Source organism: Durio zibethinus, chromosome 5 (genome assembly GCF_047325235.1).
Source record: "Durio zibethinus cultivar Kanyao isolate XHJ-2024 chromosome 5, ASM4732523v1, whole genome shotgun sequence".
NCBI classification, from domain to species: Eukaryota; Viridiplantae; Streptophyta; class Magnoliopsida; order Malvales; family Malvaceae; genus Durio; species Durio zibethinus.
The window spans coordinates 4,451,336-4,593,374 of NC_143166.1; the positions used below are offsets into that span (position 1 = coordinate 4,451,336).

At 32.1% G+C, this 142,039-nt stretch overlaps 13 protein-coding genes, 1 non-coding gene and 2 pseudogenes across 28 annotated transcripts; 7 read left to right on the top strand and 9 right to left on the bottom strand.

Moving 5' to 3' along the window:
* The first annotated feature begins 206 nt into the window (after window positions 1-206).
* LOC111282747 (urease-like) lies at window positions 207-8,616 on the top strand. The gene is made up of 19 exons (XM_022870985.2): window positions 207-283; window positions 547-741; window positions 1,038-1,111; window positions 1,220-1,265; window positions 1,749-1,854; window positions 2,261-2,403; window positions 2,651-2,761; window positions 3,317-3,480; window positions 3,618-3,996; window positions 4,078-4,186; window positions 5,413-5,552; window positions 5,701-5,838; window positions 5,938-6,029; window positions 6,333-6,462; window positions 6,539-6,697; window positions 7,208-7,375; window positions 7,479-7,613; window positions 7,968-8,039; window positions 8,125-8,616. The coding sequence occupies exons 2-19, from the start codon at window positions 616-618 to the stop codon at window positions 8,344-8,346; spliced, it is 2,514 nt and encodes an 837-aa protein (XP_022726720.2). The 5' UTR covers window positions 207-283; window positions 547-615; the 3' UTR covers window positions 8,347-8,616.
* A 1,183-nt stretch (window positions 8,617-9,799) lies between these two features.
* On the top strand, window positions 9,800-13,311 carry LOC111282812 (uncharacterized). The gene is made up of 4 exons (XM_022871068.2): window positions 9,800-10,469; window positions 10,925-11,356; window positions 11,571-11,874; window positions 12,862-13,311. Exons 1-4 carry the CDS (start codon window positions 9,990-9,992, stop codon window positions 13,002-13,004), a joined length of 1,359 nt encoding a protein of 452 aa, XP_022726803.1. The 5' UTR covers window positions 9,800-9,989; the 3' UTR covers window positions 13,005-13,311.
* Window positions 13,312-16,110: 2,799 nt separating this feature from the next.
* Window positions 16,111-20,450, bottom strand: LOC111282810 (cyclin-dependent kinase G-2-like). 4 transcript variants are annotated; one of them, XR_016342123.1, is made up of 8 exons: window positions 18,110-20,450; window positions 17,453-17,588; window positions 17,236-17,324; window positions 17,135-17,157; window positions 16,937-17,048; window positions 16,743-16,849; window positions 16,455-16,632; window positions 16,111-16,382 (listed from the first exon to the last, which is right to left on the bottom strand). XR_016342123.1 is itself a non-coding variant. In XM_022871065.2 (6 exons), exons 1-6 carry the CDS (start codon window positions 19,876-19,878, stop codon window positions 16,533-16,535), a joined length of 2,313 nt encoding a protein of 770 aa, XP_022726800.1. In that variant the 5' UTR covers window positions 19,879-20,450; the 3' UTR covers window positions 16,111-16,532. The 4 variants fall into 4 exon arrangements, 1 of the variants encoding a protein (XP_022726800.1); XR_002689282.2 differs by lacking the exon at window positions 17,135-17,157; XR_016342122.1 differs by having other exon boundaries at window positions 16,111-16,632.
* A 2,934-nt stretch (window positions 20,451-23,384) lies between these two features.
* LOC111282829 (uncharacterized) lies at window positions 23,385-25,848 on the bottom strand. The gene is made up of 3 exons (XM_022871090.2): window positions 24,209-25,848; window positions 24,016-24,097; window positions 23,385-23,699 (listed from the first exon to the last, which is right to left on the bottom strand). The coding sequence occupies exons 1-3, from the start codon at window positions 25,000-25,002 to the stop codon at window positions 23,490-23,492; spliced, it is 1,086 nt and encodes a 361-aa protein (XP_022726825.2). The 5' UTR covers window positions 25,003-25,848; the 3' UTR covers window positions 23,385-23,489.
* Window positions 25,849-26,547: 699 nt separating this feature from the next.
* Window positions 26,548-29,627, bottom strand: LOC111282394 (uncharacterized). Of its 2 annotated transcripts, none has more exons than XM_022870460.2 (5): window positions 29,146-29,627; window positions 28,158-28,314; window positions 27,847-27,897; window positions 27,575-27,667; window positions 26,548-26,959 (listed from the first exon to the last, which is right to left on the bottom strand). In XM_022870460.2, the coding sequence occupies exons 1-5, from the start codon at window positions 29,310-29,312 to the stop codon at window positions 26,888-26,890; spliced, it is 540 nt and encodes a 179-aa protein (XP_022726195.1). In that variant the 5' UTR covers window positions 29,313-29,627; the 3' UTR covers window positions 26,548-26,887. The 2 variants fall into 2 exon arrangements, with proteins under 2 accessions (XP_022726195.1, XP_089616830.1); XM_089760704.1 differs by having other exon boundaries at window positions 26,750-26,959; window positions 28,158-28,322; window positions 29,146-29,276.
* Window positions 29,628-37,093: 7,466 nt separating this feature from the next.
* LOC111282386 (uncharacterized) lies at window positions 37,094-44,516 on the bottom strand. 2 transcript variants are annotated; one of them, XM_022870450.2, is made up of 6 exons: window positions 43,338-44,516; window positions 43,103-43,211; window positions 42,771-42,891; window positions 41,887-42,621; window positions 39,168-41,058; window positions 37,094-37,957 (listed from the first exon to the last, which is right to left on the bottom strand). In XM_022870450.2, the coding sequence occupies exons 1-6, from the start codon at window positions 43,531-43,533 to the stop codon at window positions 37,530-37,532; spliced, it is 3,480 nt and encodes a 1,159-aa protein (XP_022726185.2). In that variant the 5' UTR covers window positions 43,534-44,516; the 3' UTR covers window positions 37,094-37,529. The 2 variants fall into 2 exon arrangements, with proteins under 2 accessions (XP_022726185.2, XP_022726186.2); XM_022870451.2 differs by having other exon boundaries at window positions 43,103-43,187; window positions 43,338-44,512.
* Window positions 44,517-46,290: 1,774 nt separating this feature from the next.
* Window positions 46,291-48,625, top strand: LOC111282605 (protein Iojap-related, mitochondrial-like). The gene is made up of 4 exons (XM_022870758.2): window positions 46,291-46,682; window positions 46,819-46,906; window positions 47,432-47,529; window positions 48,315-48,625. Exons 1-4 carry the CDS (start codon window positions 46,371-46,373, stop codon window positions 48,384-48,386), a joined length of 570 nt encoding a protein of 189 aa, XP_022726493.2. The 5' UTR covers window positions 46,291-46,370; the 3' UTR covers window positions 48,387-48,625.
* A 201-nt stretch (window positions 48,626-48,826) lies between these two features.
* LOC111282604 (3-oxoacyl-[acyl-carrier-protein] reductase 4-like) lies at window positions 48,827-53,410 on the top strand. Its single transcript, XM_022870757.2, has 11 exons — window positions 48,827-49,305; window positions 49,557-49,699; window positions 50,138-50,191; window positions 50,673-50,753; window positions 50,831-50,876; window positions 50,961-51,055; window positions 51,135-51,167; window positions 51,440-51,574; window positions 51,893-51,986; window positions 52,331-52,413; window positions 53,130-53,410. Exons 1-11 carry the CDS (start codon window positions 49,122-49,124, stop codon window positions 53,160-53,162), a joined length of 981 nt encoding a protein of 326 aa, XP_022726492.1. The 5' UTR covers window positions 48,827-49,121; the 3' UTR covers window positions 53,163-53,410.
* Window positions 53,411-53,793: 383 nt separating this feature from the next.
* On the top strand, window positions 53,794-55,137 carry LOC111288588 (TLC domain-containing protein At5g14285 pseudogene; annotated as a pseudogene).
* Window positions 55,138-57,081: 1,944 nt separating this feature from the next.
* Window positions 57,082-72,062, bottom strand: LOC111281513 (lysine histidine transporter-like 2; annotated as a pseudogene). Its single transcript, XR_016341990.1, has 8 exons — window positions 71,884-72,062; window positions 71,396-71,573; window positions 58,870-58,879; window positions 58,410-58,604; window positions 57,841-58,315; window positions 57,655-57,745; window positions 57,512-57,580; window positions 57,082-57,420 (listed from the first exon to the last, which is right to left on the bottom strand). The product of XR_016341990.1 is annotated as a lysine histidine transporter-like 2 (transcript).
* Window positions 72,063-73,301: 1,239 nt separating this feature from the next.
* Window positions 73,302-77,520, bottom strand: LOC149518699 (uncharacterized). Of its 2 annotated transcripts, XM_089760706.1 has the most exons (3): window positions 77,189-77,491; window positions 76,254-77,062; window positions 73,302-75,170 (listed from the first exon to the last, which is right to left on the bottom strand). In XM_089760706.1, exons 2-3 carry the CDS (start codon window positions 76,956-76,958, stop codon window positions 73,569-73,571), a joined length of 2,307 nt encoding a protein of 768 aa, XP_089616832.1. In that variant the 5' UTR covers window positions 76,959-77,062; window positions 77,189-77,491; the 3' UTR covers window positions 73,302-73,568. The 2 variants fall into 2 exon arrangements, with proteins under 2 accessions (XP_089616832.1, XP_089616833.1); XM_089760707.1 differs by having other exon boundaries at window positions 76,254-77,520.
* Window positions 77,521-79,286: 1,766 nt separating this feature from the next.
* Window positions 79,287-83,713, bottom strand: LOC149518700 (pentatricopeptide repeat-containing protein At3g04130, mitochondrial-like). Its single transcript, XM_089760708.1, has 3 exons — window positions 83,514-83,713; window positions 81,146-82,712; window positions 79,287-79,464 (listed from the first exon to the last, which is right to left on the bottom strand). The coding sequence occupies exon 2, from the start codon at window positions 82,668-82,670 to the stop codon at window positions 81,156-81,158; it is 1,515 nt and encodes a 504-aa protein (XP_089616834.1). The 5' UTR covers window positions 82,671-82,712; window positions 83,514-83,713; the 3' UTR covers window positions 79,287-79,464; window positions 81,146-81,155.
* Window positions 83,714-88,438: 4,725 nt separating this feature from the next.
* RUG1 (Regulator of chromosome condensation (RCC1) family protein) lies at window positions 88,439-101,686 on the top strand. 3 transcript variants are annotated; one of them, XM_089760709.1, is made up of 15 exons: window positions 88,439-88,906; window positions 88,995-89,071; window positions 89,528-89,606; window positions 90,023-90,082; window positions 90,260-90,361; window positions 90,489-90,582; window positions 91,664-91,706; window positions 91,800-91,845; window positions 91,943-91,998; window positions 92,095-92,197; window positions 98,140-98,194; window positions 98,322-98,388; window positions 98,642-98,678; window positions 99,240-99,319; window positions 101,349-101,686. In XM_089760709.1, the coding sequence occupies exons 1-15, from the start codon at window positions 88,645-88,647 to the stop codon at window positions 101,466-101,468; spliced, it is 1,281 nt and encodes a 426-aa protein (XP_089616835.1). In that variant the 5' UTR covers window positions 88,439-88,644; the 3' UTR covers window positions 101,469-101,686. The 3 variants fall into 3 exon arrangements, with proteins under 3 accessions (XP_089616835.1, XP_089616836.1, XP_089616837.1); XM_089760710.1 differs by having other exon boundaries at window positions 91,952-91,998; XM_089760711.1 differs by lacking the exon at window positions 91,800-91,845 and having other exon boundaries at window positions 91,664-91,698.
* LOC111282000 (S-adenosyl-L-methionine-dependent methyltransferases superfamily protein) lies at window positions 101,605-104,797 on the bottom strand. 5 transcript variants are annotated; one of them, XM_022869861.2, is made up of 5 exons: window positions 104,455-104,797; window positions 103,520-103,662; window positions 103,018-103,199; window positions 102,198-102,305; window positions 101,605-102,097 (listed from the first exon to the last, which is right to left on the bottom strand). In XM_022869861.2, exons 1-5 carry the CDS (start codon window positions 104,680-104,682, stop codon window positions 101,970-101,972), a joined length of 789 nt encoding a protein of 262 aa, XP_022725596.1. In that variant the 5' UTR covers window positions 104,683-104,797; the 3' UTR covers window positions 101,605-101,969. The 5 variants fall into 5 exon arrangements, with proteins under 5 accessions (XP_022725596.1, XP_022725595.1, XP_089616838.1 ...); XM_022869860.2 differs by having other exon boundaries at window positions 102,198-102,311; XM_089760712.1 differs by having other exon boundaries at window positions 102,198-102,311; window positions 103,520-103,677; window positions 104,455-104,774.
* A 1,275-nt stretch (window positions 104,798-106,072) lies between these two features.
* Window positions 106,073-116,393, bottom strand: LOC111283025 (uncharacterized). Of its 2 annotated transcripts, XM_022871375.2 has the most exons (12): window positions 113,641-116,393; window positions 113,002-113,546; window positions 112,780-112,887; window positions 112,588-112,688; window positions 112,407-112,497; window positions 112,207-112,317; window positions 112,057-112,122; window positions 109,491-109,550; window positions 108,839-109,396; window positions 108,127-108,246; window positions 106,680-106,799; window positions 106,073-106,581 (listed from the first exon to the last, which is right to left on the bottom strand). In XM_022871375.2, the coding sequence occupies exons 1-12, from the start codon at window positions 115,652-115,654 to the stop codon at window positions 106,516-106,518; spliced, it is 3,960 nt and encodes a 1,319-aa protein (XP_022727110.1). In that variant the 5' UTR covers window positions 115,655-116,393; the 3' UTR covers window positions 106,073-106,515. The 2 variants fall into 2 exon arrangements, with proteins under 2 accessions (XP_022727110.1, XP_089616842.1); XM_089760716.1 differs by lacking the exons at window positions 108,839-109,396; window positions 109,491-109,550.
* A 10,534-nt stretch (window positions 116,394-126,927) lies between these two features.
* On the top strand, window positions 126,928-127,046 carry LOC149518701 (U5 spliceosomal RNA). The gene has a single exon (XR_016342536.1). It is a non-coding gene; the product is annotated as a U5 spliceosomal RNA (small nuclear RNA).
* Window positions 127,047-142,039: the final 14,993 nt, after the last annotated feature.

Below are 142,039 nucleotides of genomic sequence, written 5' to 3' on the forward strand. Positions count from 1 at the left end.
ATTTTAAAACTGAATTAATCAAAAATAAAAAATTTTAACAGTACTTAACTTATTAAATTTCATCAATTAATTCCATTAAAATCGAATTTCAAATACTTCAATCACCATGAATCCTTGTATAGAGTACAACATTGACAGCTTAAGGTACAAGGTCTCTACAGCAAGCTTTCAAAGCCCAAAAGGACAAAGCGCTATTATTTCAAACTGCTGCTCAGTCTCTCATTTCATCATCATTTGGTGGAGTGGCAATCAGACTTTCAGCACAGTTCCAACCATTCCAAAGGCAAGACATTTTTCCTCCTATTTTCACCGTTTCCTTTTGGAAACTATAGTTGTAGTTTATGTAGTTGTAAGTATGTTTAAAGGCTTTATCATCATCTGCTACTCTTTCATAATATTATTTGATCAAAATTTCAGATTCTGATTCAAGATTACAGAATTTTCTGTCACTTTGGTCAAACAGATAAAATTTAGCCTTTTTTTTCTTGGGGTTTGACTCTAATAAAAAAGGTTTATCTTTTTTCAAATAATCATCTCAATTAGTAGGGCTGTGGTGGTGGAGAACTGTTGGGCACTGACTTTGAAAGAAAGAAGTGCAATAGAGTTAAAAGAAGAATGAAACTAACCCCAAAAGAAGTGGAGAAGCTAGGCCTTCATAATGCTGGGTATCTTGCCCAGAAGCGTCTGGCACGTGGGCTTAGGCTCAATTATACTGAAGCTGTTGCTCTCATAGCCACTCAGGTGATTTATTGTCAGATTCTGTTGAGCTTTTTCCCTGAATGAGTATATTTGTGTATGCTTTTTTTTTAAATAAAATTGTTTGTGTTGTTATGCAATTTATAGTGTCACGCTTCAGGAATTTTAGTTTCATTATCTCTTCATAAAGTGGAGTGGTAAATAAGGACTTCATTGGAAATTCTTCATAAATCGAGTTATTGATTTCGGAGCTGTGTACCAGTTTTCCTTTTTTATTTTTCTTAGAGATGGTTGAAGAAAATTGAGCTTTCATACCCCTTTTCATATGGTTTCCATCATAGATTCTGGAGCTTGTTCGTGATGGTGACAAGACTGTGGCCAAATTGATGGAAATTGGTCAACAACTTCTGGGAAGGTATGCAGCCATTTATCATGTTTTCTTTTTATTTATGTTACTCGTTTGTTAGAAGCTCTGTGATGTTGTGCCTTGAAGAAATAGAAATAATAAATAATGTTTAAACAGGAGGCAAGTTCTTCCGGCTGTTCCACATCTATTGGAATCTGTTCAGGTATTATGCTTAAGTAATCATAGCTGGCACTGAATTTTCCTTTGCAATTCAAAAATGATCAGCGTATGTTTTTATCCTAAACAAATTTACAGCTTGGCTAGTGATTTAACTATGCGGATTATATGTAAAAAGCGAGCAGATGGAGTTTGCATTCATCAGTTTGTTATTATGACTTTATTTATCAGAAATGTGGTAATCCTTATTTGGTATTTCTACACCTATCACTTCTGAAATTGTATTTCTAGTTGCTTGTTGGCCGCAGCAGTTCTATAGGCTATTCATTGTTTCATATGTTATCCTATTAGAAGAGTTTGGTTTTCTGCATTAAGTTGTTTGTACTTTTCAACTCTACAATGAATGTTTTGAAAAGCCTGAAATAGAGTGCATGAAACGTCATTGTTCTGGACTTTCTCATCTTATTCCCTAAAATTATTTTTCTGTCAAAGTCTGCAGCTCCATAAACTAATAATTATTTTAATATAGGTCGAAGGGACATTTCCTGATGGGACAAAGTTAATCACTATTCACAATGCTATTGCTAGTGAAAATGGAAACTTGGACCTTGCTTTACATGGTTCTTTTCTACCTGGTAAAGCCTTAGCTTAGATCATATTTTTTTGGAAATATACACTTCCTCAACGAATATATGTACAATATATTATGTTATTCTGAAAATATCTTCCTTAGCAGAGTGATCTTAGTTTTCTGCAAAGATTTTTGCATGCTTGATCTCACATAAAAGAACAGGGCTCAAGCTCAAATTAAATTCATCTCAAGATACAGTTCTTGTTTTTTTCCTTTTCTTTTTGGCTCTAACCTACCTGACTTTTTGAAATCTGAGCAGTAAGCTTCTCATGATATATCAATAAGTCTATTGTAATATTATACTTTTATACTTGAAGATTTTAGTAGATTAGGCAGCTTAGTTGGAACTGCTACTGCTTGAGTATGTAAAGTGCCCAGTGGGAACTAAAAGAAGAACGTTGATAATGCAGTGCCTTCCCTTGAGAAATTTCTTGAAATGGAAGATAAAATGGTTCCTGGTGAAGTGATCTTCAAAGGTGGGATTATTACACTTAATTATGGAAGGAAAGCAGTAAGACTCAAAGTCACTAACACTGGAGACAGGCCAATTCAGGTGTAGCAAACTTATCTTCTGTGAATGATATGATTTATTTATCTTGTTGAGAGTTTGGCCAATTCAAATCTCTCTCTGTTCTTTTGCTTTATAGACCACTCTATTAATGTGTACAGAGAAGTTACCTACAAATCTTTATGGCTACCATATAATGGTCAAGCTAACCAATATTTTTTTTGGTTATTTTTCTAGGGAAGAATTGAAGGATCTTTTTGTTTATTGTGTTAATCATTCATCAGTTTTTCAGGTGGGAAGCCATTATCACTTTATTGAGGTGAACCCGTCCTTGGTTTTTGATCGAAGGAAAGCATACGGCTTGCGCCTAAATATACCAGCAGGAACAGCTACAAGATTTGAGGTTGAGCATTTTAACCTTTATCTGTTGAGATGTTTGTTGTTTGATTTATTAATTAAGTGTAATTAATGGTTATTCATTGATCATCCTGTCTAGATAACTCTCTTTCTACTAAAAATTAACAGTGATGCTCTCATGTTATTTTTTAAAAGTGTTCTTATTATCATTTATTTAGGAAAATTTTCCTGAGGATTGATAAGAAATTGTAGATGCTAGTATAGGAATCAATGACTTAGAGAAGGTTCTGATGTGTTTCAGTATATTGGCAGTTATGAAACTGAGCTGGTAGACCCTGATTTTGGAGGAAGCCTTAAAATTTATAATGATAAACATTCATTTATGAAAACCTAATTGTAAGAATTTGGAAGGTAGCATTCTATTAATGTAAGAGGGTTGTTCTAAGTTTTATTATCACATTAGCAGATAGAGTTAAGTTCATGCTTAAACTTTTATTAAGTGAATTAAATTAAATGTTCCTTTGGTGTAGTAATGGGCTCAGGATCCTCACTTGATCAAATCTGACTTTATTCTTTGACTGAACGTGTTTTATCTTTCCAGCCTGGAGAATGTAAAACTGTTGTGCTTGTCAGCATTGGTGGTAGGAAAGTGATCAGAGGAGGAAATGGTATTGCTGATGGTCCTGTTGATGATGCCAATGTCGAAATGGTGATTAAAACTATAAGGATGGAAGGTTATGGGAATCTGGAGGATGCAAATGCTAGGTTTACAACTTTGGCTAGAAACTTAGTGCTGGCTGTTTTACTTCTATTGGATTTCACCAAAAGGATTTCTTGATTAGTAAGCCTTGTCTACTTAAATAATTGAATAGGAAAATATTGATACCTTGACTATTTTGCAGTGAAGGTGTGACCGGAGAAGATTCTGCTTTCAGTACAACAATTTCTTGCGAAGCATATGCTAACATGTATGGCCCTACTACCGGTGACAAAATTCGGCTAGGTGATACAAATTTGTATGCTGAAATAGAAAGAGATTTTGCTGTATATGGTGATGAATGTGTATTTGGTGGTGGAAAAGTTATAAGAGATGGCATGGGTCAATCATGTGGACATCCACCAGCTGAATCTTTAGATATTGTTATAACAAATGCTGTAATCATTGATTACACTGGTATACTCAAGGCAGATATTGGTATTAAAAATGGCCTTATTGTTGAACTTGGGAAAGCAGGCAATCCAGATACCATGAATGGTGTTTTCCCTAATATGATCATTGGTGTAAGTTTTTCATATGAAAGCAGTGTCCAGGTATAATTAGCTGCTGTATTAATGGCTGATATCTAGACCATTAACTCTCAGGTTAATACTGAGGTTATTGCTGGGGAAGGATTGATTGTAACTGCGGGGGGTATAGACTGTCATGTGCACTTCATATGCCCTCAGCTGGTTCATGAAGCAATATCAAGTGGTAAGCTACAGTTTCAGGCATACTTTAGCTAAAAGATGCTAGTGAAACACGGACACACACAAACCTCACATATCCTTATGTGCTTATTTTTGGTGAGAGCAAGAGGGAGAGAGACAAAAAGGGACAGAATGATTAGCTCATACCATCTGACCTCTATATATTGGAGATTCTATTGACCATGTTGCTTTCTGCACTAGACCTCTAGAATGTATAATGTTTTTCTTTGACAAGAACTGTCCCAATTGTTCCCCATAATTATCTAGCTCAATGGTAAAGGTTTTCTGCTTTCAGTTGCAGATGAAACTCTGTAAGCTTTACTGATGGTTAGGACCACCTCTAGATCCCCGGTTCAAGTACCTTGCTCCGGTGCAATGGTCATATTTTCAATTGTTATCCTTTTTTTCTCAATGTTGAGTATAAGAAAGAAAAGATTAAACTACTATAAGATTCTCCAGGCACTATCTATATTATAATAACAGTAGTATTAACAGAACATTATAAACTGATACATCAGCTGAGAAAGAATCGATTAAAGTCTACTGAGATACAGGCATATCTCTGTTTGAACCACACAGTATGAACAGCACACACTTTTAGATATTTGAATATAGAAGTAATGGCTGATTATATTTCTTGAAATGAGACAAAGAAGCTCTTCAGATCTTTTTGATTGATTTGACTGTTTCAAAGCATTCTGAAGGAACCATGTGAAATGTGAATGTCAAAGGGACTTTCCATTACTTTCTGCAAACAGACCTTGCTAAATGGAATAGCATGTTGATGAAATTGGATTTTTTTTATATTGCTAATTGTAGCTAATAGTTAAAATCCTTCTTTGTAAGCATTGAGATTCATCTCTGATTGGGTTCCAGTTTGTTCGTTTTATTTTCTATCAGCTGCTCTTTGAACCATAAAAGTTTCTTCTGGTTTTCTGCCACCAATTCTGCCAATCTTGGGCAGCATATTGGAATTTTCTTTTAGTCTAATGAGGACTGAAGGCAAAGACATGGTCCAAAAGTGTTCTCAAAAGGTTGTAAATTGATGCAGACACACACACACTCACACAGATTCACACACATTCACAAATACTTCAACATCTGTGAATTTGGAAATGCTTGTATATAAACAGTTTACAAACAAAAACATTGAGAAAACTTATTTAATAGAATCATACATCTTTATTAAATATTAATGTGTTATACATTGAACCTTCCAAATTTATGTAGGCATCACAACATTAGTAGGAGGTGGAACTGGACCTGCTGAAGGGACACGTGCAACTACTTGTACACCGGCTGCATTGCAAATGAAATTGATGCTGCAGTCCACTGATGACTTTCCTCTAAATTTTGGCTTCACGGGGAAGGTAAGCTTAAATTTCCTTATGTAATATTTTCCTTCATGTTATCTATGAATTAGGTAAAGAGTAAAGGATGGACCTATATTCTTCATTTATCTGATATAAAATGGATGGTTAGAGCTTCCCTTACTTGCCCTCAAATTTTTTTTCTTAGGGGAATGGTTCCAAACCTGATGAACTACATGAAATAATCAAAGCTGGAGCTATGGGATTGAAGCTGCATGAGGATTGGGGAACTACTCCTGCTGCAATAGACAATTGTTTAACTGTTGCAGAACTATATGATGTCCAGGTCAGAAAACAAGAATGCCTATTATTTCTGAGCTTTACAAGTTCTTTTTAATTGCATTTTAACCATATAGGTGTCTTTTATCTTTATTGATTTTGGCAGGTTAATATACATACTGACACCTTGAATGAATCTGGATTTGTGGAACATACAATTGCCGCATTTAAAGGAAGAACTATTCATGCTTATCACAGGTATAAACTCATGTCTCCCATCCCCCCACCCCTACTTGCTCAATAAGAAAAAACTAAATTGACTGATTAGCAGAAATCAGATATATGAGGAGATAACTCTGGATTACTATCTTCAATAAGGCTCTTAAGGATGCCTTGTGAAAGGAACCTTAAAAAATGTGGAGTTGTAACTTTAATGAGTTCATTAAGCGTGAATATCTTTCTCTTTTTTCAGAACAAGGTGGAGTTCTGTTTCTATTAATTTTCTGGTTAATGGGTCAGGTTTAGCTATTTGATGTTCATTATTAATGTAATTTTGGGCAGTGAAGGTGCTGGTGGTGGTCATGCTCCAGATATCATCAAAGTATGTGGTGTTAAAAACGTCCTCCCCTCATCAACAAACCCAACACGCCCTTATACTTCCAATACTATAGATGAACATCTTGATATGCTGGTATGTGAAGATAATAGTATATATTATATCTGCAGGATTTTGCCTGTCCAATTCTCATGCATTCCTATCTTAGCAGATGGTTTGCCATCACCTTGACAAGGATATTCCAGAAGATGTAGCTTTTGCTGAATCAAGGATTAGGGCTGAAACCATTGCTGCGGAAGACATATTGCATGACATGGGGGCAATCAGCATTATATCTTCTGATTCACAGGCTATGGGTCGCATTGGAGAGGTCTTCTTTTAAATTCTACTTCTCTTACTCCTTGGCTTTCTTTTATTTCATAGAAAGAGCTTGTGTGAGTAGTTGCTATTCATATGGAAACTTTTTATGATTAAATGACTATCAAAGGTAGAAACAACAAGAGACAGGTTTTCTTTAACTTGACTGTGAGAATTTAGAATAGTTAAAAGCAGAGTCTGATTGTTGTAGTAAATAAAGTAGCAAACTAATTTTAGGATGAAGGTAACAAATACTTTGTGAAGGATGAAGAGAGGAATATGGCATCAGAGACAACAAACCCAAACTTCATGTAATGAGCCTCATCAAAAAACAGGCCAGGAACATATTGGGAACATCTTGTGTTAGTCAAATATATAATCTTGATTTGGTCATGCTCAATTCTTAGTAGCATACATGGTTAACCTTCTATATAGCACATACTTCTCATTTTGCATGTGCTTATAAATGACTCGGATAGTTCCATGATCTAAGGCTGAAATAAGTTCAATTCTTTCTTACCAGGTGATAAGCAGAACTTGGCAAACTGCCCACAAGATGAAATCACAAAGGGGGCCAATTGGTCCTGGAGGCTCAGACAATGACAATCTAAGAATCAAACGTTATGTTGCAAAATACACCATAAATCCAGCTATTGCTAATGGGATTGCAGAATTCGTTGGTTCAGTAGAGGCATGTTATTTGTAATCTCTTTAAATGTTGTGTGTGTGTGTGTGTGTTTTGGCTTTTCTAATTATTAGAAATTTACTTATGTCAACAATATATGCATCCGCAGGTGGGAAAGTTGGCTGATCTTGTTTTATGGAAGCCATCCTTTTTTGGGGCAAAACCTGAAATGGTAATCAAAGGTGGTGAAATTACTTGGGCTAATATGGGAGATCCTAATGCAAGCATCCCAACACCTGAACCGGTAAAATTTTATTTGTTATTCACAGAGAAGGATTTTTTACTTTTCTTCACTTAACAAATCATCCTGTTTGGTGATATTATGGGCATTAACTTCTTATTCTCCTATCTTAAAAGGAAATGGATAAGTTATTTGTGCTTGAAAATGATTTCAGGTATTAGTCACTGACTGTTGAAATAGTTTTACACCCTTCTATTCTTGTTCACATTTCTAATGATATGTAATATTACAAAACCGTCTCAAAAATGATTTATAAGTTATTGTTGCTAGCTAATGCTACCATACTGAGGCTTCTAGTGAGATCAATTGAAGAAGCCAAAGTTAAGCACTTTTTATTGAAGACATGAGTTGCCACAGGTGTTATCAAGGCCGATGTTTGGAGCATTTGGCGAGGCTGGAAGTGCTAACTCCATCGCTTTCATCAGCAAGGCATGAATCTCTCTCTCTCTCTCTCTCTCTCCATGTGTGTATATATATCATAAACAAGTAGAATCACATTTACGCATGCAAACAGGCTGCTTTAGATTGTGGAGTTAAAGAGTTATATGGACTAAAGAAGAGGGTAGAAGCTGTTGGCAATACCAGAAGTCTGACCAAGCTTGACATGAAGCTCAATAATGCCCTCCCAAATATCACAGTAGACCCAGAAACATATATTGTGACAGCTGACGGTGTGGTTCTCACCTGTGATGCAGCAACTACAGTTCCCCTGTCTCGGAATTATTTCCTCTTCTAGTCTCCATAGATAATGCTCTTAACTTTCACCATGTATTTTACCTTTTGTTTTTAAATTAAGCATCCTAGCTTTGGAACGTTATGAACATTTAAATAAAAACAGACAAACAATTCATCCAGGAGGCAGTAAGTAAAACAGGAACAAAGCAGCTACCGATGAGTTGCTTGTTCTCCAAGTTTGCTGAAACCTTATGTTCTACTTGATGCAATTCAGTATTGTGGTTCAGTTTATGGCATAACAAAACATAGTGTTCAAATTGGCTTGCTCGCACTTGAGAGCATCATTGATAATGGTTGCAATTTGATGTAACCAAGCATGATAGCAAGTCGTTTCGATCTCCTTCGTCAGGTCCTGGAGTAACTGGTGGTGGAATACCCCATAGCATTTGTCTGACAAATTTAGCTGTATAAACATTACCTGTAAATTACAACATTCCTGTACGCATTTGGGAGCAAATAGTGATAGGCGTGTTCACTTGGGTGCTTACCTCTGCCTTGCCATTGACTCGAAAACTTAAAGAGATGGTGAGTTGGTAGTTGTTGAAGATACTATTTCAAAACATTAGCCGACTGAGACAACTAATCATGGTTGGTATTGCTAGTTTTTTATCAGTCAAGACTCCAAGAGTGGGGGGGAAACAGGCAACTGTTCGTTAGATTGAAAACAGGTAGGTTGAATGCCGCCAAAGCAAACCTCCATTATTTTGGGCCAAGTGGTCACAAACTCAAAATATCAGCGGCTGAACGCTGCCCCATTGCCATTAAAATTCAATAGTTATCTATATATATTTTTTTTATAAAGGATGTCTCACCTTAAGGATTAAAAAATTAAATATTATAATCTAAAGTTTAAATTTAAAATATTAATTATTAAAAATAATTATTAAATTAAATTAAATTAAATTCTGAATTCATTTATTATCAATTTTAACCTACTTTTCTACTATCTATAATTATTTCATTAATAATTCACTGGCATCTCCCAAAAATGGGTCCCACATTCTCATTATTTTTCTTTGAAAATTGCCTTCAATTTTGGCGGGAAACTTCAAACCTGGTAAGTTTTGGGAGTTATGTTTCCTGAATTTCAGCAATTTCTTGATCAAATTATCACCAGGATTATATAAATCCTGGACCCTTAATTAATAATAATGGATTTCTTTAACAGGCAAATAATCAGTGGGGAAAACATCACATGAGCTTTTACTCCGTCAGATCTGACATGGCCCACTTATTGGTACCTGTCTCGTGAAAAGGAAGAAGGTAGCCGGAGCCAAGGGTCATTATCAGACAGATCTTCATCATAAACGCAAGCTGCATGATCTCATCATATCCCACTAAATTAAACGGCTGACATCACGTGATCAACTCGAAACCTTAAGCTTACCGTTGAAAAATCAATAAAAACGAGCTCATTCAATAATTACCCCCATAAATTAAATTTATTTTTACAAAGTCCACCGGCCATGGCAGGAGATAACCTGCCATACACTTATCCACCACCTCATTATTATTTCCACGATCTATAAATAAAATAAAAAAATCAAAATTTTGAGCTTCAGTTGTCAAAAAATTTGAAATTTATCGCTGAATTATTCGGTTAAGTAATTAAAACCCTTCAAAAATTTTCAATTTTTTCTTTTAATGGGTGATTCGCCCGTACAGACAGAGGCAGAGCAACCACCTCCAGCGCAAATCCCTCTGCTCAATTCGAACAACCGAAACGACACCGCTCAAAACCAGCAGCAACGACGGCAACAACGAGAAATCCGAACAAGCAACGACCTCGATGATTCCTTGGAAAAGTTGGAGAGGTTTTTGACTTTTCTCGGTTTCAATCAATCTTCTTGGCTGAGCTTTTCCTTGTCTTGGGCGGCGTTCTCGGTGGTTGGGGTTTTGGTTCCGGTTTTAGTGCTGGAACTTTCCAATTGCGACAGTTGCGAGACGTACCAGATTAAGAATTTCGAGATGGTTATCGTGGCTTCTCAGGCCTGTTTGGCGGCCGTTTCTTTGTTTTGCATTTCGTTTAATCTCAGAAATTACGGTATTAGGAAGTTTCTATTTGTTGACCGATACGGCGGTCAAATGGCTCGTTTTACCAACCTCTACGTTAAACAAATTTTGGTAAAGTTTCTCACATTATTTATTTATTTGAAACATATATGTTTAAATTGTTTTGTTGGGGTTCATGGTTAACGCATTCAAGTTTGATCTTTGATTATAATTCTGTGTTAAATTATGCACTAATGTTGTTGGATTGATCGCAGCTACAAACATAGAAAGAAGATGATTAATTCTAACCTTTGAAATGATCCCTGATTTTTCACTTTTTCTTGTTTTATCTTTCATGGATTTGGAAATTATTAGTTTAGTAATATAATTTTTCTACACACAGAAAAGGGTTTTCTACTGAACCAATAAATGGATGATTCAATGAAACTAGAAATATGAATCTTTTCCTTTTAGTTGTGGCACCAGCAATTTTGGTAATAATAATGAATGTAAGTGAACTTAAAAGATTTGTTGTTTTGCTAAGCCGACCACTGTTTCTTGATTTGCATTAAGTTACTTTTGTATAGGATTCAATGCGCCTGCTGATATGGTGGTCGCTGCCATGCTTTATTTTGAAGACTGCACGTGAGATCATCCGTAGCTTATACGTGCAACGTGATTCATGGTGGATTTCTGTTGCTATTTTATTAGCTTTGGTTTTGTCGTGGACTTATGCGAGTACGATTAGTCTATCTGCCAGCATTTTGTTTCATTTAGTCTGCAACTTGCAAGTTATTCACTTTGATGATTACGCAAAGCTCCTGGAAAGAGAATCTGATGTTGTGGTATTTATAGAGGAGCACATTCGACTACGGCATCATCTTTTCAAGATAAGCCATAGGTTCAGAATTTTTCTTCTTTTACAGTTCTGTGTTGTCACAGCTAGCCAATTTGTGACTCTTCTCCAGACAACTGGATACAGTGGAATAGTTAACTTCATAAATGGAGGTGATTTTGCAGTAAGTGCAGATATTTATTTCTTTAGTTTCTATATGGATAAACTGCATTGTTAAGATAGCTAATTAGTTTGACTCCTGCACTCCATAAGCATTACTAATGCTACTAAACTAGAAAAAGAAGTTGCTAATTTCCTCGAATATTTTCTTTTAAACCGTAACCATTTAATTCGTTCAGGTCTTTATTGTAGTTGTCTCTTGTTTCATGCATTTCTAGGTCTCCTCAATTGTTCAGGTTGTTGGGATTATTCTGTGCTTGCATGCAGCCACAAAAATTTCTCATAGAGCTCAAGGAATTGCATCACTTGCTAGTAGATGGCATGCATTGGCAACATGCACTTCAACTGATGCCTCCCTGAGAAGTTCAAATAGTGTGGGAAACATGGAAGCTCTTAATCAATTGAACTCACTACATATGACTCTTTCTGAAAGTGATCTGGAGTCGGTGGATTATGTTGCCATGCCGACAACTACGCAGTTAGCTTCTTATATGTCTTCATATCACAGAAGACAAGCTTTTGGTATGAAATTTATCTTGTTTCCATACCTATTCTGTTTCTCTATTCCTCATCTGAAGATTTAGGGACAATGCTTAAAAATGAAGCAACAATATGAACTCTACTCCTACACTAGTACCATAAATGAAGATAAAACACACAGTAGCTCCGACACTTGCTAGATTTTTTTTACGGAAATACTTTGTGACGATATGAAACTATATTAAGAATCTCTTAGACATCACTGAAATATTATCTTGGTCATATAAAATTATGTAGGTATAAAAAAAGTAGCTCATAAGGTCTCTGAGATATGTTCAGTTGCATCTTCTAACTCCAATACTCCACCCAATAGTAACCACTAGAAGATGGATGGTTTATTTCTAGTTTATAAGTTTTACTTTATAATGGATATTCTTACTTCTTTGACCAAGTAATTGGTGATTTATTCTTGCAATGCATCCATAGAACCCCAGTTTAGCATTTGTCAATAGTTACTCAAAGAGAGCAGGTGAGATTTAGTTTGCAAGCCTTGTGTCGTAGTTTTGCAATGAATAGTATATCATCTTAAGTGTATCACTAGGCACAGTTAAAAACACTGTTATTTCTACTATATGTCTTTTTTTTTTTTTTGGTCCTTAGCTTTTGGAAGTTTTCTAGATTTGAATATCTTTAAGGGACATAAATGCTTAGATCCAGAAACATTGAAAATGAAAGTTGTAATCTCCGGCTGCGCCTGGAAGAAAGAATCTAATTGACTTTGTTCATATAAAACTGAACGCAAAGTCAATCCTTTAGATAGAATCTAATTGACGTTGCTCATATAAAACTGAAGGCAGAGTCAATCTTTACATCAAAGGCATGGGCTTGGCCCGGTGGTTTATGCTCCCATTTTCCCACCATGGTGTGGGAATTTCCTGGAGGCATTACAGCAACTAAATCTATGGTTTTCAATGTTGGGATTTTTATTCATCCATGTAGTCCTTATGCTTATATTTTGTGGGCATGCAGTGATGTACTTACAGACCAATCCTGGAGGCATTACTATATTTGGATGGACAGTTGATCGGGGTCTTATCAACACAATTTTTTTCATCGAGCTTTCCCTGGTTACATTTGTGCTTGGAAGGACCGTAGTCTTCGCTTCTACGTAATGTTCTCCATTACTGCCTGCATACAAATCTCACTCGCTAGCTAGCACCTGGTTAATTCTCGATAGGAAATGATCCTTATGGTTATTGTTAGAAATTGCTCAAGTATCATCTTGAATGGTGCTGATAAACAAGCCAACAGCAACAAGGCCTTTAGTTCGACAAAGGTTTGGGAATTTTGAACAGTGCAACACATGGATGCAGCACCATTTTCCTCGATCTTCGATTTGATTAATTAATTTATATATACTTTGTCATATACCAAACAAAACAAATTTGTCTGGTAAAAGGGAAAATCTGCGTTCACCTATATCTCTTAGACAAGTATGTGCCTATCGCCTTGGTCCGAATCTGGAAACTTTAGTGAAGGAGAATTTTACAACCGATGTTACAAAACATAATTCTAAGAATAAATTTCCGGTACTTTGGTTTTTAAAGAAAATACATAAAGCATGGGTATTAACGAACGGATTTGAAGGTATAAAGCCTCGGTCTCAAACGTGGGAGCTTTTGACGAGTTTTCATTCCATAATCATTCTGCTGGGCCAGAGGAATTAGTATACGGTTTATTCTGGTGACCTTTCCTTCGTGGTGATTTTGTTGTTGGTATGCCTACCGAAGTTCTTAATAGAACTGTAAACAGAAATGCAACGGGAGGAATACAATAAACAAAAATAGTAACATTCAATAACCAAGAATAGTGGATGGAACATACCGCAGCATCCTAATCTTGAAGACCACACAATTTACAAAACTAGATGTCAAACATGCTTTCAGTGAATGACACGGTAAACCAACTACATGCCAAAGGAGTTGATAACATGAAACAATAGAGCCTAAATTACCAGCATGCAAACTGTTCTAGTAAAAATCATAACTACCATCAAGGTTAAGTTGAACACGTAGTGAACAGATACCCAAAAATATACTATAATCTTGCTTGGTTAAGGCAAATTATTTATAAACAAGTATTTACTACACTATTAAGTGATATTAAGAATGTCTGAATGAATTTGATAACCAGAAAGTAAACTACAATTATTGAGCGGTAAGAGTTTATTTCATCCCAGAACCTTAATTAAAAATGTAACCCCCCACATTGCCCATGACCAGTAATTTTATATGAAACTGATAAAATAGTTATTAAAGGCTATTGTTTCCAATAAACATGATCATGAAATGCTTTAGACAATAAACACAATTATGCATTCATTAATTGTAAGGTTTGTAGAATTCATAAATTGTAAGGATTGTAGAAGTTAGGGTACTCTGTTTCGCAAACCTGCTAGTGGAATGTATAAACAGCATGAACATAAAACTACAAAACACGGGTTCACTAAAGAATCTCCTATTTATGCACTAATTTGGCATTCAAATTCCATACTAGAAGTGTCATATAGATCAATTTAAACTTGACGTATTTTATATTCATGCATTAATAAAGAAAACACTTCTATTACAGCCAAGGTAGCCACAGCAAAGCATATCACTAAATGAAAATCTAACAATCAATATGATCACATCCATTCCAACTATAATAAGAAGATAGAGAACAAGAGTTGAGAGGAGAAATATATGACGTAGCTTTATCCTGACTGTTCCAGGATACAGAAAAGTTCATTTGTTATTGATGCACTTATATGATGCCTTTCATCACAATTACATAGAATCAAGTGCATCTTAATGATACCATTACATAAAACAATGAAAAATTCTAGTATACCAATAGATGGAAATATTAAAGTGAAAAAAGTTAATCTAAGATATTGTAACAGACCAAAGTTTGTATAGTACCTCTGCTGAGCCTGAAGGGACAACTAACTGGAAGTTAGATAAAATCCACAATACGATAACCTCCTCAACCTGCTTGCTTTGAGACTGCAGTTACATTCACAGACATGTCATAAAAGATTCCAGAGCTAATTACAGCTTGAATCTCCCAGACCATTATTTAAACACAGTCAAAATGGAAATAGCAAATTACAACTTAACTTTCATGGCTTTAGGAGATGTTTCAATTGCTGACTAACCAAATTACAGTCAACAGACAAACTAAATCAATGAAGTACAAAAGAGGAATTGATCGTAATCAAGAGAAACTCAGATTAAAAATCATTTGAGCTAAAATTAGCAACATTATAAAACTCAACCAAACTCATAAACTCACTGCTTAACCTTAGTGAATTCCAAGCATCTACAAAGCCTAAATTGAATGAAATCAGCATCCCAGCCACAACTCATCTTCTTCCATAATTTAAGTCCTTTTTTTTCTGTGGCCGTGGTTAGTGGAATAGGCATCAGAATATATATATATATATATATATATATATATATATATGTATGTATGTATGTATGTATGTATATATGTATATTCCCAGAAAACCCAAAGGCCAAGTTAAGCATCAAAACAAAATCAAATTCAATCATCTCTTCAAAAGTACAAGCCTACTGTTTGGCATAATCAGAAAAAAAGGACAATAAACTACATGTTCATTGACTTAATCAGTGATGAGTCAAAGACAAATGAACTGTTAAAACAGGTTGTCAAACCAATAAACAAAGAGAATTTATGAAAAATAGTTCAGAAGTCAACTCCTTTAGTTGACAACAATAAATTGGGTTTTGTACCCTCTTTCCCATGAATGTACACACAAACACAAAATAACAAATCTTGAACATATCACCGTAGGGAAGAGAGAGGAAACATTGGCAACATCACAACTCTTCAAGATTTCTTTTCAACTCAAGAAAGCACTGTCAAAACCATATACATAGCTTTTGTCCTATAAGCAATTTCAGATCATGGCAATTCTCCTCCACATCTCCGACACAGTTACAAATAATCATCCATAAGATTAGGAAAGGAAAAAAAAAACACTAATATGGTTAAGTTAGCAACGCATTTTTCATACTGTAGAGGCAATCCCTCGTGGTTAGACAATATAAATCTAACCCCATAAAACATTCCACAGATATTGGATTAATAAATTACCTTTGATGTATAATGGTTACTGTCAATTTCTTCGTCAATGAAAAGCAAAGAATGCCCCCTCCACTCCACACCAACCGTCTCTTGCAAACACAATGTCAATATTAAAAAAAGATGGAATTGATCAAAGGAAAAAATCCATAATGTTTTAATATTAAAAACCAGCTATAAAGGGAATGTTTACATCATTGTTTCAATAAGAATATGTTACACAAGTTTCAGCTGAAACTGATTCTAAAAGAAGAAAGGCTGATATGCCACACCTTGCGATGCAAGCAGTGTCAGATGCATTTTTATATGATGAACAAAGCTGGAAAACAAATTAACCTGCAAAACATCAGGTTCACAGGAAGAGGCAAACAAAATATCTCCGGCCAAATCATCATCAGTGCCTGCTAAAAAGCATCAAGAATGATCTTCTGACAAATAAAGTTTGCAACTTCCGTTGAATGCATGTCTCTCACCTCAATCATGGCCACCTAACAATAATGTGAAAAATCTAAAACATGAAGATCAAATGACACTGATGGATGAACTTTCTCTCAGCCAAACAAACCACCAGTACCCAATTCCCCTTGCAGCAACTCCTTCCTGCGTTGCTCTTCCAAAGGATCTGGACTCTTCAACATTCTTCTACTACGCCTAAGCATGATACAAAAGACCTAATTTAAAACTTTATTCATAAATTAAAACCCAAATTTACTAAAATAAAATAATAATTGTGATGTTTTCTTGTTTCTGTCAGTCAATACCTGTCTTGAGCATGTTGGGCAGGGAAAGTGGGCATGAAAGCTTTACTCTTAGGAAGGGGAACTTCACGAAACCACTCATGGTTAAGAGCAGCTTCAGCTGTTATACGCTGAAGGTGATATCACAATTCTCAATACATCATCCGCATAAATAATGACAAGGTAACCAAAATATAGACACAAGCCAAGTTATTTACCTTCTCAGGATCATAAGTAAGAAGTTTATTCAACAAGTCAAATCCTGCATCAGAGAGAACAGGTGTTCCAGTGAATGATGTGGCTGGAAATTTCTTGCGCAATAGATTATACCTGAAAGGAAAATATCAGTAATTAATACAAACAAAAATAAATTCTGTGTTACTAATATGTCACCAATGGAGGCCAGAAAGCCAGACCAGAATCACCCAAAGCTGGAAGCCTGGGAAAACAGTGGGAAAAATAAGAAGACCTGAATATTACACTCAACTGAATTTAAAATCAAATATCTAACACTTACTGATGCTTGACAAAATTGACCTTGACTCCAGGCAACTTTGAAAAACCAGGCCATATTGTCTCATTTGGTGTGCCAAGGGTTCTGAAAATCTGCAATCAGTAAAACCCACACAACAAATCCATGAGCATTACCCACCATTGGCAGATTGAACTATTCCAGTAATAGAATGGCCAGAACTAATGATTAATAAAAGGTGAGGCCAAATCATTTAATTCACCTTGTCTAGTTGATCAAATTCAGTTTTTCCATTGAAAAGTGGTTCTTTCGATAGTAGTTCAGCCATGATACAACCCAGAGACCACATGTCAATTGCAGTGGAATATTGTCTTGCTCCCAAAAGAAGTTCAGGTGCCCTGCAAAACCAACATGAAAAGTTCCTAACTACTTGAATCCCAAAAATTTGAATGCTCAGATAATTGATCAAACAAACTTAAGACAAATTAACAGTGCAAATGCTTAAGCCTTAAAAGGTACCAAACAGTAAAAACAGGTTAGCACCCTAGAGCATATGGGGTTCATACTTCTCGTTGACCACAAAAAGAGAAGTTCAAATCACAATTCATCAATTCAAGTTCATACTTTGTCAAAGGCTTCTCCATGAAACTGTGACCTCAAGATTTTTGAGGTATTAGCATTCAACATTGAATAAGATAACAATAACAAAATTTAATAAAAAAGGGATGTTTCTGTCAATAATCAACACTTACATACCCAAAAGCATAAGTCAAAAAAAATTCCAAACACCCAATCACAAACAGCAAATGAAAATAAAATACTGAAGATGAAAAGTCAACCATATACTTTATTTCATTGCACAAATATGAGGATTTAACCATGACATTCAGAAGAGTAATCAATGGCTTGTATAACTCACCTGTACCAAAGAGTAACAACCAAATGAGTATATGGTTTTAATGGGCTTCCATATTGACGAGCCAACCCAAAATCACAAATCTTCAGTTCACCTAGGTTATTTAAAAGCAGATTAGACGTCTTCAAATCTCGATGGAGAACCCAGTTATCATGAAGATACTTGACACCCTCCAGAAGCTGAAGCATCAAGCATTTAACCTCACTTTGGCTGAATGGTTGTTTCATTGTCTCCATCAGCCCTTTCAGATCATGTTCCATGTATTCCATCACCATAAAAATACTATCAAGGTTACTCCCTACAACTACTTCTTTAACATCTACAATCGATGGGTGATGAAATGAAAGAAGAATGTTTATTTCCCTCAGAGAGGTCAAAGGAAAACCTTCTCTTTCTTTCTCCATCTTTACCTTCTTCAATGCCACAACTTCCCCCGTCTTCTTGTCCTTAGCTCTATATACAACACCATAAGTACCTTCATCTATCTTATTTAGTCTCTCGAATTCGTCTACACTTCTACATCCTTGAAGCATGTTTACACTTCTTAAAGGAGGAGTTGGAGGCTCGGGTGTCCCATGTGAATCACTTTCATTCTCAGAACCTGTATCAGATTCACTAACACTACTGTCATTTCTATCACATTCAATGTCAATCTCCATGTAGTCATCCTTCTCTGAATCATTAACAGGGTTGTAATCATCCCTACTTCCAGACTTGGAATGGGCACCTCGTTCATCAGATTCAGATGATCTGGCTCTAATTCCCTCAGAGCCTTCCCTCTTAAGCTCCCCAAGCTCTGGAGTTGCTAACTTATTCCGTAATCCGTTATGGGATGATTCTGAAAGAGCCAACATTTTCCTCCTTTTAGGCATTTCCTCATCTTCTAAAATTTCACCCTCATCAACTGGAGAACTATCACCAGCTGCCCATCTTGAGGAAGATATATGTCTGGTCAGTACATAATCTTCATCTTCTAGCTGCCCAGAATCCTGGTCGATAACCTGTTCTTTTTGAGGTGACAAATCCAAATCGACTGGAGAATGCAGCACAGAGTACCCAACAGTTTCAGCAGCAGCAGCAACTGGTGAAGGAGACAGTGATTTCAGGCTTTTGCTTTCTCTAACAGGAGATATCTGTACAGCCCCACCAGAGATACTGTTAGGTGACTTGTGGTAAGCTTTATGCAGCAGTGGTGGAGGAAGGGCCATAACTGCTGGGGAATTCCTACTTTTGGACAAATTACTTAAATCCTTGTCATCTCTATCCCATACTATAGGTGAAAACTTTCTTTTTCTTTCCTCAGGAGGCTGGGCTCCGTTCTCCATTACTTTCACAATCTCACTATCTTTAATCACTGTCTCAGATCCTATGGCATCCTCTGACCCACTTTCACTAGACAATTCACCAGGCTCCTTATCTACCACCCTAAAAGAGAACTCACGTCGCCTGGGCCCACGACTACCTCCACCACCACCACCACCACCACCACCGCCACCACCACCACTACTGCCACCAGAATCACTTCTACTTGAAGAGGAACGATACCCACCATTTATCACTTCCCTCTCCTTAATATCCTTTTGTCTAACCCTAGCTCTATCTCTATCTCTATCTCTATCTTCCCGTACACGGACCCTTTCATTATCACGGATAACATTTCTAGATGGCTCATGATCTCTAGAATTAGATAATTCCCACCTTGTCACCAGAAAATCAGAGTCTCTGTCTCTAAACTCGTTATCATGATAACCCCCATGTCTCCCAGCACCCATGTATAAATTCCAAAAATCCGAAATCCTAATTCCCAATCAAGAAATTCCTTCTGAATTGTTTACTTATAAACCCTAAACCCTCGAAAACAACAAGTTCACGCCAAAATTTCCAATTTTTGATAAAAAAAAATAAGAGCCCAAATTCTAGGGAAATCAATACGAAATTAACCAATAAGAGCAGTTAAAATATCCAAACCAAAAAAAAAGTATCAGATCCTCGATTTTCGCGCTTTGTAGCTCGAAAATTTTTTGGGAAAATAATTGGATTATTGTGGAAATTAAACCAAAAGACGAAGTGGATAAACCCTAGAAATATTGGTAAAAATTAGAGCGAAGCATAGTTTTTTTCTCAATCTCTCAACGAAATTAAGAGAGTAAAGAGAATTAAGAGTGGCTAGGGCTTACCGATGGAGACGGAAAAAATAGACAGAAAGACAAAAGTCGGCGATCGCTGGTTCGTGAGAGAGAAAGAGAAAAAGGAAATAAAAAAAGGAAAAAGAGAAGAGCCTACGAAATCGCCAGGCAGCGAGAAGAGAGACGAGGCTAGAAAATTTGGCGAACCGAAACGCTGTGTTTTATTCTTTGGCTCTGTGTCGCGATTTTTAAAACAAAAGGAAAATTTTAAAAACAATCCATATTTCATTTATTAATATCGAAAGTAGAATGGTAAAATGAACCGTCCATATTAAAAGCTCAGCCCATTCTCATGTGTTAATGGGCTGTGTTAATCCAGCATTATTATTTAATAAATTGTACAAACAGTTTTGATCATGGCCCAACACGATCCATAAAAATTATAAATTCAGTAAAAAATATTAAAATTTGTAAGACTAATATTTTATTTATAAATTTTTTAAAAAATACATCAAAAAATTAAGACATGACATTATCATTTTATTTTTTATTCTCATCCTTCTATGATTTACATATTTATATAATGTGTTTTATTTTTTGCCCAAACCATAATTAGAGTGGACAATCTAACATGTTCTCGATAGATTTCGACTCGATCAAATCTTAAAAGATCGATTTTTTTTTTTGAAAATCGAGTTTTGAGTCGGGTAGGGTCGAGTAACGTTAAGAAAATGTCAGGTTCGGATTTTAGACAAATCTGATCCGATCAGATATTATATAAAAATAATTTTAAATTAATTTTTTATTTATATATATTTATATAAATATTTATTTAAATATTTATATTTAAAAAATAATATTTTTATATTTTAAAAAATAATATTTTATTAATTTCTGATCGAATCAGATCGAGTTCGAGTTCATGTATTTAAAAAAATCGAATTGAATCGGATTCGTGTTTAACGGGTGTAAAATCGAGCGACTTCAAAGTAAGTAAAAACTCATCCCGACCCGACCCATTACCATCCTAAACCATAACCTAAGTAATATACATATTTACAAGTTCCTTTTTCTTTAAAAATGGCAAATCAAAATAAAAGGATTGTGATTTTATTTATCAAATATTCAAATATTAAATGTTTCATTCCTAAATTTATATAATACAAATGGTCTGGCTAAGATAATAAAAATAAAATAATTTTGATACAAAAATAACATAAAAGATATCTCAATGATTTACGCGTTTAACTCGTTTTATAATAATTATGGACACAACACCATATATAATTTTTGTTTGTGTGACATGTTGTGCTAATTTGTGTGTTAGTTGCTATCACTGGTCCTTAATGAATCATGATGTGTCAACCCAACAAACTTAAAACCCCTAAATCAACATGACATCAGCAAGTGAATTACGCTAGGCGCGATCAATTAGGCCTGTATCATGCTAAACTCGTCGTGTCTTAAGTTATCCAATCTATTCGATATCTTGAGTCGAAAGAGAATGACAATATTCAATAAGGGTGAGATGGTTCACTTTGTTTCATATTTGATTCGATTTTTTTAATAATATATAATATTATTAATTTTTAAAATTTTAGTTAAATTTAAATTAACATTATTTTGAATTTGATCGTAATTAAATTTTATTGGTTTAGTTCGGTTCATTAACTTTTAAAATTTAATTTTTTTTTTATTTTTTATATATTATCTTAATACTATTTTTAATACATTTTAATATATTAATATATAAAATAATTATTTTTATTTTATAAAAATTTCAAATATATATAAATTAATAAAAGTATATATATTTTTTTCGATTTTTCACATTTCAATCCAAAATTCAATTCAAACTTAATATATACATTTAATATTCAATTTTAAATCAAATCAAATAAAAAAATTGATTCAAATCAAACTAAATACTATAATTTCAAATTAATTTTTTATTTTCTCGATTTTATTTCTTATCCCTAATATTCAATGATTTCAGCTTGAAAATCACCATTTTAGCCCTTAATTTTTAAGTTGCAAAATCTACATTTTTATTATTTTTTCTTTTTAAAAATATTTAAAATTAAACAAACAAGAAACTCTTGAATTGATGAAGTTGTTGCATGTAGGAAGGGGAAATTAAGAAAAGATGAAAGCTTTATTGCTTAATCTAACAATTTTTTTTTTAATTGGCCATGGCTTCAGATAATAAATGTTAACACACATTAGCATTTTCCATTTTTAATGGAGGTTTATTTACGTGATGACTTGATTGCATTTTTTTTGGCCTTCGAAAAAAATAGTGTATCTTTAACACATATGCTTCATTAAATTCTCCAGAAATGGGAAATTAACAAGTTATAAGAAAATATATCCTTTTCTCAGGAAAGGATTCGAGACCATGAGATCAAAATGTTAAAATGAAAAATTTTAGGTTAAGGGGTATAAAAAATTTCTAAACTATAATTAAAAAATTATCCAAAATTTTTTTTTTATTACAAGCAATCAACTCTTTTAACATTTATTGTATTCAATTAATCTCTTATTTGAATAAAAAAATTAAAGTTCTTTTATTAACTAAGATAAAATTTTATATGACATAAATAAAACAGATAAAAATTTGACAACGACATAATTAATATATATAAAAATTAAATAAAATAAATATTTTTTTTTCTTTATTTTCTTTATCCCTCTTTCTAAGATCCTTATAACGAGTCAATTGGTTATAGTTTAAAAATTAATTAATTAAAATTTGCTACATTATTAGATTTCATTTATTTAAGAATTTAATTAAATCAAAATAAAAAAATTTAATTTTAATTAATTATAATAAAATATTAAAAAATTAAATGATTACTAAATTATGGCTCGAACCTTTAGCCAAAATTTTAAGTGGGACCTGAATAAATCCAAGCTGACATTTAATACCATGACCGGCACTTTTGTTTCTGTCATCTTTCAGTAAAATTGCTTCATTGAGCAACCACAGCAACAACAACATGCTTATCATTGTACCATTATCAGTTCCCTTTTGAGTATTAACAGGACATATGGTAGTCTTATGCTCTTGCACTTGCTAAAAAAATGGTTGGGGCTTGTTATTGAAGGAGCTAACACATGACTGCAATTTTCAGCATTAGTCACATCTTGGATATCCAAAAGTACATTATATATTTTTTTATTTTATTTATTTATCGAAAAAGTGGCTGAACAAGGATTGAAGCCGGATTTGGCATGTAAAATTTGCAGCAAAGTTACTACCAACAAAGGGAAGGCAACTTGAAAGAGAATGAAGGGGGCAAGTGACCTGTCCTCCTTATGTAATCTGCCCTTTCAGAAGTCCTCATAGCTTTCTCATTTAGTTTGGATTCTGCATTTGCACGCTTCTCTTCAGCTATTCTCCTTGTGGCAGCAAGTTTGTTAGCACACTTTTCTTTTGCCCAAGCTTTCAATCTCTCAGCCTTCACCTAAACACATAACAGTATTGGTAATGATTTTAATTTCAAATCCCTGAATGCTTTAGGAAAACTAATCCATGGCAGAAAAACAGCAAGGCTTTTTGAAATTTGGAGACAAATGCAACAGTAAGAAATGGAACATGTTCTGGTATTGTTGAGTAATTGCTGTTAACAATGTTTCTGTAGCAAGCATAACAGTGAAGGGTGTAACAAAAATATTTCTACAAGCTGCTTTTAGTCAACATCAACAACATGGGAGATGGATTTCCATGCCTTTGAGCTAATTTAGTTTATGTCATATACATGGAGCTAGCTACTTAGTTACCTCCATTTTCTTCATTTCCATTTCTGCTTTCCTCTTCTCATGATTTTCCCATGCCGGTATCTTTACTTCTTCGCGCTTATACCTAGAATGCAAGACATATGCTTATCAAATCACATCAGCTTGAGCAGAAAAAACTGCATATTACATCATTATTAACAACATCTAGTTCCATGAAAAGAATATTACATCTAACCTTGCCATATATTTGGCACGTTCCGCCTCATCCCAAGCCACAGCTTGAGTTTCTAGAGTATTCTGCTTTCTAGTTTGATCTGAATTATTGTTCTCAAGTATCCTGGATTGTTGTCCATTTGGGCCATTTCCCCTGGCAGCTGCATTAGTCTCACCTCTGCCCTCAGTCGATGTTGGACCTGCTTGATAGCCCTCTGCACTAGGTACACCATGCTGGCACCTTACTGGGGTGGAAGATCCTGAAGAAATAGGACTCGTTGCAGCAGGAGTCGTGGCTCTGATAGGTGTTGTTGTTCTTGATGGCTCTTGGCTTGCAATAGGGCTCATCTCAGTCCCCATATCTCTCACACATATTGATCTAACAACTGATGTTGAGTTCTCTGTGGGCTTGTTGATTCGCCAAATCGACTCATCACAATCCACGTTTTTTGTTTCTCCTTTGTATTTGTATGACATTGCAGCAGCAAATCCATTTGCTTGTGCTGCTCCTTCCTCGCTGCTCGAATAATCTTGTTCCTTCTGCGGAACAGGTGCTATTAGTCTTCTGTCATCAGCGTTGGAGTTTCGAGGTCTGGTGTTAGATTGGCTTTTGTCTCTACCTCTTGACAGTCCTACTAGCCATTTCTGCGCATCGTACCATTTCGAAGGTGTTGGTTTGCCAAAGGCAGTTCGATGATGAGATGCACTGTTGTTAGTTCCATTCCCTTGATGAAACTCAAAGCTGATGGCACTGCTGCTTGAAATCTCCTGAGCTGGTCCAAGGTTATAGCATCCTTTATCTTCAATAGATCTCATTTTCTGATCAACAAAAGCTTCTCTGCTTTATCTTCAATAGATCTCATTAAAATAGAAATGGCAGCATAGTTGTAGCAAACAAAAACAAAAATGTTCAACAGGAACCCAGGAAATATCTGAAGCTTCCTTCATAGGAATCTATGCAGCAAAGGGTCCCATCATCCATGTGGGATTTACCCACAAAGCTATATTTGATAACACTAAACAGCCATAATAAAAAACTACTAATAGAAGCTATTTGTTAAGCGTTGTTGCTGTCAATGAAAGCTCAATAATTTCCCAGAATCTCTAAACAGATTGGACAAGACTTTCATGTTAAAGAAATAAAAAGAAGAGAAAAGGCAAATGGGTTTTCCAGAAGAAAAGTAATGCAACAGAGAAGAATGCCTTAAAACCATGGATCTTTGATGACACATTGCCAGAACAAAAGATAAAAAGTTTCAGAACTTCAGATCCATTAAACATTAAAGTACTCAAAACCAACACTATTTTCTGGAAACTTCGAAGTTTGAACCAACCAAAAACCAAACATAAGGCACTTTGGCACTGTAACTAATGGTAAAAAAAAAAACAAGTGGGAATTCTCAACTCTTTGCCTTACCCTCTAAATGGGAATCTTGGGAACAGTTTTTAAGTGGAAAAAAATGTTTTCTATTGAATATCACTTACTTCCCGGAGAGAAAGTTGATTTTTTTGAAATATGGTTACCCTTTCAACGGCTACAAAGCAAAAAGGGTGACGAATGGAGGGCGGAGGATTCAGGAAGATTATCAGATGAAAATCTGAGGCGGTGTGTCGGTCCAAGATCGATAATAGAGGGGAGAAGGAGATTTTAATAATGTGGGTGCTCTGAAGTCATTCACGTGGCTGTGATGGGCCACATCTGTGGGATAAATTGATTATTGGTATTAGCACAGCGTTTCTTTCATTTCCTTTTGCGAGAAATGTTGCGTGTGCTTATCAGCTAGGTATGAGAAACAGGTGAAAAAGCAAAAGTTGGAACGGTCAGGAATTCAGATGATCATAGGAATGGTGAAACGAGGAAGGTTGGCTGTATCCTAATACAGGTCATTAATGTCTGTGTATGTTATAATATAATAATGCTGGTGTATCCTCATGAGAATTATTGCAAGTTTGATAACTGCAGCATTTTCTTCAAGAAAATGAGATGAATTTGTAGATTTATCATCTTACCTGATCTCTTTTGATCCACTTGTTGAATAAATTCACTATCTATCCAAATGTTTATGCTGTATAATTGTCAAAATCAAACCGCCTTAAAACTGTTTTTCACTGCCATTGGCATTGCTCACTATCTATTACTGAACCACAGGTCATAAATCAACAAATAAATTGATTCAAGTAAAATACCCTAGCTAAAACTTAGTTAAGGAATGAGGACTGCCAATTTCAAATACCACACGAAAATGATAAAAAAATAATAATAACAATAATATGATTAAAATTTTAACAAAAATTATATTTTGTACTTTTATGTCAACACAAATTTTAACATTCAATTTTCGTGTAAGATAAAATAAAAATACATGAATTATCAAGTCTGCATAGCCGGTGCTAGAAAGCCATAACTGATAAGTATCACAGAAATAATTTTACATTTAATCAGATTGAGGAAATCTGAGATTCCAATTACATGTATCATACTGTCATGACTTTTCATTACACCAGATACAGAATCAATTTAAAATTAAGATGCTACTGGTAACAACATGATACTGCAGACATCTCAAACTTTAGCATTCGAATCTGAGAAATCTCCCTCGAGGGCAAAGGTCAGCGAGTTGCAGTTCTTTTGCGTGGCAGTACAAGTTCAAACATCAAAGCTATTGTCGAATGATATCTATGATCTACATGAGCATCAACTTTAGCTAGCAGTCAGAGTAATTAAATAGCCAGCAACTGCTGTAATAACACCAAGCAATCCACCAGCAATAACCTGTAATTGAATTGAAATGTTAAAATTTATAAATAGTTATCCTTGTACATAACTCTTCCATATAAACAACCATCTATGATGACCTTGCAGCGCCTGATTTATCAGAAACAACATGAACAGTATTAAAATCCAAGATGTAGAGTAATATTTATGTTAAAATATAACTCAGATGAACCTAGAGTTTAACTCAGTTGGTTCATACAGTCACTTTTAAGAGGTAACATCCAATAGATCTGAAATTCAAATCCCAGCACCTACAAGCCCTTCCCCTATTCCTGTACTGCGGTCTCCTTTGTATAAATATATATATATATATATAATTCAGATTGTTATAGCCCGTACTGCGGTCTCCTTTGTATAAAATATATATATATATATAAATAATTAGGATTGTTATAGCCATTAGTTGCAATATATGAAGATTTGAAGGTGGGTTTCATTCAAATATATGGATATTAACTATGATATTGTTCTGAAAACACATAATGACTCAAGGACTTCACCTTCTCATTAATTATTAATTAAAAAAAAAAGCTTAACTAAAGGATGTTCAAGAACAACAAATTATCATGTGGTTTAAGTAATTATAGCCAAAAATCTGCTAAGGAAATATACCTGGGGAGGGGTGTGACCAAGAAGTTCACGTAATGGTCTGCTCTCAGCCAAGGGATGTTCAGCGGGCAATTCATAAACAATTTGATTCAGGACCTGAAGAACATAAGGTTTGGAACTGAATACATGAAGAAACTAAGTTTAAACCAAGTGATTATGCATCTCATTTCATAAAGAGAGAATGCAGTATATAACTAAAGCTTCTATAACATCCCAATTACTAGGAAATGTTAGGGGATGAGAATAATTAGAAAACACCAGCAATAGAATCAAACCTCTGCCTGCCGTCCAGCCTGTAATCTTACACCAGTTGCATCATACATTACCTACAAATCAGATTCACCCCATCAAAACTCAATCCAAAATGTAGGCAATATTGGTGACATGAGGAACATAGTCATTGGTTATAACCCATATTGCATTTTTTTCAGCTATCAGAAATTGATATTAGGAGAAACCATAGATTAGCATTTAGCACTAGAAGGGACAAAGAAAGCAATATTCAAAATCATGTCCTCAGACTTTAATTCTATGTTATTTACATAGTTTAGATGCCAACCATAAAATGAGAAACAAGGGATCATACAATGCATGCTAAGATCAATGCAGTTGCAAATAGTGCTCCTCTGAAGCCTTCTTGTAATCCAATAGCTGTAGCAAGAGCAGCAACTGTGGCAGAATGCGATGAAGGCATCCCACCAGATCCTACAAGTTGCTTGATATCACATCGTCTTTCCTTGTACCTGCAAATCTAGGAAACCTTAAGACTCTTAGGAGAAAACTAATTATAAAGTATAGCGGAAAAACCAATGCAAATAGCAAAGCAAATACTACGTAGTATTAATCAGTTGTACAAGATTACCACTCAAATTCTATAATCTATCAATTATCTGCACTAGTACCCTAAATGGTTCCTTGTACAAACATTTTCTTCCCCATTCCATAACAAACAGCTGCAATTGGGTTATGAAAAGAATAAAAAAGAAAGCATTGAAACTCAAAATGCTATCATCACAAAATAGATATTTAACCAAGAAGTAAGTCAAACGCTATGAAGATGATAAGCAACCCCAGGATTCAAGAATATATATATATATATATATATATAGATAGATAGATACACACATATATATATCTACAAATATGGGTGGATGTTGTGTAGTTATGAACTTGGGTTTAGGGTTAATTTAAAATTGATTCCTCAACCAGGTCATATCAATTAATCACTCCAAGATCTGCAAAAATAATATTGACATATTTGGTAGTTGTAATCAATCACCTATGATCTTGATTACAACCTCCAGCTCTAGAATCAGATCAAGTTATGACCTAAATAAATATGAAGGCCAGTGTTTTCCATTAATGATTAAAACAGAAATTACCCAGTTCAAAACTCTTTGCAACAAGTCAATTCGAAGGCAATTAATAAAAAATTCTATAGATTGTACATGCACTGAAATGATTCTCAGATGTGGAAACAGAAAATAAAAAGAAATATAACAGGAATAAGCAAAGATTTAAGATTCATTGAAGCCAAAACAATTGATGAAAGAGAGAGAAAGAAAGAGAGATACCAGGAGGTTAAGAACTTGATAGATTGGGCAATAGCAAAGGCAAGAAAAGCACAAATGAGAGGGTAGTTTGTAAAAAAGGAGGAAGAAGACATTGATGAAGAAGATGAAGACAATAATGATGAAGTATTCTGAACCAAAGTTGCTGATGTAGCTGTCATTTCCTTCATTATCTCTTTTTCTTTTGGAAATTCTTTCCTTGTTATAGAAGTGTACTATTAAATCTTATTGATGAAAAAGAAACAGAGAAACAGATGAAAAAAAGATTGATTTTTGAAGACAAGAAAACCAAAAAGCAAAGACTGGTTCTTCCAAGGTAAATGAAGAAGAGCGGATTAGGTGGCGAGTTTAATGAATCCTTTGGAAGCAGAAGGAAGAGAGAGAGAGAGAACAGGGATTGCTTGTTTTCAAATATTACTTGAATTAAAGAGAGGGTTGGCGATGGTATGTTGATGCTTGCCTGTGATTGGTTTTACAATGTCAACAACAGCAACTAACGGTCTTTGCCTTCCCTAAGGCTCCAAAGTTTCAACTGAATATGCCACTCCCTGTTCCAAATCATGTCTCGATTATACCCTCCACTCTCCACCAGCGGCCAGGGCTCCCAACCTAATTTTTTTTCCTTCTTATTTGGTTCTTTTCTTTTTATTTTTTGGTTAAATTTCTTTTGGTTATTATAAGCTATTTCTCTGATGACCATTGTCACTTTTTCTTTTATTTCATATTCTTGAAAGAATAAAGATCTGATGTCATATGGTCATAGGCAAAAACCTAAAAGGCACGCAATTAAAATTAAGAAAATAAATGAATTGAATATAAATGAATAAATATATATTCATAATTTATTTATTTATTTTTGAAAGTATTTATGTTTGATTTGTATTCGATTTAATTAAATTAAATAAATTCATTCGTAAACATATCGTGAATATTAAATAAATATATTTATAAACATATATAAATAAACATGTTTATTAATAATAAATAAATCATAATTATATAATTTAAACTAATAAATTTTAAATGAATATAAATAAACCCAAATGAATATAAACAAACATTAAAATAAAATTAAGATGAAAGATAAAATAATAATTTTATTAATATTATTATAAATAAACAACAAACAAATAAATTATAAACAAACTTTAAACAAGTCGATTCATAAATATAAATGAATATAACATATCTTTGATTGTATTCGAATTGTTTAATAAAAGAACATAAAAATATTATTTAAAATTATTTATTAAATTTAATAAATAAATATAAACGAATAAAAATCAAACATATTTATAAACAATTCATTAAAATTTTTATTTATTTACGCCCCTAATTAAAATAATTAATCAATCTAAAATGAATAAATGAAAAATATTTATCTTACTATTCAAAAAATGGTTTTAATTGTAATAGTTTTCACTTCACATTTTAAGTTATGAACATTACCCTCCATCAACAACAGAGAGTGAAAATCTGGTCAAAGTTCATATCCCACCAAATATAAAACGTTCATTTCGTTAGATCAAATGATAGAGTGAGCAACAGAAATGTTCTGTTGGACAAACGTGATTGGAATATTACAAATTCTTTGAAATGAAATTTAATGGCCACAAAAATTGATAAGAGGCAACGGTATATTTGTATTGTATCCTTGCGATCTCCTCAACGAAACGTGAATTGAGGAGACTTCATAACTATTGATTAAAACAAAGATTTGCCTATCCCACAAGCATTAATCCAATCGATAAGAAAAAGTTTTCATTTTACTATCAATCAAGCAATACTTTATCTTCATGCAAATTATTTTTAAAATAAAATTTTAAATGTTTAAGAAAACATCTTTAATATCATTATAAAAAATGGATAAATATATATATATATTTGACCCTTATATTATATACATTCTGTCAGTTTGATATCTAAAAAAATAAAATTATCGATTTAAAATTTTTATTTTTATTTTGTCATTCACTTTGATGTCTCAAATTAACATCGTCAATAAATTTATTAATATGATATGAATATTTAATAAAATATTAACAAATATAAAAAAAAGTTCAATCAACATAATAACATCAATTATCACGTCAATATTAATTTTTTTTTAAAATTCAAAATATACTAAGAAATTTTAAATAAATGTAAACAAAATAAAAAATCTTAAATATTTTAAAAAATATAAAAAATTATAAAAGTCTAAAATATTTTCAAAACTATAAAAAATATTTAAAATAAACATTTTAATTTCAAATTAAAGAAATAAAAATCGAAAAATCTAAAATTTTTGGAAAAAATCTAAAATTTTTAAAAAATTGTGAAAAAATAAAAAATTTTAATATCTAAAACATTTTTAAAATTTTACAAAAATTTAAAAATAATAAAATTTTAATAAAAATCCAAAAAATGAAAAAATTTAAAAAAAAATTTTGAAAAAAAAAACCCTTAAAAATCTACTACAAAATCAAAGAAAATTCAAAAAAGTTCCAAAATTCAATAAAAATATAAAATTGAAATTTTAATAAAAATAAAAAATAAAAATTCTTAAAACTAAAAAAATTTCAATAACTTCAAATAACTGAAAATGCAAAAAATAAATAAATTTCATTAAAAATCACAAAATTTAAATATTCAAAATATTCAAAAAATCTGAATAATATTTAAAAAATTTAGAAAAATTAAAAATTTATGAATGATTAAAAAAAATCCAAATGTTTTAATTTTATTTTCTCAAATTTTCAGATCTTTTTATTTTTTAATTTTTATTAACATTTTCAGATTTTTATTTTATTTTTTAAAATTTTCAAACTTTTTAAAATTTTAAAATATTTTTTAATATTTTCAAATTTTTCCAAAAAATTTTTTGATTTGTTAATTGTTAGATTTTTTAATTTTTTTAGATTTTTAAGAAATCTTTATTTTTACTAAAATTTGAATTTTTTGAATTTTTTTAGAAGTTTATGGATTTTTATTTCTTTTTTTAGTTTTTTTTAATTTTCAAAATATTTTAAAAAATTTATAAAAATTTTTAAAATATTTCATATATTTATCTTTTTATAATATTTTATATTTTTTTAATTTTTAAATTTTTTAAATCTTTGAATATTAATGTAATGGTTAATGATGTGACATTGATTGAATATTTTTAACATATGTTAACATTTATTGGATATTTAAACTAATGGCATTAGTTCACCTATCAAAATGGATAATAGACTAAAAATTAAAGTACAAAACGAATAATTTTAATTTTTTAAATATTAAATTGATAGAAAAATATAATACAAAAGACAAATGAGTATTTAATCCTTATCTCTTCTTCTTTATACAAAAAAAAAAAAAATCTAAAATTATTTTTAAAAATAACAAAAATTAGCCCAATGGCAAGTTTTTATTTTACGTTTAACATAGAAAATTATTTACTTTGACATATGATTTAAGACACATACTCAAGCGTGCACGCTCTTCACTCTTGGCCGTTGAATTGGTTTAACTTTGATTTAACACCCTCAACCGGCTTTTATTCCTACAATAATAATAACAATCCAAATTCCTGGTATAATCCCGATTCCTTTCCTTTATTGCTTCATAAATCACTATCCATAACATATCCAATGCCGGGTGAGGAATTTTCCATCAGCCCATTAGATAATCCTTTTAGTTTGATATATAGACAGATGGACTGTATTTGTATTGGATTGGATAATTTTATAGTACTTGGCTTTAGGTTAATAGATAATATAATATGATAATTATATTATATTATACTTAGTTTGTATTTAATTAAATATAATAAGATTATAAAAAAAATTATTATCCTCTCAATGTAAAATAATTCAATCCTCATAAAATTAAAAAAATTATTTTTAATTCATTAGATTAAATTTATATGTCTTATTATATGTTTAAAAATTTATCAATAATTTAAATTATATAAATTTTAAAAAAATAATTTTAATCAATAAATTATTTTATCTTAATTTTTACATACATCAAATATAATATCATTTTATCATTATCATATCATAATTTTATATATCAAATATAATATTAATTTTTTACGTGTTAAATATTTTAAAATTCATCAAATAATTCATAAAAAAATCTCTACACAATTCTATAGAGAAATAATACCATTTTCTATTATTCATTGCAAAATGTACTATGTATTGTTTAAATATTCATGTATGTCCTTGATTATTCCTTTTTTAATAAATGTGCAAAAGAAAAAAAAAATCTCTAATACACTAAATAATTGTAATTTAAGATTCATGATAATATGTTTAATTCATAATATATTTGTCACTTATTTATTTAATTAAATATCAATGAATGAATGTATTATGTGACAATAATATAGTTATCAATTCTCCAGAATTACCACTAAATTAATCATATATTTATTATTAATTTTAATTAATGTACTCATAAATTGATTAACCATATACAAAGTATCAGTAATATATTTATTAATCTGAGTGACAAAGAGTTCAGTTTTCCTTAAGTAAAGTTTTAGTTTCGAGTATTGTGAATGAAAAAAAAAAAAGTTAAAAAGAGTTTGTCCCCCTTATGAATTTTGATATGGATCTGATTTAATTTAGAATTAATTGAAGGTCAAAATGACTGTCGGACATTAGGATCTCAAACAAAAAGGAGTATTAAAAATTTAAAACAAACCTCATTCGCTTTCAACCGCTCAACATCAGCTCAATGCACTACCCAGCCATTTCGTGGTGAGGAAAAGAGCTAGCAAAATAAGTAAACCCTCCTTAACCCTCAAATAATTTCGAACTATATATCTTATATGCAAGCTACAAAAAAGAAAAAAAAAAGAAATTTAAATGTTAAATTCAACCAATTCTGCATAAATGGATATTCTGGTTTGAAATGACCTATGCAGGATAGCTGAAACAGCCAAACGTTGGGCCAAAGCAATAAACACAATAATGTAGAAGCAATATATCGCAATAAACTCACAGTAATAGATAACAATCAATAATAAAAAAAGCAGAAAAAATAAAACACATCAAGATTTACGTAGAAAACCTTTCAATGTAAAGGAAAAAATCACGAACAACAAAAAAAATCTTCACTATCAAACTAAGTCTCTTACTTTGTAAACAACTCTCTTTTAGAAACAAATGATATGTCGTTTTTGTGTTAACTATCCACTTAATGTCGGGATTACCAACATGATTACAATCACCATGTGTATAAATCAAAGTAACTGAATCACTATTTGAATTCACTTCTGCAATATTACTATCATTTGAACTATTATCTTTTTTATCTTTTCGCTTTTACTTCAAGATTTTACAGTATTATTTTATATGACCTGCTTTACTATAATAGAAACACTTTAATTTATATCTGGACTTGGATCTATATTTAGAATTACTATGGCCTTTTGAGTTCTGACCTATGTCGATATTTTTACCCTTGTTCTTTGTAACTAGAGCTTGATTCCTAAGGTCTACATCTTTTTGTCTTGCTTTTTCATTAAGCATATTATCCTTTATCATTTCTAATGTCACTTATAATCAGGAGTTAAATTAAGAACATATACAATTAGAGTATTTTAGCTATCTAGCAATGAACCTAAAAGAAATAATGCCTTTATTTCATCATCCATCTTAAGCTTTATAATAGTTATCTGATTAAATATATCTTGAAAATCACTCAAATACTCTGTAATCGATCGTTCATCCCTGTACTATAAAGTTGTAAGCTTTTTAACAATCATAACTTTATTCATATCTATTTTTTTCTCATACAATGCTACCAATTTTTTTTAAACAATGTGAGTATCTACCTCTTGCACTATATGATGAAATACGCTGATATCAACTAATTTTCTAATTATAGCCAGCATCTTTCTGTCTAACTTATTTCAGCTTTCATATTTCATATCTGCTGGTTTAGTCGAATCACCAAATACTGACTCATATAAATCTTTACAGTATAAATGATCTTCCATCATAGGCTTTTAAATTGAATAATTTGATGCTATCAATTTTATCATGAAATTTGTATCACCCTCCATGATCTCAAACAGAATTTACTTCAGTCTTGGACTACTTCTGTATTGTTGTCTCAAAATAACCTTCGCTTTGATACCACTTGTTGGCCCTAAAGCAAGAAACACAACAGCACAAAAGTAATATATCGTAATAAACTCACAGTAATAAATAACAATAAACAATCACTAACATAAGAAAAATAAAGTACACCAAAATTTATGTGAAAATTCCTCTAATGTAGAGAAAAAAATCACGGACCACAAAAAAAAATTTTACTATCAAATAATAGGTATACAAAGTTCTTCTCTAGCTAAAACTAGAGTTAATTAACAATTAAAGAGACAATTGAAAAAATCTCATCAAATAAGTGATTCAATAAATATACATTGAATTTATTCCTAGAGAGTTTCAAACCCACATTCATCGTTCAGAATGTAAAACTCTTAATCATAAACCTATTGATAAAATTTTAATTCAATCGAACTACGGATCGACTTTCGTTCAACTAACTCTCCCTTATTTTTTTTCTTTCTATTATTTTTTAGCTTTTTTTTTAATTTTGTGACATCATCTTAAAATAATCTTACTTCTTTTTATTAAAGGTCTAAAGTATTATGTAAAAAAAAACTAAGATCCGGCCCAAAACTAATTATACGGGATTGGATCTCATTTTTCTAACACCGAAGTGTTAAAGATCGGGATGCTGCTAGCGGTAAACAAATGCACAATCACTGGCAGTTTTGAGTATGAACATTCCATCCCAATAATTGCGTGATCACGCACGCTGATGCATTAGATCAAATGCAAAACATGTCCATTTCAGCCGTCGGAGTCTAAGGGGTGTAAAATGTTGAAGATAAAGAGCTCCGCTGCTAAAATTTCCTGTCCAGGATTTTTGTAAAGTATCGCTAAACGCAGTTTACCATTTTCTCTTAGCACCTTATTTTTTTTAAAAAATTTTTGTAAATAAAATTATTTATTTTTTTAAATAAATTTTTAAAATTTATTTTTGTTATTTTTGAATCGCATCAAAATATTTTATAACAAAAATTTTTTTGACATTAAACATGAAATAAAAAAATAAAAATAAATAAACTATTGATCTTTTATTTTATGTATTTTTTACTTCAAATAGGTGAAATTTTAAGTGCTTTTTTTACTTTTAAATTTTTTAATTTTTCTTTTACTTTTTGATTTGATTTTGAGTTTAATTTTATAAGATTTCGTTTTGAAATGTTTTGATGTGTCTCAAAACTTCTAAAAATAAATTTTTAAAAAATTTTAAAATATTTCAAAAGTGGATGTTCAGAAAAATTTTTAAAAAGTTATATAATTTTTTAAAATTTTATTTTTTGAAAGTTTATAATTTTTTGAAAATTAATTTTTAAAAATTTATGTAAAAAAATAATTAAATAATTTTACTTAAAAATTTTTTTTAAAAAAATTATAGTTTAAAGAGAAAAGGTGAGGTAACATTTAGCAACACTTATTTTTATATTATATTTAAATCTTAAAATACCCTTGGGCTATTGGACTCTTTCTTTCGAATACCGACGTTTGGGACATACCTAAGCCTCAATATTTTTTAGATTTAGCGAGATTTAACGATTCGTCTTTATCTGTTTATAATTTATTTAGCTTACGTCAAATACCAAATAATTTTATTTTTATTAAATTTATATATAAATTTATGTTAACACATTAAATATAAAATATTTTAATTTTTATCAAATTCATATAATTTTTGTTTCTTTTAAACCACATAATTTTCATATTTTTTTCATATCATTTTCATAAATGATATAAATCTAAAATTATCAAAACTTTTGCAATTTTTTTTTCTTAGCATTCTATTTTAATTTTTTCGATCAAAATTGTTCACTCTCAAAATTTCAGGCAATAGCGTGCGAAAGACAAAACCAAAACAAAAATAATAATAAATGTGAAAAGTTTTTGTCTCCCAAATTATTTCAGTTACTCAAAATTGAGCTATAATTTCAATAATCATAATAATGAATATGAATGCGGGGCTGGATCCGAAACAAACTGGAATTACTACTGAGAATTTGGCGATGGAGAAAAAGCATAATCCCCCCACTGCCTTTCACTATTATCAACCTAGAAGAAAAGAAAAAAAAAATTAATAAACAACTTTACAATTATGTCACCGACTTCAGGTGGCGTTTCTTACAACTAAATTTGGAACCAATGATAACCAATTGGCTGCAAATTCAAACAGCCTTTCAAACACAAATCCATTGAAATACAAAGCAATTGCCCATCTCTCCAAATATGACTGTAGGAGTGGCAAGGTCATGTGGAGGCTGGTGGAGCACTGCATGTTTGGTCTGAATGAAAGACTTACTCTCACATTATTGAGCAGTTGCACTTGGATTCTAGCTTTTGAGGCTTCGTACTGTCCAACTTGTTAGGAAGACCAACGTTGTGAATTGAAGATTCATCGGCATTCTCATCATTTTCAGTCTTGGTAGACACAGATTTTACATTGGTTTCTACCCACCTCTGCCTGACTTTATGAGATTTGGAAGTTCGTCTACCAACAGTCCTCCCCCGTAGATCCTTCCTGTCATAAGTGGATTTCCCCAAGATTGTTACTGTTGGCCTGGAACCTTGCAATGGCACTGAACTTCCCTTTTCAATGGCTATGGTCGCAGCCCGGTATGCAAGATCATGGACAATGGAACTGCAGAAAAGTATTGTGTCGGTCGCTTCTTCAAGTGTCAGGCTTCTGGCCTTACTTCCTCCATGACATTTTACCAAGACAGTTGACTCCTCTGTTAAAAAACATAAAAGGTCAAAACAAAATCTCACTGCCACTAATCAGAACCAAACTTTAGCAAAGGTCACCAATACATAAAAAAGTCATATCATGTAAGGGCTGCAAGCACTAGATATCTAAAAGACATCCCCATCAAGAAACAGAAATACAAATGTTATGCAATCTATAATCAGAGTAATATCATTTTTAAACTGTAAACACAGTGGCCAAGTCCATTTTATTCTTAGGTATGAATTAAAAATCATTGCAAAAAAAAAAAGAAAATTATACTAGTTTAGCAGTGCACGTACTGACAACAATAACATGGTGGCAAATGGAAGATCTAACATGATACCAAGTCAAGTATATATACAGGCATAATTCATTGCAAAGCATGCATTAATTTCACATCATTAGAAATTACAGCAATCTTGAGAAGAAAACTATTCCCACTAAAAGAGAAGGAAGCGTGGCAGTGGACAACGTCATTCAGGATATATGATAGCAGGACGTTATAAACATTCACAGCATCCTAGTAGCCTTTGGTAGAATTACATATGATGTACCTTCAAAGCCTCTATACCTGAGATCAATTGCACTAAGGTGATCTAAGAAATTGTGGTTGTTAACACATGCCAGTACAATGTTGATTGAAAAATCGTAAAAAATTAATGGCAAATAAATCTTCTAAATATTCCTTTTATGGTTAATTTTTAAACCAAATTAAAAGTACAATGTTATTGCACTCATTCAAAACTGAGTGCTAAATTTGATCTATCACCCTAGTAGACTGACAAATTTGGACTCCCAAAAGAAAAAGAAAAGTAAAAAGGCCAATCATTTCATTCCAATTGCATCAAATCTCACCTTCACTTTTCTGATATCAACATACACATGGTATTAAACTTTTATATTTTGATCTTTTGGATGCATTCACACCTAAACAGGTAACACAATAGTAAAAAAGATAAACTCATAGCTCTTATTGTTTCTATTTACTACCATTATCAATAAAACTATAAGAAAGCAACAACGGTTCAAGAACAAATAGGTACTGCTAACTTTTAAAATGCATTGCATGGCTAGTTCATGAAACATTGAACATAGTTGCATCAAAAATTGTTTATTAAAAATGGTATTTGACATTTCAAAAAAATTCTCAGGAATGGAAATGAAATTTACTTCAAGGAAAGTTGAAAGCCCAAAGTAGATGACAACTAACATACCTAAAATGCCATCTGCATGATCTGACATTTCCTGAACGGAAGCTGTGGTATCCACATCTGAAGGTATGGAAACTGACAGGTCCATGGATCCCTTCTTGTTTCTCTCAGAATTTGGTGATGAGTCATCAAGTTCTAAACCGCAGGAACTCTGACAGGAATTCTCGATTTCTATTTCTGAGATTGTAGCCAAAGAGCTGTCGCCAGCAGCCTCAGCATCATCTACTCCATCAGGAGTAGCATTCAGGATGCTATGTTCTTCAAGAGTACAATCTAGAGTGATAGCTGATGCTTCAACACCAGAGACAATTCTATCAATACTTGGCATGTCATATCCATTTTCATACAAAACACAGTCTCCAGGGAGAGGAAATGATGCTGCTGAATTGTCCTCTAATAGCTCTGAGGTTAAAGTACCACTTATTCTACTAATTTCATTCCACTCAATACCATCTTTTTTGGGAATGGAAGCACCAGTGAATGTTGAACCAACTTCTGAATTTTCAGAACCCACCACTTTGGCTTGAGAAACTACAGCTATTTCCTCTGCTTCATCAAATTTCAGACTGCCAACAGAACCCTCAAAATTTTCTTCATTTGTGCTTGTTGCAAGACTTAAAGCTTGGTAGTTATTGCTTGAACTTTGAGACAAAGGTAAAGCAAAGCTTTGAGGCTTCACATTCATGTCATATCTGTAATTATCCAACTCAGATTTTTTACCACCTAACTGCCGTTGCACACGTGTATCTGTTTGTCTAAATGAGTTAAAATCAACAGAAGATGAGGCAGATATACTGCCATGTCCGATAGAGCTTCTGAAACTGTTAGAACTGTCTCTTGCATAAGACAGATCTTCATAAGGTATGGTTGCAAAAGTCCTACCTAGAACAACAGGCCCCTTGCTGCTGCTTGACCTCTTTAACAGTACTGATATGCCTGCAACTTCTGAGGTGTTAACCTTCAAAACAGAATGTTCATCAGAGTCCTGCAACTGCTCATCTCCAGTTTCCCTATCGGGTAGGGAATAACCAATGGTTGGTTGATCCATCTCTTGCTGGTAGCCAAGCCTCTGCTCACCTCCCTCTGCCAGAGACCTTCTAAGAGAATTTTCTTGAGAGAAATCTTCACTTTGCTTGATATTTTCCTCATGCTGAGAAGCGCAGGGTTCAACTGCATCAGTAACTTGCAACAGTGAATCAGATGGAGGAATTGAGGTTTCCAATTCATGAAATGGCTTATCTTCAGAAATTTTCATAGAAAACCCTGGAAAGTTCTTTGCAGTTACTATTGTCAGGTCACAGATGTCACCAGCAACAATATCATGTTGCCTACTGCAATCTGCGCAAAGACTGATTTCTTCTTCAACCTGTTCAATAACACGATACCTGCAACCACATTTAGAACAAATTTTTGTACTTTTAAAACAATCAACTTCTGAAAGATCACCCCAGTCACATTGAGAATCAGATGTTGAACTCATTTCCACTTCAAGACCATGGTTACTTAACTCCTTAGAACAGTCAGGGTTACATTGAATTGCAGAGTCTCTATCAGCATCTTCAATAAGAATATTAAGCAAGCCGTCACGGCTTTCACAGCTAGCATCCTGGTTTAACACATCCATGTTATCGAAGGCAAAAGCTTCTTCCTGAACATTGGCATAAGTTCCCTTTCCAGATTCACTTGTCATATCATCATGTTGGCGGTCACTCCCTTCAGTATCAAGCACAGCACTTGTACCTTGATAAGAACTTGCATTACTGCTGGTGGTAACAGATGAGTTCCTTGACATCAAAGAACGATGTGCAGAACTTCCCTTCCCAACATAGAAAGTGGTACTTGGAACACTAGATAATAGAGGTCTGAACATATTTGGAGGACTCTTCCGATGATCCTGTATCAAAATGTTGATAATAATAAACTATAAGTTGAGCAATGATGAGCAGGCACTTTTGATTTGCATTAAGCATGAACACTTCTAAAGGAAAGCAAGTGCATGTGCGAAAGGTAGAGGACAAGATAGAGTATGCAGAATGCATTAAAATTGTAAGCTATTTAACACATTAAAGCACATCAAATGAATTCTTATTGCATCAAAAGTTTACTTAAATATAAACTTTGATTTATAGAATGCATTCACTAAGTTAAATAGGAAATTCTAGAGTAGGAATTTCTTCCCCCCTTTTTGACATGCAAAATTAATATTGAACTCTGAAGCTTTCAATAGCTATCCAACCAAAAACTTCATAGTCATTTCAGCAATTAAGTCAGACTATAATTGCCATGCACAATTCTTACTAACCAACAGTAGCACATCATATATGTCATTCTAAATTATACCATAATGGTTGCCACCTCTAGATAGACAGCATTGAATTCAAACATGATATAGGAATTTGAGAATATTCTTCTGAGAAAACTAGCACAGGTTTACATTCCAATGGAAATGAAAAGACAGTTAAGTACTTAAGTTGACCTTTCGTATCCCTTCTTCCATTACCACTGACTAAATCTATACAACATCGGTAAAAAAGATTGGAGAGAAACACTTCGCTTTTTCTTTAATTTCCTTTTTTGGATGGCAGTCAGAATGGAATTAAATAAACTAGTAGCAGATAATGCAGGGTAGGTTCAGAATACTAAGCAATTGCTAAAGCAAAGAAATTAACCAATAAACTACCGTAATCGAAGCATATCGACCTAAAGAAAAGTAATAAAATACCATTTGACGAAGAGCAGAGTTAAAGGATCGTTTTGGAGCAGAACTTGGTGATAACACTCTAGCTGATTTCTTGTTAAAGGTCGGAACCTTGTTATCCGGGAATGGACCAAGTCTCCTTGTGACTGAATGGCTTGATCCACCAAGAGGAATAGATTGTAAAGAGTCTATCTCATCATCACCGGATGATGCTATGGAACCTTTACTGTATGAATTAAATTGGTCTCGATCATGGCTATGTGATGAACTGGCACTTCTAGAGGCAGTTGGGGACATTGATTGCCTGCCAAATCTTGCATCCCTGCCATTTTTAGATGCAGGTGAGGAACCCCTCACATACGATGCTGGTCGATCAGCCAGAGAAGTACGAAGACTACGTGGTGCCTCTAAGGAGAAACTAGGAACATTTGACTGCCATGCCCTTATTTTCGGTGATGAAGAGTTTCCCCTACTTTCTCTTATAGGAGAGGTTCCCTTTACCCCTGATCCTGCTGCTGTGCCACTGGTGCCTGTGCTTGTCCTTCGAGGAGTTGGTGTAGCAGACCTTTGAGCAGGTGTGGAACATTTACTAGGGGGAGGAGATGGTCTCCGAGTAGGTGTAGCTGACTGTATTGGACTGGACTGAGGTGCTGAAGATGGCTTTCCTCTAGCCTGGAATGTGCTATTCCCAGACCGAGGTGATGGGCTTAAACGATTTGGACTTGCACTGCCTCTACTGCTTCTGTAACTCTTGTCCATCTGCATATTTTTCATAGGGAATACAGGGAGAAGATTTTGAGAAGGCAAACTATGAGCTTCAATAGAAAACCTAGAAAGTATGTTAACGAACAAAGTTACATTAATTAATACACGTAGTTTCATTCCATAAGAGTGATATGATAACCTACTGTGGATGATCTTGATATGGAAATGGGTTGAGTTCGAGGTCTACCCCTGTGGGCAACATTAGCTGGTGGCAGCTCATCGTCCAACGAAGGAAAAAGCGGGGTGTCAGGTGGAGTTAATAACCTTCAAAATCACCAAGACAGATAGTTAGTCAGAACCAAAATTGCTTGCTTAGGCAATTGCCAATGACTTATTCTGACATACACTGAACGTAAGCAGCACCAATTTACATGCATATGTTACTATTTCTGCTTAGTTCCCAACCAAAAAGTTTTTCGCTTCATAATTCTAGATACAAAAGTTTGACAATCTTGAAGAGGAAGCCATGACCTACCATTCATAGTCATTTTTCTCCTCATCTGCATTAAGGAGTTCGCTAGTATCTCCCCGAACGGGAATGGAGATTCCAAGTTTGAAATCTGAAAAATGTTTCAGTTTTGTGTCTGTAAATGATAATTCAACAATAGAAAACAAACAGTAACATTAGTCTACAGACACTAATCTACATTCCTTAATTCACAGCAAACAAACCAAAATAACTGAAATGAAAAGTCAAAGCAGAAAATTACCAAATGAGTCTTCAAAGTTATCCGAAGACAGAAGCAAGAAATTCTCCCTTTCTTTGGACTGCACTTCATTAAACAAAGCAAGGTCATCATCCTTTTCTCTTACAATCAATCCACTCTCAAAACTAAGCCTGCGTCTGTGGTTTTCCCCTCTCAACTCCCTCCCTGGAGAGCATCTCAATGCTGGAGAAGGAGGCATCTCTGCTGCCCTAATCTACCCTTTCGAAACAATCACCGTAATCTCTCCATGAATCTAGAAATTAAGCAGCCATCCTGCTCCATAATTTACTCTGAATTCGCAGCCTTTTCGTGTTTCCAACGAACTAAAGCAGTCAACTTCCAAATGAAGATAAACAAGGCACAAGGCCTGTTTCTAAAATAGAATACTTGATAGAAAATTTTTATAAGTTGTCAAATTGTTGAGAATAACTGAAATGATCGTACATTCCAAAATGAGAGCTTCAGCACCAGAACAACACCGGCCAAATTGAGATGCTCATAACGTAACACAACCTCCAAACCCTTAATTTCATCAATTTAACAGTGAAAATACCTTCATTGAACAAAACCCTAAGTCAAAACTCAAAATTTTCAGCCACCGGTAACCGCTATGCTAAGCCTTTACTAATGCTGCTCAAAATTAGAGTGAGCGCGGAAATTGATTCACCGCTTCTGGAAAGCACACGTGAAGTTCCTTAGACTCACCAAAGAATCCCAAGTAATAAAAAATAGCCTTCAGTGACAAAACGAAGCTCGTTTTGATAACGATTGAGATCTCAAATTGGAAGAGAAAAGAAACGGAGCTTAAATGCCAATGTCAACGTAAAGAGTGTTGAATGAGACACTTGGATCTAATGGCATTTAATGCATTTTTCTTCTTTGAGAATATGAGTGTTGCAGGGCTCAGATCGGTGACATAAAGCAGAGACAGATCGGTTTCAAACGGAGACACCTCGAATTTTCTCGCATTTCTCTCTCCTTCGAGAAGAGAAAGTGGAATTTCAAAGGGAATATGATAACAAACCTTTGGCTTTTGTTTTTTCCTTAGCTGCTGTTCAGATTTGCTTCTTTCCTCCGTAGCAAGCTTTCGTTTTCTTTTTTCTTTTTCTCAGTCTTTCTCTCTGCTCTGTGATATTTCTTTTTTTTTTTTTTAATTTTCATTTCTTTCTCGTTCTTTTTTTTCTTTTAATTTTTTTCGGTTTTAATTAACTTTAATTAATTTTTGTTTTGCTGCTTCAGTTTGAGAGTGCGGTAATTCAAGTTGACTACCGTAAGTTGCCGTTGTAATTTGTCAAATATCCGTACGGGTTTAAATTATTGGACCTTTTTATTTCTCATCGCAGCCATTTTTTCTCTACATTTTTTCACTTAAAAAAAATAACCAAATTGATTTCATTAATTAAAATTTATTTTTTTAATAAAAATTTTTTAAAATTTAAAATTATTAATAATTATTTATTAAAATTATCTCAAAAATATAATTTATAAATATTTTTTTTAAATTATTAAATACGATATATTTTATTTTAATTTAAAATATTAAAAATTTTATTTACTTTTAAATTTATTTTTATCAAAAAAAATCTTTAGCGGTTTGGTGACGTTACGTTATTAATTTTGAAAAGATGTTGCTATCGTTTTTTTTTTTTTTTAGATTCGATACCATTTTGCATGTGGAGGGATATAACCACGTTGTCAAACACAAATTTATATTATGTAATTTTATTTAATTTTTTGTTGTATTATTCAGTAAGTTATAATTGTTAATTAAAATAAAAAAAATATTGTTTTCAATTTTTATTTTTTTCTTCCTTTGATTTTCATTTTAAAGTTATTTATTCGAAACTCAGTTCTTGAATTGTTGTGAGCTATGACTATTTGAGTCCGCACCATAATTACAACTTTCTTATTTTGTTTTTTTATTGATATTTGTCTTTTTAAGAATTTAATTTTATCTTATTATAAATAAATAAATGTTATGTTTGGACAACCAAAAGTCTTGATTATCTAATATCCAATAATGGAAAGAATTAGATTTAAAATGATGTCTTTGTTATTGGTAGATGTAGGGGAAAACTTAAAAGCCAAATTGAGTTTTTGATTAGGATTCATGAACGATGTATGGATTAAATAACAATTAAATTAGGTTTACTATCAATTATGGGTCTAGGATTTGATAATCCTTCTCCCTCTTAAAATTTCATTAAAAAATTTGTCTCATAAATAACTTTAATCATTGATATTTTAAATATTTTGCTAAATTAAATTTTATAAAATATATATGAAAACATTTTCATTTAAGGTTTGTTTAAAAATTTTATATTTTAATGGGTAATATATTTAAAATGAAATAAAGTCATAAATCGTAATTAAAAAAGTTTAATTACAAAAAAATTAAGAAAATATTTATGGGACTAAAAGAGTAATTATTTTATTATTTGATTTTTTTCTTACACAAAGAGCGATAAAAATGTTCAGAAATGACTTTGAAAGTGGAAACTGTGATTTTTGGAGTCAAAAATGATCTTTGTCTCGTTGAATTTTCCAGTTTGCTTTTGGTGGTGCACGTGAGGCTCGTGGGTTTCCGTTCATCTAATTACAGCTGCAAAAAGCCGAGTTGGACTCAAGTCTCTCTGCCAACACACGTGGCGTACGACAGACGGCTCGTTCCTTTGTCAGATCTTACTTTAACGTAGATCCGACGGTAATTAAAGCCCATTAACTATTAATCGTATCGGAGTTTACTTCAAGTTAGGATGTCTCTCAAAAAGCAAAAAGTAAACTAAAGTCTAGTAAAGTCATTTCATACACGTGTCATTCTGTTAGAAGCCAACCTAACCCTGAGCCGTGAGGTGCGAATCACCTTATTCCATCTTGTCATCGTCGCTCTAAACGCCAGCGTTTCAACATGGATGCAGCAGCAATAGGTAAAACGACGTAGCTTTGTTCTTGCTTCCGAGGAAATTTTATAGGCAGTGAAAGCAGTAGCTCGACAGTGTGGCGATTCAGTTTCGATACTTGAGGAGTTGCGATCTGATGTGGGCGGCTTTAAGATCCCGATATCTGCATCCATCTGCAACATCGTTGCCTTCTTCCTGTCTCATTAATCGCCCGTGGAAGCTAGGGTTTTTAGGTTTAAATCAGACGTTCTCGTCATCCAGTGCGGAGAGCAGTAGCAAAGAATTGCTGAGCCTGCAAGAGGTGGAGAAGGTTCTGAGCGATGTGAGAGCAGATGACGTGACGGTGATTCCGGTTGGGAATCAGTGCGATTGGGCCGATTTCATGGTGATTGCCACCGGTAGGTCCAGTTGGCATGTCAAGAACATTGCCCAAGCCCTAATTTACAAGGTACGCTTTTTTTTTTTTTTTTTTTTTTCAACTCAAATTTCTTTTATTCCCTAGTTTCCTCGGTAAATTTGAAAATTACTTTCCTCCTTATCTGTGATTATTTTTAGGTAAAATCTGTTAATTTTGGCTAGTATAGGTTAAGCAGAAGCAAAAAGGAGCTAAGCGGTTGGTGCTACCCAGTGTGCAAGGGCAAGAGACGGGAAAATGGATTGTTGTTGATTCTGGTTCGTGCTTCATTCCCTACTCTTTAACTCTGTTGTTTCTGAGTTATTTCTTTGTATGCTTGTATCGTGTTGTCTGATAGCTGCAAACCCTTCATTTCGAAAATGAAAATGAAATGTAAGGAATAAGGTTGCAAAGATAGTGTTGCTAATGATTTTTATGCTAAAATCAAAATGTCAAATAAAATGCTTGCAATTTGCTTCTGCATTTTGTTTTCTGGAAATGAAAGATAAAATTGTCGCCGAAGCCAAAAAAGTCTTATCAATTTCTGTCTATTGTAATTTGTTTGCTGCTGAGGCAAATAACAGCTGGTCAAGTTTTTTCTGTCAGTATGCCGCTTGGGAGGAATTGATCTACTCTGAGAATATTCTTAGGGCTTAGTCACTTAACACATATAAGTGGCTAGCAGTTTCAATTCTAGGAAGATGTGGAATGATGTTATCCTGTTCTATATTTTCCCACTAGTTTCATGCAAATTGTACGCCATGTTGACATTTTAGTTTTCTGGGGCTATTTCTTTTCTTTAGGCAGAGTGATAGTTCATGCTCTCGATGAGAAGGCAAGAACTTATTACAATTTGGAAAAGCTTTGGACTGTGAAGACGGTCCAGAAGGAACCGGTTGAGGTAATCTGTAAACTTTGATCTACAATGATGAATTCTAATAATTTTGGTGTCAATTATTTTATGAAGCTGTTTATACCCCTGATGACCAGAGATAGTCAGGTGTAGCTTCTCCATTGGATAGCCCATCGATGCATGTGTCATGCAATTCCCTTTGTTTTATGGTGTTACACCTCAGGAGAACATTCCACTACCTTTATTGATTGCATACAACAGTAGGTCATAGTATTCTAGCCAAACTTTGAATATGACAGAGAATGTGTCTAGATTTCCATTAGTTGTGCTAGCAAGTAGCAAGCATTTGGTTGAACATGTGGCATATTCTACCGTAAGGTATACTTACCACTTGTGTATGGATATGGACTTAAAGAGTAGAGATACTCTATTCGCTGAGTTCCAAAAGCAAAATAATCCTTATATATTGTTCATGTCTCACCCTTAGGATCATCAAAATGAACTTTATCTGTTAATTACATATAGCCTATAGGTCATTCTTATCTTTACCTGGTTCATTTAGTTGAGAAGAACACACATTTTCCCCTTTTCATCTTCTTAGGTTTTCTCCTTTTTTTTTATTTTTTTATTTATATTTGAGGTTATCAGGATTTGAATCTTGTTCACTAGAACCAAGAATCCAGCACTCTACCAACATACCATGCGGTTGTTGGTTTTCTCATTCCTTTCCTTTCTTGCTTTTCGTAGCAATTTTCTGTCAAATCTTTCCTGCAGATGCAAAATATTTGCTAATCAATCTCTTAAAACTAACCATTCCTTTTTGTTTCTTTCAGGATTTGACAAAAGCTTTTGTAAAGGTTCGTCGAATTAATAATTCCAAAAAGCCAGCCCAGAGAAGTGCTTAAACAATGGAGTTCCTTTATATAATGGGTTGTTCACTTGGATTTTGCAGTTGTAGTTTTAGTACATTATAAAGTTCTTTGCTTGTTGTACTCGAAAACCATCAGCAGTTATTTCTGGAGCGTGCGTTGTGCTGGTCTATTTAGCTTTTGGATGGCCTGTTTTATGGGGTAGAAACCACCCCCTGTACTTGTTTTGAAAGTGCGTGATAAAATTGTCTAATGAAACGGAGCGTTTCAAGTAATCACGCCTGTCCTGTGAAAAAGTAGTGGTGGGCCCATCCCTTGCTTACAGTTGAGCTGATTAACCTAATTTTTTTCATAAAAATTATCAGATTTACAATAAAGTGTTCGGAACACCGTTCATTTTACTACATTGCCACTAATGGAAACCATCGGTTTATCACGGCCAATTAAATGCGCTGGTTTCATTGTAATTTTAACGGAAACATGACTTATTATTGAGCAATCATCAAATCCAGCAAGGAGGAAAACGAGTCATACGAATTGAATAACAGTACACTCTCACTTCGTTGGCGTCGCCTCGCCCTCGCTGAACAATATCCGGACTTCCCAAAGCAAAAACAAAACCACGCACCAATAAACTATTTTCTCTCTTCTTTTCGGCTTTATATAAAAGCATCACAATCATTTTTCTCCGCTTCATTTCTGGCTACTCTCTTCGCTTCTCGTTCTTATTCTCTTCTCGCTGTTCGCGGATTTTACGGAGCTACGATTCCGATGGCTGCTGTTACCGGATCCAATGTCGTTGCTTTGAAATCCGCCGCGAAATTCGGAGATTGCAGTGACCGAAAATTTGTTCAAATTCGGCAATGGTCTCCGATTTCTGGTGTAATCGAATCCGTTCAGACTCGGCCGTGCATCGGACTCAAGTGCAGATCGAGGAGATCGTTTGCTTCCTCCGGTATTTGTTTTCTATTTTCTTCTGCTTTTAAGCAGTCATTTTCATCTTTATGGGATATTTTTCTGCTCATTTAGCAGAAAAGCTTGGCATGTTCATGAATTAAGGACAATTATAGTCAAATTAACAGTCGGAGCTTGTGGAATTTGTTGTTTAGCGAGTTTAACATATAATAACCAATATTTGTTGATAATCTGAGAAATTATTGAAAATTTACGAGACACATTCTAGTTAATTTGGCTTTTGATTTCCAGGTGTAAGAGCTCAGGTTGCGACTGTTGAACAAGCTAGCATTGAAGCAGCTCAAAAAGTGGAAGCTCCCGTAGCCATAGTTACTGGAGCTTCTAGAGGAATTGGTAAAGCAGTTGCATTGACCTTAGGAAAAGCAGGTTGCAAGGTTAGTGGGTGTTCCTTGTCAGGATCTTACTATTTCTCTCCTGTTGTCGTCACCTTAAAATTTGAGTAAAGCCATAGGAAGACCGAAGAATATAGCTTGCGGTGACTGAAGTCTTGGCTAAAAGTGCAAATCGTTGGATGACTTCATCATGTGATGTTTAATAAGAATAAACTGCTTATGATTATCATAATCTGATTTAAACTACTTGTCAAATGATCTTGTCTAAATTTTAACCGTTGAGTAATGGGGTGGACTCAATGTCCATTATGCAATACATGCTGTCCTGATGCCTTCCATGCTTCTTTGCTGATAAATAGTTGCCTCTCAAGTCTCCTTCAAGTACTCTAAGAACAAGTGTTTTAACAACTAAAGCAATATTTTCTATTTACTGCTATTTGTTTGAAAATGATGGTTGTTGATGCTTTTATGCTATTGCAGGTCCTAGTAAATTATGCTAGATCATCAAAGGAGGCTGAGGAAGTTTCAAAAGAGGTGAACGATATGCCCTTTGAAGAAATTTATATGAACACTTAGTGGGATTTTACTTCTTTTTTTTTTTTTTCACAGCATTTGTTACAGAAATTTTGTTGTCTAATGCATAAGAATTCTTATTAGTAAACTGCCTTTATGTTTGCTGGAATGGAGTCTTTCATTTACTAGCAGATGAGAGTTTGTAGGCTGCCTAAAATCTAATTCTAGGATTCCTTATGTCCTCATATTTGCATATGCTTGTATGCATCTAAAGGAAAAGATTCACAAATATGACTCTTTTTCCAGATATAATAATTGGATATTTTATACTTGACCTTTTGTCTCTGTTAGTCTTTACTTAAACCTCGCTTTAAAACTTCTTTCCAAAGTGCCTTTATGTTTTTTTGGTTATGTGTAACGTTCTTTAGGCACTGGTTGAATTATACTGCATGGTTGAAACTTGAAATGACTAATGTTACTACTTTGTGTGACTGTTTTCTAGATTGAATCATATGGTGGTCAGGCTGTTACTTTTGGTGGAGATGTTTCAAAAGAAGCTGATGTGGAGGCAATGATAAAAACTGTGAGTGAATGTTCCCTTTCATTTCATATTTTATAATGTACTAGTAGATGCATGCTTCATGACTTTTATATCCGCAGGCTGTTGATGCATGGGGAACCGTTGATATATTGATAAACAATGCAGGTTTTTAAAAATCCTTTCTTTTCTCATTTGCTATTCAATTGTTGATTTCAATCTAGTCCTTTAATATAGTGACCATGGTTTCAGGAATTACTCGGGATACTTTGTTGATGAGAATGAAGAAATCACAATGGCAGGAGGTTATTGATCTGAATCTGACAGGAGTGTTTCTTTGTACACAGGTCTGAATGCTGGACATCTGAACTGATTATCCTAGTGGATGCTTGAGTCATTTATTGGAACTGACTTTGCTGTTTGCAGGCAGCAGCCAAAATTATGATGAAGAAGAAAAAGGTAATAGGATATTTCGCATTTGAACGTAAAGCGTAATATACTTGGTTTGTCAATTTGTTTGGAATTGAACTTTCTACCCCCAAATCAACTGATTGAGCTACAGCCTGTAAAAGTGAGATTTTTAACATGTCATAGCTTCAAAGATGTATCTTTCTCATTAATACTTTCTCTTTTGTAGTGTTAGAAATAAAGTAAGTAAAGTTTTTTAAGCATGGTTCAAGAGTGTTGTTTTAGAATATGTACCATGTTTTAGAATATGCTTCTAATTTCAGGGAAAAATAATTAATATAGCATCAGTTGTTGGTCTGGTTGGCAATGTTGGGCAAGCCAACTACAGTGCCGCTAAAGCAGGAGTTATTGGCTTGACAAAGACTGTCGCAAAGGAATATGCCAGCAGAAACATTAATGTAAGTTTTCAAGAGTTATAAAACTTTCATTGCAGTAATAAGAAAGATCCAGGGTTATGTGTTTTGTAATTATTTTGCTCACTTTTTTCAAGATGTAATCCAACTCTTCTCTCGTCCAAGATTGAGAGGAAAAAGAATTGGAATAAGCAATGTGGGATAGGGTGAAAAAGGATGAAAGTTAGTGTCTTGACTGTTCAGTTATTGACATATTGAAATGTGAGGAAAAGGAACATTAAGGATGCCATGCTGATGTGGGGCTGAGGGAATAGGGTTTATGCTGCTAATGTTGGGTATACTCTGATAAAAATATTCTTCCAGGTCAATGCTGTTGCACCTGGATTCATTGCATCTGATATGACTGCCAAGCTTGGGGAAGACATTGAGAAGAAAATCTTGGAAACAATCCCCTTAGGTGAGAGATGATTATATACAATCAAAGTTCTTAATTTCCGTATTTGTGAATTTCTTTTTAGTGCTTCTCAAATTGTTAGCTTTCCGAGCCCTAATAAAGTCACCAAATATTTACTAGATTTCATTTGAAATGCGTGAGAGTTCTTACTGCTGCTAACCTTGCAATGTACCAAATATGTTGCATCTTTGTTGATTTTTACAGTACTTACACAACTTTCTTCCACTGCTTTTAGTATAAAATCATATTAATGTCATATCCTAGTTTCTACTGATTCAGATTGGATGTTTTGCGTAGAAACGCTTGGTAATTTGCAGCAGTGGTAACCATGTTTATTATGGATACAGGAAGGTATGGTCAACCAGAAGAAGTTGCCAGCCTGGTGGAATTTTTGGCCCTAAACCCTGCTTCCAATTATATCACAGGACAGGTTATAGATCTATTTTTATCATTGTGGCTTTTGGCATATAAAATTTGTGCAGTGGACTTTACAAACTTGTGCTTTGCCATGACTCCACTGGCTTGCTATAAAATGATACCTAAATATTATAGAGGCTGAATGCTATTGATGTATTGCATCTTGCCTTTGCGTGCTTGCATGGGCACTTGCTTAGGCTAATTTAAACTCGTGGCCGGCCATGCCATACCATGCTTTGCATGCCACAACATAATTTTGACCTGGCATACTGAATCTTTACTGGTAATCTCTTTGCTTAGCATTGCCTTGATCAGGCTTATCGTCTTTTCTGCCCTGCTACATGTTGGCTTTTATTTGTCTGGCTTCAATTATTTATTTGTCTCTCACTTGTCTGTGAGCTATATGCTAAGCCAAACTTATTGGGGTTTTTTTACTTGCATTGTTTTCTTGGCCTTGGCATTTGCATGCTCTGGTATTGCACTGCTTTGCTTGGTAATTCATGAGCTTTCATAAGGGGGATTGACCTCTATGGAAACACTAGGACGAAGACTTTGCTGAGTTGCAAGGTTACTGTTTAAATCAATCCCTATTCCCTAGCCTTGCCTTGGTCGATTTATTTCTCTGACCTTGTCGTGACAGTTGCTTGGACCCTATAGTGTTTTATTTTATATTGTTCCCTCTCCCCTTTTGTTGACTTAGCTAATAGCCCGGACATTGTTGTCTTGCAGGTGTTAACTATTGATGGGGGAATGGTCATGTAAAATTGCTAACCTTCCTCATTAAGCTTTCAGCAGGTAGTTCTGCAACGACATCTAAACTCTAATTAATATAGCTTGTTTAGTGGATTGCTGTTGTTTAATATAGCTTTTGTAGTTTTTTTTTTTTTTTTTAACAAACAAGAATTTCCAAAATTTGGCAGTATTTAACTTAAAGCAGCATGTTGTAAAACCAAATGAAGAGCTATGTTGTAGGCTTCATTTGGATTTAATGGAAGCGTGGTTTTTGAGCAGTTTGCCATGCATGAAGTTTAACATTTCAATCAAATCTTCTAAAATTCTGTTATAGGGAATGTTTGACTGGAACAGGCTCGCTCTTATGACGTTCTTGATTATTCTTAAATCTGATACATGGCTTCGAAAACGAATGGGCGAAGTGATTATAGCACAATGAAACCAAAATAGGTGGTTTGGCTGGCCTCAAAATTTCATAGCAACTCTAAAGTAAATAGGAGAGCATATTAGGACGGCTTAAGGCAGAATTGTTGAGATTTACTTGCGACTCACGGGTTCTAAGTACTATTTTAATTGGGTAGAGTCGTAAATAAACGAAAATACTTTTTCCTAACGTATCACCGCTTTCCTTAGCCTCTTAAATCACCCTTACTTTCCAAGCCCCCTGAAGGCACCGTTCAGATTTCATTCTTGTCGGCTACTTTTTAAAGGGTCCTAAGTACAAGATTCCAAGTCCCCTCAGAATTCCAGGTTCTCCACCCCCCCCCCCCCCCCTTTTACTCCTAGTCCCCAACTCCCAAGCTCATCGTGGTTTCTTTTATTAGGGTAAGTCATCTAACCCTTAACTTATTTATATACTCTCAAAAGTCTCGGGAACTTTGAAATCTTGTTTCAAATTTTCCACAACTCTCTCTGTCTCTCGTTAGTTATTTCTGCTACCGGATTTCCATGGAGACCTTAGCCCTTGACAGCCTAAGTTTGCCGATATTTTTCTTCTTGTTTGCTTTCTTTTATCTCTGTGCTTACTTTTCACTCTTCCATGACTGGGGTCCCAAACACCGGGCTGCAGCTTCAAGCTGCTTTATCTACTTTGTTCATGGATCGCCTGCCGCTTTAATGGCTCGCATGGCATTAAAAAACACCCAATCTCCTACTTTCGCTTCTCCAAACTCTGTTTTCGACAACATTGTACTTGATTACAGTATTTCTTACTTCTTGATGGACCTTCTCCATTATTTAGTCTTTTTCCCTAATGATATTCTCTTCATTCTCCACCATCTGGCAACATTGTATGTGTTTTTCACATGTCGTTACATGGTTCATCACGGGGCATATGCCCTTCTCGTGCTACTTGTTCTTGCCGAAGTTACAAGATTTTGTCAGAACATCTGGCTTCTTGCTGGTTTACTTGGAGGCGATGTTCGATTAGCTGCGAATTTGTACAAGCTTTTGTCTCCTCTGTTTTATGTTTCATATTCTATTGGTAGGGGGATTGTGGCGCCCTTCTTTGTGCATAAGATGGGGGTCTTCTATCTAAGTGGGATGGCTAAGAATTTGATTCCAGGTTGGGCTTGGGCTTCTTGGATGGTTGTGATCGTCACAGCAATCCTGGCTAGCATAGTTTGGATCTTCGATCACTGGTATAAAAGAAGCTATGAAGCGGTGAAGAAAGTGGTCTACAGTTATGGGTGCCACCACAATAGATAGTCAGACGAAGTCACCGTTTAGATTCCACCGCATGTTGGTACGGCAAGATTAAGTTCATCATATCATTAATTAAATTCAAATATCAATTTTAATAAAATTAAATTAGCATTAAATTTTTTTAATTTTTTTAATTATAATTATAATAATATTTTTTTTTATCATAATTAATTTTATCATTCATCCAAATGAGTCAAATTGGAAAGGGAGGCAATGTAATTATCTCAAATCTGTGGCAATATATACAGAAGTTTTGCTTTATTTTCACCTTTTAGGAGTAAATATAATCCAATATCCTGAATGCTTCCTGTGGCATAAGAATTCAGCTTTTAATGTACCAATAATTTTTCTTGCATTTTACTACTTTTCGAAGCCTGTGATGTGGAAATTGGCTGAAAACTTCGACTAATAGCACTTCATAGAGACTATGGGCTCTGATAATTACACAAATAGAACGCAAAATATGTACCAATGGTTCTCCAGCTTGAGCTATAAATGCATGCCACAGTATCGGATAGATACAATTGATGATCACATCATACACAAACATACATAAAAAATTGTAGGGACAAGTCCCATCTTATGCAATTGATTGATCTGAATGGCAAATGCTGAAGCACGTATCATATCTATTGTACTTTTTGCCCTCCAATATGTCAATTCACGAATTTTGCCTTCTTTGCTTCACTCCGGCATTTGATTCCCCATGTGGTGGTACAATACCATTTCTCAAATCATCTTATGGGGAACACAGCAGGTTTAGGATATGCCTTGCATTAACTCAATTCAAGGCTCATATACCAATCATTGAAACATTCATATTATCAGGACTCCTTTGGTATTTTAGCTCTACGAAGGTACTTCCGCTTTCTCCCTTAGCCGGTCATCTTGGGTTAATGCAAAAGCATTTTTTCATTTGTTCTTTGATTTCCCGTCTCTTTTTCCCCCAAGAGATACCAACTCCAACCAGAAAGACCATGCAGGATGCACGAGTAGGGATGGCAATGGGTCGGATCGGAACGGATTTTTGTTCGCTCCGAATCCGATCCGATTTAAAATATACAATACCTGAATCCGTACTTGACCCGATATTTTTTTTATTTTTAAATATCCGAATTCGACTCGATCCGATATTGTATAAAATCAAATCTAACCCGATCCGACCCGAAATTAATAAAATATTATTTTAAATATAAATATAAAATTAAATATATATAAATATATATATATATGTAATTAAATATAAAATTAAAAAAATAACTAAAAAATAATTTTTTTATATATATCGGGTCGGGTAGGATCGGGTTTGCTTAAAACCCGACCCCGACCCGAACCCGAAAATTTTTTTTACTCTACCCGATCCGATATCCGATTTTCAAAAAAAAAAAAAAACCGACCCTAAGGGGTCGGATCGGGTCGAAACCCGACGGATTCAGGTGATTTTGCCCTCCCTATGCACGAGAATAACATTGTTTTATAATTTGTAGTAGTATTTTTCAACATTTGTTGCAGAAAGTTGGACACTATCCTCTAGCTTAATACTAGCTTCTTGGAGCCATAGTTTCTTCTTGTTGCTGTTGAAAATAGAGGTTGGAACTGAAAAGTAGTTTGGCATTGGTGCATCACCCCTAACCTTGACAAAGTATTTGATGTCTGAAGGTAAGGTAATAAGATCCGGAGCTGAATAAATATTAAGAGCTTCAGGGGGAAGGGATATACCCAATGGGACACCTTCCGCAGGTGGATATATAGCGGATAAAAGCTGTCTCACAAACATCAATCGTAAATACCATTGATAGGTTGATGAATCAAATGAGGAACAAATAAAGAAGAAAGAAATATAAAAAGGCAAAAGAGAAAAAAAAAAAAAAAGCCACTTGTAAATGTTTATGTGAAAAAGCCACATCGTATTCAAATAATCAAAAAATTATTATTTGGACTGACAGAAATACATAAACTAAATTTATTTAAATTATTATACAAAGATTAAATTTTGATTTTTGCCTTAATATAAGTATTGATTCCATAATTTGATATTTTAATTATTGAAAAATTCTGAATGTAGTTTTTGTCACCATAAATTTCTTAACATTATGGAGTTTCTAAAGATTCATACATGATAACCGCAAGAATGAAATTTCAAGAAACTATTGATTACAAATCAAATTGCATTTAACATTTGCCTTCAAAAAAATAATTACATTTAACAACTATTTGGATTTTCAAAAAAAATCTAATAAACCAAATAAACTAACAGATAAACAAAAAAAATTCCTGTTAAACATGAAATGCCAGGTGGAGATGATCGCCTTTGTCTGACGAAATTCATTAACATGTGTCGTGACATCTGATGATGAAGCATATGAGCAGATGACTCTGAAAACTGATGAAAATTTCTGGCAAGTGCATCCCACCATCAACCCGGTTACAATGACTTGAAATTGCAGTTCCATTCAATCAATGTGATAACCGGCGATAGATAGAATCATGAGAAGAACTCGTAGTGCTTGGCTGAGATGATGATTGAACTCGGCCCTCCAATGGGTGCTAGGACCATCAGCAAAACACCAAGAACAATGCATACCTGAAAAACAAACATACCAAGGTCAAAAAAGATGGTCAGGATGTTGAATTTGGCAGGTTCAAAAATCATTCCCGAGCCACATGTCACTTACCCAGTTTATCACCCAAGTTAAGCCGAATCTTTTGGGTTTGCAGATGATAAACCAGATGATGCAGGGGAGCTGCAGAGCAAGACATTAGTGGGGAGGTTGTGTTTGTTTGCAAGTAACAGTGCGAGCGAGTCAGAAATAGTTACATAATATGTTGTTGGCGCAAATGCAAATCCTCCAAAGAAGCTGAGAAGAACTCCAAAAAATGGAAGCATATCCCAGCAAACATTGCGAATGCTGCGACAGAAGAAGATTAATCAATGCAATAAGCTATGGTAAAACTCAGATTTTGTGTTGAAGAAATGGAATGCTGGGACTTGGGAGTTATTTACCAACATATAGAGTGCGACAGATTAAGCGTAGCCTTAAACAAAGAGTGAAACGCATTTTTTTTTACCAAAAAACTCTCCAACATGTCAAACACTGGCATTGCATATACCTGCAGTTTATCAGGTTAAAGGGAAATTTGGGGTCAGACAAATGTTAATTCTTCAATTGATGTTGTCATCAATTGCGTTCCCAAACGCCCGGTAACCAACAAAAGCAACAAGGAAGTAGCAGATTGCCACAATGATGTATGCAACGACACCTTTCCACATTCGGCCTTCGGAAGGTTTTTCGGGAGTGGAAGGTATTGTTGCTTGGATCTCCAAAACCACATTATGACCAGCATAGGCAAAAGCTACTTCACCCAACGCGGCAAGGAAGTTGAAGACTTTTCGGGAGCTGGTTGAAGCCTTGTATGAATAGTCCACATTTGGTTGAACACCCTTTTCAACCAAAGCTGCCCAAGCAATGGTAGAGTAACTGCATAAAACAAGAAATAAAAGCATCAATGGATGAAACAATAAACAGTGACAACTGCCCCAAAATGCCACTAACAAGTTTAAGTAATGTTTACCACAATGACATGACTGCCGCAGCCAGTGATACACCTGTTATAGAGTTAAAGTTGGGGAGATGGGAGAAGACAAAGTGGACAGAAGCGAAAATCGTAATGAAATATGTGAGTTTGATGTCTTTGCAGTTGGGACAAACCATATCATGAAACTTCTTCAACGATTGCCCTCTAGTGACTATGTAGATAATATCGGTACTGTTAGACCTAAAGCAATAAACATAACAATGCAGATAACGCAAGAAAAATAAAGCACACCAAAATTTACATGAAAAACTCTCCAGTGTAGAGGGAAAAACTACGGACCACTAAAAAAAAGTCTCCATTATCAAATAATGGATATACAAAGTTCTACTCTATCTAAAACTAGAGTTAATAACAACTAGAGAGACAATTGAAAAAATCTCACCAAATAGGTAACTCAACAAATACACTTTGAATTTGTTTTTAGAGAGCTTCAAACCCAATCTTCACTGTCAAAAATATAGAACTCTGAATCAGAAACCTATTGACAAAATTTCAACTCAATTAGACCATAGATCGACTTCCGTTTAACCAACTTTCCCTTCTTCATTTTCTCTTTATTTTCCTAGGTTCTTTTTTCTCCCTTTCTTTTTTTTTTTTTTTTTAAGTTTGCAGCACCACTTTCTTTTATTAAGTAGTTAGGGTTTTGTGTAAAAAGAAAGACTAAAGCCCATGGCCTTTGATTGGTCTAAACCCAATTACATGTGGCTAAATCCTATTTTCCTAACAATCTTTCCCTTCAGCTTCATTAGGGAGAGATTCATCATTGTAGCAGTTTCATTTAAAATTTGCCTTGACCAAGGAACTCATTCCAACCAAGTTAATGCAGAACTCAAGTTTTTTCCTGAGAAATGTCTTACTATACATATCTACTATATTCTCATCAGTATAGATTTTCTTCAATAATATCTATTGTTCCTCAATCACTGAATATAACAAGTGATATCTAACATTAATGTATTTCGTTCTAGCATGGTACATGGCATTCTTACTCAAATCTAAAACACTCTAGCTATCACAAAATATCATATATTCTTTCTTATTCAATCCCAATTCAAAAAGAAACGTTTCATCCAAAGCATTTCTGTAATACCCGAAAAAAAGGGACTATTTTAAGTATTTTTATAAGTGGGGGGACTCTTTAATAAAGAATGAGAAGTGCAGAGGACTTATTGATAAATAACTCAATTTTTTTATTAATAGAGTTAACTTTTCAGTTTTCAGTCGATGATTAGTCGTAATAAAAACAGAAACTTATTTCTCATATATTTCTTATACAGAAAAGATCAATTGAAGGATTCCAAGTGAAAGGAAGAACAAATCTACAAGGAAAAAATATCTGTTAAAGGTGAGTAAATAATCTTTTTCAATTTTTGGAGTATTGATGGTTAAGTCTTAATGTGTAAATTATAATCGAGAAACCCTAAAATTTTAGGGTTTCCATTATCCCTCTTTGGCCAGATGATTTAAACTTTAATTAGAGTCAAGTTAAGTGTTGAGAAAGTTGGTAATGTGAATTTATTGCTGAAACAGAAATTTGATGGGAATAGAAAGGAAAATCTTTGTTTCGTATAAATCCTGATATGAATCATGTGTTTGTAGTGATGAATTAAGGTTATATTTTGTATTAAAGGGTTAAATACTACTATGATTACTATAAATGGTTGGAAAGCATGTTGAATCTACTTTCTAATAAACAAACGGGAGTCGAATTAGAGTTCTCTATGAAGAGTTATCCAATTTTTACCTAAGGAGGTGCAGGCTGCCTAGTAACAGTAGTAAGGGGGAATTACGAAATTTCTCTAAATTTTTATACAAGGATTTACAGTTTAAGCCATATATGTTTGGAAAGCTTATTGAGTCTACTTTCCAATGAAATAAGCGAAATTGAATTTGGAGTTACCTATGAATAAATACGTAATTTTTATGAAAAGGTATATAGGCTGTCTGGCAGCAGTATATGACGTGGATTACAAAAATTGTTATAATTAATCCACAAAGAATCACGAGATGAGCTATATATGATTAGAAAGCTTGTCAAGTCTAGTTTCTAATGCATTAATAAGATTTTAATTTCGAATTGGATATCTTAAGTTATGGTCATTTTAGTGAAAGTAGCACAGACTACCAGAATTAATTACTCGAGTTATTACTTGTTTAACTTAATTGTTTTGGTATAAGTGGCCTCAAATGGGTTGATTAATTATTGTTATGTTGGAATTATCTTGAATAGGCCACTAAATTTTGAGGGAGAAAAATTAGGTGGTGGAATTAAAAAAAAGTAAGTAGAATCTCACACACTTTGCTTGTTTTCAAATCTATGTATATATTTATATATGTTTCCAAATGAAAGAATGTTTTATTTCTTTATTTTCGATATATGAAAATAGGATCAAGCATATGATTATTTTGTGTTTCTTTATATAAATGATGGATCATGCTTATGAATGAAATGAGAAAATGATTTATGTTTAAAGAATAATTTTATGATAGCTACGTTTTTATATCCCTGGGAAGTGGGATCATCGACACCAGAACTAGTTCTACGACCCTGGCTAACGGGTAATAGTAGTTAGCAAATACATGATCATACGACCCTGGCTAACAGGTAATAGTAGTTAGCGTAAGCCCTGGCTAACGGGTTATAATAGTTAGCAATGATAATGAGAATGAAATTATCGATACGGCCAATGTCACGGGTTATAGCAGTGACCGTAGCTAACGATTTGAATGATGATGATGATTTACGATGATTTTTAATGATTGATTCATGATTTGGTTTGACTACGATATTTGATTGATAACATATTTTACAATGATTTATGAATTTATGAAATGTTTGACAGAACGATGATATTGAGATGTTTTGACATTATGATTTGACAAATGTTTTGAATGATCTATATGACATGTATGAAAATGATGTTTGATCCGGTAAGGTGTATGAGTCTTTACTTACTGAGCTGTGGTTTACTCATTCCCTATTTTCTTTTCTTTTACAAATGTTATGAATGATAAGTATGATTAGCTTGAAAAAAGCTAGAAGAATCGAACATTGGAGAACTACTTAGAAATATAGGATTTTATGAAGTATTGTTTATTTTAGTTGTAATACTCTACTTTGAACCTTTGGAGACTTGTTTTCTAGCTATGTTACTTAATGAGAATATTTTATATTTGAGAGTTGTTCAATGGTTATGGATTAGGCTTCGTATTACTTTGAGGTTTTACTTCAAGGTAATATGATCGTGTTATGCCTCGATTCGGGGCGTGATAAAATTGGTATTAGAGCGAAGGTTTAAGATCCAGGAAAGGAAAGAATTGAGTTATAGATAGTGTAAAACTTAAGTATTCTTAGCATTTACACTAATAAGATTCGATTATTTTATTTTGATCGCTTACGAATTTTTTCTTTGTTGATATTAAATTAGGTAAGAATGAGCGGTAGAAATAAGACATTGGCAGACCTTGTGGGTCGAAGGAAAAGAACTGACAAGAGAAGGGATGAATCTGAAACCACCAATGTTCGAGATGAGCAAATTGATATTGAAAATGCTCTTAATGCTCCGGTGACGCGGAATGATTTAGTTGGAGTGTGTCAGGTGGTGTCTAATTTGATACAACAACAGTAGCAAACACAAGAGAATCTACAACAACGCGAGACAACTTATGAATGATTTTGAAAGGTCAACCCATCTCAGTTTGAAGGCAGCCCTGATCCTTTGGTTGCAGAAGCTTGGGTTAAAGAGTTAGAAAAACTTTTTAAGGCAATGCGTATCTCTGAAGATTTAAAATTGAGCTTGGCTGTCATTCAACTAAGAGAAAATGTTGAGTACTGGTGGGATACCATAAATCCCACATTTGAAGATTCAGATGAGCCTCTAACTTGGAAAAAGTTTAAAGAGATTTTTTTTTTATTAATATTTTCCAGAATCAGTGAAAGTAGAGAAGGGGAATGAGTTTTTGCAATTACAGCAAAAGCATGATATGTCTGTGCTGGAGTATCCCAACAAGTTTAATGAGCTGGAAAGTTTCTATACTCGCATCATTGACTCAGATAAGAATAAGGCAATACGATTCGAGCATGAGTTGAAGCCAAGTATTCGATCTCGTTTGTCTTCTCACATAATTGATAGTTATAAAGATGTGTTACAGCGAGCACTGAAGATTGAGTCAGACATGAAAAGATATGAGCAAGAGATGGGTGATAAGAAACGCTCGAGGTTTGAGGGAGATCAGAGTAATCATCAAAAGAATGTTAGAAAAAACATAAGTAAGAAGTGGGAGACGAAATCTGGTATTAAGCTCGAGAAATGTGATTTTTGTGAGCGATTTCATTCTGGACCATGTTTTAGGAAAGCAAGAATTTGCTTTGAATGTGAAAAATATGGGCATACTGTTCGAAATTACCTAAACAAGAAGAATGATGCTGTTAAAGCTAAACCGATGGAACAACCACAAAAGGGAAATGCTCGAGTTTTCACTTTAACCCGTCAAGATGCTAATGCAAATGATAATGTGGTGACAGGTATTGTTCCTATTAATCGTGTCCATGCTAATGTTTTATTTGATTCTGGTGCCTCTCATAGTTTTGTTTATGTTAAATTTTTTACATCTTTGAGTATTGAACCTGAGAAATTGAATGAGCTTTTATATATTGCTACTCATGTGGGAAAAATTATGTGTGTTGTTACTGTTTATAAGAATTATGTTGTACACATAGGGGGTTATGAACTACTAGTAGATTTGGTATAGTTAAAGATGCTAGAATTTGATGTGATCTTAGGGATGAATTGGTTATCTATACATCATGCAGTTATTGATTGTTACAGGAAGAGAGTAGTGTTTTAGTATTTAGGACAATCAGAACTTGTATATAAAGGTCATCATTTAAGCCTTCCGTGTTAGATTGTGTCGATTTCAAGTGCCATGCAATCTCTAAAGAAAAGGTGTCTAGGCTACCTCGCCTATGTGAAAGACACTCAAATAAATGTAGGTTCACGATTAGAAGATATTTCGATTGTTAAAGATTTTTTTGATGTTTTTCCTGAGGACTTGCCTGGCTTACCTCCTAATCGAAAAATTAAATTTGAAATCGATCTTATCCCTGAAACTGGACCAATATCTAAGCCTCCTTATCGTATGACTCCATTTGAGTTACGTGAATTAAAGGTGCAACTCCAAGAACTGTTAGAGAAAAAGTTTATTCGTCCTAGTGTATCACCTTGGGGAGCTCCTGTATTGTTTGTTAAAAAGAAAGATGGGAGTCTACGCTTATGCATTGATTATAGGGAGTTAAATAAAGTGACTGTGAAGAACAAATATCCTCTTTCTCGAATTGATGACTTGTTTAATCAGTTACAAGGAGCAAAGGTCTTTTTAAAGATTGATTTACGGTCTGGATATCATCAGTTGAAGATTAAGGCAGGTGATGTATCCAAGACTGCTTTTTGAACTAGGTATGACCATTATGAATTTTTGGTTATGCCTATTGGATTAACAAATGCACCTGCTGCATTCATGGACTTGATGAATAGAATTTTTAAACAGTATCTGGATCAATTTATTGTTGTTTTTATTGATGACATTCTGGTTTATTCTAAGAGTGATAAAAAACATGAGAAACATTCGAGGATTGTATTACAGATCTTATGGGATAACGTAAAGTTTAGCAAATGTGAATTTTGGTTGACAAGTATTAGTTTTCTTGGTCATGTTATTTCTGAAGATGGGATTTCAGTTGATCCGAAAAAGATTGAGGCAGTGGTGAATTGGCCTCGCCCGATAAATGTGACAGAAGTAAGAAGTTTTATAAGCTTAATAGGTTATTATAGAAGATTTGTTGAGGGGTTTTTCAAATTGCTGTGCCATTGACTCGTTTAACTCAAAAGCGAGCAAAATTTGAATGGACTAAAGAATGTGAATAGAGTTTTCAAGAGCTAAAGCAACGATTGGTGTCAGCACCTATCCTTACTTTACCTTCTGATATTGGTAGTTTTACCATTTATAGTGATGCTTCCAAGAAGGGGTCGGGTTGTGTGTTAATGCAGAATGAAAGGGTAATTGCTTATGCTTCTAGGCAATTAAAAACCTACGAGCAAAATTATCCGACTTATGACTTAGAGTTAGCTGCCATTGTGTTTGCTTTAAAAATATAGAGACATTATTTGTATGGGGAGCCTTATGCAATTTATACGGATCATAAGAGTTTAAAGTATCTATTTACACAGAAAGATTTGAACATGAGACAGAGAAGATGATTGAAATTAATCAAAGATTATGATTTGACCATCAATTATCATCCGAGCAAAGCTAATGTAGTTACTGATGCTCTTAGTAGAAAGTCTATTGGAAGTATGGCTGCTTTGCTTACTTTGCAACCAAAATTGTTGAAGGAACTTGATACGTAGTAAATCGAGGTGATTATACAGGGAAAAGGTGTTGTTATGGCTAGTTTGGTGGTTCAACCAACTTTGATCGAAAAGATAAAATTTACACAAAAAAAAGATAGTGAGTTAGACAGAATTAAGACAAAAGTGCAGAATGGTTTACGGTCAGAGTTTAATCTTCATGAGGATGGCACATTACGTTTTAGAAATAGATTGTGTGTACCAAATGATCTTGATCTAAAACGAGAGATCTTGGAAGAAGCACATGGGTCTCGATTCACTATACATTCTGGAGGCACTAAGATGTATAAAGATTTGAAAGGAAGTTTTTGGTGAAATAATATGAAACGTGACATAGCTCAGTTTGTGTCCCAATGTCTAGTGTGTCAGCAAGTTAAGGCTGAACACCAAAGACCATCAGGGTTGTTATAATTTTTGGAGATACCGGAATGAAAGTGGGAGCACATCTCTATGGATTTCGTGATGAGGTTGCCTAAGTCATCTAAAGGGAATAATGCAGTATGGGTAATTGTTGATAGACTCACTAAATCAGCTCATTTTCTACCTATCAAGTTGACTACTCCACTTGATAAACTAGCATAATTGTACACGGGTGAAATTATCCGATTGCATGGAGTTCCAGTGAGTATTGTGTCAGATAGAGATTTTAGATTTGTTTCTAAGTTTTGGGTAAGCTTACAACGAGCTATGGGGATAAATTTGAAATTGAGTACAGCATTTCACCCTCTGACAGATGGACAAATAGAGAAAACAAATCAGATTTTAAAAGATATGCTTCAAGCATGTGTGATTGATCTAAAAGGTAGTTGGGATGATTACTTACCTTTAGCGGAGTTCGCTTATAATAATAGTTACCAATCTAGTATTGGGATGGCTCCTTTTGAGGCCTTGTATGGTAGAAAGTGTAGATCCCCTTTACGTTGGGATGATGTTGGGCAAAGAAAACTCCTAGGGCTAGAAATGGTGCAACTGACTGTAGAAAAGATCAACGTGATTAAGGAGAGACTTAAAGCAGCACAAAATCATCAGAAGAGTTGGGCAGATAAAAAGAGAAGAGAGTTAGAATTTCAACAAGGGGATTTTATTTTTTTAAAGGTATCACCCACAAAAGGTGTTATGCGGTTTGGGAAGTGAGGAAAGCTAAGCCCACGTTATATAGGTCCATTTGAAATTCTTGATAAGGTGGGAGAAGTTGCATATAGGATAGCCTTGCCACTTCAGTTATCTGGTGTGCACAATGTTTTTCATGTGACCATGTTGAGAAAGTATGTCTCTAACCCAAGTCACGTGATAGAGTATGAACCTTTAGAAGTTCAAGAAGATTTAACATACTTGGAATATCCTATTCGAATAATTGATCGAAAAGAACAAGTCTTAAGGCATAGAACTATTTCCTTTATAAAAGTCCAATGGAGCAATCATACACCAAGAGAAGCAACTTGGGAAATGGAAGATGATATGAAGAAACGACATTCTCAGTTATTCGAAAATGAAGGTAAATCAAGTTTCAAGGACGAAACTTTTTATAAGTTGGGGAGATTGTAATACATGAAAAAAAAAGGGACTATTTTAAGTATTTTTATAAGTGGGGGGACTCTTTAATAAAGAATGAGAAGTGCAGAGGACTTATTGATAAATAACCCAATTTTTTTATTAATAGAGTTAACTTTTCAATTTTCAGTCGATGATTAGTCGTAATAAAAACAAAAACTTATTTCTCATATGTTTCTTATACAGAAAAAATCAATTGAAGGATTCCAAGTGAAGGGAAGAACAAATCTACAAGGAAAAAATATCTGTTAAAGGTGAGTAAATAATCTTTTTCAATTTTTGGAGTATTGATGGTTAAGTCTTAAGGTGTAAATTATAATCGAGAAACCCTAAAATTTTAGGGTTTTCATTATCCCTCTTTGGGCAGATGATTTAGACTTTAATTAGAGTCAAGTTAAGTGTTAAGAAAGTTGGTAATGTGAATTTATTGCTGAAACAAAAATTTGATGGGAATAAAAAGAAAAATCTTTATTTCGTATAAATCCTGATATGAATCATGTGTTTGTAGTGATGAATTAAGGTTATATTTTGTATTAAAGGGTTAAATACTACTATGATTACTATATATGGTTGGAAAGCATGTTGAATCTACTTTCTAATGAAACAAACGGGAGTCGAATTCAAGTTCTCTATCAAAAGTTATCCAATTTTTACCTAAGGAGGTGCAGGCTGCCTAGTAGCAGCAGTAAGGGGGAATTACGAAATTTCCCTAAATTTTTATACAAGAATTTACAGTTTAAGCCATATATGTTTGGAAAGCTTATCGAGTCTACTTTCCAATGAAATAAGCAAAATTGAATTTGAAGTTACCTATGAATAAATACGTAATTTTTATGAAAAGGTATACAGGCTGTCTGACAGCAGCATATGACGTGGATTGCAAAAATTGTTATAATTAATCCACAAAGAATCACAAGATGAGCCATACATGATTAGAAATCGTCAAGTCTAGTTTCTAATGCGTTAATAAGATTTTAATTCCGAATTGGATATCTTGAGTTATGGTCATTTTAGTGAAAGTAGCGCAGACTGCCAGAATTAATTACTCGAGTTATTACTTGTTTAACTTAATTGTTTTGGTAAAAGTGGCCTCAAATGGGTTGATTAATTATTGTTATGTTGGAATTATCTTAAATAGGCCACTAAATTTTGAGGGAGAAAAATTAGGTGGTGGAATCAGAAGAAAGTAAGTAGAATCTCACACATTTTGCTTGTTTTCGAATCTATGTATATATTTATATTTTTTTTTAAATGAAAGAATGTTTTATTTCTTTATTTTCGATATATGAAAATAGGATCAAGCATATGATTATTTTGTGTTTCTTTATATAAATGATAGATCATGCTTATGAATGAAATGAGAAAATGATTTATGTTTAAAGAATAATTTTATGATAGCTAAGTTTTTATATCCCTGGGAAGTGAGATCATCGACACCAGAACTAGTTCTACGACCCTAGCTAACAGGTAATAGTAGTTAGCAAAGACATGATCATACGATCCTAGCTAACGGGTAATAGTAGTTAGCGTAAGCCCTGACTAATGGGTTATAATAGTTAACAATGATAATGAGAATGAAATTGTCGATACGGTCAATGTCACGGGTTATAGCAGTGACCGTAGCTAACGATTTGAATGATGATGATGATCTACGATGATTTTTAATGATTGATCCATGATTTGGTTTGACTACGATATTTGAATGATAACATATTTTACAATGATTTATGAATTTATGAAATATTTGACAGAACGATGATATTGAGATGTTTTGACATTATGATTTGACAAATTTTTGAATGATCTATATGACATGTATGAAAATGATGTTTGATTCGGTAAGGTATGTAAGCCTTTACTTACTAAGCTGTGGTTTGCTCATTCCTTATTTTCCTTTCTTTTACAGATGTTATGAATGATAAGTATGATTAGCTTGAAAAAAGCTAGAAGAATCGAGCATTGGATAACTACTTAAAAATATAATATTTTATGAAGTATTGTTTATTTTAGTCGTAATACTCTACTTTGAACCTTTGGAGACTTGTTATCTAGCTATGTTACTTAATGAGAACATTTTATATTTGAGAGTTGTTCAATGGTTATGGATTAGGCTTCGTATTGCTTTGGAGTTTTACTTTAAGGTAATATGACTGTGTTATGCCTCGATTCGGGGCGTGACAATTTCTCTACCTACTTTGGTTGTTGCAATATACTCAGCCTCTGTAGTTGACAAAGCAACACACTTCTGTAGCTTAGACCATCAAGAAACAACTCCTTATGCAAAAGTGAACAAATACCCTAAAGTAGATTTTCTACCATTAAGATTACCTATCATGTTAGCATCAGTAAACCCTTCAAGAATTAGTTGTAAACTTCATAACTCAAGCACATTTTTGAAGTGCCTCTCAAATATCTAAAAATCTATTTCATTGCTTCCCAATAAACTTTTTTCGGATTAAAAAAAAATTTGTTCACTACACTAATTGCATGAGCAATGTTAGGCCATGTACAAACCATAAGATACATCAAAGAATCAATTGTAGAAGAATAAGGAATACTAGACATAGCCAGTTGCTTTTCCTTAATCACCGGACAAGATTTTTTACTCAGATGAAAATGGTTGACAAATAAACTGCTAAGTGATTTAGCATGTTGTATGTTGAATCTACTAAATACCCATTCAACATATTTTTCCTGTGACAATCACAGCTTTCTAACTCTCCTACCCTGGATAATATCCATATTGAAAATCTACTTTGTTAGACTTAAATCTTTCATGTCAAAGAACTTAGACGATTATTCTTCAACCTGCGAACCATACAACATCTTATCCCACAATCAATATATCATCAACATATAACAAGAGAATAATGAAATTACCATCCAAAATTTTTTAACATACACACAAAGATTCATTACCTTTTTTATAGCTGTAGTTTAGCATAAAAGAATCAAACTTTTTGTATCACTATCACAGAGTTTGTTTCAAGCTATACAAGTTTTTTTTCAGTTTGCAAATTAAGTGCTTTTTCTTTTTTACTTCAAACCCTCAGGCTGATTCATATAAATGTCCTCATGCAAGTTACCATGCAAAAATGAAATCTTGACATTAAGTTGCTCAAGCTGAAGATTCAAACTAGCTGTTAATCCCAGTACTACTCGAATGGAACTCATATTCACAACTAGAGTAAAGAGAAGATTTCATCAAAATCGATTCCTAGTTTCTAAGAAAAACTTTTCACCACCAATCAAGCTTTGTACCTCATTAGTTTGTCACCATCTTTTTTTAACTTAAACACCTATTTTTTTTCAACGGCCTCTTTTTTCTTGAAAATTTAACAATATCATAAATATCATTTTTTTGTAACGACTCCATTTGTCCTTTTATTACTTTTAACCAATGCTTTTTATCCGGAGTAGCTTGCACATCTTGAAAGCTCTCTGGCTCTCCTTCACTAATAATAAAATAAAATCTAAACTTGGATACCTAGTAAATGACCTATACTATTGTGTCAACTATCCACTCAATGTTGGGATCACCAACATGATTACAATTATTATGTGTATAATCAAAGTAACTGAATCACTATCTGAATTCATTATTGTAACATTGTCATTATCCGAACTCTTGCCTTTCTCATCTTTTCACTTTTACTTCAAGATTTTACAGTATCGTTTTGTATGACCTACTTTACCACAATGGAAGCACTTTACTTTATCTTTGGACTTGGATCTATGTTTAGACTTACTATGACGTTTTGAGTTTTGACCTCTGTTGATGTTTCTACCCTTGTTCTCATGACCAAAGCTTGATTCCCAGGGTCTGAATCTTTTCGCCTTGCTTCTTCATTAAGATATTGTCCTTTATCATCTTTAATGTTACATTTTACTCAAGAGCTGAATTAAGAATAGTCATAACTAGAGTATTTTAGCTGTCTGACAAAGAACTCAAAAAAAATAACGCCTTCATTTTATCATCCATCTTAAGTTTATAGTAGTCATCCGATTAAATATATCTTGAAAATCCCTCAAGTGCTCTGCAATCGATCGTCTATCTCTGTACTGTAAAATTGTAAGCTTTTTAACAAGCATAACTTTATTTATACATGTATTTCTCTCATACAACACTGTTAATTTTTTTTAAAATAATATGGGCATCTGTCTCTTACATTATATGATGAAACATGTTAATATCAATCTATTTTTTTATTGTAATCAGCATCTTTCTGTCTAACTTCTTTCAGCTTTAATCTTTCATATCTGTTGATTTAACCGAATCACTAAATACCGACTCATACAAATCTTTACAGTATAAATGATCTTCCATCATAAGCTTCCAAATTGAATAATTTGATGATGTCAATTTTATCATGAAACATGTATCATCCTCCATGATCTCAAATAGAATTTACTTCTGTCTTGGATTACTTCTGTATTGATGTCTCAAAAATAACTCTTACTATGATACCATTTGTTGGACCCGAAGCAATAAGTACAATAATATAGAAGCAATATATCGCAATAAACCTATGGTAATAGACAACAATCAACAACGCAGGAAAAATTAAACACACCAAAATTTACATGAAAAATCTTTCAGTGTAAAGAAAAAATCATGGATCACAAAAAAAATCTCCACTATCCCAAATAGGTGACTTAACAAATACACATTAGATTTATTCCTAGAAAGCTTCAAACTCAATCTTCACCGTTCAGAATGTAGAACTTTGAATCATAAACTCACTAATAAAATTTTAACTTAATCACACCACGGATCGACTTTTCGTTCAACCAACTTTCATTTCTCCCTTCTCCATTTTCTTTGTAATTTTTTGGCTTTTTTTTACTTTTTTTTCCTTTTTTTTTAGGCTTACGGTGTCACCTTCTTTTATTAAATAATTAAGGTTTTGTGTAAAAAGAAAAACTAAGCCCCATGACATTTGATTAATCCAAACTCAATTACATGAAGCTGGACCCATTTTCCTAATAGATACCAACTTCGACAATTTATTTGTTGGGGTACGATGATCTAGAGCCCTAGCTTTTCACCAAATGCATGCTGGCCTAGCTCATGTTATCTATCAAAACGCTTACCAGAGACCATCTCGTGCATTTGAACCATTTGCCAAAGGGTGTATAATGTGATGACCCATGACCAAACCATTGTAGTAATCCCAGGACCCTTGCAATTCATCCGAGTCAAAATATGGAACTACGCCCTAACATAGAGCCAGTGGCATAAAATCTCACACCAATGGAGTTGAGGAAGCCTCTCATCAGTTTTATAAGTAGAGGACACCAGAAATGTCATGCTGTACCGCAGGACCATGACTATTTTTTGTATTTGAAGTTGCAAGGATTTGAATCTGTTCACTAGAATTAAGAGTTCAGTAATACGCCAAGTGACTGTTGGCACCAAAACTCCTTAACTTATACTATTGTTCATCAAAATCCTTAATAGTAACAACAAAAGAAAAAAAAGAAACGTAAACATACCATCCCAGCTCTGCCATGGCATACTGAAGGCTGAGAACACCAGCTCCACCATAGCAGTGACATTATGGAAAGCTGAGTACCACCACTTTGCATTCCTGGAGGAAGTGATGGGAAGCCAATCATCAATGGCCTTGTCATTGTATATTGTATGGCCTTCTGACTGATCATACAACATTTTTAGTTCTTCTTGTAACAAATTCGAAAATGGGCAACCTTAAGGCAAATCTGTGTGGTTTTTTAAGACAAAGAAACTATGCTATGGAACTCGCTGAAGTAGCCAGCATATAAGGGACACATGCTACTTTATCCAGTGTTCTATTAATAGTATGCTGATTTTACTAGGAATGTAATGCGGACAGCTGTTTTCTTACGCTGCCATTTCTCTTTATAACTGAATCTTGAATCTTGTTACTTCGACACATTTGGGATGTCAAAGGTTTTCATTGTCAAAATGGTTTAATTTTTTGGATTCTGCTGTGTCTTAAGGCAGTTTTATGGTAGATCTAGCGGAATGGGTAGACGTAATAGCTTCAGTAAATCTCTCTCTCGATTCCCTTGTAACGATGGATAAGCAGGACAATGAATTAATGAAGAACACTAATATTTCTCCCAAAAATCAAAATCAAGTGATGAGTTTGTGTTTACTTATTTACATTTGACAATGCATGTTTACTGAATTCTTATTGGATTAAAGAGTGGATTCAAACCATAACAATTTTTTAGTACAAATGAAGCCGCACATAGGATAGGATAAAGGGTTGCAAGTGTCACGCCAAGTGCTCCAAATGGGAGTAGGTATAGTACTCTAATCCCATATCAACATGAAAGGAAGATGATTAGGGTATAAAAATGTTGGCGCATACTGATAAGCTGGTTTTGAGGGGAAAGAGTAATGACCACGTAACAAGTGGTATCAAAGCAGGTCCTAGACCATTTGACTCACGTCAAGCCCCTCAAGGATCAAGAGAGGTAGGCAAGGTGGCTAGCCTCGGGACGAGGGCATAACGAGGTTATTCTTCCAATCCTACATCGAACATGAAAAGAGGCTCACTGGAGTATAAAAATGTTGGCGCTGCACATCTTAATAAGCCGGTTTTGAGAGGAAAAGATAATGACCATGTGACACAAGCGCTTGGATTTGAATTTTATATTTATTAGATGTCAACTTTTTAAGTGATTGCATAAATTAAGGAATCTAACCTGCAGCTTTAAAACCTTATGCTTCATCACTCTTAAAAAAGGAGTAACAGTAATAAACCAAATCCAATAACCTTGTATTGTTTATTCAGCGCTTATGGGTGATTATGAAAGAAAAGATAAAAAGGAAAAATAGACAGATTTCAAAGAATAGGGTTTATAGTGCAAAATTGCACGTAGAATCAACAACAAAAGTATAATTGAAACTTAATAGTCATTAGCAGATAAAAGCTTCAGTTTCATTGACAGTTTAAAAAAAAAAAAAAACTAGACATATGATACAACTTGGGATATTTACATATACTTAAAAAATCTGGGTCATTTTCAGTGTATCCCTTGAACTTGTTCAGATATTCTATACATACTTGTGCACTCAAACACTGGAATTTGGAGAGTAGAAATATGAGTAGGAAGCTCATAGAACACTAAATTCCTAGGCTGTCACTGATTGTACTTGAAACTGCAATACTTTCATGAAGCTGCATCAAGCAACTAAAGAATTGGCACTCTTAATGCTACGATCCAGTCGTGTGTAGCTTCTATTATCTTCCACAGCTAGGCATTGTGCTCCGAAACAGAAATACTGGTTCATCAGCCTCTTATCAAATGAAGTTTGCTTCTGATTCATTTGTGTTGCTTTACCATTAAATGATGGATTCGAGCAAGAGTGTCGAGCATCATGAACACCTTCCACAGCTAGGCCTTGTGCTCCGAAACAGAAATACTGGTTCATCAGCCTCTTATCAAATGAAGATTGCTTCTGATTCATTTGTGTTGTTTTACCATTAAATGATGGATTCGAGCAAGAGTGATTCGAGCAAGAGTGTCGAGCATCATGAACACCTTCCACAGCTAGGCCTTCTGCTCCGAAACAGAAATACCGGTTCATCAGCCTCTTATCAAATGAAGTTTGCTTCTGATTCATTTGTGTTGTTTTACCATTAAATGATGGATTCGAGCAAGAGTGTCGAGCACCATGAACGCCCTGTTGATCATCCATTGAAGTAGGCGAGGCCACAGAAGACCCTGAAAAAGAAGTTGAAGGTGATTTAAAAGGAGCAGCTAAATGCGGTGCAGCCTGGATCACACCATGAGTTAGCCCTGCTGTAAATTTCTTTCTAGTGGATCGGCTAGGAAGATCACTCCTGAGAGAAAATGTCCTTTTGTTGTTTGGCAGAGCTGAAGATTTAGAGTACTTTTCACGAAGTGGAATATGACTGTCTGACAAATTTCTGCAAGTACTCATTACCTCCAGAACAGCATCATCTATTGATTCTGTGCTAGCAGCTTTTCTGTCCTTCTTCCTGGGCCATTGGAGAAAAAATTTTAGGCGCCTTGCAGTATGATTTATGGAGCTTGACTTCTTATTATCTAACGAGTTACTCAAGTTCAAGTCACTTAGTTCACTCAGGCATGAACTATATTCCACACTTTCTTGATCGCAACCTGCATCATATGCATTCTCAGAACCGGTGTCCAAGAATATCTCAGCATCAGGAATTCTAAATGAAGTTCCAGGACTTCCAACTAAGCCCTGCTCTCTTAGATGGGAAACAATGGCACTTCTTGCCACATTGTCCTGACAGTTGGAGATCCCTCCAGCTGCAATTAGTTCCTTGATTAAAATTTCAGAAGATGCTGACTTAGGCCGTCTCTTGAGGAGATCTAATGGGGTCATACTAAAAGCATCACGGACATTCAAGTCAATAGATGGCACAGTCATGAGTGGTTCCACCAGATTAGTTTGAACATTATCAGTTACAGCCATGTGTAAAGCAGTTCTTCCGTCCAAGTTTCTTATATTGATGATATCTTTAATGTCCACAACCTCACCACATACTAATTGTTTCATGACCTCAATCCGCCGGTCTATTCTTTGGAAGCCTGGGGTTCTAAAACCAGCCACAACCATATGAAGAAAAGTATTCCCACAATTGTTCTTCACAGAGGCCAAACTTGGAGATGCATGAATCAGAAACTCCACAACCTTTAAATAACCCCGATAAGCTGCCACATGCAATGCTGTGTTACCTTGATTATCTGTAGAGGTTATGATCTCAAATGATGCTACAAGATCCTTCACTACCTGCATTGAAAAAAACAAGGAAAGATACATGACAATTTCAGGGCTAGAAGGAGATTGGTAAATGCAGCTGCTAACAAAAGGTGAATTTGGACAGCAACTGCTACAATTTAAGATTTCATTTATCTGAAAAGTCATTATATGACATAATTTCCAAGCTTTGGAGTGTTCTATATATTAGAACTAATAATGAACAAAATATGTTATAACATATTCAAAAAAAAAAACCATATATAGCATTTTATACAGAAGGGTATAATTCCCATGAATTGAAGATATGCAAGAATGTCTTCGGAAGAATGCACATAATTTCTAAAAAACAGTAATATTAAGGAGTTAGTTACAGTTGCAACCTCAAATATTTGAACTTCAAGATTGAAATATTTTAATAATCAGTAGAATATGAGTATAAGTAAAGCAGATAGGTAGCTCAGCACCATTAATCCAGAGAACTATACTTGGGACGTTCATGTTAAAGAACCTACATCCTGGCACTGGGACATACCTTTGAGAGATGTCAAAATGTTTACAATGGGACATCAACAATATTCAACATGCCAACTAGGTTATCTGAGAAATATATTGAATCAAAACCAATTTTGGGCAATTCAAGCAAACTTCAATATGCCCTGACATAAACACTAATTGCATGCACATGGATAACATAGCATCATTGCCTAAATGATGCCAATCACTGACTTTTCGGGTAAGGAAGTGGTAAACAGTTTCTAAAATTCAAGACTTCTCTGTTTTAGCCTTCAACACCATCAAATCACACAAAAAAGTTTTCTAAGCTCTCACAAGACGCAAGGATTCGTTTGAAATACAAATAATATCAGCAGAAATGCATTGACACCTAATATTTTTTCAATGTATCATTCTTTTCAGCCCTGACGTCGAATCAATTTATACAAAGGAATGCAACCTGTCAGATATAAACCACTACTTAAAATTGTTGAATGATGATTATCTGCTACCTGGTGAGGTTAAGTAGATAGAAATGCTTATAAATAGAAGCATTAGAGTATATGATTCAGCAATTGAACGTGTACAAAGACAAATAGAGGCGAGGACTTAGTGCCTTACCTCAACCTGCCCTCTCCCAGAAGCTGTATGCAAGATTGTAGACCCCTGCGCATCTCTATAGATCAAAACATCACTACAATCCCCGAGAATCTCTCTTAAAATCTCCAAACTCCCACCTCTAGCCGCAGCATGAACCGCTCTATTCATCATTTCCCACTTAAAAACTGAACCACTTTCACTCAATTCATCCTCTACTCCTTCACTACTAAGGCAACCCCTAGATGACACAGCAAAATCAAGCAGCATCCTGAAAACCACGGAGTTTTTGCTCCTAGCCGCTGCATAAAATATGTCAGTGACACCATATTCTCCTTCTCCAAATACAAGAAGAGGGTCTCTCTCTAACAGTTCCTTAACAAAACCCACGTCACCGCCCGAGGCAGCAGTGTACAAAAGCCAGCCTCCATAGCCAGCTCTAATCAAGGTATTGTTGCCTTTCTTGGTTTCACATTCTTGAAGAAGCCTTCTTGCAACAAGAGAGCGGCATTTGCCAACATCATCAAACTGAGCTTCATCGTCCCACACGGTTTCGAGACGGTGGATTCTGCGGAGAGAAGTGAGCTTGATGAGAAGATTAGTGTCAAGATGGAGAAGCTCGGTGACCAGGTCGTAAAGGCCATTTGCAGCTGCCCAATCAATAGGTGAAGCATACCACCATTGGTCTCCAGTGCTCTCCCACCGCAGAGGGAAGTAAGAAGGCGGCATTGTAGTACTTGATACACTAAAAATTTCAGCGAAGATCCAGCAGAGTTTCTTGGCAAAAAGACAGATAACTCAGGAGTTCAAGTGGAAGTAGAAGCAAAGCGAAACTGGAAAGACAAAAAGAAGTTGTCAAGAAAGCTTGGAACTGACGGTCAAGTATAAAGATAAAACCAACAAGTTTTCAGACTTGAGAGATTAAGAATATAGAAAGCAAATGGGAAAAGCAGAACTACCCAGTAAAAGTCACAAAAGACTAGAAGAGAAAGGCAAAAGCTTGAAGCTGGCAGTTGAAAGACGGCCGCTTATCCATGATGATTCTAATTCAGTCATCAGCCATGCCATAGTCGCTAAAGATGAAGCTGAACGTGTGAGAGATGAAGAGGGCTCTTCAAAAGGAAAAGTTTGAGCCCGAATGGATTTCTTGCAGATAAACATAGAAACAGACGCTATTGCTATATAATTTACACTTTTTGTAGATGAGAACAGAAGAGAAATGACCAATAGATCTTTTATCAGGTTTTTCATTTATTTTTTATGGTGCAGAAAAAAGTGGCCAGGAAAGTGTAAGGAAATTTTGTCTTGGATTCCCCTTGTCTTGTTCGTGAGCCCAATGACAATAGAAAATCAAAGAAAACAATTATGTAATGAACTAAAATCAGAAAATTTTAAAGTTAGGGAATGGGAAGATAGTTATAGAAAGGTGACGGTTGGGTCCGCACATTGATGATATTTCTTTCATTCTTTTTATGAAAAAAAAAGTCTCCTTTTAGGTTTAGGCTTTTTGCATTGTCTCCTTCTATAGTGTGATTTTGCAGTTTAATATATCAATTCAGTTTAATTTATTCTGATTTAAATCCATTATTAGCTTTTCAAGCAAGTCCCCTTTGAACTAATCATTTTATGTAAATAACATGCTAAGGAGGTAGATTTTTTAAAGATAGGCTAAAATAATTAAAAAAAAATTTTAATTTTTTAATTTAATTTTGATAATTTTTTATATTTTTATCACATTTAAATAAACATTTAATCTTTAATTTACATTTGAAATAATCTTTCATTTTTAAATTATATTCAAATAAATCTTTAAAATTTTAATTTGTACCTAAATAAATCTTTAATATAATTCATTTTTAATTTGAAATAAAAGTTTATTTAGATGTAAATCAAAATATAAAGATTTATTTAAATATAATAAAAACATAGTTTTTTTTTTTTAAAAAATAAAATAGTTTAAGGGCTTTTTTAGTATTTTAGTCTTAAAGTTATTCTATACAGTAATTTTTTTAATATATAAAAAATCATGAATAAAATAATCAATTATTAGATTTAATATAAAATTATTTTTATAAACAATATATTACCTCACTTAAAAAATTACGGCATTTGTTAGTAAAATCTTAAGCCCAATTATAAAAATACAAATAAATCGAATATAAATTAATTTTATTATATTTATAATTTGTTCATTTAATTAATAAATTTTAAAATATTATTTTTAATTTTTTATTAAATATAATAAATAAATAAAAATCAAATTTATTCATAAACTGTTAATCTAACATTTTTATCCAATCACAATACAAAATTATTTGTTGGGTTAGTCTTAATCAGCAATGCCCCAATGGTAAAACCGCTGAAAGGTTGGTTATGAATTATGAGGCACTATAAAGCTGCCGTGTTCCTTAATTATGAAATGTTAATAGTTTTTTTTTTTTTTTTGCATCCCTGGAAAATAGAGGTTGCCGAATGCTAAATTGTACTAATTACATCAAGCTGATAAATCTTTAATGTCAGAATCGAGTATGGGCCTAACAAGCTACTGCGTTTATACAGGGTAAGTTGACAAGTGGTGGGCGGGTGGTTGGGGAACAGTACTTCAAGAGGATATCAATAATTTCGCTTATAATCTTATAATTAATCAATTATAATAAAACTTTATGTAAAAATTTATCATTTAAAAATACGAATTCCACGTGATTTTTAAAACTGTACACAATACTAAATTTTAATTAATTAATTGATTATATTATTATATTAATTATAAAAATATGATCCCGTCATTTTTTTTACAAAAATATCAAATACTTAAAATTCTTAAATTATATTTTTCAGAGTATTTTTAAACATTTCTTTTTAAAATATACGCCAAAAAAATTGAATGGAAATTCATATATTAATAAATTCATATAATAATATGCTTTATAATAATCTGAATAGGTTACCGTTGTGATAATAACTCGAAGATTCAAAGCACTGCCGACTCCTCGGTTAATATCACTGACTTTTAGCTTAATTGCGCAACCTTGGAGCTATTGCACTTATCTCAAGGACTGGAACAAATATCATTCATAGTTTCTTTTTTCTTTTTTTTGGATAATTTCATTGTAAACTAACAAAAATATCAGTTATCTATGCAAACAGAATGAAATTTCTTATGACAAACCAGACATTTTCATTTCTGTAACTTCAACGTTTCTCCTTTTTGTTCCTTCCACTTCAATCTGCATTCCTAATAAGAAAAAATTGTTGAACAGAAATCAGTCGTTGGTAATGGGAATTGAAACCTAAAAAGTAAAATCTCAAACATCAAAACAGTTTGAAAGGCAAAAGAACATATTAACCTTAAAATTTGGATTTGATATGACATTTTTTCTGTTTAACCAGGGGAAGACTTTGGACAATTTCACCCCCAACGGGTTAAGAAGGGAAAATGTCGGGTTAATGCTAGTAGAAAATTACCAATGATTAAGGCATTTGGTTATGAATCTCACCACATGGTGGGGAAGGTATGAACGCCTGCTGGGCCAATGGCAAAGTTCTTTATTTTGTTTTATTCTATTTTTCGTGATTGCAGCATTAGATCACGAGGTTATGATTTTCATTAAAATACTGCTTTATTATCTAACAAAGAGACTCAGACAAAGATCATGTGATGCTGCCTCCAATGTTTACCAAAGAGTCAAATTTAACAGCCCATGGTCTAATTTTATAAATCACATTTCATAAAATGGTTCCCTAATAGGTCTAGCCCACCACCATGACCCAAATTATGGTGATTTCAGCTTACTCTGCTAATCTATATTCTCTGATTTTATCGATGGTCATAGCAGCCCTAGATTTTGCAGTCACAATTGGTAAAGATATCAATTCAATTTCTCATATAATCAGAAGACATAAATATTTAAACCACCATAACTCTTAATCCTAACACAGAGATGAGAGAACATTGATGGGAATGGACAGGAAGCAATATGGTTTTATGGAATCTGCAATCTACTAACCTAAGGTAGACAGAGTTGCTCGGTTGGTTTGTAAGATCTGTAATTTACTACAATAATCCCACTGTTGCTTGTAACCTTGAAATAGAAGGCCAGATAAACAATTGATCATTCAAATATAGACTGACCTTTATTGTTTTAAGACTACAAGCTCTATGCTAACTATAATGTCAACGTTATAAAAACTAAAAATATGTACAGATATCCATTGCACAAATAAAGCCATAGGTTTCAAGCACATAGAAGGAAAATAAAATAAATTTTAAATTATCCAATCTAAACTATGTGCTGAATACTCCAAGCTGAGACGTAACACCCAGATTTGAACCAAAAAAAGAAGAAAAAAAAGATCAAAAGATCACTTCTTCTAAAGCTACCCCGTTCGTTCTGCTCACTCAAAACAATGCAATCAGCACTTAAGACTCCAAAGTGCCTATTTTACCCACTTAAAATCTACTAATTCACCTGCCATTACTCCAGCAAGACCATAATTATGAGCAGCAGCTTCAATAGACTATCTATATTAGCCTAAGGTATAAGCAAGTAAACACTGATTCAGAACCAAAATTCTAACTAGAAATTTAAATATACATACAAACAAATCTGGGTGTGTATGAGCATATGCAAATGCTCAGACATATGTATTAACACCATGTCTGGATAGATGCATGTGTGTGGTAAATTTAGTTCAAACTGATAAGCCTTCAAAGAATACATATTTAATCTGTGATTTTACCTTTTTCTTTTTTTGGTTTCATTTTGTTAAAATATAACACGTCAGACAAAAACCACCACAGCTTTGGTCATGATAGCCTTTGCCCTTATCAGTCAAATACAGACAGTTCTAAGTCTATGTTTGGGTGCTAGTAAAAGCAGAGAATTTTTCATGGAGAAATAGGATTAAATGCTTACCTGGCCAAGTTCATAATTTCTTCATGAAACCTTCAATTTTCTCAGCTGCATCATACATATTCTTCTCTTTAACTTCATCTAAAAGTAAACGGCATGTCCGATATTTTGGTGTTATATCTTTCCTAATCATCTCTTCAAACAGGTTATAAGCCCACTCACTTCTGTTTGCTCTACAAAGTCCATGAATCAATAGTGAGTAAGCTGAAATATCAAGACTAAGATGATGTTTGTTAACCATATCATTCAATAGTTTGCTCAACAGACTATCTATTTTCCCAGTTTTAAAGCATGACTTCAGCAATGGATAATACGTCTGAACTTCAGGCTTGCAAATTTTCAAATTCTCCATATCCTGAAGGAGATTTAGGGCCTTCTGTTGTTGAGCATGATGGCAAAGCATAGCAATCATGCAATTATACGTTGATGTATTGGGGGCAACACCGTTCTTTGGCATATCTACCTCAAAAACTTCAGTAGCATCTTTCACTTGGCCTGCTCGCCCCAGTGAATGGATCAAGCAGTTGTAAAAATGTGTATCAGGTTTACACCCGGCAGTTTTAATTCTCAAAGCAATTTGCAAAGCTTCCTCAAACTTCTCTGCCTTTGATAGTGAGCACATGACAGTGGTGTAAGTAACAACATTGGGAGGACAACCTTGGACAGCCATTTCATCAAGGAGTTCATAAACTTTTTGAAAGTTATACTGGCAACAATAGAACTGGATGATAGTTGAGTAGCTAATGACAGAAGGGTGACAACCATGTCCCCTCATCTCTTGAATTGTCCATTGTGCCTCCTCAACACGATTGATTTTGCACCAACCATGAATGAAAATATTAAATGTGTGAGCATTAGGTGCAATGTGTGGTTTGACCTGCAAGAAAATTTCCCGGGCCTCTTCAACATTTTTCTCTTTGCAAAGGGTGTCAAGCAGCAAGTTCATTGAATCTGTATTCTTCTCCAATCCAAAAGTTTCCAATTCATCAAATATCTTCACAGTGTTTTCCCATTCCCCTGCACCAGCAAACCTTCTCATAACCTTGGCTATTGTGTTAAGTGTAACAAGGTGACCTTGACGCATTTCCTCTAAGAAGTCCTTCATTTGATCCATTTGTTTCATTTTACCAAGAATGTCAACCATCGTATCATATGCCTGAGGAGAGTGCTTATAGCCCGGGCGTGATGCTGCCCATTTAAAAGCACCCAATGCAGATTTCCAGTCATCATTGAACCGGTGAAGCAACTTATCAATAAGGTCATGAGAAAGCTGCATAGCATTACATTCTCGATCACTTGTGAGACAATGGAAGACTTCATCATCACTGCTTCCGGCATGAACTTTACCTACGAGAATGTCAATGTCATACTGTCCTACTACTTGGTGACCTGATCCAGTGAAGTGAGTATATTCCACAGGCAGAGCAAGCGTGTAACTTTCAGAGGAAGCATGGAAAAGGGCACAGGATATTGATGGTTTGACAAAGAACCGAGTACTTCTAAGGCAGCTCTTAAAAGGGCATATCATGAAGAAGTACCCTCCAAACAAAATTCAGTTTGATCCTTACAACTGCATCTCCAAATGAATAGAAGCATTAGCTTCTCTACTTTGTTCATTTTCGACAATACATATAAAAAAAGAAGCCTCTATTCTTTTATTGGGTGCAATTAAGCGTTCATACTATTATTTTGTTTCAAACGAATTTGGATGGAAAAATGCTAACGTGAACAACAACTCTATTAACCCATGTAAGCTGTCATCTATGCAAACCAAATTAAATGTGGCAAAATATCGACAAATTTGATGACAAGAAAATTACATTTCATAGATAAAACTAAAGAATGATGAAACTTAAATATGATAAATTCGCTTTGAGAAAATCTCCGGTTCTCTACTTTAGCTAGCTTCCATAACATGAATTTTAAAAGCAATGAGCAAATAAAATAGAACTTAGAATTCCAGATTGGTTTAGGCATTCTATCAAACATCTTCCATATTTATTGTTTCGAGTGGCTAAACCATGAAGCCAAAACTCCATTAAGCAATAAAAAAAACTTCTGGTGAACTAAAAATGTGATCAATAGACAAAGCTTATTAACTTATAAAATAACTTTAATAACTAACTTGGATTTCAAATTCAAAGTAAAAAAAGAAAAGCGAAATTACATGGAAAATCGAAAATGGTTTTCAAAATTTTTTGAGGTCGAAAAGTAGTTTCGAATATCATATTCAATCAGATTTGGGTTTTCTCGATACGATTCTTAAATGGCAAATATTTAAATATACAAAATCCCAATATAAAAAAAAAACTTAAATAATAGAATAAAATTTGGCCAAAAAATTAAATAAATAAAATGCAACATATTTTACCTGATTAAATAACAGGAGTTTTGGGAAGATCTTCGAAAATTTTGGATTAAATTCTGGATTGGAGATAGAATAGTGAGAAAAAGTCGGCGGCGAAGCGAGGAGCCGTCGGGCTGGAGATAGAATAGTGAATAAGGATTGAAAATCTGGGTTTGTCAAGTAATAAATTAATTATTCCTTTTATTATAAATCAATTCACGAACAAAATTAAAATTTGACATGTGTTTATTATTTAATTATTTTTTAATGAAAAAGCATCAACTTTAAAATTTTATTTTTTTTAACAATTAATTTTAATTTTAAGGGAAGAAATTAAATAATTTTTAAAAAAATTTAACTATGCGTTTATTTTTTAATAGTAAATATGCTTTGTTTAAAAATATTTAATTAATATTTAATTTTATTTATTTAATAAAATAATAAATCATCGTGTCATCAAATTTGTTAACCTATAGTTGCCACATCACTTAATTTGGTCTACGTGTCTTAGTCACATCACTATTATTCATCCAGAGTCGATTTTACTTAAACAAAATAACAATATGAAGACTTAATTGCATACAATAAAAAATAAAAGGTTTAATTAAACTTTTTTTATAATTTGAAGGTTCATTTGATTATTATACCTAAATATATATATATATATTTTTTTTTTTTCAAAATTTCCACGTCAAGTAAAATAAAAGAATATGAGAGAAAATGCAGAAGTATGACCTCTCATGTATTTTAAAAAAATTTTATATATATTATGAGATGAATCGGTGTAGAGTATTTTAAATTCAATTTCAGATTTGATTTCATTTATATATTTTTAAAAATGTTTTATTTTTTATTTTAAAAATATTCCACCTTATCAAATCAGAACAAAAAAATTTCCGATACGTAGAATTTACCATTCCTATATCCAATGAATTTTTTTTCGTCAGTCGTGCATACCTTTCGATGAAGCGTGATAAAAAGGAAAAATCTACGCATCTGTCGTGGAGAGTGATAAAAACTACAAGACATGTAAGGAGAGGCAAACCAAAGCTATGATAGTAAAAGTGAAAATGAAAATGTCCATTAAAACTCCATTAATATTGCTCCTAGTGTGAAACTATGACTTACAAGGGGTTCAGTGGGATAGTTTCTGTTGCAAATTGTGGTTAAATTATAAACTCCTTTTATAACTGAAAAAAATAGTGCCAGACAATCGTATAGTTTATTAATAAAATGTTGAATCGGTGATTAAAATTTAAAATTTACCAACATCAAATAAAAAAAATTAACAAAGACAGGGCAACTATATTCCATGTTAAATCGCATAATTGCTTTGAATGATCACCTCTCTATTTCTGTATCAAACATTGTTGATTTCTGTGCTGCAGAAAGAAGTCCTGCCCATGCGAGGATGTGCAAGTGCTGTGGTCAAAACTGGTGCAGTCACAAACGGCTGCTTTTGCCATTAAAAAAAAAAAAAAGAGAAGCCACAATTTCCCGATTAAAAAAAACCATGAATGTGGATAAGAGTTTTCCTTTTCTGTACATATATGCAATTACATCATTACATTAACACTACCCAGATTTACAGCCTGGCAAGGTTAATTCATTTGGCTAGATCAGCTCTTCTTCTTTACTATTCTTCCTTGGTAACGCTCATTGCATCAAAATTACTGAATCTATAATCGACTAATGGTGATAAAGCAACTAGCAAATGGGTGGTTTATGAGATTCCAAAATTAAAAGTATCAAGTTCAAACCTCAATTATAATTTAAAAGATAAAAGTGGGTTATATATTGATTTAATTTGCCCGACGCAACCATTATCCATTTACAGATGAGGCCCAACACATCCATCAATATTTTATTAATTTGGTTTTTTATAAAGTTATTTTTTTATCATATGAAATCTTTTATTTCAAGTTGCATCGTGTGAGTTTCATTAAGATTTTGATAAATCATATACAATTGCGATAGATTTGTAATGCAATAATTGTATACAATATACTCTCATACTTATATTATTCAATATACTTCCATACTTATATTATTATCTAATATTCATAATTTTATTATGCTTACTCAATAATCGTTTGGATCACATCATACTTTTAATGCGATACGATTAAATTTATCATACCTTTAATTAAATCTAAATGCCTACTTCAATAAAATCAAGGCAATATAAATTTTTTATTATTTTTTTTTCAATCGTAATTGTAATAATTTTTTTTAATTACAATTATAATAAATTTTATTATTATTTTCAATCACATCATAATGAATATTATCACTCATCTAAATTAAACCTTAATCACTATAATATTCACGTAAAAACAAGCATGATTCAATTCACAATTTGCCATACTTTTATACATTTATTGTACGATCCTTAAAAATTTTATTAAAATCTTTTAATATTTTTTGATAAATTCAATAATGTGATATCCTATCTATACTAAATGAAATAATTGAGTCCATTCTACATTTCAACCACAATAATATTTTTGAAAAATAATAGTAGATAATATTAATAATAATAATGATAACAAAATGTCATAAAATTATTCAAGAAATAACAAAGAAAAAATTATAGAAAAATCAAATAAATAAAAATATAAAAAAATTTACATGATTTGATCACTTGCCTAAAGTTAATAAATTTTATACTATTAAGAAATTAAAGTACAATAAAATGGATTTATTTTAATGATTACCCAAACTAACCTAAAAATATTTTTTTATATATGTTTTTCTCACCCATTGTACATCATCTCTTAATAATCTCACAAAATCACTCTGGGTTTATCTAGAATCACTACCCAAACCGATCCTAATTTCATCTTATATAAATATATAAATGTTAAATTTTAAAAAAATCCAATGTCAATAGTTTATTTTTTTGACATATGAATTGCTTAACTTGAGATTATATGTCTATTAATTAATGTGAATTAATTATTAATTTTAAAATATTTAACAAGTAACAAAATCAATTAAATTTCTTAATAAAATTGGCTAGCAAATTTTTTGAAATCATATTTTTACTATTTCATTAAGAATGAGATTTTATTTAAATTTATATTATTTTCATTATCTAATTCAAGCTTAAATATCCTTTATTATTGGCAACATTAATGAAAAATATATGATAATTAAATTACAAATTTCAAAATATAAAGAAGTAAATAGTACATGTATTACTGTCCAAGAATTAATGCAGATCATATAAACTTGATTTTTTACCATTTAAGTTTTGTTTATGTCACAAATTTAAAAGGAATCTTAAATAGTATTTGTTACTTGCCTTATATAAATAAGTTTAAATCAATGTGTTATCAAAATTTATTCTCTTATTATTATTATTTACCTTTAATCACTATCAATTAAATTAAATTTTAAATTTTTAAGATCTAACTTCATTATAAATAAGAATAACTTTGGAGTGTTAGAGTATTGGTTTGAAAATCTATTTTAATACTTTTATTTTGTTTTGCTTCTCTTTTATTTGTTTCATTTGTTTGTTTCTTTTTTTTTATTTGTTTTTATATTTAATTTTTATTTTTTAATAAATTAATTTTCAATTTTTACGCAAAGATGTTAGGTATGTATTAGTGTCTAATACTATCTCAATTATAAGTAGAATTCCGACATTATTTTATATTTAAAATGGAGATATATCATTTTTTGTGGACACATACCCTTAAAATTAACAAAATTTATGGAAGAATGATAATAATGGAAATTCATGAAAAATGAAAATTTTCTTTATAAAAATGGTTTTGATGAGTGGTAGAGTTTTAAAGACATTTAAGACTATCTCATAAATAAAATTTTATTATATCTTTTTATTTTATAAATATGTTATTCTATCAATATTATTTCTTTTTTTTAATTGTAAACACATTATTTTTACTTTTTTTTTTTTATACATTCATGTTAGAAAGCATTATTTCTGTTTGGTGTGTGATAATTTTCTTTTTGTCATTAATTTGTCACTTACAAATTGATTTGGTCCAATAAGTAAAATTTTAGCATGTATTTGTCATTTATAAATTGATTTAATCTAACAATTAAAATTTTTTGCTAAATCAAAATCGAAAATTATAATATTATTAAAAAAGGGGACATAATATTATATACTATATACTATGCATTAATGATAACATTTAAAGTTTTATTACTTTTTATATGAATTTGGTTGAGTGTGATTTAAGATAAATAAAAATAAATAAATACATTTAAATAATTTAATTATTTTTTAAGTTTTGTTACTTTTTATGTGAATTTAATTGAGAATAATTTAAAGACTACTTAGATTTAATAAATTATAATTTAAGTTTTCAAAAATTTTAATAATTATATTCAATATATGATTTATTTATTTTACTATATTGAAATATACAAAATCCAAAAAAAAAAAAAAAAAAAGAGCATATCACAGCATTTCACCTACATTCATTATACTATAATTAATTATCACAATTCAAAATTCTGTAAAATTTATTAAAATTTTATATGAAACTTATACTTATAAGCTATAGATCTTTACATAATTTGAAATTGTGATTGCAAAATTGTAAATTTATAGTAAAATAAATTGTAGGTTAAATATTCTATAAAATTATAAAATTTGAGCTATTCATACACTTGAAACTTATGTTATAATTAAAAAATATTTATAAATAAATTTATTAATCTATGAATATACTCAATTCATCGTGCGAATTTAAAGTTAATTTAAAATAAAACACATAATTATAAAATATTTATCTTTTAACGTATTCAAAAAATAATATGCGACATTTAAGTTTAAAGAATGACTTTTATAAAATAGAAGTTTGGAGTAAAATATAATTAAAACTCGACGAGGAGCAAGTGAGATATCTTGAATTTTAAACACACTAAAACTCTATAAATAAATAATAATAATGATAATGATAAATAGCAATCCCATTAGCCCAAATACGAACTAAAATTAAATACTGCTCTAAGCGGACTCTACGGACTTCTAGCATGCGAAAGAAAGAGTGAAACAGGGGACGTTGCAACGTTGCAAGACGTCAACTCATTTGGTCATTGAGTCATAACTCATAACTCAAAAGAGGTAAAGACCCAAAACATCGTCATTGTTAGAATCAACAAACACAACAAGATGTGGAGAAACGTCCTAAGAAAAACCCAACTCTGTAATGGAGAACTACAATTCTTGCTTTGGAGAAGAGGTTTGAGTTCGTCAGCCTCGGGCGAGCGTGCAAGCAGATTTGCTGCGGTGTGGGGGAATGGTGATTACGGGCGGTTGGGTGTTGGGAGTTTGGAGTCTCAATGGAGGCCTAAGCCTATCCACTGCTCTTCCTTTCATCACCAAAGCCTCAAGTCCGTCGCCTGCGGTGGCGCCCATACTCTCTTCTTAACAGGTCTTTTTTTTTTTTTTTAATTTCTTCTCTTTTGGTTTGTACCTGAATTTGTGATTGTTCACCAATTAATATCTTTCGAATTTGACAGAAACTGGGAGGGTTTATGCCACTGGTCTCAATGATTTTGGACAATTAGGTTCATCTGACGCTATAAATTACTCTACAGTAAGATTTCTCCTCCTTTTATTCTGCTTTATTTGTTTGTGCAATCATAAGAATGATACCTTTTCCCTAATGAATTAGGTGTGTGTAGTTTGGATCGTAGAATCATGTGATTAATAGCTTGAATGAGAAAAACTCATGTGCAGAAAATAGGGCATTTATAATTTAGTGATTGTTATTGTCTATGACAAATTGAACTTGAAATCTCGGTTATTTATAAGAGGCAAGACTCTGCGTGAGCTCTTCACTTCTCAAGTTTGAAAGCATTAATAATCAAATCTGGGTTTGGTCTGTCTATAAATTTTTGATGCACTGAAATCAGGTTTGAAAGCATGAAAGCTTGTAAGTAAAGCATTGGATTTCAATATTTCTATAATACCTGTCAATATAGATACAATATAACAGTTGTATTTTTGAAGGTTTTTTATTATAATTTATTTATGTGCTGTATTGCTGCAGGAGCCAATTGAAGTTTCCGGACTTAAAAAGGAAATTGTGCAAATTTCAGCTGGTTATTATCATTCTTGTGCTATTACAGGTATTACATTCTGCAGTCTATTATAGTAGAGTTGAATTTGTGCACACATATACACATGGATAGATAGGCATATGCATGCACGCTATTCAACCTACTGTTTGCATGGAGATGGGGCGTTGTGTCTCATCATTTTTGTATAAAACATCTAACTCTATGACAATTTACCAAATAATATTATGATAAGCATTCACGGCTGGCTCCTAGACATACACATACATAATCCTAGTGTGGAATCTTTTGGCAATACTTATTTCGTTTGATCCCTCTTCCTTGACTGCCAAGTTTTTTTCTTCTAATTTTTTATTTTAAAGTATATATATGCAGTATGCAGTAAAAGCTCAGTGTATGATGTCCTTGCTACTTATTTGATCTTCTGTCTTCTTGTTATAACAAATTGGGTCTGACCTGACCTGCAGTGGATGGGGAACTTTACATGTGGGGAAAGAACTCAAGCGGACAGCTTGGCCTTGGAAAAAGTAATAGCTAAATGAGCTTCTTTTTACCATTATTACTAATTTTTTGAATGCTTATGTTATGTAAATTATATTGTTATGTTTGCCTACTTGTCAATCTTTTGTTTTCTTATTAAAAGCATTATTGCATAATCAGCATATTCTCACTTGTTTGGGATGGATGGTATATTGTACTTACAGAGGCTGCGCAAATGATTCATACGCCAACCAAAGTAGAATGCTTGAGTGGGCTTACAATTAAATTGGCAGCTTTGGGTTCAGAGCACACTGTGGCTGTTACTGGTTTGAAACTGGAAATGCTACACAAGATATAGATTCTATTTTCTAGCATTACTGTTTGTAGATGCTTTTGATATTCTATGCATGCTTGGGAGTAATACTGTATTTTCTTTTCCATGTTCTTAACCAGATGGAGGTGAGGCCTTAAGTTGGGGAGGAGTAGGATCTGGAAGACTTGGTCATGGCCTTGAGTCAAGCATTTTTGGGTTTTTAACAAGCAACAGGTTGCATTTTGTGGTTCCATGATTATTGGCTGATATAGCAAAGCCTTCAACTTATCTTTGCTTTTTCTCCTTGTACTTTAATTAGTAAAAATGATATGCAACTGTTCCTTTCCATGATCATTCAATGATACAACAAAATCTTCAACTTATCCTTCTTGTTTCTTTTAACTAGTTGTGACTTATGCACAATTAATACCCATTAAAGCAGAAGATAAATACATAATAATATTTACCTATTGGATAACCTACAAACACTGTGCAGTGTGTCCCAAAATCTAGTGTGTGGATATCTTTACGTGTGTGTATGTCATAGTTGGGCAGGGGATGGGCGTGGAGGGAAGAGATTAGAGCAAAATACTTCTAATTTGTCTTCCTAGTTTGGATTCTCCAGAGTTGTCCAGTGCATTTTCCTTCGTTTGTACCTTGAACTTCCATCCATCAATCTTGCGGCTTGAGAATTCATTGTAGACCATCAGGTATTTTAGAAAAGGGAAGGGAATGGACCCAATTCAGTAGGCATGTCTAAGACAACAACGGAAATAAAGACTGGTGAATGGCTGCTATTGCCGGGGCCCACTCAATCATTTTAGATTAGATTGGGAATCTCCTATTTCAAGTAGTTGGAGATGTTAGTAATGCTGCTGCTCTTGTCTATAGATGCAGACAAGAATATGTTTTTTTGGGTCTAGGACGAACATTTTAAAATTTGAGATAATTTAGTGAAATATAAGAAAGAAAATACATGGTCATTTGCAATGTCTCCTAGGTGTTTGCAGTGTGACCAATATGTAGAAACTTAAGAGTATATGAGAATGCAGAGTATCAGGTTCTATTAGAGTTTGATATGGACACAACTGCATTAATTTTTTTGTTGCCTAGAAACAGTGTACCGTTTGTTTTATTTTCTCCTTTTCCTTCTTTCTACATTTTTTGTTTGTCTTTTTCTTACTCTTTCTTTTGGCAATTGAACTGTTTTTTTTTTTTTTTTTTATTAAAATTCTGTTCTCCTTTCATTTTGAGCTTTTTGTTTTCTCACAGTGATGCTTTTAAGTATAAAAATAGATATTTATATTCTTTGCAGTGAATATACACCAAGGCTTATAAAGAAATTAGAAGGTATCAAGGTAATTTTTACTTGTTAAATTTTGAATTTTTTATTGGTGTATTTCTCATCATAAGTTGTGGTCATTTGGCTTCATTATTGATTCCTTCGTTAGGTAAAAAAAGTTGCTGCTGGGTTGCTGCATTCAGCCTGCATTGATGGTAATTTAAAATGATTTTACTTATGGTTAATCATGTTGTGTGACCTCATTACTGGACATATTCCAAACTTTTTTTTTCAGATCTTTAATTTGTCTAGGTATTGCAGAAACTGGGTCTTTATTTATATTCGGGGAGAAAGTGGAAACTAACCTTGTAAGTTCTAAAAATTGTCAGTTTTAAACATCACAGTTCATGTTTCTAATCATATAGAATCTTTTGAGTGATGATCTTTTAATGAAAATATTTTAGGGATTTGGGGAGGCCAAGAATGCAACAATGCCATCCATGATCAACTCATTGCCATATTCAGAAGAAGTTGCATGTGGTGGCTACCACACATGTGTTGTAACAAGTAATTCTCTATCTTCATTATTATATATTTTTTCTTGTTTTTATTTAGGACAAATAAATGGTATAAAGGAGTTAATAGATCGGACAGGTACGTCAGCTGGTAATACAAGGGAGTATGTAATTTGATCCTTATGTATAAAGATGTTCCATGCTCTTTAACTACCTTGCCATACTCTTTACTGTTTATAAATTATAAACCAGGATAAATTTTTCTACTGAAAGTTTAAGGTAAAAATAAATACTTCCAAATAACAGTCATGCTATAGAAGTACATAGAAAACATTTTTACTGTTTAAAAATTGTAAATGGATGTGGCTGTCAAAAATTTCTTGCTTCAATAGTTTATGAATAGTATAGTCTCAAGAATTATATATGTGGAAAAACTAAGAAATAAAACTGTGTGGAAAACTAAAAGTAAAATTGAATGTATATTAAAAAACTGCTCATTAAGAATTCTACAAGCACCTTAGGTTTATATATAACTAACTAGTGAGTAAATTAGGGAACTAAATCTTCCTATCCTAGAATTGAGGGATTGTCTATCCTAATTTTCTGTTCTTAATTTTAGAGATACAAATGTTTAATTCCAGAGATACAAATACTTAATTCTAGAGATACAAATGTAAATGTATAGATTACAAATTACAACCAGCTGTAAATAAGTGTTTTCCCACACTCCTCTCAAGCTGGTGAATTGGTGTTTTTCATTTCCAGTTTGGAAATAATTTCCTAAAATATTGCACTGTTGAGACCTTTAGTCAACACATCTGCAAGCTAACCCTTGGTTGATACATATGGTCTACAAATCAACCCATTATCTAGTTTCTCTTTTATGAAGTGCCAATCTACTTCAATGTGTTTTGTTTTGTCATGTTGCATAGGATTGTGTGCGATGCTCATTGCGGACTTGTTATCACAGTAGAGTCTCATTGGTCCATCTCACTTGATCTTCAAGTCTTCTAGGATAATCTTTAACCATAGTAATTCACAAATTCTTTGAGCCATTGCTCTAAACTCTGCTTTAGCACTTGATCTTGCCACCACATTCTATTTTTTACTCCTCCAAGTCACAAGATTACCACCTAGGAAAGTCCAGTAGCCTGAGGTTGATCTTCTATCAGTTATTGAACTTGTATAATCTGCATCGTATATGCCTTTAGAAATAGCCTCAAATTTCTTTTGAACAAGATACCTCTCCCAAGATTGTCCTTCAAATAGTGTAATACACGGTAGATAGCCTGGAGGTGCACTTTTTTAAGACTATGCATAAATTGACTTATCACACTCATAGCATATGCTATATCAGGTCTAGTATGTGAGAGATAAATGAGTCTTCCAACTAATCTCTGGTACATCTCTTTATCTATAGTAGCATTTTCATTAGCTTCTCCAAGTTTTTGATTAGGGTCTATAAGGGTATTTGCTAGTTTACATGCAAGCTTCCCAGTTTCCTTCAAAAGATACGTTACATATTTCTGTTGTGAGATGAAAATACCATGTGGTGAGTGGGCTACTTCAATTCCTACGAAGTACTTCAATCTTGCAAGTTCTTTTATCTTAAATTCTCTAGCCAAACACTGTTTTAGAGATTCTCTTTTTTTCATCATCTTTGGTTACAATTATATCATCAACATACACTAATAGAACTGTGACTCTCCCTAAATCCAAGTGTTTAGTAAAAATGTGTGATCTCCTTGACTCTGCTTATATTCTATTGCTAGCATCATTTTGGCAAATCTCCCGAACCAAGCCCTAGGAGGCTGTTTAAAGGCCATATAAAGCCTTTTTCAGCTTGCATACTTTGTTTGCTTCTAGATGACCTCCAAATCCTGGTGGAACTTTCATATATATTTCTTCTTCCAAATCACCATGTAAAAAAGCATTCCTTACATCAAATTGTTTAAGCTGCCAATTGTAATTTGCAGCCAAGGATAACAAAATCTTAATTGTATTCATCTTGGCAACTAGAGCAAAAGTTTCCTGATAATCTACTACATAAGTTTAAATGTAGCCTTTAGCCACCAACCTGGCCTTATACCTTTTTACAATACCATCTTCCTTGTATTTTATAGTGAAAACCCATTTACCCAACTGGATTTTTTCCTTTAGGCAACTTTACTAGTTCCCATGTCTTATTTTTCTCTAAGGCCTTTATTTCTATTTTCATGGCTTGCCTCCATTTCTCATTGGATAATGCCTCGGATAATGCCTCAGATAATGTAGTTGGAATAAAAATAGTGTTGAGGCTCACATGGAAATTTCTGTGGGATGGAGAGAATTTTTCAAATGACACAAAATTAGAGGTTGGGTATAGTGGATGCTTAGTACATTCTCTGGTTCTTTTCCTAATGGCAATAGGCAAAACATAATCACTAGTTATAGTTTTAGGAGATTCATGCTCATTTTGAGAAATAGAGTTAGAGATTGTAGTTACCTCATTTCGAAGGTTAGGATCAGGTTCTTAGACTTACACCGATTCAAGACCTGGAACTTTCCTTCTTGAGTACTCATGTAATTCCTTCATAGAATCAAGAACAATATTATCCTTTGTCACATCTTTTGTATTTGAAATGGATTTAGACTCAAATTCAGTGTTTGACTTGGACTCGAAAGAAACAGGTTTAGACTCGAAAGAATTAATAGGTGAAAATGTTGAAGAGGAGGACAAGTCAAGCAAAATGAAGTCTTTATCCTTATCTTCCATGAATGAAGTCTCCTCCTAAAGATAAGGTTGAGTAAAAATTGGTTTACATTTTTCAAAAGTGACATTTGCGGACACATAATTTTTTGGTAGGAGGATGATAACATTATACCCTTTCTAAGTTGATGAATACCTCACAAAAATGCACTTAACTGCTCTAGGATCCAATTTCCCCCTATTATGACTGTGAACATGAACAAATGATGTACAACCAAATATCTTACTTGTGAGGTTGTTTGTGGTATTAAAGTTGGGATAGAATTGTGAGAGTAGTTTCATAGGAGTTTTAAATCCCAAAACCTTTGAAGGTAACCTATTTATAATGCGTGTGGTAGTGAGAACAACTTCCCCACTAATAGGATTTAGGTATGTTTGCTTGAAAAAGTAAAGCTTGGGTTATGGCTAGTAAATGACTGTTTTTCCTCTCTGTCACTTCATTCTACTATGGAGTATTAACACAAGATAACTCATGGATAATCCCCTCATTTTGAAAATAGGTAGATAGACTTTGGTTGAAATAGTCTCTTCATTATCAGACCTAAATCTCTTGATTTTCACTCCAAATTGATTTTGAATCATGTTTTGGAAGCTTAAAAGCACACTATTCACATCTAATTTGGATTTAAGTAAAAATATCCCAGTGACCCTAGTACAATCATCTATGAAAGAAACAAACCAACTTGCACCAAAAATATTAGGAATTGTAGAGGGACCCCATATGTCACTATGAATCAAGTAAAAAGGAGTAGAACTTCTTTTGTTGTTAACTGGAAAAGACACATCTATGCTTTGCAAGTTCACAAACATCACAATGAAAATTTTCAGCATTTAATCCTTTGAACAAAGAAGGAAACATGTTTTTCAAGGTCCCAAATGAAGGATGTCCAAGACGAAAATGATAAAGCCAGATTTTGTCTTTATTGGGATATGTTTTAGAAAGAAATGACAAAGGTAAATTATTCTTGATATTACTTATGTTTGATATATCAAGATAGTATAGTCCATCTTTTTTCTTAGCGAGTTCGATCCTCTTCCTTGAACTCTGATCTTGAAATTCACAATAGGAGGGATAAAAAGTCACTTTGCAGTTCCTGTCTCTAAGTTTTTGTATGGATATCAGATTAGTAGACAATCTAGGAACATGAAGAACATTTTTAGGAACAAACAAGGGATTAATTTGAACATCTCTTAATTCTGTCATTGTAGTAAGTGAACCATCTACAACTACAATTTTCTTATTACTAGGGCATAGGGTATATGTACTAAACTTTTGTGAGGAATGTGTCATATGGTTTGTGGCTTTTGAGTTAATCCATGAGAGCCAGAAGCTTTACCTGAACTAGAGACCTTACCCAAAGAACATACCCTAGTAGACTTTTCAAGAGTTTTCAATAGGCTTCTTAGTTTTTCAATCTCTTCTCTGTCCAATTGTCTTTGTTCTTGAGACTTCTGTGGTACTCCGATAGTTTTACCCGTTGTCACTTCCTCAAATCGGGTAGTAGTGGTAGATTTTGCTATCTTTGGCATCTTTATCTTTCTCAAGACTAAAAGGAGTCTTGATAGTAAAGGTGTTACTAGAGACGATTCTAGGCAATATAGGCCAAAGAAGGAAAAAATAAGACTGAAAGATTTAACAAGATTTGGCTATGAAGGCCTGAAATAGAATTCAGCAATGAAGGTTGAAAAAATTTTCTTCCTAAGAAGGGCCTAATGCTTTGATATCATGTGAAAAAAAATTTGTGTGGGAAACTAAGAGTAAAACTGAATGAATATTGAAAAACTGCTCATTAAGAATTATACAAGCACCTTAGGTTTATATACAACTAACTAGTGGGTAAGCTAGGAAACTAAATCTTCCTAAAACTAATCCTATAATTGAGGGATTGTCTATCCTAATTTTTTGTCCTTAATTTTAGGGATACAAATACTTAATTCTAGAGATACAAATATAAATATACAGATTACTAATTACATCCAGCTATAAATAACTATTTTCCCATAATATAGGTTGATAAGCAAAGGCTAGAAGAATAGAAAACAATATGTTTATAATAAATTACTGCAATTGCGAGATATGGATTCATTTTTGGACATGTGGTCTCAGTCGTGTTCCCTTACATGCTTGAAAATAAAGTGCAAGTTGAAAGTTGATGTCATGAATGATAGTTCTAGAGATCATCAAGGAAGAAAATAATTTAAACATTCGAGTTAAAAAAGGATGACCAGGAAAGAGAAAATTTGGATTTTAAGGATGAAAAAGTGGCAAATGTGAAGATGATTGAAACTCAGTCAGGTAGCTTAAAGGTGGATTAGGATGTTCTTAGAAATTAAGTTGAAGTAGGATATCTTGGATGGTGATGAATCTCCTCCTACTTTGGTAGATGGCCTAATTGTTGATTTTATTATTCCTATTTTGACATTGTGGAAGACAAGAATGATTGTTTTCTTATCAATCTTGGTGGTTTCAAGGAAAAGATGAAGTTGCATCAAGAGTCAAATCTCTCGGTCATCAGCAAAGAAGCTATTTTTAAAATTGGAAGTGTCTTCTTTAACACTTTATTTGAGGTTGATTTTCTCCAACAAGAGGAGAGTGATATATGTGGAGGATATACAATAATGAGGGATTTATTTTATTAGTTTTTGTATTTTTAATGGTCTCAATTATCATTATCATATCTGATTATTTTCTTTTCTTTTAGATGATTTAAATTACTGATACTATTTAGTTTTGCTTTTTTACCTACTAGTGGGAAAGGAGTTTGCAAATACATTTTAGTTGAGATACCTTTTGGAATATTGGATTTTGTTGTCTCTTTGTATGGAACATTGGCATAACTAGGAGGATTTGTCTTCAATCCTTAAACTCTTGATCGAAAACTGGGGCCAGCGTTCCTTGTAATGACAAGAATTACAATCCTATGTTGTCCTAGCTATGTCTATTGTTTTATAGCTTGTTTAAGGGTTCTGTACAAAGAAACATGTATATTTCATTATTTGACATCTATGCACCAAATCCGATAATATTTATTTCATATGATTTATAAGTTCTCTGCATAAGCATCTTGAAGTTGATATATCTAATATTTCCTTCTAGGGAAAGAAACTAGCCAAAATCTTTATGCTTTATTCTCTTTTTCTCCTTATCTCACCATCCTTTCCCTGCTTTAATGAGCTTAAGATTCTTTTGTGCTTGCATCTAAGTCTAATCTTACTTTTGTTTCTTTTCATCACTTTTCTCATAGGAGGTGGGGAGCTTTACACTTGGGGCTCAAATGAGAATGGTTGCCTTGGTATCGGGTATTTCAATTGAGACTTCATTTTAAAACCTTAACTTGAGAAATTGATTTTTCATCTTTTTATGCTTTCATTTTGAATCATAGAATTCTGATATCTTTAAAATTGGTCAATCTTTTGTTTTTGGCAGTTCTACGGATGTTTTTCATGTACCGGAAAGAGTTCAAGGTCCCTTTCTGAAATCTTCTGTTTGCAAGGTTTGTGCTTCTGTTTGATTGAAAGTTGGATATGTCTCATTACTATATCAATGAGATTTAGTCAATCATAATAGAAACATGGGTAATATTGTTTAAGTTGGTTGATACTGTTGCTCTTCGTTCTCAATTGGAAGAACGGCAGATTAAAAAGTCACAAAAGCAACCAAGCTCCCTGTGCTGATGCCTGGATCTTGCATTACATTCTTGCATATACTTCAAACTTCTACTTTTTATGACAAATGTGCATTCACAGGTCTCCTGTGGTTGGAAGCATACAGCAGCGATTTCAGGTAAGAACTTATTGTGGGATCAAAAAGCGCATAAAAATTACCTTCATTTCTATCACTTGTTAGAATTATAAAATAGAAACAGGGATAAATTCTTACGACACCTATTTTTCAATTTATATATGTTCCTACATGTTTAGTGTTGACTAGACATTTCAAGCTAAAAATTTATAAGAATTTGCTCAATATTAATTTCTAGTCACGTAATGACTTAAACAAAGTCTTAGGCCTTGAATAGGAAACTAACAAATTGAAGAAAAGGAAAAGCTCCTAAATCATGATTAGAAGACCCAATATAACACTCCAGGACTCAGTATTTGCAGTTTCCAGCGCACCTGCTGGGAATTTTCAAAAATTCTGTTGACACTAAAATCTTGAGAAATTAAAAAAAAAAAAAAAAGCTGCAGTTTTAGACTAAAGAATCATAAAATTAAGATGTAAAGCAACTGTACAATATACTTGAGCTTAATGTAGTGGTTGTGCCATACTGTACAAATGATTAAATGCTTAATTATTCTTCGGAATGGGTAGAGTGAGAAATGTGCATTTGCAATTCATGTCCAGATGGCAAGGTCTTCACATGGGGTTGGGGAGGTTCTTATGGAACATTTTCTGAAGATGGGCATTCCTCTGGTGGACAACTGGTTTGCTTCTATTCCTCTTCGGTTATTAACATTCTATTATTTCTCATTTTGCATTGATCTAAGAAACAATAGTTGAATCAATTATTATCATAATTCTTGTAGTGTGGTTCTATATGAAAGCACTAGGGCTACTAAAACTTCATTGTTTTTAGTTTCATTTTTGCTTTGTTTGGTAACGTCATGTACCAAAAGAACAAGAAAAAGGAGATGTTCCTGATTTTGTTTGAGTACCCATGTCAGCATGACTAGACTTGGCATGGGTATGGGATTTGCTTTAAATTCGATGCAGCTAGGGAGTTGATGCCAAAAATTGGACCAAATTGGTGTGTTAACTAGAGTTTTTGTTGTTCACTTTCCTTACCTTTTTGCTCACTATAAATCTTAAGAGTAAACTTTAAAATGAAAAGTAATTGACAAAAAATTCTTATGACATTTTTAAGAGTGAAAAGAGGAAAAAAGGACTGCTGGAGCATAGTTGCTTTGTCGTTTATCATTGTATTTCCTATGTATTCCATGTCCAAGATGCCTATTAAATAGGCTCCATTTGGAGAAATCTATTTTACTAATGTAGTTTTATTGCATTTTGAGGCTTACATGTATAGGCTGTTCAAGATGTTTTTAGTGAGCTTAGGATCCCTTTGGTACTCAAAAACACACACATGGTAATGTACACATAGGTAGATAGATGCTGGCTTTCATTGATACATTATTCCTCTGGGTTCTTAGAGAATATGTTGATTAGTCAAACCATAATGGTACATCTATTTGAAAACCCAACTTGCCTCATTCTCACTCTTTAGATTTCATTGAAGAAGCCCCAAGGTTCAGTTACCAACAATTGAACTATTTGTTCATTAATCAAGTATGCTCCAGGTTGGTTTAGGTGCTACCTCTTATGCACATTTGTATGTGCAATTCAAGTATGCTTTGCATGAGCTTAGAGATGGTCAAAGCTGAGCTGATCCAACCTGAATGAGTTGATTGACCATACCAACCCACCCCAAATTTATTTGAAATGTCAGCAATCAAATCTAAGTATAGGGAAATTTGAAGTGACCTAAACCTATATTTACTCAAAAAACTGAAATCAACCAATTGAAATGTCTTGGATATGAAAGGACCAAAAAATTAAATTGAGATTTTTTTTTTTCATTTTAAATTTCAATTGCCACCCTTCAATGAATGTAGAATTCCTTTGCAACTCAGCACGTAAGTGCATTTGTGCGAATATGCACCCATGTATACAGTTCCATCATCACACACACAAAGACATAAATCCCCTTGGTTCTCTAAGAAAATCATCACTTTAGATCCTTAAAGTGCGTCTATCGAGCGTTGAGCTTTTCTTGCAGAATTTCACCATTTTAATTTGTATGAGGCTGAAGCTTGCCCATTCGGGGAATTCTTTAACTTGAGCTCCACGAAGTCAAGCTCTATTACTAGAGCAAACTCAATGCTAGAGCCAAGCTCGAGCTCTCAAGCTCAATGAAATTAAAATGCTTGCAATTCCTCAATAATAGCACCCCTTATCTTGCTGTACCTCCTGCAAATTAAAATTTTGCTTGACTGAGCCTTAATAAGTTTTTAATGCATTTCCTTATTACTTCATCTGGCATCAATAAGTTATTCAAGATTAAGCATGACCCTTCTTACCTCGTCTTTATTCCCCAGTTTTTTGTTCTCTCGATAGTTCTTGCTATGTTACCTGTAGGAACTCAGATAGTATCAGGCATAGCCACTAGGGAACAAAATATAAAACAAATTCCGAGAATTCTACAAGCTAACTGCTTTTCCTTTTGTTTGTCTGGTGTGATCGAATATAGTTATTTTTGCAGATTACTATTTTTAGGATGTATTATTGCTTTGATCATACAGTTTGCGCTGCTTATTTTGTGCTCGTGTTACTATATGTAACTGAAACCCAACACTTTTGTGCTCATGATGTTCATCTTGTCGTCTTTGTTTGTGTGACTTGTGGTAAGGATTGTATGTAAATGTAAGCAAACTTTGCCGATTGCTCTTTGCACAGGGTCATGGAAGTGATGTAGATTACATAAAACCTACAATGGTCCACTTTGGGGAAAATGTTAAAGCGTTGCAGATATCATGCGGATTCAATCATACAGCTGCCATATTCGAATACATGTAAGCTCCAGGCTTTGAATTTATCACTTTTCATACATATTTTTTGTGCGCAGACAGATAGGTTATACATTAATTCTCTCTGCTGTCTGCTGATTCCTTCTATATTGTTACAATGTGGCGTCATTTATCATGGATGAAACTCTATGTAAAACAATGTATATAAATTACATATATTCAATACAAGAAGAGGAATGGGGATTCCTCAGGAAATAAATTGTAAAATGATTGAGAAATAAAAGGTATTTTTATCTAAATGTATAATAATTAATCAGAAATGATTACATAAGTAACAAATCAATAAGCAGAAAAAAGAGAAAAAATCCAAGGAAAATTTTCAAGTATGTAATAGCTACAGCAAAGCAGGATTAAGAACTCGAGAATAGGCTCATTCTTATCCGTGTATCCAAAAGATGGAATTAGGTTATTCAAATGCATTTGTCCATTTGGCTGACTGGATATCCGACTATTATCTACTAACAATATGCGGTAAACCTTTTGTTTAACCTCACTTCTTCACAAGGATGTACATTACAACCCTGGCACTACAATATTCTGGATGCCACTGTGACTGATCCACACGCCCAATCACAAAATCCTTCACTGCAGCTTCTAAAAAGCATTCGAGGACAGTATCTGCACTTGAAGTATCGGGAGCACCAGATCAAGTTTAAGAATTGTGTGCATAAGTGTGTGTGTGTGTGTGACAGAGAGAGAGAGAGAGAGAGATCCTAACCATTTCGAAGTTCTCCAGTCAAAAACACTGTGGTTCGTGACCCACATAGTTGTAGAAGGGTGTCCAATAAATCCACAACTGCTCCTTCACTATAGATCACATCCGACCCTAGCACTAGAAAACTGGTGTATGTAGCTTATCATCAATGAAGACAAGATTAAATTTGACCAAACATATATGATATCATGAGAAATTTCCAATTGTTTATTTAGGGAATTAAGCATTCTGACTTCAACAACATCAATTCAAATTTCAACACATCGGCCGTCGTCAGTTGACAATGAAATTCTCTATTTATTTGTTATGATCCAAAGTTACAGATATCTTTGGTTCTTAATTAAAGGTAAGATCAAGTGTCTCTAGACCCTTTATACTCATTTAACATTACCCCTCTAATGTGGGCAACGAGCCTATCATGTGATAATGTTGGATTTATCACAACTTAACATGAATATACATGGAAGATAGTAAGTTATCTGTAACGGAAGATAAGTTTTAGTTTCATCTGTTTTCATTGCTCGTTTCCTATCTGTAGTTTATAAATTCAAAATCATCGGCCATAGTTGGAGTTGAAACCAGTAGTTTATGGCTTGTAGGCATTTTCGCACATGATGAAAGCATGGGTGATAATAAATCCTATACTTGAACTTTGCCTAACAAAGTATGTCTGGAACACTCCACTGCCACCAGAAAATCCATTCTCTTATTCCATCATCATGGAAAAGAACCTCAACATCCCCTATTTTTGTTAGCAAACTAATCAGTTGTAACTTAACAGTGTAATGTTTGCAATTAGGAAGAAATAAGGGAATCTTATTACCATAATCAGGTGGAGATTCGACCAAATCTTTGTCAGGGTCATTTCCCCAAGTGAGTTCCTTCACAGCAGCAGAACCCCGCACTCCATGTTTCAAGTTGGTTTCAACATTCTTTTTAAGTAGCCTCAATCTATCAGGCAGATCGGTGAGGACAACTTGAGCACCTAGAAGAGCTGCTATACAACTGGAAACACGACAAGTATAATATACTTCAAGTGAGAAAAGCAATTACCTTCGGCAAAATCTTTATAATTAATTCTAAATAGAAACTAAAATTATGAATTCCATGTGAAGAATCTGAATGCAAATTTAAGAGGACTAAAATTCTGTTGCTATGAGCCAAACAGCATGACAAATATGATTGTCACGAATGAAATTCAAATAGACTGTTTCAGTTTTCTCCTTTTTCAAGAGCCACAGCAACATTGAAAGAGTTTACTACCAGACAAAAATATATGAAATAAAAAGAACAAAAATTTAGGCCGAGAAAGTTATTAAAAATACCCTACTAATCCACAGCCAGAGCCCAGTTCAACAACCTTCTTGCCTTGAAGAACAAGCATCCCCAAGTCCACAGCATGCTCCAGAAACTTCCCTAACACAACTCCACTATCCCACATGACTGCTCCAGTTACTCCAGGTTTGCCCTGCAGAAATCGTAACTAAAGGAATTTAGAAAAAAATAAAAAATAAAAAACTGATGACAGCAAAAATGATTTACCAAAAATTTAAGAAACACTTAAAATGTTCAAGTGTCTTCCAGTTTTGCTTAACAACATAGGAAAAACAGAGAGAAAAGTGTCAGTTTATTAAATCGAATTCAGCTCACTGGAGCATATTGCCCCTAAAGTCCACATGCAGAGAAAGAGAATACAACAAAAAAAAAAAAAAAACCACTAAGCCTTATATCTCATAACAATCGGGCCAGTTGTATGAAAGGCCAAAAAAATAATCATGTTAGGGTTTAGTCTTAAATCTTCAAGAGAATCATTTAACAAAATTTCTGATATAAGCCACCAAGCTACAAAAATCCCACATTGACCTTTCACTCAATTAACTTATCCTTTTGCTAATGTTTATACACATACACAAATAAATACCAAGTGACCAAGAAGCTTTGGAGTTCAATGCAACTAAAAAAAAAAGTAAGACAGTAGCCACCTACTAAGTAAATCTGAACAAAAAAAATGTCAGTGACAAGATATTAAAAATTAGCCTATCACAGAAGAAAATAGCACTTGTTATTATCATTTCAAACAAACCAGGATTCGTAAATATGAATAATGTTCTACATTTGAAGCACATCAAACTCCTAATAGGTTGGATTGGTAAGCATTCAGTTAAGGGAAGGAACACTTTGGCTACTAAACATTTTGGAGTAAAATATGAGTAATAATTAAATGGGATTATTATTAAAAGCAAAAGGGGATAGCAAGTACCAAGGAAGAAGGAGACTGGAGAATGGAGAGAGACTGGCCGCAAGCGTCAAGGCGGAGTTGGAGAGAAGAGTGGGAAACGAAGCCGTTTTGTTTGGAGAGAGTGGGCTGTTGGATTCCCCAAAGCAGCATCGTCTCCTCCGCAGCACCTGCTTCTGTCTCCCATTCCAACACTCTCACCTTCCCTCCGTAACAGCCCAACTTCTTCATTTCTCCTTCCTCCTCTTCCATTTTTTACTCCTAAACCCTAATCACAACCATTTTCTTCAACAATTCTGAAATTTAACAACCCGTCTTTTCCCTTTCCTTTCACTCTGGCCGGGCCAAAACCAGCCCAGTGTTGGGCACCATACCGCTCGGGCCTCGTCGGCCTTTCCTTTTCTTAATTTTTTTTAACATTAGTTCAAGTTAAACCTGTTTAAAAGTAGGATTATTTACTTTAACCCAAAAATTAGTCGAAATTTTGAGAAATATTGAATAAAAAATTAAAATTCGTTAGAAAAATTTAGATATAATGTTTAGTTTCATTTAAATTTTTGATAAAATTTTGAACAAAAGATTTAAAGTTTGAACTCGATCTGACTCGATTTAAATTCACATGTATATAAATTTTTATTTATATATATATATGAATTATATATAAATTAATTTATATATATAAATTAAAAATAAAAAATATATATTTTATGAAGCTTAATTTTTATTTTTAATTTATATATATGTAAATTAATTATACTTTTATTAAACTTAACTTAATCACATTTTTTAATTTTTATTATATAAATTAAATTTAATATGTGAATTTGAAATTTATTTTTTAATTTGAATTGAATTTGAAAATTTTTTAAATCATAAATTTTAAGTTAAGTTAAGTTTAAATAAACATATAAACTATTAATACCAAATATAAATTTAACTCGAACTTGATCCGACCCAACTCATGAACCCTTCTAATTCACATGGTAAAGCATAAATGAGAATTTCATACAATATTTTGATGATAAATAAATATAAAAATAATAATAAATTATAAATACTACTTTGGGTTATGCATAATAAGAAAATGTAATTTTGTGAAAAATATAGAAGTAGCAATAAGTTATAACTTTTTTATTATTATAAATTAATAAATTAATAAAAAAAATACAAGGATAGCCTTAAACGGTAGAAACATTTTATGAATGATAATTTGAATACAAATAAGAGTAAGTACAACCATAATGTAATAAAAAATTTGTTATCTAGAATAACAAAATAAATAACTTAATAACAATTAAAGGTAAAAGTAAAAAATATATATCGTAGTTGTATACAATAAAATTAACTAATTTGATAATAAACAAATAAAAATAAATATAAAAATAATAATAAAAAAGTACAATTACTTTTTTTTACTACATATAATAAAAAAGTAAATCAATAATAAATATATGTAAAAATAACAAAAAATAATATTACTACTTTAAGTAATTTGGTAATAGATAACTATAAAAATAATAAAATATGATAATATTACTTTTAATTAGCAGAATGAACATCTGCCTGAATTTTGGAAAATGCTGTCAAACAAGGGAAGAGCAAGGTTAATAACACTTCTCATGCAACAATCATTTATGCAAAGTTGTGACTGAAAGACAACCAAAGCAAGCGATTGTTGTCCTTTATTAATCATCTCATGATATCATACAAAAATTTGCTTTTAACAGAGCAAAGTTCCAGGTATGTTTGGGATATATTTGTAGACATTTTACTCTCTAATTTGAACCAGGAGGGCTGGAAGATGTGGCATTCCCACACTGCAGGAACAAACAGAACAGGAATCCAATACTTACAAGACAAAACACTCACTATTCCTGCGCTGCACTTTATGAGGGCTTCCTCATTCAAAACTAGAGTGGGGAGGAGTTCCTCCCATCCATGTAATTAACATCAAAATTTGAACTGTACAGTAATGTGGATATTGAACGAACATACTGTCAAGCCAAGCCTCAGAAATTTACAACCGACCGCCCTCGGAAGCTCTGTTCTTATAGAAGGCAACAGCTCAAATCTATTCAATCATGATCATGGTATTTTGAAAAGGATCTTCAGTCTTTGAACCAACTTCCACTCATCAAGGGTCAGATCATCCTAAAGAATTTGAAGTTAGTTATACAATCTAAGCTGATAAAAATCTGACAGAAACTAACAATTGGGCAGGGGGAAAAAGAACAATGATATTAACTTACCCTATAATTAGCTTTGAGAACATCAATTGACCTCCTAGAAATATGACTAACAAGCTCATCATCAAGCTCAAAATGCCTTCCATACATTTTCTGTTGCTCCTCAGGATTGGATCCAACTATCTGCAACAAGACAAACAAAAAGCACTCATTAAGCCCAAGCTGAAGTAATTGTCATCTTGGCATACCTCTCAACAAGTCTTTTATCTTCTCCTTTCCATCATCCTATGTACCCAACATTCACCCCAATTTTTTTTTCTTTTTTTTTTTTGGATTTGAAGAGGAGGGGGAGGACTAATGAAAAATGTCATATTATTGATGTCTAACAATGAGATTTTCTTTCTTCCAAATACCCAAAGAGACTTCAAATCATCTAAGTAGTGATTTAGTACTCGAGTATTGCTTCAAAGCAAGCATCCATGAGCTGAACAAGGTAACTTCTGAGAGAATCAAAATTCTGGGACAAAAGACTTGGGAGTTTGGAATGTGTTAACCAAGGGAGCTTGAAAAGCCTTCTTGCAATGACAAAGGTTTCATTGAAGCTGTGTAGCTCACATTTGTTGTTTACCTTTTACATCTTTTTATGAACCAGTTGTATCAAAATGCAAGAGTCATTTCAAACTATCGATGTCTACCTTGCAGGGAAGAAAACACTCAAAACAAATATTTAACATTGTACTTATTTTTCATTCAAAAAAAAAATTGTACTTATTTTTATTGACATCCAGATATACTGCTAGGATTAGAGATATCAGACATCTAAATGTTATAGTAAGTTGTTATTAGGTTATAGTGTTTCAATATCCATAGAAACAGATATTCCAAGATTACTAAATTCAACTTTCAGTATCAATAACAATTAGCCTTCGGCCTTTCAAATTCTTTGGAGATCTACAGGTTAGCTCGATTTTGCACCCAAAAAAGTTACTCCTCCAATTCCCTCTAAGAAATTTAGTTTATTGACAAACTAAAATATTAGGTGGCTATAACCCTCCCAACAATACCAGCTGGTGCCACAGTTAATTAAAACTGAATTCAAACTCAAGAATGAGATTATCCTCCAAATGTAGGAGAAATAACTCAGATATATTTTAGAAAATAAATTCTCAATTAAATATTACAATGTTATTACGATTTTATTGTATCATTTCTTATACAACAATAAAAACAACAAACTAAGCCTTATATCCCATAACTCTAGAGTCGATATTATGAAAGGCCAAAGGAATCATGATAGGTAGTAGTTTTGAATTTTCTTACGCCACTCATTTATCATTTCTTATACTAAGAGAGGTGAAACCATGGACAGCATTCATCATTTATATCCAAGGGCATGCAATCAGTCGCATTTTCATCTCATCATATCCACTTGGTTAACTGAATTTTAGGAAATCAAGTCTATTTAAAAGGTAAATAAAATATTTAACATAGTTCAAGGAAAATATCATACCTTAATGGCCACGTTCTGGCCTCTCTTGGCAACACCAACAGGTTTATGGTTATTTTCAATTGAAGCTATCCGACCAATATCAATGAATTCTCTTTGAGGAATACAAATCGGAGTGCCAACCTGCACGACAGAGATAGTATCAGAAAACTGCAAAGCATGATGATGATGATGATAATAATAATAATAATAATACTGAATTTAACAACAAAAGTTCATGTGAATTCCGCTTGTTTAGAACAGCAGCTCCATACTCAAATTCACAATTTAGTAGGATATGCTGCGCCCACCATACAAGTATCCTCAACTAAGAATTGTTTTGTCATGGCTCCTAGGCCCATTAGAAAACATATCACAAGTAGGATTCTGGGGCCAGATTTCATGCTACGCCAAGTAGACATCAGATCTACATCCTAGAATCTGACAATATTTTGGTTATTCCTTCAAACACATACACCTAGGGCTAAAGACTGTTCTCAGTGCGACATCAGATAGGTCAGGTTATATGCTAGAAATGTTCAAGAAACCTAATGATTGAGAAATTTCCTTTGTAAACACTCTAGCTTGATCGCAGGTTCAAGAGTATAGAGATGGTTGAGGAACTTATCCAAAAACATTCTAAAACTTCATGCCATAATTAGCATTAGCTACCAAACTTGCATTGTACGTATTTACTTTCGAAAGCATAAACTAAATGAACTGATAATATATGTACCCTTGCGATGCCTTCAAGGATATCCACCCCCAAGACAATTGGATCCTTTTTGTTGAAAATGCAATTCGGTAAAATCTTCAGAACACAAGGGAAGACTGCTTCATCGGCTGCTTCCTTCTTCCTCTCCTCTTTGAGACCAGTAATATATGCTTTGAATTGGTCAAATAAGTGATAAATAATATCAGCAATAAAAATCCTCACACCCAGTTCATCTGCTAGTTCTCGAGCCTCCGGGGTAACCTTGACATCAAAAGCCAATATGGTAGCATACTCATTTTTCTTCTCAAGCATAACACTGGCCTTCATTACGTCTTTTTTGTGTACAGGGCCTATGCCTATACCACTAACAGGAATATTTACTTCAGGAGTTTTCAAGAATTCCAGCAGTGCTTCCAAAGAGCCAAGGGTAGATGCTTGTACATAAACCCCTTCCCCACTTTTGTCTATCCTACTCATGACTGATTGCATATCTTCCTTGGCTGCCTCTTTGATATCTTCCAAATCATCATCAGGCCCTACAACATAGAGACCAGTGCCAGCAATAGAATGCTCAAGGCCCTAGATAATGATAGAACAGGAGATTAGCTCATAATTCATTTACACAATTATCAGATGTAATAGTGAAGCAAATCTATCACTAAATTTCAATCACCTGTGCAGCAATCTTGATACCCTGTGCTGCTTTGATCTCCTTGTGCTGCATATATGTTCCCTACAATTATCCAAACAAAAATTCATCATGCTGCACTTTTGTACAGATCAGCGGCCATCAAAAAACAGCAAATATAGCAGTTTTTAAGGGGAGGGGTGCTTCACAAATACAAAAGCTATTCTGTGAAATCACACAAACGTTCAATGGGTTGAAAATCATTCTGAAGTTTATTCATTAAAGCCATTTGCCAAAATGAATTAAATTAAATCATCAAATACAATTAGTTCTTTAATATATAGAAAGAAATAAGGTCATTTGAAGACCAGAATACAGCAAGAAATTCAGCTACGCAGATTACGATAGATGCCACCGATGAGAAGGCAAATTCTCCTCTACCATTATGAAGAATGTCTAACCACAGGGACTTATGATAATCATTTTACTCCTTCAATCGAATACAACCATTTGTTTCAAGGAAAGGCCACCTCTATCACTTGTCAAAGACCATTGCCTCATTTCTCCAATTGAGCTTTCATTTTCCTTCAAACCTTTCCCCAACCGTTTTTTCTGTCTAGAAACTAAAAACTCCAAATTCTCCTACAACACCTTATTCCCCATATCACTCCATAATTCATTCTTATGCTTCCTACTTTCCCACTTGCTTCTGGTTACACCCTTATCATCTAAATGGAGAATCCAATATTTCTTTCACAAATATGAATGTACTTATGTCACGGGTCGAGACTTAAGCTCTGAACCCACGCGGCTCCGGGACCCAGGCATCTACTCATCCTGCGTCCCAGATCAACCTAACCGCCATGGTTCTACCATTATGAAGAATGTCTAACCACAAGGACTTATGATAATCATTTTACTCCTTCAATCGAATACAACCATTTGTTTCAAGGAAAGGCCACCTCTATCACTTGTCAAAGACCATTGCCTCATTTCTCCAATTGAGCTTTCATTTTCCTTCAAACCTTTTCCCAACCGTTTTTTCTGTCTAGAAACTAAAAACTCCAAATTCTCCTACAACACCTTATTCCCCATATCACTCCATAATTCATTCTTATGCTTCCTACTTTCCCACTTGCTTCCGGTTACACCCTTATCATCTAAATGGAGAATCCAATATTTCTTTCACAAATATGAATGTACTTATGTCACGGGTCGAGACTTAAGCTCCGAACCCGCGCGGCTCCGGGACCCAGGCATCTACTCATCCTGCGTCCCAGATCAACCTAACCGCCATGGTTCATACCCTTGTGAGGTATTGTCCACTTTGGCCCCCCCTGGCCTCACGGTTTTGTCCTACAAAAAGCGCCTCACAAAGAAGAGGTGATATAAACCCTTTTATACCTAGTGACCCTCCTATTATGTTCGATGTGGGATTCAGAACTTCTTCCTTAGGTCCGTGACACTTACACCCAGTGTTGTCAAAGCAAACATTGGCAATAAGGCACGATGGAACTCAACCAAAGACACCCTTGGGCAAGGCACCAGTGATCAAGCACCCCTTTTTGCATCTAAAGACACTTTTTCAAGGCAAAAGGTGCTTCAGTTCCTTAAATTTTAATTAGATATTATTTAGTAGTCAAAAAAGGACAATACCAACTTGCTTTAGAAGAATTTAAAAAAATAAAGGGGTAACAATACTACAAGCATAGCTTTCTGTTGAAAAGTGAAAGTAAAGGAAGCATTGAGCTATCATGCACTGATGACTCTTAATTAATTATAATCAAAATAATGCTTAATCTTAAACAGTAAGGCCATGTAATGAAGCAAACTCTGTAATATCTATAAGAAAATCATGCATTTTAAAGCTTATCAAATATCACATATGGTGTGTAGAATTTTCATTTTAGATATATTTACTATTTTTTAGAATTACTGCTTTATTCCACTCATGCAAACACCATTTTTGTGTCATGCAACTTGGCGATGTAAGGATCCTAGCACCTAAAGAGCACCTTGCAACTTTGACAAGACTAACCTGTCCTTTGTGGTCCATAAGGAACTTGTACATCTCCTTTTAAAGTCCTCAATTCCAACAGTAGACTGATAAAGTGCTCAAAAAGATAATAACTGCTTTCTCTCCCTACCCCCTTCAACCCCTTAACTTTGAAAAAAAACCCAATGTCCATCCCTCCCAAAATTTTTGTTCAAATTAGGCCTCATTGAGTAAAAAAATGCAAAAGATTCCAGACTTGTTCCAAAGTTTATCCCCAAAAGATTAGAGTTTTAATAATATAAAACTTATCAGGTAACCAGCTGGTTCAGACTAGAAGAAAGAACTTGCCCATCATCAGTGAATTAATGAATTGATGCACTAAAAATTACAGTTTCCCAAGAATGTCACCTAACCTTATGGTAATATTCATGCATATTCAGAGAAAACAAAAGACATCATCAAATCAAACTAACATCAATAAATGCAATACATAGTGATTCCTATATAAGATAAAATTTTATCACATTTTTAAACATTCATTAGCTGCCATTATAACCTGCATTACCCGCCAGAAAATTTAAAATGATATAAGATATGCCCACCAAAACACCATACCTTCACTCGGAGTTCCTTCATCGGGTGAGGTGTCAATAATGCTCTTATAGTGGTGACAATAGGCCCCTGAAATAGGAAACTAGTATTTGAGAATTTAACATCTAGCAATCTCATAAAATCTTCAGCTAAGTGAGAAGCTTAAGTGCTTGCCTGCAAGCCACAAACCACAATTTGATCTCCTTCATGAAGAACCCCATTAACCAACACTACATCAATAGTTGTCCCAAGGCCTTCAATAACCTTCACCTCCAAGACCGTACACTGGCACAAAATTCAATTTACAAAACGTCTCATGTTGCACAATGATGAAGTGGTGAATTATTTTAAAATAGAGAAGGAACAAAACACACCTGCACTTCATTACTGAATGTAAGCTTTTCAACCATTGTTTTCTGGGTCCATTGTACCAGTAATAATAACAAATCAGGGATGCCTTCTCCACTGCAACATCAATAACTGCAAAATATTAGGCCATTGCCCAAAATACAACTACTAAGTAGATTAGGAACTTGTAGAGCATCCATTACTAACGTGATTGCACTTGTAGGTACAATGCTGAAAGTTTCACCCATTTCCTTATTTTTATAGTACAATTCAGTATTCAACCCTTGCTCCTTGAACTGAGTTATAACCTTATAAATAAAAAAACACACAATTAACAAATTTTCACCAAAATGGGATAAAACATAGAATAGATGAATAAGAAGTTGATATGCATTTTACATGTGTAACTCTCCTATTGAATTCAGCTAGAACATCTCCAGATTGTTTCTTAAGTGCCATTGTTATTGGTGCATTGCGGCGAACTTTCCAGTCATAAAGTCTGTCCACCTACAATTTTTTTAAGAAAAGGAATAAGAAAATAAATAAATAAATAAATAATGCATCAAAGAAAGGGAGAAAAACAACAGTCGATCAAAAGTTGAGACAAAGATCCAGATTGACCTTATTCAATGCAACAATGAACTCAGTGTTCCTCATTTTCAAAAGATTGAGTGATTCTATTGTCTGTGGCTCTAGTCCGTGCATAATGTCAACAACCAAAATGGCAATATCACATAAACCCGATCCCCTTGACCGAAGATTTGTGAAGGATTCGTGACCAGGGGTATCAATTACCAATAAGCCTGGAACCTTCAATTTGGCATCAGCCTTCAATTCCTTTGTTCTCTCCCGTATGTTCTCAGCAGGAAAATATGTTGCACCGATCTGTTGTGTAATACCACCCGCCTCACCTTCCTGAACATTGGTGCCTCGGATGCAATCTAGCAGCTTGGTTTTACCAGTATCAACATGGCCCATAATGCAGCAAATTGGGGATCGGAGGTTTTCTTCACTCTGTTTAGGAACAGAATCTGATCTGGGTGCTTTATTTTGCACAGCAGTATTCTTTTTCATATTATTGTCTGGAGCTTTAAACTGAGGCTGAGATTTATTTGATTGGGAAGCCATTGCTTTCTCGACCGTTGGCTTTGTGACTACAGGAGGGGCTGTGAAACGCAATAAAAAAAATAAAAATTAACCAAGTTAACTAAAATACGGAGGCAACAAAATCCCACAAGCAACGTTGGCAGTGACCGTCACCTGAATTGCGTGAAGCTGGAGGAGCACTCTTTATGTCTTTCTGCACCACAGGCCTAGGCTCAGAATCAGCCTCTTCATCGTCAAAGGCACCCTTAATATTAAGATTAACATCATCCCAGCTCTTTTCATCCCATTCACCATCATCATCATCATCCTCTTCGTCCATTCCATTCCCTTCAGCAGCATCTGCAACTACGGATTTTTCTTCCGTGTTATTTGATTCTGCTTCATCAACCTTGTCATCATCCACAGAATCCACCTCGTCCTTAGTCTCCTGCTCTTCTTGATGTTTTTCCTTTGATTGTACATTTTCCTCGGGCTTAGTAGAAGCAGCACCATTTGCATGATGAGCTGGTTTAGACTTCTTTGTTTGATATATAGGTCGTTTTGTGGGTGCGCCCTCTTTGTCTGCACTAGGCAGAGACATGCCTCCTGCATTGGCCAGTATCTGGTTCCTCATGGCCTCAAGGCGGCGGGCTTCTTCCTTTTGCTTCCCAGTCAATAATTTCCCTTCCTGCTTCTTCTTTAAGAGCTTCTCCTTTTCCCTTTCCTTTTTCCTACGCCTTGCCTCCTCTGCTTGTCGCTCTAGCTCTTCCTGCCTACGTCGCTCTTCCTCTTCCTTCCTCAACCTCTCCTCTTCTTCCCTTTTCTTCCTCTCTTCCGCTTCTTGTCTCCTGGCAAGTGCCTCTTGCATCTCCCTAACATGCTTTGGCAGTTTCTTGTCAGCAGCTTTACTCTTAGCATCTTTCTTTTTGGTATCAGAGGTCCCAATTTTTGTTTCCTCTTGACTTTCTTCCTTAACATCTGCTGCAGCTGAGGCAACAGCGGCAGCAGCTGCCTTCTTCTCCTTTTCCTTTTCCTTCTTCTTTTTCTTCTTCTTTGCTGCGGCAGACTCCACACTTTCTTCCTCACCTTCCTTCTCACCTGTAGCAGCAGGGATAACCGGTTCAGGCTGAACCTGAACTTTCTCCTCCTGGGAAGGAGGTGCTGTGGGTTTTGTTATAGGAGGCCCCTCACCCAGTTCAGCAAGAATTTTATCCAAATCATCCTCCTCTTGTGCAGTCCTTCCACTCTTATTCTTTTTCTTTTTCTTCTTGTTCTTCGAAGTTTCTGCAGCAGCCTCCTCAATCTTGTTGTTAGTTTTAGAGTCATCAGCTTCAATATCACTAGTTCCTAAACTCAGTCGTCCGGGTTCAGCCTCGTCTATAACTTCACTTCGCAGCTCTGTCCCATCATTCAAGACTGCAAAAGCGCTATTGCTTTTCTTCTTGGATGATTTTTTTTTCTTCCCTGAAAAAGAAACCGTCGAAGAATCATTGTAATCATCAAAATCACCAGGGGTTTCAGATACGGAAGCGTCTCTCCCATTTTCCTCATCAAGCAATGCTGCACTAGAGGAATTACCACTCTTCTTAGAAGACTTTGATGACTTCTTTTTCTTATCCAAGAGAGGAAATGAAGGAATATCTTCTTCCTCATCCTCTTTCTCACCCTCTTCGTTATCAAGCTCATCAAGTGCAGCGGCTGCAAACGAACTTCCACCCTTCTTCCCCCCCTTGGACTTCTTCTTTTTCCCTGTAAAAGCTTTAGCAAGCACATCATCATCATCATCCTCAACTTTATTCTCTTCCTTTAAAGAGTCATCAACCACCTCCCCATCATCTTCTTCAGTAGCAATTGCATCAAAAGCAGACCCTCCAAACATATTACCACTCTTCTTAGAAGACTTGGATGACTTCTTTTTCTTATCCGAGAAAGAAAACGAAGGAATATCTTCTTCCTCATCTTTCTTCTCATCCTCTTTCTCACTCGCATCGTCATCAAGTGCAGCCGCAGTAAACCGATTTCCACCCTTCTTTCCCCCCTTGGACTTCTTCTTTTTCCCTCTCGAAGCTTTGGCGGGCACATCATCATCATTCTCCTCCTCAATTCTACGCTTTTCATTTAGGGAATCGTCAACCACCACCCCATCATCGTCATCAGCAAGGGCACCAAAAGCCGATCGTCCAGACATTTTAACACCCTTCCTCTTATTACCCTTTTCCGAACAGTGCCAACTATCAAAGCTTAAACTAAAAAAATTGCAGTTATTCGATCTTTTTTTGTTCAACACAAATAAACCAAAAAAAAAAAAAAACCCGAAAGAAAATCAACACAAATAAATCCAAAAAATTTTTAAAATGAATAAATGATAAAATGCTAACTCGAAATGATGAGTTAGAATGGGTTTCGGGGTGGAAAAAATAATAAAAGGGAGGAGAGATCAGACAGAAAATTAAGGAGACGGTTTTCTGGGAAAAAAAAAAACACAAAGGTAGAAGACGCCAGCGATTGTAGAGAAGCAGATCGGATTGAAAAAAATGGTGTTAGGCAACAGGAAAGGAGGTTTTAAAAAAGAAAATGAAAAGAAGCCACCGAAAATGACGTCAGTGCTGGTGGATCTCGACGGAGGACAGAGGGTTCTAGGATTTTGAAGCACGGGAAGAAAATAAAAGGGAAAAAGAAAGAAACAGGAAGAAGGAAGGGACCGAGCAATCTGGAATGGTAAAAGAAGAGAGGTTTTCCGACGGAAAAACGGCAGCTACAACGTGATATTTGTTGAGTGAATAAATGGCAGAAGCTAAGAGAGAGAATAATAAGAGAGAATCGTTAGGGTTTTCCGTTTATGCTTTTATGAGGTAATCATAAAGGGTGATGCGGATCAGATTTAACCCGACCCGGATCATCCTTGGGTCCCATATAGTTTGTTCAAACCCATTAACTTTTAAATGTTTCAAAGCTAGACATTAAACAATGGAGCATAGGTTCTCTGTCTCATCTTATCTTGTAAACATTATTAATAGATATGATAATATAAAATATGATAGGAAAATATTATATGAAATTAATATAAGAAAATTAGATTAAAATTTTATAAAAATTATATAAATTTAATAAAAATAAAAATAAAATTTATAATTTTATATTAATATAAATTATAATTCATAATTTCTATATAAAATATAATATAAATATATAAATTATTTATATTTTATATAATAAAAATACATAAATTATCGCACATTTTTAATGAAATATATACTTTTTGATTTGTTGTTGTAAGTATACAATATGCGTCAATGGATGAGCTTAGAATTAGGATTCGAGTCTTGTCAAAACCTAAGCTTAATTGGCGTGTGGAAGCTTTTTTCTTTGTAATTGAAAATTCAAACTGGATTATTATTAGGGGAGGATTTCATTTTTCTTTTTTTTTTTTTATACATAAAATAGATAATGAAGGCTACTGTTACATGTTGAAGATAAGTCTCTTATATTAATTTAAATTAAATGATTTAGTGGAAATGCTTGTATTTATAAATTTAATAAGATGTTTTTACTTTTTTTTTAAATATAAAAACAACAATTTAAAAGTAGAAAAGAGACTGCATATGAATATAATAAAATAATTTTATCTGATAAATTTTTTAAAATTAAAATCAAGTTGGGACGAGTTAGTTAAAAAAATTAAAATCATATTGAAGATAGATTTAAAATACTACATTTGGTCTTGAGATATATAATACATATTTTATTATTTATTAAAATTTATATATTATATAAATAAATTTATTATTTCATCTTTTGATTTAAGATATTAATTTAAAAAAATATTATATTGTATATACTTAAGATTAATTTATATTAAAAATAATCTTTTTATCAACATTATACTAAATTAAAATCATTAAATTAATTTTAGATTGAATTGTATAGGATTCATACATATACGTAATGAATTGAAATCTTGTGTAAAAATAATAATTAAATAATTGGTTAAGACAAAATTAAATAAAAGTATTAAAGAATCACATCGGAATTGGGTTGGTATAAATCCATCCCATTGACATCTTTAATTAAATTTATTAAATATCATATTTTAAAAGTGATTATATAAAATAATTGATTTAAATTTCAAATCATAAGATTTGAATCTCAATCATTGGATATCACCTTGAGAGAATTATATGAATCTGAAATATGCTTAAGATTAAATGTTTTTACGATTTACTTTCTATTTATTTATATATTTTTAATTAGCTTATAACTCATACAATGAATGAATTTTATATTTAATTAAATATATGTATACATAAAAATTAGTATTATTTATAAATTTATATCAAAGTCTTTAATATTTATAACATATATAAAATTTATATATCCAATTGACATCTCATAAAAAATTAAACTTTTTAAAAGAAGTTTGACAAAGTCATATATATTTATATCTATCATAAACGATATCTTTAAAAAAAAAGAAAATGATAAAATAAACAAAAGTCTCCTTTGAATTAAATAATTTTTTTTTTAATTTGCACCATCTTTATTACAATAATACTCATTCATCTATTAAGTTTATATCAAATAAAAATAAGTTATATATATGTGAGAGAAACTTTGAATGAATATATTCAAATAGTATAAGTAATTATTTATTTGGGTGTGCATATATTCACATAAATATATATTATTTTAGAAGTTTTAATAATATCTTGGTTTGGAGCTTTGTTTTTAGAGAAGATTTTGAATATTTGTAGAGTTTGTAAAAAATTCTATGTTTAGCGAGTGTTTCTAACTTAGAATATAATACAAAATTATATTCTTACAAAGATTAAATTAAGTAGTTACTATAACTACATAATAACATTAAATTTTAAACAAACATGTGAGAACAAATTTTTTTTTCCTAAAAGCATTATTAAAAATTATTAAAACACTTACATTCTGAACTTCTACAAGTAGATATAAAGTTCTTGGGTATGAATTTGTGGGTTAAGCCTAGCAGCTCCGCTGGTCAAAGTTCCACCTAAACACAGAACATAAGAAGGATTATGTGTTAATAAGGACTTTAAGAAATTTTATAAAGGTAAAAATCATGTTTAAGATATGATTTTTAAAGCAAATATCTTTATCAATTTAGTTTGCAATTCTTTCGGTTTTAATTCAAAATTCAGGTATAATTATCAAATCTATCTTGAAATTTAAATAATTTATGATAGTATAAATTTAAATATTTCAAATTTTAAATTTAAAGATTCGATTTTTTTAATTGTTTAATTTTATATATCATCTTATATGTTAAAAATATAAATTATTCACCCGACAAATCTTATAATGTATTTACGTATTTAATAATATAATATAATATATAATTTTTTTTGTGCTAATAATAGCATACTTTTTTATCCTTCAAGCCCATGTCATTCTCACTTTGGCTCTAAGCCCTTTTCTTGTGAAGGAATGTCGAAGGAAAGATTAAAAAGTTAAAAGCGGTGGAGTTGTGCCTCACAGGAGTTTTGTCACCGACTCTAAACAGAGTTATAACTAACTCTAGGGGCCAAACAATTCAAGTTCAAAGCTATCAATTCAAGTTTAAAGCTAGTGTTGCTGCCTGGGAATATCGGGGTTTCTTTTTACAATTTAAGTTCAAAGCTGGTAATTTTTGGGTTTCTCTTTTAAGTGTCAGCTGTCGCCAAATCCTTTGAAAGGTTCATGTTTCTCTTAGAAAGTCAGCTCTCATGAGTGCTATATTGGTGCTTGGTTAATGCTAAGGGCATTTAGCAGTTTTAGTTTGCAAAACTTGTTCTCACCAACTCTTCAATGAGGAAAAAGAAAATTGGACACATGGCATGTTATATGTACACATTATCACCTGTCAAAACATCAAAAAGAGAATCAGCTTGACTAAAGTTTATATCAACTTATGAGATATTAAAAGAAAGATATTACACATCAATCTAGTCTGCTACAGCAGCTGTTTTCTTATATTTGAATCCGTAAGTGTTAATCCAAGTTCACCTGCTCATGTGTTAACTTAGAAAAAGCTATCTAATCTATCTAATAACTTTTCTGCCAAAGCTAGGCCTTATAAGTTACAATTAGCAATATCAACTACTGCTAATACTTTTGAACCTGGGTGGTGGTAGCTCGTAAATGAGAGAATTAAGATTAGCAGGTGGTTGTAAGTGGTAATGCTCATGCTGAAATCTTTCACTTGGATGCGCATTAATTCATTATTTTCCACACAAGAATATCAAGCCTAATTTAAATGCAATCCAAGATTTGAGGATAGAAGGAAAGTCTTCTCAGCGGAAGGAGGGAATTGCTCCTCAGTGGAGTTGACCCTTAGTTGAAACTGTCGCAAAAGGAAAATCCCCCTATGGTTTCTCGAACAGGCCCTCATGTTCAATCAGATTTGCACAAACTAATCATCTTTGCAAACCCAGATTCCTTTATATCCAAAGAATTTGAAGTGATAAGAATATGAATGATTACGTCGTATTGAGGTTACCCTAATTTTCCGCCACATTTTTCTAGCTGACATTCCAACTAGAAGCCCCCAAAAGAAGTTGATTGTCAGGATTCAATGACAGAAATCTTCATTACAGTCCAAAAGCTCTAGTGTTGGAGCATACTTCATCAGATACCTCCTACATTTAGCAGTCCATGTATCATTTCTGTCTATCCTCAAAACAGATTCTTACGGTGGTTACTCCTAGATGATCTAAAGAATTCAGCCACGAACTTTGAGAATGAAGAAGAATTGTCCTCAAGTTATACCCCGGGCATATCGGACTCTAAAATTTTCCCTGGCATTAAGCAACATATTTGTAGCAATCATCTAAAATCAATTTCCAAATGCAGCATTATCTAAAATTCAAAGCAGTACTACTTAATGCTATCTCATCAGACATGTCTGTATAAGAAACCAAGAGTTCTTTAGGTATTTCTATCTCATCAGACGTGTATCCATGTTTTTCATTTGAAACTTTTGTTGTCCCATTGCCTATATCAAACAACCATTTAGAAAAATTGGTTACGTCCCTTCATTCTACATAATCTATTGTTTTCTGAAAAGCCTCATGTTGACTTTTAGTTGGAATACCATGTAGTTGTTCCATAAATTGAATTTGCTAATATTAGTATTAACAATATCCTGTCGTGAGTCAGTTTTCATTACTGGTAAAACTTGCCTGAAATTACCACCAAAGATAAATTGTTTTACCACAAAAAGGTTTTGAAGCATTTTTAGGATCAACGTTAGAATTAATATCCTTTAGTGATTTATCTAATGCTTCAAAACAATATCTATGCACTATAAGAGCTTCATCCCAAATGATTAACTTATTGGCTTTTACTAATCTTGCAAACTGTGTCCCTTTATTAATAGCACAGGTTGAAGTTGTATCAATTGTCAAAGGAATTTTGAACCTAGAATGGGCTGTCCTTCCTATAAGTAACAGTAAAGATGCAATAGTTGATGAAGAAACAACAAAAATAATATCATTTTTTACATGGATACCCAAACTGATTGTTTTCCATAAATATGTCTTTCCTTTTCCACCAAATCCATAAACAAAAAACATTTTTTCTTTATAATTATTTACTGATTACATAACTACATCATGTATATGTCGTTATTTTTCATTTAAGTTATTGAGCAACTGTTCATATTCTAAATGTAGTTTAGGCAAACAATGGCTAAACTCTTCTTGTATTAACTAATCACTGAAGTTTGATATAAAGGAGTGTGATGGCATTTGTAAATTGTACTTAGCCAATGAGGAACAATTTCTATTAAAAAGGGTCTTGAAAGCAATCATAGCTTGTTCTTTAAGGTAATCATTTAACGTCCCAATCTTACATTGGGATACTTTGAAAATCTGTTATGATAAATATGTAGAAGCTTAAATCCAAATTCGTGATGCACCTTTTGTATGATAAAACTATGAGGTTATTGGGTCAAAGCAAACAATATCCCGTAGGTTAGGTGTAAGTCTCCACAAATGATATCAGAGCAGTCACTAGTCGGACGAAAGCTAAGTGCTACACTATGGGAGCCACCTTTAGAATCTTATGGGAGTTAAGTGCGACACGATGGGAGCTACCTCTAGAATCTCAATGTCTGGTGTAATTCCATGATCTGTGTGTACTTTGTGTTGGATTTGTCCAACGTTTGGTGTGATTTAGTGGATCTGTATATTTGTCTTCGATTTGATAGAGACGTCAAGCTTTAACGGAAAAAGTTTGTAACGTCCCAATCCTACATCGAAATGCTTTGAGAATCTACTATGATATATATGTAGAGGCTTAAACTCAAATTTGTGAGGTCTCTTTTATGAAACAAAACCATGAGGTCTTTAGGTCAAAGTGAACGATATCTCGTAGGTTGGGTATGTGTCTTCACACATTTAAAACTTGATAATTAGGCCTTCGAAAAACTTTTCGAAGAAAGCATTCAATATCCTTATACATTAGTTTCTAGTTATTTTCTAATAATCTTAATCGATCACCACCTCACAAAACATTATCAAGTTTGGAAGAGTTGTCTCATTTCTTGACTTGTTGGCCATTAAGAAGATTGTACCATTGTGTTTTCTCATTTTCTATCATTTTTTAGTAAGCCAAGAGCATTACATGCAAGCTGAAAACTATCATATCTAACTCTATCAATTGTTCTCAAATCTTTATAACTTGTTGCGCCTTTTATGGTATTATGAAGTAAACAAACATAATATAATTCACCAGTAGCAGGGTGAACAAAAGATATTTTACCAATAGATTATCCATTTTTTCTCTCTAACTATAGTTGGTTGGTAGAGTATCAAATCCACTTAATTGGAAATTATGCATGAGTAAGGGATTGAGCATTTTCAAACTTTTTGTTTGTTTTTATCCTTTCTGTAAACATTGTTCTTTTTATTTTTGGCCTTTAAAGGACACCAGCAAGGTTATTGTTATCATTGAATGCAATCATTTATCTTCTTGGTAAATGTATTAGAAGCCTTTGGACATATGATTCTCTATAATTAATTAGAAATTCCATTAATCTTTAGCAAGCTTCAAAAGCTGATAAATATCTGCAATCAAGATATTGTTTGATTTCACCTATTTATCCATGATTTAAGTTTTTTGGTCTTATAAATGGTAAATATTATTCTATAATAGCTTTTACTCTATCAAGACCTTTATTTATGTACTTAAACAAATACTTATTTGCTTTCAATCTGTTATAAAACTCTACATTCATATGTGCTTGATATTTTACCACTAAATCTAAATTATACGAGACAACTCGCCAATTGTTAACCTTAATCCCATTCTTGACTGATACATGATTTGTGGACAAATTTTCTCTTTTTTTTTTTATGAAGAATGAACTTTTTATCATCAATTACAATTCCTTGTTGAAACTATTTTGGATAATATTTTGTGTAGACGATGTCTTTCATGCATAGAGCATTATCACATGCTGCACCATAAAGTCCATGAATCATATACTATGTTACAACTAAGTATCTTATTGGGTCAATTACCTTATTTAGAATCTTGGCTAATATATATGTTTGTTTACATTAGCAGTAGTTACTATTTTATTTTCTGGATGTAACTACAACAAAATATATACATGCAGAAACCTTCTTTTTTAGAACTTAACAGTGTAAATGGTTGGACAAACAACAGATTCTAACATTAGTTTCATGAAGCTGTTTACATTAAAAGGGAAATAAAGAAGTTTATTTAAAATAGTTCTTGATTTAAAAAAAAAAAAGTTCAATGAGCTAACCTCTAATTGTTTTTCCAAAATGATTTTTTTTTGTCAAATCATTTATAAGGTCATGAACTTTTAGTTTAAAAACTATATAAACAAAGTCTAGTAGAGCTTTTGCTCATTGTCCAAGAATTAATTTCAATGCTTATTAGATCACTGTCTATTTTGGATTACATGTAAAAGTAATGAAAATGTATGGGAATTTATAACTCCTACATATCATCTTTGCATCTTAGTAATTTTGAAACATGTATCAAGGGCTAGCAGTAAAAGATGTAGGAAGTATTATTCGTTTGACAACATTATTTGCATCAAGTTCTCTTCTTGATAATGCATCTCTTATTCCTTCATATAATTCAGACTTCATTTATTCTGATTTAACTTAATATAATCTAATTTTTCATTTTTAACACTAAAAAAAGCATAAACCAATAATTACAATTTCTCACCTCTTAAGAGTGTACTTTGGTGTATTTGCCATTGTTGAATTAAATATACAAAATGTTCCCACATGGTTAAACTCTATTTTTTTATTTCTTTCTTACCATTAACAACTTTACACTTGACATCAATTTTGTATCTATCTTTACTATATGGGAACAACAATGGATATTATAGAGGCATATATAAGGGGTGGAGGTAACTAATATGTTGAAAACCTTCAATTCTATGTTGGATAATAATATCATGTTGGTTGGTTAACTTTTCTAAGTCTCCAACTATTAATTCAGTAATCTAATAGGCTGTTAATGTATTGTAAGTTCGATTATCTAGACATGAGGTATTTTTGAACTATTTATTTGATCTCTAACCATTCTAAAAACTTTGACAACTTTATTATGCTCATCTAGCATTTCTAACAAACCTTTAACTTGGTTTTCATCAGCCATTTTGTGATTTTCATCACAATTTAATACTGTATTTTTATTTTTAATTTCATGGTCTGTATCATAAATGTATAGTTATGCAAACTGTAGTTTTTTTCCTTGTGATAGGATCAAAGAACCAAGTCTACGATAATTTTGACCATTTATTCTAAAAACAAATGGGCCTAGTCTTGTATTTATTGAGTGATCAATTTTTGCATCTAATGAAATAAACTGAAACATAACATTATGGACTCTAATATTGTCTTTGAATGAGGAAGCTTGACCACGTAATTCAAAATCTAATAAACAATCTAGAAAAAAAAGAGTTAGCTTAAGTGCTAGTAGGTGAACACAAACATGCCTACAACCAAGGGAGAATGTTGGATCTTAAGGTTGTCGATTTATGTCGACTCTTTTTTCATATCACATAAAAGCCCCACAAAATGGGCACATACATCTAAGGCCTTCATAATTTGAAGGTTCAAGATAATTTTCTAAAATTAACGAGTATTTAGCATTAATATTGGATTTACTATTTTCTATGAATAATAATGTTGTATTGTTTTGACAAACACGGATTTGGTTTGAAAATTGTTGTATACTTACTTGTAATAGGCTAATGTCTTTCTTGTTCAAAGTGTTCTGTTCTAGGAACATTTTTATTAGGTTTATCTCCTAGAAAGGTTGTCAATAAAAAAGAGGTTTTAAGCAAAATGTATACTAATTGAAATATGAAGTATTTTTGTATTGTTAAGTCGTAAGTAATACCTATTTCATGTAAGGCTCTCTAATTTAAATGGCCTTGACTCTTTATTTGGAGTTGTTCTATTCCCTTATTCAATGTTGAATTGAAAATTGGATTATCGATAACCCCAAACTAAAGTAATTGCCGATGATCACTATTTTCTTTAGATTGTACTAATGATATTGTCTTAGTCCTTACTCTTTTAGATATCTTATTAGATGATGAAGTTATTCTACATGTTTTCTTTTTTTTCCTCATTTTCTGTATTCTAAAAGCCCTATTTTGCTTAGGTTGAGTATTATAATTTGTGTTCATTCTAGCTGTAAAGAAATTGTAAGGTAAAACAAAAGGTATTTAGCATAGACATAGCATGCATTTGAATATATTTACTTTTAATGGATGACATAAAAGCAGGAATCTAGATCAAAATGCTAAAAAATATGAATAAATTAATTTCGAAATTCAAACATAAATGAAGTCTCTTCTCATATGAGATCAATCTAACAATGACCTCAATAAGCAACTAATCATTCATTGAAAATTTATGATTTACCATGACAAATAACGCTCTTGTAAAATTTTACAGATTTCAAGATTGCAAATAAACAATCCTTGTTAAAAAAAGTTTAAGCAAAGCAAAGAGTTAATATTCATGGCCATTAGAATAGAAAATAGCTATTAAGGTTTTATCTGAAATAAATGATATATTACATTAACCTTAAAAAGCAAAAGCAACTATGAAAACAAATAGCATGATATTGAAATATCACATATCCATATTAATTATCTTCAGTTTCGTATGTAGTTGAAATAAGTATATTTGCTTCGGTTGTCTTCAGTTTGAACTCCCTAAGTTACTGACAATACTAAAACAATCAAAACATCAACTATGACGATACAAATTAGTTAAATGCTAATGGAACATAAATCAGACAACTCAACATGATTATTCGTAATCAAAAACTGAACAACATACATAAAAGTGAGCTTTGCAAACATTTGTAGATGCATTAACCAATAAATACTATGTTATTTGTCAAGCCAAACAGGAAATTGAAATAATCTTTTAGATTCCAACAAAGAGTCGAACAAACAAAGGAATCAACAACTAATTAAAAAATTAAGCATGACAAGTTGTTAATGCTTGTTAAAGGGTGGACACTCAAATTAATGAAAAAAAATTATATTTTAAAAATGAAATAAAATTTATGATTAAGGAAGTTTTCGTTGAAATAACAAGAAACCTGAAAAATAATCTCAATTATTAGATATCACCTCTTGATGATTGCATGAATATGGAATAAACCCAAGATTAAATGCTTTTACAATTTACTTTTTGTTATTTATATCTTTTCAATTGTCTTGTACTAATAATAGCATACTTTTTGTATCCTTCAAGCCCATGTCATTCTCACTTGGGCTCCAAACCCATATTTTTTTGTAAAGGAATGTTGAAGGAAAGATTAAAAAAGTGAAGTAGTGGAATTGTGCCTTACAGGAAATGTCACCGATTCTAAACAGAGTTATAACTAAAATCATACGAGAATATATTAAGGGATATCAGTGTTCATATTCCATTGTGCCAATAACATCTTCTGACCTTTCCCCCCTTATTTTCTCAAGACAGCTTTTTATCTTAGGGGCCTGAAAAGAAGTAGATCCTCAGCCCGGAAAACAAGCATACAAACACAGAATCAAAATTGGATGTGGATGAACTACAAATTGGAATCTGTATCCATGATGATGATGCCTAATCGTTGGTTAATAATCAGTTCAAATTTCAGTCCTACTAGTCTTCAAGGAGCGTTTATATCTTTTGTGTATCCAACAGAGTATATAAGATGATCAGAAGGAAGAAAGCAAATTTGATTCGTGTAAAGAAAGTTTCTGTGACAGGTTTTATTTTATATGGTGCTGGGATGTTCCAACTTCCACGACCATGAGGACGCCACTATTAAATTGTACTAGGCTTTATTGTCAGCAAGCAAGCAAGCCAACATTATCCCACATCAAGAAGCTAGAGAGCTAATAGCGTAAGAAGTTTTATAAAAGGCGACAGGTGCACTTACACCAGGTCACGCAGCCGCGCAATGAGCACAGAGCGAACTATTCTTTCGCCTTTTACTAAAGAATACCGTGTGCACGTTGCAAAAAGCGGCATACGCTTATTTTTGGAGGGCTCCACTTAACTGTAGGAGCCCAACAAATAGAGTTCAAAGCTTTTGTTGGCTATTTAAAACTGTAGTAGCCAAGCAATTCATGTTCTAGGTTTATGTGGTCGCTAAGGAGCCTTACAATTATGGTTGAAAGCTTCTGTTCCTGCATGATAAAAGTATCGTGGCTTTGTTGGGGGTCTGTAAATCATTTCCTAGAAGGTCAGCTTAGTAAGGGATATATTGGTTGCTTAATGCTTAGGGCATTTATCTGTCTTAGTTTGCAAAATTTGTTCTCACCAACTCTTCAACGAGGAAATAGAATGTTGGACACATGGCATATTATATGTACGCATTATCACCGGTCAAAACATCAAAAAGAGAAACAGTTTTACTAAAGTTTATATCAACTTATGAGACATTAAAAGAAAGATATTACACATCAAGCTAGTCAGCTACAGCAGCTGTTTTCTTATATTTGAATCTGTAACTGTTAATCCAAGTTTACCTGCTTATATGTCAACATAGAAAAAGCTATCTAATAACTTTTCTATCAAAACTAGGCCTTTAAAGTTACAATTAGCAATGTCAGCCACTGCTAATACTTTTGAATCTGGGTTGTGGTAGCACGTAATTGAGAGAAATTGTTAAGCACTAGCAGGTGGTTCTAAGTGGTAATGCTCATGCTGAAATCTTTTTCTGGAATTGACATTAATTCATTGTTTTCCACAGGAAAGTATCAAGACTAGTTATGCAATCCAAGACTTGATGAATTTGACATGCTGATAAAACATCAGAATTGAGGAAAGAAGGAAAGTCCTCTCAACGGAAGGAGGGAACTGCTCCTCGGTGGAGTTGACCCTTAGTTGAAACTGTGCCAAAAGGAAAATCCCCCTAGAGTTTCAGGAACAGGCCCTCATGTTCAATCAGATGTGCACAGACTAATCATCTTTGCTAAGCCAGCTTCCTTTATATCAAAAGAATTTTAGGTGATAAGAATATCAATAATTATGTCGTACTGACGTTACCCTAATTTTCCTCTATAATTTTCCATCTGACATTCCAACTAGAAGCCCCCAAAAGAAGTTGATCATTAGGATTCCATGACAGAAATCTTCATTACAGTCCAAAAGCTCTCGTGTTGGGGCATACTCCATTAGATACCTACTACGTTTAGCAGTCCACGTATCATTTCTGTCTGTCCTCAAAACAGATTCATATGGTGGTTACTCTTGGATGATCTCAAGAATTCAGCCACCAACTTCAAGAATGAAGAAAAATTGTCCTCAAGCAATACCCCGGGCATATCATACTCTACAATTTTCCCTGGCTTTAAGCAACATATTTGTAGCAATCATCTAAAATCAATTTCCAAATGCAGCATTATCTAAAATCCAAAGCAGTTCTACTTTATGCTATTGGACTTATGCCTATCTGATATTTACCGTCTGCATTCTTTAATGACATTAACCTTGTTTCAAATTTGTCATATTGATGCATATTAATGCCAGTAATAGTTCAGCATCAAGTAGTGAATGGCTTTATGTGACTCATCCTATTAGTTATTTTACGATGGTAAGCATAAACTATGGCTTTTAATAGGATTAGTTAAACTTACCTTTATCAAGAATCAGAACCAAAGTCATTGTCAATAACAGTTGGTATCGGATGTGTCACAGTGACGACGGTATATCTGCGTGTCTCTTCTCTTAACAGTTATTGTCTCGTGGATCACATTATCTGTGGCCGTATCAATGGAAGCTGTGGCCTCATCCAACACCAAAATTCTCCTTTTCTTTATAAGCACCCTAGCCAGGCGAACAAGATGCTTTGTCCAGCACTCCAATTCTCTCCATCTTCAGCTACTGCGCAAGTTACCAGATTTCAGTGTCAACTACCCTGCCAATTATATAAAGTGGTTTGCAATTATTTATAATTTATGTAATAAAAAAACATAAATTATCATATCAACATATAATATGAAAATAAATCATATCATTTTTTATGATATATATATATATATATACTAGTTTTTTTTTTCAATCGACTAATCCGGTCTATTTTTCACATTCATAGGAGTTCGTCTATGTTTCTGCTTTACGAATATGATATTTTCTGGGCATTTCTATTAATATCAAGTGCTATTCTTATTTTGGCATTTTTAATTTCTAGAGTTTTAGCCCCGATTAGAAAGGGTCCAGAAAAACTTTCTAGTTATAAATCGGGTATAGAACCAATGGGCAATGCTTGGTTACAATTTCGAATCCGTTATTATATGTTTACTCTAGTTTTTGTTGTTTTTGATGTTGAAACGGCTTTTCTTTATCCATGGGCAATGAGTTTGATAATTATTAACCAAATTATAATTCTAATATAATAAAATAATTTTAATACTTTTATAGAATAAAATTGAAATAATTATCATCATACTAAATTAAATTGAAAATATAAATTTAAGTTTGAAAAAAATAAGTATAACAAAAATTTTAAATTAAAATTCCAATAAAGAATAAACATTTAATCTTTCTCTAATTTGACTTTTTTTAAAAGTTCTCTTTTCAAGTCTTTTGGTTTTAGGTCATCATCTTCATTCATTTTTATATAGTTTTTCTTTAATTTTAAATTTTTTAGAGGATTGTTTTTTGTTATAATCAAATTGAATTTTATACTTTACTTTCTTCTTTCTTTTATGTTTTTTTCTCAAGCTTTTTCTTTTAACTTTTTTGTTAGTGGATTTTTATTTTTAATTTTATAAATTTTTGAGATAATCAATCATTGTTGAACTTATTTAAACTCTTGCTTTTCATCTATTTGTTATTGAAAATTTAAATTCTTTATTTTTATTTGAAAACATATTGTTATAAACTTTTTGTTGCTTGAAAGTAAATATATAATGTTTTCTTTTTCATGATTACTTACTTTTGATTTTGATATATACTTATTTATGTCATACAAATCATTTTGTAGTTTAATTTTATAGTAAAAAAATGCACACTTACATGAATTTTACTAATTAAAAAATAGTAATTTTTAAACATATTTTGAAAAAAAAGATTTGAAGCAATCAATAACTATCAATATCTCGATGTAATTATCAATTATGTTTATTTATGTATTTATAAGGGATATTGACTAAAACTACTTTTAATATCGAATATTGATTTCCTAAAAAGCCACTAAATATGCATAACTTACTAAAATATGTTATAATAAAAGTTTAAATAACACACTTTACTTAAATGTAGATCTTATCATAATCAAATAGTATTTTTACGTTGTTCTTTAAATACTGAAATACTTTTCTTAATTAACTTTGGTTCAATATTATTATTGTTTGTTAAATAATGAAATATAAGAATTCTAAAATTAATAAGATATGACCTACTTTAGATAAATAGCAAAAGATATTATTATATTTTGAAGGTAAACTATGTTTTAAGTCTTAAACTTTAAAATTGATAATGATTATATTTTTAATACTTGAACTCTTTTTTAATTAAAATGGAGTAATTTATTTATTCGACAAACACTTAATTATATGTCTAGTATAAGTCATACAAAAAATTCATCATTTAACCAATATTGTTATAAAATTATAATTTATAAAATTCATACTATTATTAGTATTGTTAAAATATATATTTTAATTTAAATATTATGTATTTGAGAAAATAACTTATAGATAATTTTTCTATGGTATTTTCTAATAAGTTTAGACTCATTATTTCTTTTTTTCATTTTAAAAATATCTTTAAAGATAATAATTTTTTGTATAGTTGTTAGCAGTGTTATAAAGGATATCACATAACACAACAATTTGTTTTTAGTAAAGATATAACATTAATCTAGTTACTATTAATTTATTATCAAGATAATGACATACAAATTTAGACAAAGTCATTCCAAATTTTCACTTCAAAAATTGATTATTTTTCAATAAAATTATGTTGTTATAGTAATTGGTACATGAATTTTGTTTTAATCATTTATATATGTGCACAATATCCACAAATATTTGTAATTCAATACCTTAATATTAAAGGGCAATAAATATAATTTTTTAAATGAATCAAATATGTTACACATATTAAAAATATATAGCTCTATATCAACATTCAACCAAAATCGAAAAAAAAAATTACTAAGTTAGCAATGATTTACTACTATATATTATCAATGATTTACTACTAAGTTATATCACTAATTTACTATTAAAATATGAATAATTTATAATTAAGTTATCCATACTTTATTACTAAGTTAAAATTGATTTATTTTAAGTTATCATTAATTTATTGTTATCACTGATTTAATACTAAATTAGAACTGATTTATCATTAAGTTATCAATAAATTACGACTAAGTTAATACTAATTTATTATTATAATTAATTTATTACTAAGTTGTGACTTCACTATTGCTAGTAACCAGAGTTTAATCATTAAAAACTTCAAGCATAAAAAAACTTGTTATTGATTGACAACTAAGTTATCATTGACTTATTATTTTGTTATCAGTGATTTGTTATTAAATTATCAATGATTTACTATTAAGTTATGAATGATTTACTACTAAATTATTGATAATTTATTATAAAGTTATAACTAATTTTTTATGAAGTTATCAATGATTTACTATAAAATTATCAACGATTAACTAATTTACTACTAAATTATCATTGATATACAACTAAATTATAAGTGATTTATTAGTATGTTATTAGTGATTTAGTATTAAATTCAATAATTTAATACTATATTATTATGCATTTACTAATTACCATTGATCTATTACTAACTTTTTAATAATTAGTTATTAAGTTATCAATTGAATTACTACTAAATTTTTATGATTTACTATTAATTTATCGATAAATTACAATATATGAGATAATTTCTTCTTATATAATAACATCATTGTTTCATTCAAATTTAGAATTTTTTTACTAATTTTTTTAATGAATAGGTTCATGATAGGTTTATTCTAGTTCCTAATGATGAAAGCTCTAGCTTTGTTCTTTGTAATAACTAAGGTTCAATCACTGGTAACTTCAAATATAAAAAAATGTTATCATTAATTAACAAATAAGTTATCAATTACATATTACTATTTTATCATTGATTTACTATTAAATTATCATCAATTTATCATTAAGTTATAAATAATTTACTACTAAGTTATAAATGATTTATTACTAAATTATTGATAATTTACTATTAAGTTATAGATGATTTATTATAAAGTTATTACTAATTTAGTAGAAATTTATTGATGATTTACTATGAAGTTGTTAAGAATTAACTAATTTACAACTAAATTATCATTAATTTATAACTAAATTATCATTGATTTATAGTTAAGTTATCAATGATTTACTATGATGTTATTAGTGATTTACTACTAAATTATCAATAATTTACTATTAAATTATTAATGATTTACTTTATACTATTATGCATTTGCTACTATATTATCATTGATTTACTATTAAGTTTTAGTGATTAACTACTAAATTATCATTGATTTATTGCTAAGTTATTTATGATTTACTGTTAAGTTTATAATTTAATTACTATGAAATTAAAATAGATTTACTATTAAGTTTTTTGTAATTTACTACTAAATTTTCATTGATTTACTATTAAATTATCAATGATTAACTTTTAAGTTATCATTTATTTTTTTATGAAGTTATCATTGATTTATTACTATGCTATTATGTATTTACAATTATGTTATAATTGATTTACTATAGGTTATTATGCATTTATTGTTATATTATTATTGATTTACTACTAAGTTATCTATTATTTACTATTAAATTATTATTGATATACTATTAAGTTATCACTAATTTATTATACTAAATTATCGGTGATTAACTATTAATTTATCAATAACTATTGTTAAGTTATATTGATTTACTTTTAATTTTTAATTATTAATTACTACTAAGTTCTAAATTATTTACTATTAAACTATTATTAATTTATTATTAAGTTATTTATGTTTTATCGCTAAATTTGTCAATTAATTACTACATCCTCTATCTATCATAGTTAAATTGTCACAGTAGACTTTTTTTTTGTTAAAATTTTTTAATTTTGACATCTGTTATTTTAAATATTTTAATAAATCAAAATTTATAAAACATATATTTAGAAACCACTTCATTTAAAGTTTTTAAAATATATATTTTTCATATTTTATCAATAATAAATATAAAATAATAAGTGATTAAAGTTAAAAAAAATTGACTAACAAAAACAAAAATGTGACAATTTTACTGGGATAGAGGAATCATTAAACTAAATCTTATTTACTATTAATATTGACTATTAATTTCTTAAAAAGCCACTAAATATGCATAACTTACTAAAATATGTTATAATAAGAGTTTAAATAACACACTTTACTTAAAGATAGATCTTATCATAATCAAATAGTATTTTTATGTTGTTCTTTAAATATTGAAATAATTTTCTCAATTAACTTTGGTTCAACATTATTATTATTTGTTAAATAATGAAATATAAGAATTCTAAAATTAATAAGATATGACCTATTTTAGATAAATATCAAAAGATATTATTATATTTTGAAGGTAAACTATGTTTTAAATCTTAAACTTTAGAATTGTTAATGAATATATTTTTAATACTTGAACTCTTTTTTTAATTAAAATGGAGTAATTTATTTATTCGATGAACACTTAATTATATATTTAGTATAAGTCAAACAAAAAATTCATCATTTAACCTATATTGTTATAAAATTATAATTTATAGAATTCAGACTATTATTATTATTATTAAATCATATATTTTAATTTAAAATATTATATACTTGAGAAAATAACTTATAGATTTTTAATAAGTTTAGCCTCATTATTTTTTTGCTTTCATTTTAGAAATATCTTTAAAGACAATAATTTTTTGTATATTTTCTATAGTGTCATAAAAGATACCACATAACACAACAATTTATTTTTAGTAAAGATATAGCATTAATTTAGTTACTATTAATTTATTATCAAGTAGACAACCAATGACATACAAATTTAGATAAAGTCATTCCAAATTTTCACTTCAAAAATTGATTCTTTTTCAATAAAATTATGTTGTTATAGTAATTGGTACATGAATTTTGTTTTAATTAATTATATATGTGTACAATATCCACAAATATTTGTAATTCAATACCTTAATATTAAAGGGCAATAAATATAATTTTTTAAATGAATCAAATATGTTACACATATTAAAAAAATATAGCTCTATATCAATATTCAACCAAAAAAAAAATACTAAGTTAGCAATAATAATTCACTACTAAGTTATATAACTAATTTACTATTAAAATATGAATAATTTATTATTAAGTTTTTTATACTTTACTACTAAGCTAAAATTGGTTTTATTATAAGTTATTGTTAATTTATTATTATTATTATTATTGATTTACAACTAAATTAGAATTGATTTATCATTAAGTTATCAATAAATTATGACTAAGTCAACACTGATTTATTATTATAAGTAACTTATTACTAAGTTTTAACTTCACTCTTGCTAGTAATTTGATTTTAATTATTAAAAACTTCAAGTATAAAGAAACTTATCATCGATTGACAACTAAGTTATCATCGATTTATTATTAAATTATTAATGATTTATTACTAAGTTATTGATAATTTATATAAAGTTATAACTAATTTTTTATGAAGTTATCAATGAGTTACTATAAAATTATCAATGATTAACTAATTTACTACTAAATTATAATTGATATACAACTAAATTATAAATGATTTATTAGTATGTTTTTAGTGATTTACTATTAAATTCAATGATTTACTTCTATATTATTATGTATTTACTAAATAACATTGATCTATTACTAACTTTTTAATAATTAGCTATTAAGTTATCAATTATTTACTACTAAGTTATCAATTAAATTATTACCAAGTTATTTATGATTTACTATTAATTTATCAATAAATTACAATATATGATATAATTTTTTTATATAATAACATCATTATTTCATTCAAATTTAGAATTTTTTTACTAAATTTTTTTAATGAATAGGTTTATGGTAGGTTTATTCTAGTTCCTAATGATGAAAGTTATAGCTTTGCTTTTTCTAGTAACCAAAGTTCAATCGCTAGTAATTTCAAGTATAAATGTTATCACTAATTAACAAATAAGTTATCGATTACATATTACTATCTTATCATTGATTTATTATTAAATTATCATTAATTTATCACTAAGTTATAAAAGATTTATTACTAAGTTATAAAAAATTTATTATTAAATTATTGATAATTTACTATTAAGTTATAGATAATTTAGTATAAAGTTATTACTAATTTAGTATAAATTTATTGATGATTTACTATGAAGTTTTTAATAATTAACTAATTTACAACTAAATTATCATTAATTTATAACTAAATTATTATTGATTTACAGCTAAGTTATCAATGATTTACTATGACTTTATATTACTAATTATTAATAATTTACTATTAAATTATCAATAATTTACTATATAATATTTTACATTTGCTACTATATTATCATTGATTCACTATTGAATTTTAGTGATTAACTACTAAATTATCATTGATTTATTGCTAAGTTATTTATGATTTACTGTTAAGTTTATAATTTAATTACTATTAAAATAAAATAGATTTATTATTAAGTTATATGCAATTTACTACTAAATTTTCATTGATTTACTATTAAATTATCAATGATTAACTATTAAATTATTGTTATTTTTTATTAGGTTATAATTAATTTACTACTATGCTATTATGCATTTACAATTATGTTATATTTGATTTACTATTAAGTTCTTATGCATTTACTATTTTATTATTATTGATTTATTACTAAGTTATCAATTATTTATTATTAAATTATTATTGATATGCTATTAAGTTATCACTAATTTACTATACTAAATTATCATTGATTAACTATTAATTTATCGATGATTACTATTAAGTTATATTGATTTACTTTTAATTTTTAATTAATTACTACTAAATTATCATTAATTTATTATTAAGTTATTTATGATTTATCGCTAAATTTGTCAATTGATTATTATTCCCTCTATCTGTCCTAGTTAAATTGTCACAGTTGACTTTTTTTTGTTAACATTTTTCAATTTTGACATCTATTATTTTAAATATTTTAATAAATCAAAATTTATAAAACATATATTTAGAAACCACTTCATTTTAAGTTTTTAAAATATATATTTTTCATATTTTTATCAATAATAAATAATTTAAACTGAATTTTAAAAAAATTTACCAATAAAAATAATAATGTGACAATTTTACTAGGATGGAGGAAATATTAAACTGAATCTTATTTACTATTAAATTATTATTAATTTACGATTAGGTTATTATTAATTTACTATTAAGTTATCACTTATTTTTATTAAATTATCCTTAATTTATACAATTATGTATAAATAATTTATTATTAAGTTATTTGTTATTTATTACTATATTATTATGTATTTATTATTATGTTATCATTGGCATATAACTATCTTATTAATTTTTTACTACTAAATTATTATTTATTTACTATTAAGTTATCCATAATATAATATATAGCTATCATTGAATTAATATAAAGTTATTACTGATATAGTCTAAATTATCACTAATTTACAATAAAATTATCAATAATTTGCTACTATATTACTCTCTCCATTTTTATTTGTTTGTCTTGTATTAATTTTTATGGAGTTTAAGAAAATAAGTTTTGACTTCAATGTATATAATATTAAAATTAAAAATATTTTTATAAAATTAAAGTTTTATGATTTTTAATGTTAAAAAGTAAAAAATCATAAAAAAATTTAAAATATAAAAAAGTAGGAGTTTTAGATGTTTAAAACAAAAAAATAAGATATAATTTTGGGACATTTCAAAAAGAAAAGATGGAGAAAAAATTAGGATAGAGGGAATATTATACATTTACTACTATGTTGTAATTTATTTATCATTAAATCCTCTATAATTAACTTAATTGTGTAAAATATATTAATAGGTGAAATGTGTTACAAATACTAAAATATTCATACGTAAAAAAATTAATTTAAGTCTTTCAGCCATATTGCTTACGTTAAATAGGGCACCAATGACTTAACCAAGAAAAATTATTTTAATAAGAAATAAAAAATAGACAATATTTTAATTTGTTAAAAAATATTAAAGAAAAATAAGTAGAGATAATTTAATAAATTATCACATTTTATATATAATATAAATATAAATATATATTAAACATCTTCTTAATTAGAAATCTCCTCTTTAAAGTTAGTTATAAAATCTAAAGTATGCACATGTTTTACAACATTCTAAATTTTTAGCTAAAATTTAAATAACTATTTATAGTAAAGTTGGTTAAATTTCAAATAAAGCACTTTTTACACATTAATTGAAAAAAAAAAATCAGAACTCACGTTATCATCTATAATCTAATTTTTTTTTTATCATTTTCATATATATATATATATATATTATGATACATTGACTCGTTGAGTAATAAAAACACTAATTTAGTAATCTTAGTATCTATATAAAATATTAATTGATTCATTTATCTTATTTTTGTATATATATAATTTAATTTTATCAGTTGAATTAATTTTTTATCTTAATTGTAAGACTATACAAATAAATATATTTTATTTCGCATCCTCATACTTCAAATGTTTTATCATGCGACTACTGAGTTCAATTATAAGTCTTCATTTCTTTATGAATTGAAGAATTATTTAGACATGCATGATTGACATATAGTGTATTATTAATCACAAATGAATTTAGTAGCGTGACATATTCCCTTTAGGCTTTAAAGTATATTAAAAAAAATTAATTGAAGAAAAAGTTAGTGATGTGGTAATTTCTTAACCCGCTTGTAAAGATAAAAAAAACTCAACTAACAATATATCAAATAATTTTTTTTTTCAAGATTAATATTTCTTAGCAATATTGACTTTGGTTTCATAAAAATATCTTAAGTACTAAATATTTGAAATTAAATACAAAAAAATAATGATAGATCAAAATTAACTTGGGTGTAATATAAAATCAATCTATAGAAGATAAAATAAAAATTAAGTTTAGTAACAATTTAAGGGTACATGAGATTATGTTTATAAAGTACAAATTCATTTAGGCATTGTAATGTTAAGGTGTGATTGCATATAGTGATTGTAAATATTATAATAAATTATTACATTTATTAAACATATAAATGTATATTTACCATAAAAATAAAAAAAATCAAACATACAAACTTACCATAATACGTGTATCACTCTTTTGAATAATTTTTTGATAATTTAATTTATAATTTTGTATGAATTTTAATTTTAATTAATCTAAATTAAATAAATATAAATATAAATATATTTAAAGACTCATGATATGTATGATTAAAGAAGATAAAGAGTAAATTAAATTTTATCTTGAAAATAAAAAATTATATGCTTTGCTCAAGATAAAGTTAAATGTTTTGAGCCATACATATTATGATACAGTAATTTAGACTAAAACAATTAGTAATTGAGAAACAGAAAAAAAATTTTGTTTATATTTTGATCAATATCATAGACTTATAATATGCCCCAGCCCATAGGATGAAAATATGTTTTATATGAATTTGATTAAACTATTACTTATGAAATTTAACAAAAAAGAGTTCTAAAAATAAAGATGAGACTAAATTTGAGTTAATTTTGGACAACAATTTTGTCATATCCCATAAATAAAATTTTAATGTAGTTTAATTTAATATAAAATTTATTTGTAAATTTTTAATTGATTTAAATTTAAATAACTAACGAATAAAAGCTATATATTTAACAACAAATAATCTTTATTAAATAAATAAAAAATGCTAGTAATTAAAATATAAATTTGTTATTTTTTAAAATTTATAAGGGTATTTATGTTATTCATTTTTAACACTTTTAAATTTAAATTTAAATAACTAACTAATAAAAACTATATATTTAATGACAAATAATCTTTATTAAATAAATAAATAATGTTAGAAATTTAAAGATAAATTTATTATTTTTTAAAATTCATAAAAGCATTGATGTCATTCACTTTAAATCTTTTTAGAATTAACATTTTTATATATAATTGATATATTTATTGATTTATTGCAAGTATACAATATAAGTCAATGGATGAGCTTGGGATTTCAGTCTTGGCCCAAAACCTAATCTCAATTCGTGTATGGAAGCTTTTTTCTTTGTAATTGAAAACTCAAACTTGATTATTATCAGGGCAGGATTTGACTGCACAAAATAGAAAATGAAGGCAAATGTTACACGTAGATGATAAGTCTCTCTCGTATTAATTTAAATTAAATGATTTAATGACAATGTTTATACTTATAAATTTAATAAGATGTTTTTTATTATTTTTATATAAAAAATAACAATTTAAAAATAAAAAAGGGATTGCATACAGAGGTGATATTATATTTGATAAATTGATTTATTCTGAAACGATGTTGATTTTCTTTTTAAATTAAAATTGAGTTGAGTCAAATTAATTAAAAAATTTGAAGTCAGATTGGAAGTAGATTTAAAATATTGTGTCTCATCTCAAGAGATATAGTACATATTTTATTATTTATTTATTTATTTATAATATTGTATAAATAAATTTATTATTTAATATTTTAATTTAAGATATTAATTTAATAAAAATATTATATTTATGTTGACTTAAGATTAATTTATATTAAAAATAATATTTTTATTAATATTATATTAAATTAAAATCATTAAATTAATTTTAGATTGATTTGGATTAATATGAGTCATACATATACGTATTGAATTGGAATCGTGTGTCAAAAATAACAATTAAATAATTGGTCTAGACAAAGTTGAATGAAAGTATTAAATAATTAAATCGGAATTGGGCTAGCATAAATCTATCCCATTTACATCTTTAATTGCATATTTTAATATTCCAACTTAAATTTATTAAATATTATATTTTAAAAGTGATTACACAAAATAATTGACTTAAATCCAGAATTATAAATTTTGAATCTCAATTATTGGATTTCACGTTTAGATGAATGTATGAATCTGAAATAAGCCCAAGATTAAATGCTTTTACAATTTACTTTTTATTATTTATATCATTTCAATTGTCTTGTATTAATAATACTCACTAAGGCGCCAAACGCATCTTTTTTTTGTAAAGGAATGTTGAAGGAAAGATTAAAGAACTCACCGTTTCTAAACAGAGTTATAACTAAAATCATACAAGAATATTAAGGAACATCAGTGATCATATTCCATTGTGCCACTAACATTTTCTGACCTTTCCCCCCTTATTTTCTCAAGACAGGAGCTAGAAAAGAAGTAGATCCTCAGCCTTGAAAACAAGCATACAAACACAAAATCAAACTTCTTGCAGGTAGATGAACTACAAATTAGAATCTGTATCCATGATGATGATGCCTAATTGTTGGATAACGATCAGTTCAAATTTCAGTCCTATTAGTCGTTAAAGAGAGTTTATATCTTTTGTGTATCCATCAGAGTATATAAGATAGCCAAAAAGAAGAAAACAAGTTTGATTCGTTATGTAAAGAAAGTTTCTGTGACAGTTTTATATTTTTATATTAGTATTGGGATGTTCCAACTTCCACGACTACGAGGAAGGCACTATTAAATTGTAATAAACTTTATTGCCAGCAAGCAAGCAAGCCATCATTATCAGACATCAAGAAGTTAGAGAGCTAATAGCGTGAGAAGTTCTATAAAAGGCGACGCACGTTCAACAAAACATGCAGCCGCGCAATGAGCATGATGCGAGCTATTATTTCACCTTTTACTAAAGAATACACCTAATTTGGGAAGCCTTCTCTTAACTGTAGGAGTCTTACGATTCAAGTTAAAAGTTTGTGCTGCCGTCCGGTAATGCCTGGGTTTCTCTCCAAAAGTCAGGTGTCTGTAAATCCTTTGCAAGTTGGATGTTTCTCTTTGAAAGTGATGCTAAGGGCATTTAGCAGTTTTATTTTGCAAAACTGGTTCTCACCAACTCTTCAATGAGGAAAAAGAATATTGGACACATGGCATGCTATATGTACACATTATCACCCAGTCAAAACATCAAAAAGAGAATCAGCTTTACTCAATTTTATATCAATTTATGAGACATTAAAAGAAAGATATTACACATCAAGCTAGTCAGCTGTTTTCTTATATTTGAATCTGTAAGTGTTAATCCAAGTTTATCTGCTTATATGTTAACTTAGAAAAAGCTATCTAATAACTTTTCTGTCAAAACTAGACCTTGTAAGTTACAATTAGCAATGTCAATTACTGCTAATACTTTTGAATCTGGGTGGTGGTAGCACATAATTGAGAGAAATTATTAAGATTAGCAGGTGGTTGTAAGTGGTAATGCTCATGCTGAAATCTTTCTCTTGGATGCACATTAATTCATTGTTTTTCACAGGAAAGTATGAAGCTTAATTTCTCTTGGATGCACATTAATTCATTGTTTTCCACAGGAGAGTATCCATGATGATGATACCGATGATGATACCTAATCGTTGGTTATTGATCAGTTCAAATTTCGGTCTACTAGTTTTTAAGGAGCGTTTATATCTTTTGTGTATCTATCAGATTATAAAAGATGACCAGAAGAAAGAAAGCAAGTTTAATTCGTTATATAAAAAAGTTTCTGTGACAGTTTTAACTTTTTGATATTGGTATTGGGATGTTCCAACTTCCACGACCACGAGGAAGCCACTATTAAATTGTACTAAATTTTATTGCCAGAAAGCAAGCAAACAAGCCAACATTATCCCACATCAAGAAGCTAGAGAGCCAACATTATCCTACATCAAGAAACTAAAGAGCTAATGGAACGAGAAGTTGTATGAAATGCAACAGGTTTCCCCTTAAAGAAACACGTAGCCACGCAATTAATAGAGGGCGAATATTTTTT

Coding starts and splice junctions, on each gene's coding strand:
- LOC111282386 (XM_022870450.2), bottom strand. CDS start 43,533: ATGCCTCCTTCTCCAGCATTGAGATGCTCTCCAGGGAGGGAGTTGAGA. Junction 42,892..43,102: donor GAGAAAAATGACTATGAATG/GTAGGTCATGGC, acceptor GTGATTTTGAAG/GTTATTAACTCCACCTGACA. Junction 42,622..42,770: donor CCATATCAAGATCATCCACA/GTAGGTTATCAT, acceptor AAAAATATGCAG/ATGGACAAGAGTTACAGAAG.
- LOC111282000 (XM_089760712.1), bottom strand. CDS start 104,682: ATGGAAGAGGAGGAAGGAGAAATGAAGAAGTTGGGCTGTTACGGAGGG. Junction 103,678..104,454: donor TCCAGTCTCCTTCTTCCTTG/GTACTTGCTATC, acceptor AAATTCCTTTAG/TTACGATTTCTGCAGGGCAA. Junction 103,200..103,519: donor TCTGGCTGTGGATTAGTAGG/GTATTTTTAATA, acceptor TCGTGTTTCCAG/TTGTATAGCAGCTCTTCTAG.
- LOC111282605 (XM_022870758.2), top strand. CDS start 46,371: ATGTGGGCGGCTTTAAGATCCCGATATCTGCATCCATCTGCAACATCG. Junction 46,683..46,818: donor CCCAAGCCCTAATTTACAAG/GTACGCTTTTTT, acceptor TGGCTAGTATAG/GTTAAGCAGAAGCAAAAAGG. Junction 47,530..48,314: donor TCCAGAAGGAACCGGTTGAG/GTAATCTGTAAA, acceptor TGTTTCTTTCAG/GATTTGACAAAAGCTTTTGT.
- LOC111282394 (XM_022870460.2), bottom strand. CDS start 29,312: ATGAAGGAAATGACAGCTACATCAGCAACTTTGGTTCAGAATACTTCA. Junction 28,315..29,145: donor ATCAAGTTCTTAACCTCCTG/GTATCTCTCTTT, acceptor CTAGATTTGCAG/GTACAAGGAAAGACGATGTG. Junction 27,898..28,157: donor CATTGATCTTAGCATGCATT/GTATGATCCCTT, acceptor TCTGATTTGTAG/GTAATGTATGATGCAACTGG.
- LOC111282747 (XM_022870985.2), top strand. CDS start 616: ATGAAACTAACCCCAAAAGAAGTGGAGAAGCTAGGCCTTCATAATGCT. Junction 742..1,037: donor TTGCTCTCATAGCCACTCAG/GTGATTTATTGT, acceptor TTTCCATCATAG/ATTCTGGAGCTTGTTCGTGA. Junction 3,997..4,077: donor TCCCTAATATGATCATTGGT/GTAAGTTTTTCA, acceptor ATTAACTCTCAG/GTTAATACTGAGGTTATTGC.
- LOC149518700 (XM_089760708.1), bottom strand. CDS start 82,670: ATGATATGCCCTTTTAAGAGCTGCCTTAGAAGTACTCGGTTCTTTGTC.
- LOC111282810 (XM_022871065.2), bottom strand. CDS start 19,878: ATGGGTGCTGGGAGACATGGGGGTTATCATGATAACGAGTTTAGAGAC. Junction 16,850..16,936: donor TTACTTATGATCCTGAGAAG/GTAAATAACTTG, acceptor TATCACCTTCAG/CGTATAACAGCTGAAGCTGC. Junction 16,633..16,742: donor GCCCAACATGCTCAAGACAG/GTATTGACTGAC, acceptor TATCATGCTTAG/GCGTAGTAGAAGAATGTTGA.
- RUG1 (XM_089760709.1), top strand. CDS start 88,645: ATGTGGAGAAACGTCCTAAGAAAAACCCAACTCTGTAATGGAGAACTA. Junction 89,607..90,022: donor TCATTCTTGTGCTATTACAG/GTATTACATTCT, acceptor CCTGACCTGCAG/TGGATGGGGAACTTTACATG. Junction 99,320..101,348: donor ATTCCTCTGGTGGACAACTG/GTTTGCTTCTAT, acceptor CTCTTTGCACAG/GGTCATGGAAGTGATGTAGA.
- LOC111282604 (XM_022870757.2), top strand. CDS start 49,122: ATGGCTGCTGTTACCGGATCCAATGTCGTTGCTTTGAAATCCGCCGCG. Junction 49,700..50,137: donor TAGGAAAAGCAGGTTGCAAG/GTTAGTGGGTGT, acceptor ATGCTATTGCAG/GTCCTAGTAAATTATGCTAG. Junction 51,987..52,330: donor CTTGGAAACAATCCCCTTAG/GTGAGAGATGAT, acceptor TTATGGATACAG/GAAGGTATGGTCAACCAGAA.
- LOC149518699 (XM_089760707.1), bottom strand. CDS start 76,958: ATGCCGCCTTCTTACTTCCCTCTGCGGTGGGAGAGCACTGGAGACCAA. Junction 75,171..76,253: donor CTGGGAGAGGGCAGGTTGAG/GTAAGGCACTAA, acceptor TTTTCAATGCAG/GTAGTGAAGGATCTTGTAGC.
- LOC111282812 (XM_022871068.2), top strand. CDS start 9,990: ATGGGTGATTCGCCCGTACAGACAGAGGCAGAGCAACCACCTCCAGCG. Junction 10,470..10,924: donor TCTACGTTAAACAAATTTTG/GTAAAGTTTCTC, acceptor ACTTTTGTATAG/GATTCAATGCGCCTGCTGAT. Junction 11,357..11,570: donor TAAATGGAGGTGATTTTGCA/GTAAGTGCAGAT, acceptor ATGCATTTCTAG/GTCTCCTCAATTGTTCAGGT.
- LOC111282829 (XM_022871090.2), bottom strand. CDS start 25,002: ATGAGATCTATTGAAGATAAAGGATGCTATAACCTTGGACCAGCTCAG. Junction 24,098..24,208: donor CGTGCCAAATATATGGCAAG/GTTAGATGTAAT, acceptor CTTGCATTCTAG/GTATAAGCGCGAAGAAGTAA. Junction 23,700..24,015: donor TGGAAATGAAGAAAATGGAG/GTAACTAAGTAG, acceptor TTATGTGTTTAG/GTGAAGGCTGAGAGATTGAA.
- LOC111283025 (XM_022871375.2), bottom strand. CDS start 115,654: ATGTCTGGACGATCGGCTTTTGGTGCCCTTGCTGATGACGATGATGGG. Junction 112,888..113,001: donor TCATTGTTGCATTGAATAAG/GTCAATCTGGAT, acceptor AAAAAATTGTAG/GTGGACAGACTTTATGACTG. Junction 108,247..108,838: donor TCCTTGAAGGCATCGCAAGG/GTACATATATTA, acceptor TCTGTCGTGCAG/GTTGGCACTCCGATTTGTAT.